The following is a 141,908-nucleotide window of genomic DNA, read 5'->3' as shown; positions in this document are numbered from 1 at the left end:
GAGAAAAGGGAGTGGACAGGGAGGAGGGGAGGAAAGGAGGGGACAGGGAGGAGGGGAGGACAAGGAGGGGACAGGGAGGAGGGGAGGACAAGGAGGGGACAGGGAGGAGGGGAGGAGAAGGAGGGGACAGGGAGGAGGGAGGACAAGGGAGGGGACTGGAGGAGGGGAGGACAAGGAGGGGACAGGGAGGAGGGGAGGACAAGGAGGGGACAGGGAGGAGGGGAGGACAAGGAGGGGACAGGGAGGAGGGGAGGAAAGGGAGGGGACAGGGAGGAGGGGAGGAAAGGGAGGGGACAGGGAGGAGGGGAGGAAAGGGAGGGGACAGGGAGGAGGGAGGAAAGGGAGGGGACAGGGAGGAGGGGAGGACAAGGAGGGGACAGGGAGGAGGGGAGGACAAGGGAGGGGACGTGGGGGAGGGGAGGACAGGAGGGGACAGGGAGGAGGGGAGGACAAGGAGGGGACAGGGAGGAGGGGAGGACAAGGAGGGGACAGGGAGGAGGGGAGGACAAGGAGGGGACAGGGAGGAGGGGAGGACAAGGGAGGGGACAGGGAGGAGGGGAGGAAAGGGAGGGGACAGGGAGGAGGGGAGGACAAGGAGGGGACACGGAGGAGGGGAGGACAAGGAGGGGACAGGGAGGAGGGGAGGACAAGGGAGGGGACGTGGGGGAGGGGAGGACAAGGAGGGGACAAGGAGGAGGGGAGGACAAGGAGGGGACAGGGAGGAGGGGAGGACAAGGAGGGGACAGGGAGGAGGGGAGGACAAGGAGGGGACAGGGAGGAGGGGAGGACAAGGAGGGGACAGGGAGGGAGGGGAGGACAAGGAGGGGACAGGGAGGAGGGGCGGACAAGGGAGGGGACTGGAGGATGGGAGGACAAGGAGGGGACAGGGAGGAGGGGAGGACAAGGAGGGGACAGGGAGGAGGGGAGGACAAGGAGGGGACAGGGAGGAGGGGAGGAAAGGGAGGGGACAGGGAGGAGGGGAGGAAAGGGAGGGGACAGGGAGGAGGGTAGGAAAGGGAGGGGACAGGGAGGAGGGGAGGACAAGGAGGGGACAGGGAGGAGGGGAGGACAAGGAGGGGACAGGGAGGAGGGGAGGACAAGGAGGGGACAGGGAGGAGGGGAGGAAAGGAGGGGACTGGGAGGAGGGGAGGACAAGGAGGGGACAGGGAGGAGGGGAGGACAAGGAGGGGACAGGGAGGAGGGGAGGACAAGGGAGGGACAGGGAGGAGGGGAGGACAAGGAGGGGACAGGGAGGAGGGGAGGAAAGGGAGGGGACAGGGAGGAGGGGAGGACAAGGAGGGGACAGGGAGGAGGGGAGGACAAGGAGGGGACAGGGAGGAGGGGAGGACAAGGAGGGGACAGGGAGGAGGGGAGGAAAGGGAGGGGACAGGGAGGAGGGGAGGAAAGGGAGGGGACAGGGAGGAGGGGAGGAAAGGGAGGGGACAGGGAGGAGGGGAGGACAAGGGAGGGGACAGGGAGGAGGGGAGGACAAGGGAGGGGACAGGGAGGGAGGGGAGGACAAGGGAGGGGACTGGAGGAGGGGAGGAAAGGGAGGGGACTGGAGGAGGGGAGGACAAGGGAGGGGACAGGGAGGAGGGGAGGAAAGGGAGGGGACAGGGAGGAGGGGAGGAAAGGGAGGGGACTGGGAGGAGGGGAGGACAAGGAGGGGACAGGGAGGAGGGGAGGACAAGGAGGGGACAGGGAGGAGGGGAGGACAAGGGAGGGGACAGGGAGGAGGGGAGGACAAGGAGGGACAGGGAGGAGGGGAGGACAAGGAGGGGACAGGGAGGAGGGGAGGAAAGGGAGGGGACAGGGAGGAGGGGAGGACAAGGAGGGGACAGGGAGGAGGGGAGGACAAGGGAGGGGACAGGGAGGAGGGGAGGACAAGTAGGGGACAGGGAGGAGGGGAGGAAAGGGAGGGGACAGGGAGGAGGGGAGGAAAGGGAGGGGACTGGGAGGAGGGGAGGACAAGGAGGGGACTGGGAGGAGGGGAGGACAAGGAGGGGACAGGGAGGAGGGGAGGACAAGGAGGGGACAGGGAGGAGGGGAGGACAAGGAGGGGACAGGGAGGAGGGGGAGGACAAGGAGGGGACAGGGAGGAGGGGAGGACAAGGAGGGGACAGGGAGGAGGGGAGGAAAGGGAGGGGACAGGGAGGAGGGGAGGACAAGGAGGGGACAGGGAGGAGGGGAGGACAAGGAGGGGACTGGAGGAGGGGAGGACAAGGAGGGGACAGGGAGGAGGGAGGACAAGGGAGGACAGGGAGTAGGGGAGGACAAGGAGGGGACAGGGAGGAGGGGAGGACAAGGAGGGGACAGGGAGGAGGGGAGGACAAGGGAGGGGACTGGAGGAGGGGAGGACAAGGAGGGGACAGGGAGGAGGGGAGGACAAGGAGGGGACTGGAGGAGGGGAGGACAAGGATGGGACTGGAGGAGGGAGGACAAGGGAGGGGACTGGAGGAGGGGAGGACAAGGAGGGGACAGGGAGGAGGGGAGGACAAGGGAGGGGACAGGGAGGAGGGGAGGACAAGGAGGGGACAGGGAGGAGGGAGGACAAGGAGGGGACAGGGAGGAGGGGAGGAAAGGGAGGGACAGGGAGGAGGGGAGGACAAGGAGGGGACAGGGAGGAGGGGAGGACAAGGGAGGGGACAGGGAGGAGGGGAGGACAAGGAGGGGACAGGGAGGAGGGGAGGAAAGGGAGGGACAGGGAGGAGGGGAGGAAAGGGAGGGGACTGGGAGGAGGGGAGGACAAGGAGGGGACTGTGAGGAGGGGAGGACAAGGAGGGGACAGGGAGGAGGGGAGGACAAGGAGGGGACAGGGAGGAGGGGAGGACAAAGGAGGGGACAGGGAGGAGGGGAGGACAAGGAGGGGACAGGGAGGAGGGGAGGACAAGGAGGGGACAGGGAGGAGGGGAGGACAAGGAGGGGACAGGGAGGAGGGGAGGACAAGGAGGGGACAGGGAGGAGGGAGGAAAGGGAGGGGACAGGGAGGAGGGGAGGACAAGGAGGGACAGGGAGGAGGGGAGGACAAGGAGGGGACTGGAGGAGGGGAGGACAAGGAGGGGACAGGGAGGAGGGGAGGACAAGGGAGGGGACAGGGAGTAGGGGAGGACAAGGAGGGGACAGGGAGGAGGGGAGGACAAGGAGGGGACAGGGAGGAGGGGAGGTCAAGGAGGGGACTGGAGGAGGGGAGGACAAGGAGGGGACAGGGAGGAGGGGAGGACAAGGAGGGGACTGGGAGGAGGGGAGGACAAGGAGGGACTGGAGGAGGGGAGGACAAGGGAGGGGACTGGAGGAGGGGAGGACAAGGAGGGGACAGGGAGGAGGGGGAGGACAAGGAGGGGACAGGGAGGAGGGGAGGACAAGGAGGGGACAGGGAGGAGGGGAGGACAGGGAGGGGACAGGGAGGAGGGGAGGACAAGGAGGGGACAGGGAGGAGGGGAGGACAAGGAGGGGACTGGAGGAGGGGAGGACAAGGGAGGGGACAGGGAGAGGGAGGACAAGGAGGGGACAGGGAGTGAGGGGAGGACAAGGAGGGGACAGGGAGGAGGGGAGGACAAGGAGGGGACAGGGAGGGAGGGAGGTCAAGGGAGGGGACTGGAGGAGGGGAGGACAAGGAGGGGACAGGGAGGAGGGGAGGACAAGGAGGGGACTGGAGAGGGGAGGACAAGGAGGGGACTGGAGGAGGGGAGGACAAGGGAGGGGACTGGAGGAGGGGAGGACAAGGAGGGGACAGGGAGGAGGGGAGGACAAGGAGGGGACAGGGAGGAGGGGAGGACAAGGAGGGGACAGGGAGGAGGGGAGGACAAGGGAGGGGACGTGGGGGAGGGAGGACAAGGGAGGGGACTGGAGGAGGTGAGGACAAGGGAGGGGACTGGAGGGGGGAGGACAAGGAGGGGACAGGGAGGAGGGGAGGAAAGGGAGGGCACAGGGAGGATGGGAGGACAAGGGAGGGGACTGGGAGGAGGGGAGGACAAGGGAGGGGACAGGGAGGAGGGGAGGACAAGGAGGGGACAGGGAGGAGGGGAGGACAAGGGAGGGGACTGGAGGAGGGGAGCACAAGGAGGGGACAGGGAGGAGGGGAGGACAAGGAGGGGACAGGGAGGAGGGGAGGACAAGGAGGGGACTTGGGGAGGGAGGACAAGGGAGGGGACTGGAGGAGGGGAGGACAAGGAGGGGACAGGGAGGAGGGGGAGGACAAGGAGGGGACTGGAGAGGGGAGGACAAGGAGGGGACTGGAGGAGGGGAGGACAAGGAGGGGACAGGGAGGAGGGGAGGACACGGAGGGGACAGGGAGGAGGGGAGGACAAGGAGGGGACTGGAGGAGGGGAGGACAAGGAGGGGACAGGGAGGAGGGGAGGACAAGGAGGGGACAGGGAGGAGGGGAGGACAAGGAGGGGACTGGAGGAGGGGAGGACAAGGGAGGGGACAGGAGGAGGGAGGACAAGGAGGGGACAGGGAGGAGGGGAGGACAAGGAGGGGACAGGGAGGAGGGGAGGACAAGGAGGGGACAGGGAGGAGGGGAGGACAAGGGAGGGGACGTGGGGGAGGGAGGACAAGGGAGGGACTGGAGGAGGGAGGACAAGGGAGGGGACTGGAGGAGGGGAGGACAAGGAGGGACAGGGAGGAGGGGAGGAAAGGGAGGGGACAGGGAGGAGGGGAGGACAAGGGAGGGGACAGGGAGGAGGGGAGGACAAGGAGGGGACAGGGAGGAGGGAGGACAAGGAGGGGACAGGGAGGAGGGGAGGACAAGGGAGGGGACTGGAGGAGGGGAGCACAAGGAGGGGACAGGGAGGAGGGGAGGACAAGGAGGGGACAGGGAGGAGGGGAGGACAAGGTAGGGGACGTGGGGGAGGGAGGACAAGGAGGGGACTGGAGGAGGGGAGGACAAGGGAGGGGACTGGAGGAGGGGAGGACAAGGAGGGGACAGGGAGGAGGGGAGGACAAGGAGGGGACAGGGAGGAGGGGAGGACAAGGAGGGGACAGGGAGGAGGGGAGGACAAGGGAGGGGACGTGGGGGAGGGAGGACAAGGGAGGGGACTGGAGGAGGGGAGGACAAGGGAGGGGACTGGAGGAGGGGAGGACAAGGAGGGGACAGGGAGGAGGGGAGGACAAGGAGGGACAGGGAAGAGGGGAGGACAAGGAGGCTACAGGGAGGAGGGGAGGACAAGGGAGGGGACTGGAGGAGGGGAGGACAAGGAGGGGACAGGGAGGAGGGGAGGACAAGGGAGGGGACTGGAGGAGGGAGGACAAGGAGGGGACAGGGAAGAGGGGAGGACAAGGAGGGTACAGGGAGGAGGGGAGGACAAGGGAGGGGACTGGAGGAGGGGAGGAACAAGGAGGGGACAGGGAGGGAGGGGAGGACAAGGAGGGGACAGGGAGGAGGGGAGGACAAGGGAGGGGACTGGAGGAGGGAGGACAAGGAGGGGACTGGAGGAGGGGAGGACAAGGAGGGGACAGGGAGGAGGGGAGGACAAGGGAGGGGACAGGGAGGAGGGGAGGACAAGGGAGGGGACAGGGAGGAGGGGAGGACAAGGGAGGGACTGGAGGAGGGGAGGACAAGGAGGGGACATGGGGGAGGGAGGACAAGGGAGGGGACTGGAGGAGGGGAGGGGACAGGGAGGAGGGGAGGAGAAGGGAGGGGACAGGGAGGAGGGAAGGACAAGGGAGGGGACAGGGAGGAGGGAGGACAAGGGAGGGGATTGGAGGAGGGGAGGACAAGGAGGGGACAGGGAGGAGGGGAGGAGAAGGAGGGACAGGGAGGAGGGGAGGACAAGGGAGGGGACAGGAGGAGGGGAGGACAAGGGAGGGGACTGGAGGAGAGGGAGGGCAAGGAGGGGACGTGGGGGAGGGAGGACAAGGGAGGGGACAGGGAGGAGGGGAGCACAATTGGGGGACGGGGGGAGGAGGGAGGACCAGAGAGGGGACAGGGGGAGGGACGACAAGGGAGGGAAGGGGGCAGGAGGGAGGACCAGAGAGGCCATGGGGGAGGGAAGACAAGGAGGGACCAGGGGTGGGGGAGGAAGGAGGGGACGGGGACTAGAGTAGATCCACCCGCGCTCCACACATGTGTGATCACGTCAGAGTGAGCCCCTGTCTCGTGTGTGGATAAAAACACTGAGAACAAGAGTGGCCCTTGCTGACCGTGCCCTGCGAGAGGCACATGACCTCGTGGTGGAAATCTGACACAGGAAGGTCAGACATCACAGGCCCCCAGAACACGTCCTTTGAGCCATGGCCCTGGCACCCATCAGGAAGGCGGGCGAGAGCCACCAGGACAGCCCAGGTCAGGGTGCCCCAGAGGGCAGTCCACACCTGGGGTCACTCACAGCACCAGGGGACGAGCAGGCGACGAGGACTCCTGCTGTGGGTGGGACCCCATGGTCGAACTGGGTCCCCAAAGGCCTGCTCAGCGGCTCCCACTGTAGCAACAGGGAGGCGGAGCCTATGGGGGTCTCAGGTCCCCAAGTGTCTCCTTGCCTGAGTTGTCCTGGGCGCCCCCTCAGGGCCTGGCCCTGGTCTGCTCTTGGCGTCCAGGCCATGAGGCCCTCGTGCCTCAGACACTCACTTTAGCCTGAGTGCTGCCAGCCAGCAGGCCTGCACCGGAGTCCAGGTCCACGGGGACACCTGATCTTAGACTTTCAGGCTCTAAACTGTGAGCCGAATGACCCTCTTTTCTTTATAAAACTACCCAGCCTAAGGGATTTTGATACAGTAATAAAAATAGACTCAGAAAAAGCCCATCCATGATTTTTTTTTAACTTTTAGCAAACTTCCTTGGTCTGATAAGGAGTATCTATAATAATCTAGAATAAATATTCTTAATGGAACCTTGCCTTTTAAAATTAGGAGAAGCACAAGGATGTGCACCAACACTCCTAAGTGACACTAACGTGAAGCCACGTGGCAGCAAAGGCGTCCCCATCGGGAGGGAAGAAATAAGAGTGTTACTGCTGATAACGACAGGATTATCTTCAAAGGAAACCCAGAGGATTCTTGGGCAAATTATCAGAAATAATGAGGAATGAGTGTGTGGCTGATGATACGCTCAGTTTAAGAGTGTCCATGTGTCCACTCACCAGCAACACTCAGTGAGAAATGTGATTTTTAAGAGACATCAATTATAGAAACAAACAAAAAGTACATGTTTAGGAATAAGTCTAAGAAAATAGGAAAACTCTCTGGGGAGAAAATCACTGTTTAAATGTGTTTACAAACGTCACTGACGAGGAGCCCACTGCTCACAGACAGAAGACTCCGTACTAGGAAGGTCCCGGTTTTACCAAAGGGATCAATGAGCCGATGCGATTTCAATAGAAGTGCTGCTTCCTGGACGCAGCAAGGTCCTGTGTATGTGTGGGACAGCCAGGGACCCGAGTACCAAGGGACGGTGGAGTCTGCCTCCAGGCCTCCCCTCTCGGCAGGCAGCAGCAGCAAGAGAACAGCACTCAGCTGAGCAGGGTGGCCGTGGCCAAGGAGGCCGCGCAGGCCCGTGGGAGAGGCTCCCCAGGCATAAAACGCTCTCCAAGGGCTGAATGTTCAACCTGTAGAAAAAAATAACAGAGAACATCTTCCCGGCTTCCGACCTGGGAAGACTCCAAACCCACAGGGACCCCCAGACCCACGGGGCAAACCGAAAGGAAGGAGCCCAGGCTCAGGCCTCGGTGGGCCACACGCCACACTGTGGGGGTGCAAAGGCCCAATTCTGAAGACGGGCGAAAGGCACGAACAGACTTCACAGCAAAGGAAACACAAACATAAACATATGGAAAATTCCAGCCTCCTTCGTAATCAGGAAAATGCAAATCAAGACACAAATAGATACTCTTTTACACCCAGCACATTGGCAGAGATTAGGGAGACTGACAATATGGAATATTGAGACAGCAGCAAATCGAAGCCAGCCCATGGGCTGCTGCTGTGCCTTCCAACACTTTGGAAAACATCGGGCCTCTTCTGAGAAAGGCCACCTGAGACCCCTCCTCACCTGGAGGTGCCCTGACCCCCGACCCTCTCGGGAGCCCGGCAAGGTTCCTGCAGCAGGACCATTTGGATCACCAGACCCCAGGAAAACTCGGCACGTCGAATCAGGACCCATTTAATGAGCAGAGACAGGAAGCTCAGCTACACACAGGCACACGGAAGAGTCCCAGAAACAAAGCTGGATTTTAAAAAGTGAGTCTCAGAAGAATACAAATATTATGGCACAAGTTTTGTGAGCTAAAAAATAAGCAAAACTAAACAGTATATTGTTTAGCAGTAAACACAGTCACCAACACATTGTCGGTATGGAACAGACAGGGCTATTTAAAGCTGCATGACAGTGAGAGGATGACAGGCGTCGGACTTAGGGACAAGGATATGCGGAGGGAAAGCAAGGTGTGGGCTGAGTGAGTGTGGACAAGCTCCTCCTGGGATCAGGATGCGGATACAGCACTCCAGGTCATGACGCCCTGTCCTAAATATGGGTGACAAGCACCGGTGTTAGACATGCACAGCGAGAACCGTCCCTGCTGAGGTCCTGCAAGGACTTTACCTTTGACCCCTGCAGCGGCCTTCACACTGTCTGACGCAGTGGCCAGCTTCTCCCTGATTCTCACATACCCAGGGGGGCCACATGAGGCTGTGGAGTAAGGATTCTGAGCTCCAACAGGAGGTTTTGCCCTCTCAGGTTCCAAAGCCTCTGTCCCAGAGGGTCCCAGAATGGCGTGTCCACCTAGCCTCCCCTGGCCAGCCCTAGGATGGTTGGTCACACCTGGCTTCCTGCTAAGCTGGGCCCCCAGAGGGCAGCAATGCTGGGCTTCTCTGGATAAGGGCCTGGCCAGGGCTTCAGCTGTGCTGATGGCCCAGGCCCCTCTGCCAAGTGACATGAGGTTCTACCTCGTGGGCCAGGCCACACAATCCCAGCCTCTGGGCCCCCTGCCCCCGAGCCCAGGCGCTGTCTGGGGAGTCGGGAGGCAACCCCCACCCAGCACCTGCTGCGGGCCCCGCCTGCTCTCCTCGTTCATGCACCCTTCCTCAGAGGAGCCCTGGCTCTTCACAAGATGGGGCCGTGGACTTGGGGTCAGGCACGCTGGGTGCAAGCTGGCTTCTGCCTCTCGTGAGCATCCCTACTAGGAGCCCCTTAGCCTCGGGCCGAGTCTGAGCTGAACCCACAGTCCCCTTTCCAGCAGCCAAACCCGTTCCTCTTTCCACGCATTTCCAGGCCTGAGAGCACCTGCTTGCATCCACGTGGCCCTGGGAGTGTGGGGCGGTGGCAAGCAAAGGTCCCCGGGAAGTGGCACCAGAAGTGCCCGAGGTGCTGTCTACGTGCCCTCCTCACATGACACTTCGTCCGAGTCCTGTGCTTCCAGGACCCGTGCAGACAGTGCCCCGTGTGTTGCCATCTCCTCCTTGGGGTGGCGGAAGGGGGCTGGCCGCTCTAAGGCCAGAGCCCAGTCCCACACCAGAGGGAGGGAGCTGGGCGGTGGGAGGGCTGGTCCTCAGGACGCCAGGAAGACCAGGACCAAGAACCTCCTGCAGCCCAGGAGCAGGCCCAGGAGGAGGCAGCTGGCGGGGGCGCAGGCAGGCCACCCCGGCGGTGGCCAGCACCTGGTGCTCCCGTCCACTCTCTCAGTCTGTCTCCGAGAATCTGCTCCTGGACTGCCCATCTCTGTCCAGGACGAAGTGCCCACACTGCCCCAGACACAAGGCTCCCTGCACGTGAGCACAGACACCTGCCCAGGGCGGGCCTCGGAGGCGCGTCAGTCCAGGGAGCAGCAGTGAGGGCCTCCCCCTCCTCGCTGCCCAGAGCCAGGGGTGTCAGAGAGGGCTGCTGCTCTGACCCGAGGAAAGAGGGCAGGGCAGACCACTCCACCCTGCTGTCTGCAACCCACACCTGCCCCAGGACTGCCAGCCGAGGCTCTGCAGGACGTGGGAGGCTCCCAGGACCAAGGGATTCTGAGTCCTGCCATCAGCTCCGTGTAACCCCAGGCAGCCCCCAAGCCCTCTCCAGGCTCCTCACTCCCTCACCATGGCCTGCACGGCTCTGGGTGGCCATGGCCTGAGGGGACTGTGGCCCTGAGTCTCGCAGCTCTGTGGGGTGTGCCAAAGTTAGCAGTGCAGGGGGCCCGAGCCACACTCAGCCTCTTAGCCACCCAGTGTGCCCCTGTGTGACCCCATGCCCCTTTCCAAACACATGCTCTGCCTTGGGCAGTGAGAGGGGGACAGCCACCAGAGCTGTGGCCTTGTTGGGTGGCAGATGCCACGTTCCTGGGCAAAACTTCTGCAGCAGGCAAACCCCCACTGCAGACACCCCCCTCACTCCTCGCTTCCTGCAGAACCTCTTTGATTTGTCCTGTTGTCAGGAGCGTGAATGACCCTCCCTGTACTACCCAAGGCAGGCACAGGTGCCGGGGGCTGGAGGCGCGGCCCAGAAACATACAGGCTGAGAGGGAGGCCATGCTGACTGAGTGGGCCCCCAGACGGCCTGGGGAGGTGACTACAGGGTGCCTGGTCCAGGAGGCTCCGGAGGATGGCATGGCTCCCTGCTGAGCATCTCACACACTGGAGACGGTCAGGGAGTGACTGCCCTGCCCTCAGGGCCTCTGGGGGTAGTGGGGGTGAAGCACTGCTCTCTAGGCCTGAGGTGTAACTGGCACCGGGGGGCATCAAGGGTCTGAGGACATGCCAACCCCGAGGACAGCCGACTGTGGGAGGAGCTGTCCATGGTGCTGACACCCAGGCCTCAGACACCTGGCACAGAGGAGAGTGCCTGCCGGGTCCCCTCGCTGCCTCAGGAGAATGCCCAGGCCCTGAGCCCCAGCCCTCACCTTCCTCTGCCAGGCCTCTGGCTTCCGACCTGACCCACACTCCCACACCCCCCACGAGGGACTTCTCCCCCCGCTGTGACGCACTGAGCCAGAGCCGGGGGAAAGGAGGTTGGCTCTTGCTGGCACGGAGGTGCAAGAAGGCCGAGAGGGCAGGCCCCTACTCTCTGCCCCCTGTGGGCCTGCAGGGCCCTGCAGAGGCCCAGGACAGAGACAATGCCTCCGTCCCTAAGGGCATTGCCAAGCCCCCTGCCCTGAGAGCTCTTCGGGAGCCCCCACCCTCCAGGCTGGGCAGGACCGGTGAGGGGGCTGGTCTGATGTCTGGCGCGGGTTTGGTCTGTTTGTTGCTTCCCCTTCTGCTGTCAAGAGGTAACAGACACAGCCAAGTCACCTTCCTAAGCAGGCTCCATTGATACCGTGCTGGCAGTGGTGGGAGGCGGAAGGCCAGCCTGGACACCAGGGCACCCGGGCTCCGTCCTGGCCATGCCACGGCCTGGATGTGTGACCAGGCCCAGCTGCTGAACTTCTCTGGGCCTCTGCTTCTCACCTGGGGGTGGCGTGGTGCTACTGGGGACAGTACCCAGTGAGGGAAGTGCTGGGAACCTGGCCGCTTCCTGCTGATCGCTTCTTGCTCCCAAACACAGTGAGGGGATGTTTTCCAGATGAAGACAGAGGCCCGGCAGGTGGCCACATGTCACCCAGCAGGACTCTGGCCAGGGCACTCCAGGCCTGGCTTCCTCCTGGGAGCCCTGCAGGGCCAGCTGTTCACCTGCTGCCCTCACTGCTGGGCGCATTCCCCTGGGCAGCAGTGCCTTGGGCATGGCCGAGTCCCCTGAATCCCCACCTCGTCCACTCTAAGCAGCAGTGACAGTGGCCTGCCCCGGGACTCTCCTGAAGGCCAGGGTAGCGTGCCCTCCTGTTGCCTGGGGCCTTTCCGTGCCCTGCACAGGTGGGGCAGCCACATCACCTCTGTCGTGGATGGCAGAGCCCAGGGCAGTGGGCAGGGTGGGTGCTCAAGCTTCAGGCCCAGGCGGGATGGGACGGTGGGGTCTGGGGAAGATGCCCCACCCTGTCCAGGAGGCAGGAGTCAATTCTGCACAGAGATTCTCTTCATTCAGAGAGCTGTGAAACTCTGCGCTTCCCGTTCACCTTCTCTCTTGGCAGAAAGCAACAGAGAGCCACGGGCTCTGGCCCAGGGAGCCACCAGCCGGAAGTCTGGCAGGTAATAAGGCTTTTTAATGAGACGATCCTTATCTGTTTGTGGCAGGGGGACCTTGGCCAGCTCAGCTCCGCTGTGTTTTCCAGGCACCAGAGGCTGCTGCAGACTCCTCAGCACCCGGGGGGCTATGCTTCCCGCAGGGCGTCCCCTACCCCCACCCCCCACCCCACCCCACCCCACCCCACCACCTCCTTGCAGCTCTGGTTGCCCCCACCCGGCCAGCAGGCTTCACACACCAGAGCCCCACCCAGAGCCTTGGCCCTCTCGCCCCCTCTGTGCAGCGGGCCAGGGCGGAAGCTGCCTGTTGAACAGCTTGTTTTGTCCTGGATGTCCTCCCCTGGGCTGCCCCTTCTCTGCCTCTCCCCTCCCACCTGCCCTCTGTTTTGGTTTCCTGACTTTGTCAGAAGTGCTGAGGTCTCTGGGGAAGGTGTAGCCATCAGCAAGTCCTGGATTCAAATCCTGACCATGCCACTAGCCAGCGGGGGGATGGGGGCATCCCAAGCCTCTCGGCCTCCACCCTCACATCCACAGCATGGGTGCCAGGCGCACCACTGCACACTGCTGGCTGGAACATGGAAGGGACAAGGGAAGAGAGACCCTGGCAGGGCTGTGCCACACCCTGGGGAGTCTTGGTGCTGAAACTGCACCCAGTCCTGCTCCAGGGGAAGCCCTGAGAAGGCCAAGAGAGATGGCCCCTCCAGTGGGTCCTGGACACCCCCCCTGAGCTCAGCCCTGTGCTGACTGCCAGGATGGCAGGGACAGGCAGACCTGTGCCCAGCCCTGAGCAGCTCGAAGCCACACTGGGGAGGGAGATTAAACTGAACACAGGATGAGCAATGGGACTCCTGGAGAGGCCTCCGGGCCTGGAGGGTAATGGACAGGCTGGGACACTGCCCCATCTTGGGAGTCCTTTGAATAACACAAGAGCACCTAAAAAAAACAGACTTAACATATTATTCCCCATTCACTGGGGGTCTTGCACAGGGCCTAGTATAGAGGGCTAGCTTCCCTCCCCATAATCACTACCACTAACAGCCCTTACCACCACTATCACCACCACATCACCAGACCAACACCACCACCATCTACCGCACCTACCACCACCACCACCACCACCACCATCACAACCAGCATCACCACCATCATCACCATCACCACCATCATCACTACCATCATCATCACCATCACCATCATCACCATCACCATCCCCATCACCATCACCACCACCACCACCACCATCCTACCACCATCATCACCATCACCATCACTACCACCACCATCACCACCACCATCACCATCACCACCACCACCATCACAACCACCATCGCCATCATCATCACCACCACTACCACCATCACCACCATCATAATCATTACCATCACCATCACTACCACCATAATCACCATCACCGCCACCATAAGCAGCACTATCATCATCATTACTATCACCGCACAGTCCCCATAAATTTACGGGAAGATGATCCAATATGGCTGTATAGTTCCTTCACATCCTTCAGGATCCTTCCAATCTAATACCATTGCACTTCTATGGGGATTAGTCGCCACTCCTAGGCCTCGAAGCGTTTGAGTGGCTTGTTGTAACGGCCAATGTTTTGGCCATTCTTGACGAGAGATGATGCTAAGGTCAGCACCTGTGTCCAGTAGCCCATTAAATTCATGTCCTTGAATATTTAGTTTTAGCATGGGGCAAGAATCTAAATTTAAAGAAAGCATAGCCCAATCTACACCCGTGGAGCCTAATCCCTTGGAACCTCTTTCTACAGCACGACTGGAAAATTTATCATGCAGGCTGGGTATTATTAGTAACTGTGCTATTCTATCTCCAGGTGAAATTACTGATATACCTCTTGGAGAACTGGCTATAATTTTTATTTCACCTTCATAATCGGGATCAATTACCCCAGGACTTACCATAAGTCCTTTTAGAGTAGAAGAGCTGCGTCCCAATAATAAGCCTACTGTTCCTTGGGGAAGAGGTCCTTTTACTCCTGTGGGAATGATTTGAACTCCCATCTCTGGAGTTAGTACTGCTCTGGCGGAGGCGCAGATGTCCAACCCTGCGCTCCCTCTGGTTTGTCTGATGAGGGAGCGCAGCGGGGGTAGATACAGAAGGTTGTATATGTCCTTCCGCTAATTGTTGTTTGACCAGATCATGGGCTGCTTGTATCTTTTCTTTAGTCAGGGGCCACTGAGGACCACAACCTAACCCTAACTACTACCACCATTATAACCAATACTACCACTACCAGGACCACCCTCACTGTGAACAGGTCAACACTACCAGTTTCACCACCATTGCTACCACAAGCGGCAGAAGTCACTGTGTTCAGTACATTTCATGAAAGGTTGAAAGGTATTCTATTTTACAGAAGAGGAAAATGAGATGCAGAGAGATTCAGCAATGTGCTCGAAGTCATTCACAGCTAGTCCTTGGCAGAGCTGGGATTCGGACCAGGAACAGTCTTCGTTTGCTAAATAAACAGCAGCAGGAGCCCCTCCTCAGCAGTTTCTGAAAAGGGCTGTCCCCGGTAAGGAGGACAAGATGCTGAGGCTGCCCCATGGTCCTCTCTGTTGCTCTGGGCCACAGGTACTAGAGGGAAAGCAGGCTCATTTGCATGCAATTTGCATACAGCTGCTGAAAATGAGCATGATTCCCCATCACTTCAAAACTGCATTGTTTCTGCCTTGAAAGGGACCTTCCCACGCAGCACACCCATCCCCCAGTTGCCCTGACACAGACAGGCTGACTCGATATCCCCATGTCACCTCTCTGCAGGAGGCAGTCTCCTTCCCAGCTCAGCGCCACATCCGGGGTGACCTTGGACAGGGAGCCTCCTCCCCTGGCTGCAGCCTCCTGGCCTGGAGCAGCCCTTGGCTGGAGCACACCAAGAAGGGTGGCAGCGTGGGCAGGAGTCTTCCTGCAGGAGTGACACTCAGGAGCCACCACGGTGGACGGGGCTATCTATAGGCCAGGCTTCCAGATCAGCTGGCCCTGGAGAGCCTGAGCACCTGGGCTGGGCAGGTGGCCAGGAGCTGCGTCCTGGGACTGCCAGGGAGCTCCTTGCCCAGGCCAGGACCCTGGGAGCCCTCTCCTCTCCAGGCCCCCATCCTGCAGCAGGTCCCTCCAGCCCCACTCCCACCATCCGCCTGCCCCTTCACCCTTCTCACGACACTGGACGGGACCCTGCAGCTTCAGCAGTCAGACTGTCAGCCCAGAAAGCCGGGCTGGGAAGGCATCGGAACCCATACTAGAGAAGTCCATGGCCCCTCAGGAGGTCCTGGCCCTGGAGGGGCCTATCTGGTGAGCTCCCAAGTTGTTTGGGGCTGGAGGCCTGGCCCAGGAGAACGCTGCCCTTCCTGTGCCCACCAAGCCCCTGTCCACCCTTTTATCCACTCTCCACTTCCTGAAGACCCAGCCACCTCCTAGGGAAGCTGCCCTCTAATTGTGGCCCCAGCCACTGCCCCACAGGCAAGAGCAAGGATTCACACAAATGTGCACGCGCATGCGCGCGCACACACACGTTCGCTGTGCCTTGAGCGCAGGGCCAGGCCTGCCCCCTGCAGAGGGTGACAGGAAGCTCAGTGTGCTCACTGTCCTCCGGCCTCAGGCTCCTCTGCAAATAGGCTGCTGGGAGGACTGCGGCAGGGTGGATAGGCTGCTGGGAGGACTGCGGCAGGGTGGTGGCTGCCCACTCTGGCGAAGGGCACAGCTCTTCCCGCTCTGAGGGATGAACTGATCCTACTGGTCCCCTGAGTCGGCCTCTGGCCAGGAGGCCCTCCCAAGCCACCCGGGCCACCCTGACGGTCCCCCTCTGGCTCACAGTGCTGGCACTCGTTAGCCATTCTCTGTGGCAGCTTCCAGTGGGCCTCAAGGAATCCCAGGCCCAGTCCACAAAGCAGAGATGTGGGTCAGGCCCCGGACTGCCCCTCACCGGCCTGGGCTGGGAGTGGCCATTTGTCTGCAGGCACAGCAGGTCGAGCCCAGGGCCAACAGGCAGGCCCGCCCAGCTGCCAAGCGAGAGCCTGCACTCCCTCGGGGCTCAGGAACCGTGGTGGCCTCTGCCTGGGCAGGCTGAGGGCCTGGGCATTTTCTCCCCTTTTCCCTCCCTCAGCCGTGGGCCACCCCATGCACTACCCTTGCTCAGGTCCTAGAAGGGCCCGGACCCAGCACAGGGCCGGTGTCTCACAGTGGCTGCAGGCCCAGCACATTCGGACCGAGGCCCAGGGAACGGCCAGGCCACCCACAGCACCCCAGGACAGTGGTACGGCCTGCTCGGGGAGTGCTCTGACGCTCAGGCCCAGGGAAGCGGAGCCACAGCACAGCCAGCTGGAAGCCAGGTCGGCCTGAGTCTGAAGGGCTCCGGTAGCCAAGGACGCACTGGGGTGAAGTGGGCGGGACTGAGCTCAAGTGCAGGGCCTCCTTTCACTATCTGAATTCAGGGCCCCTGGGGCAGTGCAGGCACAGCCACACTGACCCCCATGCCCCAGCTCACTCTCCTCCGGGGCAGCCAGCCTGGTATTTATTAAACACAGGCAGACGATTTCAATCTTGGCCTGGGGTTGTTTTTCTGCTCGGCCTTCTCCCAGAGGAGGGCGGGTCAAGTGGGTTTTGCGGGGATCTCTGTAGACTCGAAAGGGCACAGCTCCGGGGGCCTAGCCTAAGAGGACACAGTGAAGACAGGACCAAATCCCTGCCTCCCGTGTCCCCACAAACCGTCCTTCACAGCGCCTGGAAACACAATTCACATTTACATTTCTCAGCAGTCTGGGGAGAGAATCTATAACAATCTGATCATGAAAATGAGATTCTCCTGTGTTCTCTGCACCAGGCTCTCACACAGCTCAAGCCTCAGCAAAATTCAACTGCTGTTGATTTAACCTGTTCAGCCTCCAAGTTAGAGGTATCATCTCCTTCCAGGTAGGCTCCCATGGGACCTGGAGCCCCTCTCCCAGGGTCCTGCCTGTGTCCTGTCCGGCACTTGGCGATCCTGACCCTCAGGATTACCAATTGGAAGGGCTCTGAAAGAAGACCTGGCCCCAGCCTCCCCTGGGGCACAGGGTGAGGCACAGCACGGCAGCAGGACACTGTGGGAATGGGCTGGCCTCGAGGAACGCGGAGCCATGGGGTCCAGGCGCTCTCCCTGCAGAGGCCAGGGCTGCTCGACGCCCAGCTCTGCGCTGTCTCCCTGGGCCCCAGGTCTCTGTCCCCAGCCTGGTGCAGCTCAAGGTCCTCCCTTCTCTGGGAAGCCTTCTTTGATATCCTGGAGCCCTGGAGAGCTTCCTCCTTGGGCTTCTGCAGCCCTGAACCTAGAGCCTGACACCTGTCAGGCTCCCACGGGGCAGGGGACCCTCGGCCTGGTTCAAACCCCTAATCTCACAAGGAAGAAGAGAAGGCAGGTGTGACTGTAGGACAGTAGCTGAGCCTGAGAGGAAGAGCTCGGGGGAGAGAGGAGGGAAGAGGTCTGTGCAGCTCACTTTCTGCAGGGCGAGGAGGACGGTCAGGTGACGGTGGCAGTCCCTGATGAAAGGCACTGACGCGAGGAGCCTGGGCTGGACCGGGCCTGGCAGACTAACTGGCCAGCAGATGTGCTGACGTGATCCCCTGGAGGGAAGTGGGGGGACCATGATCTCCCTTCAGAGCCCCCTGAGCTCCAAGGAGGCGAGTCACATGCATACCGTGGCCTCCACCGTACCCCTGGTGGGCACCTCACAGAGCCCCCCAAGGGTACCCAGCTCTTCGCACACCACAGAGCCCCTCTTGTCCTTCAGAGCTGCCCTGGAGAGCACAGGGTCTCCAGGACCAGAATGCAAGAGTCTTTTCATTGCTATGCTCCTCCTGGACAGAGCTCCAGAGGCTGGTGTGCATCTAGGGAGCCACGGACCATCTCCTGATGGCTGCTTCTCCATCCCCACCATGCCAGGGCCAGCCATTTCCCACACCCCAGCAGCCCTCAGCAGTCAGCACATCTCCTAGAATGTGAGGCTGGTCACCTCGCCAACCTGCTCAGGACTGTGGGGCTCCTCCTTTTCCTCCAGGACAGGTCCCAGCCTTGCTTCTGGCATCGTTCAGATGAACATTCTCTCAATGTGAAGAAGGCATGTTCTCCACCTTACTTACAGTTTTTAGGACTTCGTTCTCATTTTATAATCAGCTTGCCAAATCCTTTGAATACACTGTTGGCGTTTTGAATCTCTAAATGAATCTGGGGAGCACTGACAGCTTCTTCCTGTCCATGAACATGGTATGTGTGCCAGGTTTTTTAAAAAAGTTTTAAAATAAATCTTCTTAATTTTCTCCATAAATATTTTCCTCATATTCTTATGTGTTATCTTTTTGTTGCTATTATATCTGTATTATTTAAAATATAACTTATTTGTTGACTACATACAGAAATGCATTTGATTCTCACCTCTTGATTTTAGAATATGCCACTTTACCAAACTCATTATGATTTCTACTAATTTGCCCAGGACTTCTATGATTAAAGATACATTTTTTTTCTTTTCCAATCTTCATTTGATATTTTATTTTGTTTTTTTACTGAGCTAGCCATGACCCTCAGCTTGGTCCTTCTTTGGAAGTGTGCTTTTAATGTTTCACCATTGATACTTGCACTAGGGTTTTGGCAGATGATCCTTGTTAAGGAGATTCTTTTTATGTGGCCAAGTTTCCTTTTTAATCTTAATGGGTATTCAATTAAACAAATATTTTCTTGGAGATTTTTGCAGTGATCTCCATGTTCACCCTGTGAATGTGGTACATCATGTCGACAAGTTTGTACTGATGAAATCACTGAATGGCATTCGCGTTAAGTGGCCTTGGTAGGGATCCAGCCCTAGCACCCCCAGGATGCTCCTGGGACAGGCCTGTGCCTTCCCTTTCGCATGTGCTTGTCTCTTAATTCTGACCTCATGCTATGCGTTTGGGAATTTCCCCTTTTCCTATTCAATCCTTATAAAGGTTGTATAAGACTGGGCCTCTTGCTGAAAGCGAGGCAAAGCACACTTTCAAAACCATCTGGGCTTAATGTATCCTCATGGGGAAACACCTTTCCTGATTTGATGACTGTAGTGGGTACACAAGTATTGAGAATATTTAGTCTTCAGTCCATGCTGGCATTTCCCCCCAAGTTTCCAAATTTCTTGGCATGATTCATAGAATTCGCTTCTTATTGTATTTTATATTTCTGCTCCTTTTTTCTTCTCATCTTCCTAGTTGTCTGTCTCTTGTAATGGCCTTTCAAAGAGTGAGTTTTGCCGGGTACAGGCTCTCAATGGCACCTGGTGTAAATACATGTTGCATTAGATTCCGCTCATCTTTTCAATTTCTTTGAGTTTATCCTGTAGTTTTTACATTTTTCTTAACAAAGTCTTCTTAATAATCGTCCATTTCCTTTTTCTGTTGTTGTTTTTAGTTGTCAGTGGATCTTTTATTTATTTTTATGTGGTGCTGAGGATCGAACCCAGGGCCTCGCACATGCCAGGCGAGCGCTCTACCGCTCTACCACGACTCCAGCCCTTCGGCTGCCTCTGGCACTCAAGCATATGGTGCTATCACCTTACTTTGAAGTGTCCCACAAATTGTGCTTTGTTTAATGCCAGATGCTGGGATTTTCTTATCTGATGATGAGGGAACCAAAACGGAGTCAAGTGAGCAGACCCACCAGCAAGTTCTCCCTGGGGCTTTCTCTTAGTAAGGGAGACAGAGCTCCGACAGGGAGTCGCTGAGCTGGCCACTGGGCCCAAGGGAGCTTCCTTGGTTACTGCAGGGCTGGGGATGTTACCTGGCACTCAGCTCACATTATGCCCGGTGCTAGATAAGTCACGGCAGCTCTTCAGGACACACACAGGGCAGCCTGACCTCAACGCAGCCGGGCTGACGCTGGTGGAGGGTAATGCACACCAAGCCTCCTGGGGCTGGTGACAGGCTGTGAGCCAAAGTGCACTTGCCCTTTGTCCCTGCAACAGTCCCTGTATCAGGTGAACCATCCCTAACTCAAGAGTCCCAAATCCAAAATGCTGCGAAATCTGTAACTTTTTGAGTGCTGATAGGATGTGTAACAAATTCAGATTTTGAAGAATTTCAAATTTTGGATTTCAGATTATGGGTTAGGGATGTTCAACTTGCAAAGTTTCTGAGTTCACTCATTTGGACTCTATGTCGTATTCATGATTTGCATCTTTTTGGATGGGCCTGTCTTTATACTTTCAACTTTCCCTGTTCTTAAAGTTTTAGTGTCTCTCCTGAGAGCAGGGGTGTCATCTCCCTCCCGTGACACCCCTGGAGTTTTGAGGGCTCCCTGACCCAACTGTGCTCACCTGGTCTGCTGGGCATTTCCAGATGCCTGCCCATCGGGAGGCCTTGCGTGGCAGTGCCATACTGTCCTGTGTACCGTTCTCCTTTCCTCTGGTTACCATTCTTCCCTGGCCCTTTTTGAATTCAGCCAGGATGTTGGTTTAATTGTTCTTCTTTCATTTCTGCCAGCATGGAAATCGTGTGCTCAGATATTATTGTTTTAGAGATTTCTTTGACCTTAAGTTTTATTTCACTGTATTTCTTTTTCACTTTTGGGGGGATGTGTACAGTTCTATGAAATCATATCACACATGTAGGCTCCTGTGACCACCACAGCCACCGAGATTCAGAAGAGGCCCCTCACCGAAATGAACGCCCCACACAGCCCCTTTCCAGGCCCACCCCACCTATCACCTGGCAGCCAGCCCCCGGCCTGGCTGCCCCCTGCAGCTTCATCGTACCTGAAGGCTCCCCGTGTGGCCTTCCCAGACTGGCTCCCCTCAAGCCCTGGAGGACCATCCGCGTGCCACCCAGGGATGTCCTGGCTCCCCCCCAAGCCCTGGAGGACCATCTGCGTGTCCCATGTAGGATGCCACCCCAGGGATGTCCTGGCTCCCTCACCCACCACTGAAGAGCGTCACGGACACTGTGCACACATGTGCACGAGCGTCGGTTCTCATTTCTTTGGGATTAGTGTTCTGGAGAGCACCTGGTGGTGTCTATTGTAAGCATCATGTTTTCTTTTTCTTTTTAATTTTTTTAGTTACTGATGGACCTTATTTTATTCACTTATTGATATGCAGTGCCGAGAATCAAACCCAGTTCCTCACACATGCAAGGCAAGGGCTCTACCACTGAGCCACAGCCCAGCCCCAAAGCATCAACTTGTTATTAAAAAAAAAAGAAGAAGAAAAACTTCATACCAAGCAACTTTTTATGAAACGAACTATTTTTCCAAGTAGCTGTCACATCTTACACCCCACCCCAGGGTGTGAGTGACCCCTGTGTCTGTATCCTTGGTCTCATTTTAGCCATTCCAGCAGGCGTGAAGGGCCACCTCCTGGTGGCTTTAATTCGCATCTCCCTGGTGGCTGTGGAACATCTCTCTATGTGCTTATTTGCTATCTGCATATCTTCTTTGATGGAGTGTCTAATCAAATTCTTTTCCATTTTCTAACTGATTTTGTTGTTGTTGTTTGCTGTTGAATTTAGAGAGCTCTTTATATATTCTGGATGCAAATCCTTTGTCAGACATGTGATTTGCAAGTACTTTCTGCCAGTTAGCTACTTTTCTTTTCATCTTCTTAACGGGCTCTTTGGCAGAGCAGAGCCTTCCGTTTTGAAGAGGGAACCCTTCAGGAGTTTTGTTTCTGAATCATGTAGAGTTATTAATGGAGGCGAAAAGTTCCCTGCAAATAACACCAGGAGCTCCAGCCCTCCCATGGTCCAGATATTGTTCTGTCCTTTCAGACGTTCTTGTCACCTGGGCTGACAAACCCTCGGCTCTCAGCCCGCCTTGCCCACTTCCTCCAGGGGCCCTGCTCCCCCATCCTGACATCCGCGCTTCAGACGTCCCTGCGGTGCACCTGGTCTCCCCGTGTGGAATGGCTCTGGAGGAGCCTGGCTGGTTGCCGGGTGCTGCAGGTCCTTAGGTACCGTTTCCTGGGCAGAACTGCCACCCCTCTCCCATCTTTCCTTTCTCCACGGTGCTCGGTAGCTGCCTACAGAGGATGTGCTCCTCATGGTGCCACGGGCCCGACTGGTGCTTGTCTGTGTGTCCTGGGCCCTGTGCAGACACCCTCTTCACAGTGCCTCCTCCCTCGCTAGTCTTCTGGGATGCCTGTGGGGGGTGCACTGGGTTCTGATCGTGAAGCACCTTTGGTACCCTTAACACCTTTCGTGTGCCTCTCACTTGGGTCCAATACCGCGTGCACTCACCTGCCCCGGTTTGAGTGTGGACACTGCCTTCCCAAGGCCCAGGTGTTAAAGGCTTGATCCCAGGGCAGTGCTATTGGAGGTGGTGGGGACTAGTAGGGAGTCCTGAAGTCACAGGGGTGTGCCCTTAAGGGAACTACGGCCCTCTCTTCCTCTTCACCTCAGCTGCTGGGCTGCGGTGTGTGGTTCTCCTCGGCCACACACTCTGGCCAAGGTGTGCTGCCTCACCATGAACTGCAAGCTCCAAACTAAATGGGCCCTCCTTATTTGGAAGTTAAATTGCCTCAGTTGTTTCATTATAGTGACAGGGAAAAAATGACACATCCGTCCAGTTCCTCATGTCTCAAGGGTATCCTGGGTGGTTCTTTCGTACACCTGACAGCTTCTGACCATCTCATCCCCACCCCCCCATTTTGTGATTTTGTCATTTTGTTTTGATTCACAAGATCACACCATGTGTCTGAGCCTCTGGAATGTAACCTGTAATGCAGTCTTGCTGCTGCTTCTCTGGACTGCAGCTCAGGGGCCTGGTCCATGTGGGGTCCTGACCAGGAAATGTCCTCCAGACAGGACCCTGCAGACCCGCCTGTGCCAGGCCCTCAGGCCCTGCCTTTCCTCTGCCTCCCATTCCTCTCTCTGATTGGGGATGGAGGGCTGTTGGGGAGACCCCGGTGACAGTGCCTTCTCCAGCGGGCCAGCCAGGCACTTTGAGAGCGAGTTTTTGCACGTTAAACTGCAGGTAACGGAAAGTTCTTTGGCTCATCCAACACACTGCCCACTGGGGCAGATCTGCCCAATTTCTGGGTCCCCTCCTCTGGAGTCAAATGGACGTGGCACCCTGGGAATGCTCGCATCCACCTGACAGGGATGGATGGGGGAGGGACACACACTTGGGGCCCAGCAACTTGGTGCAGAGAGCACCCGCACCCGCACCCCCACCCCAATCCTGGACATGCATTGCCATCTGGGCTCTGCTGAACTGCCAAATGGGGCACTTGGTGAGCGGCCCTAGGTCTCCCTGCTCTGATGGAAGCTGCCCTGGCAGCCCAGCCCACCTCTTCTAAGCCATGCTGCATAAGATCCACCATCAGGCTGTCACAGAAACGTCTCTAGCCGTGGTCACTGGTGCCTCCGAGGCCCCAGACCAGGACCTTTTCAATCTTTGCCCCAACAGGATCCCGGGGCTCACAGGTCCTCCCCAGCTCCTGTACTGCAGCCTCTGGAGACCACTCCAACCCGAGCCGCTCCTCTGCGCCCTCAACATCCCAGGTGGGGGCCCTGGGAGCCCTGCTCATGCCCTTCCTTCTAGGTCACACAGTCCCTAGAAGACTCGGGTCCCGACCAGGGTTTCGTTAAGCACCCATGCTGGGGGCAGACCTTCCCCTGCGGGATGGACGCTCACCTGGACATCCCTGGCCACACCCCTGGTCCTTGCTCTAGGACATTAACCCTGAGCTCACTGCCCTCTTTGCCACCTCCCCCTCACTTCCCTTCACAGGTTCGTGTCTCCCGCCATCACTCAGGGTCAATGCGTGGCCTGCTGGGGACAGAGCATGCAGCCCAGCCTAGGAGGTGGATGATGTCAGCCTGAACATGTCATGTCATCACCCGGATGGGCTCTTCCTGGGAAACTGATCCTCCTTGGTTCCAGTTTAGGCCAAGACCCAGGCTCTCTTCAACGGGTCCCTGGTCAGGCCTGCCTCACACCTGGGGCAGCAGCCCCAAGTCTGGGAGCACGGCTGCAGCCACCTGGTACTCCTTCCACACACGAGGCCAGGCAGGCACCAGCAGTCCTGCCACCTGACTCTCTGCCTCACCCACTATCCCACCCTGCTCCCGCCCAGCTTCTCAGTATCTGGCCGGTGGGGGCCAAAGGACGGTGGGGGTGGACAGCCCAGGGGCCCCCCACTGTGCTTTACCGGAGCCCTGCAGCTCAGACACAAAGCAGACCTGGGGGGAGCCATTCTCCCCAACCTCCTTCTTCCACAAGCATCAGGCTGGAGGCCCAGGCCACCAAGGCCCCACGGCTAGGCCTGGCTCACACCTGTCCTCTCCTGCTCTCTCCCCAAAGCCACTCAATCTGTGGTGGCAGACTGTGCCCTGGCTGCTAGGGGCAGGAGGGGGTGTGGCCCACAGAGGGAGTTCTTGGCCAAGGGAGCTGAAGGGCGAGGAGGTCCTGAAAAGGGATGTGCTTGGACTCACTGCCAAGTGAGAGTGCTTGGACTGAGAACGGAGGCACAGCCACCAGGGCAGGAACAGGACCCCTTGCTGGCCCCCACCACTACCAGCAGCAGCAGAGGACTTCCCTCTGTTGGGATTTGTGCTTATGTATGAGAAATACTTTTTGTAATGAAAATCAACAGGTACAAAATAGCACGCCACCCCATGCAGTACCAATTAACATTCATGTCTGCGTGTTTGTATTTATGTATTTATGACATTGATATAAAATTGAAGAGAAATAACTCCAGGCTCATGGACATGGCTCCCCTGAACCAGAACCAAGGAGTCGAGCCCGGGCCCTCTGAGCCCGTGCAGCTGCCAAGTCCCCACTCCCCAGGGCTCCGAGGCCCCAGGCTGAGCGTCTTTTCCCCACCTCCCACTGGTGCAGGCCTGCAGAGGTGACCTGCAGCCAACTGCAGCCACTGGCCCAGGGGGCTCAAGTGGGAGTTGGCAGTGGGAGGTCAGACTCACTGCCACTGTCCTGAGTAGCCCAGGCCTGGCCCAGCAGGTTGGTGCTGAGGCCAGACTGGCAGGTTGCCACACCCACCCAAGGCCAGGGACGGAAAGGCACGTGGGGAGATGCCCCACACCCTCTCCAGGCTTCCTGCAGTCCTTGTCCTCTCCCTGGCCTGGTGCCAAAGGGGTCCCTGGGCCAGTCCTACAGCTCTTCCTCCACCTTTAGGATCATCCCTGAGAAGACCTCTGGGCCTGGGTGGGCACCCTGGGGACTGTCCTGGGGGCCTCTGGTGGGTCCACAGGCCCCTCCACCAGCAGGGGTACCTTCTAGGATGGAGGGTGAGCCCTCCTGGGCTGGGCGCACTGCCACTAGCCGCTCCAGGGTCCGGCTGAGGGCCTCGACACCATCAGCCAGCCGCTGGCTCTGCTCCACCAGCCGCTGCAGCAGCAGGTTCTGCTGGGCCATCAGCGCACCCTGCTGCTGCGACCAGGAGGCCAGCAGGGCACCCTGCCGCAGGTGGGAGTCCAGCAGCTGCTGCTCAAACACGGAGGCCTCAGACGCTGTGGACAGGGTCCTCCCGGAGGGCAGGGGCAGCGTGGATGCTGGTGCTGAGGAAGGTGGGGAGGGCCCAAAGGAACCCATGCCCGCGGTCCCTGGGGGCACAGATGCCAGGGAGGCAGGCAGGGAGGGTGAGGAGGTGGATGCACGGAGAGCTCCTCGGAAGTCCAGGGGGTCAGGTTCAGGTGGACTGGGCCCTTCCGGGGTCCTCAGGGGTCGCCACAGGCAGCTGGCAGTTTCATCCTCGTCTTCCTCGTCGGCTAACAGAGGGAGACAGGGGAGTGTCAGTCTGGGCTGGCCACCAGTGGGCAGTACCAGGCACGACAGGGGAGCAGGTGGGAGGCAGCAGACACACGAGGCCCCCTGCCTGCAGCCGTTCAGGGCCAGTCCCCTCGGCAGCTAGCACGCGATGTTTAGAGATGCAGAAGACCAGGTGCGCGAGGCAAAGGCACTCACCTTTCCCGTCTGCCCACCCAGGGGTCCCTCTATGTATTGGCACCCTGGCCGTTCCTCTGTCTGTCTCTCCACAGCCATCCTCCTGCCCACCCACCTGCTCACCAGCCACTCAGCCCTCACTTACCCTGTCTGTCATCCACTTTCGGTCACTTCATCAACCCATCCATCCGTCCTTCCCACTGAGCTTTCTATCCAGCCCCGCCCCGCGCCTGTCTTGAGTTCCCACAGTGACATCTCAGAAGGAAGGGGGGCTGCGCTTCCCAGGGTCCAAAGGACTTGAGCTCCCAGACCAGCTGGGCCTGGTCTCCACGGATGGGCGGCACTAGGACCTCCCCTGCTTCTCTAGGCTGCCGATTCCTAACCTGAAAAGGGAAGGCCTGGGGCCTCTGGGTGGGGACAGGGCAGCAAACATCCCTTCCTGAGGTGCTTGTGGAAGAGCCATGCCAATGGGGGCAGGGCATTGGGCTGGTGGCTTTGGGCAGACCACCTGCTGTGTCCACTCACCCCATCGACAGTGGGGGAAGTTCTGGGCCCCCCACCCACTGAGAGGAGCCCACTGGGAGGAGCTAGTCGGGGCGGCTACCTCCTCTCCTGCTTCCTCCTCCTCCCCATGGTCACATTTTTCCTCTGCTGCCCCAGGCATCTGTGCATCCTTCCTGACTAGCTGGTCCTAGGCACTCAAGTCCTCTTGTCACTCAGGACAAGGTCCTCTGTGTGTGTGCCTCCTGATGCACTGGCCTGTAAGTCTCACCCCAGGAAGCTTCTGGAAGGGCCCTGAGTGGAGACCTGTCCATGCCACAAAGTGGCTGGGACTGAGGGTTGGACAGGAGCCTGAGTGGCCATCCCCAGGAGGACCTTCCACAAGCTGCCCCAGTCCCACTCACCAGCCATCACAAAGAGCCATCACTGGCCACACTGACCTTGAATCTGATGGCCACGATGGAAAATGGGGGAAGGCAGCTGTGGCCAGGCCCTGACCATCATTCCGTCACACTTTCCTGCTGAATGCCAGCCGAGGCCTGCAGCCACCCACCGCAGCGTGGAGGTCAGCCTCAGCCTGGGGGCAGCAAGCCCAGGGCTGCTCTTTCCCACCTCGCCTCTACCTTCTCCCCACTAAGGCTCTGCTTTCCCTGCTCTCCAAGGCCACCGAGGGCTTTTGCCAGGCACATTGCATTCCCCAGACCCCCAGGAAAGCAAGGGCACTGTGGCTACCCCTCCCTTGTCACAGCCCTCACACGACTGTCCTCACTGGAGCGGGTGCAGTGGCCTCTCCTTGAACTCAGCAGACCGTCCCTCAGCTCAGTCGCCAGCAGGTGTGTGCTCTCCGGGGAGCCCTCCCACCCCACCCAACCCGGGGGCCTCTGAACTCCCAGGGTGCCCCACCACCCTCATGTCCAGACCGAATGCCCACCTGTCTGGTCCTTAGGACACAAACTCAAGGGACAGGATCTGCTCGTAGGAGCCAGCAGGGACCCAAGGAACACAGTGAGCAAGTGAGCCAGGGGACATGGCTGCTGGACTAAGGTCTCCAGCCTGCCTGGCGCGGTCAGGCCCTCCTCATGGTGGCGGGCACAAGGCGATGGTGGCCCTCAGGTCTGCTCTGGGTCCTGCTCGTGTGCCACAGGGGAGGTTTGTTTCCCACCCACACCTCCAAGCAGCAGCCCCAGGCAGCTGCAGAGCCACAGGCTAGCACCCAACAGTAAGGCCTGGAGAGCGCTCAGGAAGGGCAGACAGGCAGAGCGGCCAGCCTTCCTGGGACAGGGGGTCAGGGCTACCTGGGGCAGCCTGCCAGTGAGGGCCACAGTGTCCTGGCCTCCCCAGAAGCACAGCCACGCTATGCCCACACCCCGCTGGCCAGCTCCCAACCACCACCTTGTAGGCCAGGCGGGTGAGGAAGCTGAGGGGTCAGGTGGTGGGGAGTCCAAATGAGAGAAGATGGTGCTGACCCCTGCGGGAGCCACACAGACCTTGGCTCTGTCCCTTCTCCCCTCCCAGTGCCCACACGTAAGCCAGTGGCCCGACTCAAAGAAGACCATGGGCTTTCCCTTCCAGGCACAGGCGGGGCCTGGCTTCCCAGACAGATGGGTGAGGGACAAAGGGACCAAGGCGGGGCCAGCCAGCGCTCCTACCCTCAGACCCACTTCCTTGGTATGGCAGCCCAGCCCCGGGCTCCCCGGCCGCCTCCATGTGCTGCTGCAGTACGATCTGCAGGTCACCACAGCAGAAGGCGGTCACCAGGTGGAGGCCCTACATCACCTGAGCTAGCCCGGGGAGCCCGAGCCCAGGCTGGCTGGACGTGCATCTGCCCCTGGAGTCCCTGAGCTCCTTCCCATGTGGGTGGCACACTCAAGAAAGGAGGCCCAGCCTCTAAAGGGTCAGAGGCTGCAGGGATGCGGCTCAGGGCCCACTCAGGGATCACCCTGGTGTGGACGGTGTTCAGCCTTGAAAGAAGGACCAGGGCCTGGAAGTGTCCTTGGGGAAGCAGACTTTGGAGGGGGCAGGGGAAAGCCCCTCAGGAAAGAGTGAAGAGGAAAACCAGAACCGCGGCGCCTGCCTTGGGCGGCCTCCCATCTGGCCATGGCCCCCCTCAGGGACGTGTCCTGCAGTGCCGCTGAGAGGACAGGGCTGTGAACGTGGGGCTCTGTGGTGACTGGGTTTCAATAAGGCCATTCAGAGAGCACGGGGCTGGCTGGGGACCAGTGGCTTTGGGAAGGCAGGGCCTGGGCCCAGAGGTGCCACCCCTGTGGAGACAGTTGAATCCTGGGTCCAGTCGCGGCCAAGAAGTAGCACCACGTGGCAGAAGGCACGTCCCGTTGTCCTGACTCCACTGGGCGAACTCAGGCCCCCAGGGGCAGAGGGCACTCAACACCCAGGCCTCCCACTCGCTGGGAGCTGGGTCTGAGGCCAGGAGGGTGGCCCAGGCCAGGCTCCATTTCCTCCTCTACCAGTGGGTAAAGAAGAGGCAGCACCCAGTGCGGCAGGCCCCAGAGGCCAGCAGAGGCAGGACTCGCCTGAGACACGGAAGTCCTTGTGGGAGGGGCAGCGGTCGGAAGGCCTGCCTCGGGAATCAGGCAGTGGACACCCACTGCAAAGGGCCCACCTGTAGCCCAGGAGGCCGAGGGCCATTGAGCCGCTGCAGCGTGTGCCCCCAGCCCCATGGAGCCTGCAGAGGGAGTGGCGACTCCCAGCCTTCCAGCGGGGGCGGCTGCTCTATGAGAGAAGGCGGCCTCATCCCTGGAGCCCTACCTTTGAGAAGCCCCTAGGACTCAGGCAGACCCTGAGCCCCCAGTCTCTACTTTGCTCCACCCTCCCACCCCAGTCAAGGCCAGGCTACAGGGCGACAGGTCTCCAGGACACAGCCCAGCACGGGGAGGGAAGGGGCAACAAGGGCTGCAGCACACCTCTTCCTCTTCTGGGCAGGCTGCAGCTGCCCCAAACTCAAGGTGTCCTGTCACATCAGAGGGCAGCCAGAGAAGGAAGTGGGAAGGACAGCCGGAGGCGCCCCTGGGCAAGTGCACCTGTCAGCAGCCTCAGAGCAGAGAAACTGTGGAAACCAGGCGCTTTGCAGCTCACTTCCCCAGGCCCCCAGGCCCAGCCCTGCCTAAGCCCCAGGCTATATGGGGCATGACCAGGTGGCTCCCTGACAGCTCACAAGCCTGGGCCAGAACCTTCCCTTGCCTTGAAGCTCCAGGTCCACAGGGGGAGCCCAGCAGTCAGGGCACCCTCCTGTCTCCTGGCACAGGCGCTGCAGGTGGGAGTTGCCCTGCCTCAGACAGCCTCTGAAAAGCCCAAGGGCTGTGCAGGTCTCCAGGGGCTAAAGAAGATGGCACTGGTCACCAACCACCCCCCAAGACAAATGCAGAGAGCCGGAGGCGCCCCTGGGCAAGTGCACCTCTCAGCAGCCTCGGAGCAGAGAAACTGTGGAAACCAGGCGCTCTGCAGCTCACTTCCCCAGGCCCCCAGGCCCGGCCCTGCCTAAGCCCCAGAGGCTACCCTTGGACAGGCCTGCTGAAGAGAGGACGAGTCCTGCTTCCCCAGGCTGGCACTGATCTGGGGCACTCCCACCCCATTGCTGGCCCTGCAGCTACTTCCCTGCTTCTGGCCTCAGTGCCTATCAGGGCAAGTCTGCTCCTCCCACACAGTCATTCAACAAACATCAGAGGCATGCAGGCCTTCTCACAAGAGGTTCCTGGGCACCAGAGAAGCTTCAGTTGGGTTCTCCTAATGGAGGTAAACCCAGGGCTACAAGGTCACAGGGGCTGCGGCTGATCTATCAGGGATGAAGGCAGCTGGGCTGGGCCTCACCCAGGGCAGGGAATGCAGGGTATACTCCAGAGTTCCTGCTGTCCTCCAGGTTGGGGACTTGCAGAAAGTACCTGAACACCCAGGCCCCACAGTGCCCACCCTTTCCTGAAGCACCCAAGCCTGCCTCAGGAACACAGCCGCAGGCCTCTGCCTTAAAGGAGAGGGCACGGGGCCTCCCTGGGGATGGTAACAGTCCCACACCCCTGGCCTACCCAGGCCTATCAGGACCTGTACATCCTGAGGCCCAGCACAAGGCCTATCCTGGACCTACACATCTCCCACCCAGCCCAGGCCTGGCCTTGTCCACATGTCCCAGCAACAGGCACCACAGACGAGAAGGAGCAGAGCAGGTACGGGGCTCCGAGTCCCCCCAGGACCACCTGCTGGTCTGTCTGAGGTGGAGTCCTGCTGTCTGCTCCCGCCCTGAGAAGGCTCATCTTACTCCTGGGGCTTCACCCCCACGTCCTTCCAGAGCTTCCCAGGAGGAGAGTCCAGCAGGCCTGGCTGTGAGGCAGGGTGGTGAGGAGCAGGGGCAGCAGAGGAGGCAGAGTGGTGACAGCACCCGAGCCCGCATCATGGGAGGGCTCAGAGGCAGTGTGGGCTGCAGGACAGGCCCAGCCAAGAACAGAGACTTCTGGAAAAGGCGGTTCCTGGAGCAGCCCCACAGAAGAAGTGTTCTGGGAGGCCAAGAGCACCAGAGTGATTCTGAAGGGCCTGCTGAGGAGGGCACGCAGTCCTGCTCCCTCAGGCCCGGAACAAGGCAGGCTGAGGCGGGAAGGCACTGGGCCTGGGCTCCTCCTGGCTCTGGCCAAATTCTCCAGCAGCATTCACCTCTTACACCAAAAGGCACAGCAAAGGTTAGTGGCTGGACGTGGCTCCGGCCAGGCAGCCTCCACCTGCTGGTGGCTTGCCATCTGATGGCATCAACCCTGGGCACTCTCTAAGCCTGTGGCCACCCAAGCTTGCTGCCTGCCTTGGTTCCTCTGGTATTAAAACTTGGTGGCCTAAGGACAGTCACTGCCCTGACCTTTGTCATGAGCACTCATGAGAAGACAGAGTGGACAATGGCCTGGGGCAAAAGAGGCCTCCCAGCCACACCACACCAGACGCAGCAGACATGGCAGAGAGAAGCAGGGCCTTGGAGACTGCCTGGGCTTTGGGCCTGGGCTGCTCAGCCAGGCCCCTGGACCTCAGTCTCTGCACCCCCCTTAGATATACAGGGTAGGGCTATTAGGCCCCGTCAACCATGCCTTCACCATCCGGGGACTTGTCTCTCTAGAGTGATGGGGAAACGGGGCCACAGGGCCCCAGTGTCCTCTCTAGATACCAGGGAAGGGACGGAGGCACTCAGCTCCCTGTTGTGGCCATGGCTCAAGGTGGCAGCTGCCGTGCAGCCCTGAGCCCAGCAGCAGGTCTAAGCTCCCCAAGCTGCTGCCGCCAGTGGTGGTGGCAAAGGCACTGACCCCCAGGCCACATGAGACCCAGGGGCTTTGAGTGACTTCAATTTTTGAGATAGATTTGAGGGTCCCCTTGCTGCACTGTGCCAAGGCTGGGGAAAGTCCCAGTGGACCGTGAGCTCAGGGCCAGCACGAACCTGACCCCTCCTCCCAAAATGGGCAGGCCTCTGCCTGGGCCTGGGCCTGGGGTTTCCTACCCAGGAGCCGAGGGGCCGGGAGGGGGATGAGCCGTCTCCTCAGACCCCCAGCACTCCCCTGGAGTCTTGTTCTTTGGGGGCTGTGCACCGGAAGCCAGCCAGCTCACTGCCCAGGCCAGGCCAGGCCAGGCCAGGTGTGGGCCGTGGGGAGGGGCCCACTTACTTGTTGCCTGGCTCTTGCCCTGGGAGGCTGGGGTCGAGAAGGTCTCGGCCACCATGCGTTCCACAGGTGTGAGGACCAATCCAGGAGCCGGACTCTCTGCCAGTTTCTTGCGCACGGCCCCTCGTAGGTCCCTCCATTTGTGCTTGAGGTCACCCAGGTCACGGCGGCAGTAGCCCAGCGCATTCACAGCCTGTAGGATCCTGCTCCACACGTGGTGCTTCCGAGCAGGTGTGCTCCGCAGTGCCCCGAACAGCAGTGGGTAGTGGCGTGCCACCCTCCGCACCAGCACCTCTGTCTCCTGGGGACTGAAGTTGGGTTTGCGTGTCTTGGTGCGGGAGTGGCTGCTGGGCCGCAGGGGTGTGGTGCCCAGCCCCACCCCTGGTAGCAGGGCTGCCTCTGCTGGCTCGGGGCTGGAGGTCTGCCGGCTGGTGGCCTTCCTGCTGCTGGACCCTGGAAAGGCACCAGAGGCTGAGCACTAGGCAGAGACTGTGGACAGCGTGCCACCAGGCCTATGGTCCTGGTCCTCACAGGTCCCCACATCAGTGTCCTACATACAGGTGACCCACACCCACCAGCTGGGGATCTGGCGACTCTTGAAGCTCCTGCCTGCCAGCTACCTAGGGGACTCCCCTGCCCATGTGCAGGTCAGCCCTGGCTTGTTCCGCTCCCCACAGCTCTCCCATGGGTCCATTACGGGGACTGGGTGGCCTTAGGGTGGACAAGCCATTGTGCACACTCTGACATTCCAGCCCAGCCAGCCAGCCCCAGGGGGCAGTGGGCGGTGGCCACTTTAGAGGCAAACAGAAGGCAAGGAGATAGGAAGATGGATGGGGTGGGTCCTGGGAGCAGTGACGAGGCAGCTCAGTAAGTGCCATGCCCAGAGCAGGCCCTGCTGGAAGCCTAGGCTCTGAAGGGGTGCAGGGTGAGTCCAGGAGCAACAGGGAGGGCAGCTGCCAGGCTTGGGCTCCTGACTCAGGCCTCCACCGACCTGGGAGCAGCAGAGCTCCAGAAGGGTGCCAGGGCCCACCCAGCTCAGGGCGCTTGCTCCTCGTTAGAGGCACAGGCCTGGGTGAGGGGACGGCTGTCAGGGATGGAAGAAGCAGATGAGTAAGTGCAGGGGTCTGGGTCCTGGAGGGCAACTAAGCTGAGGGGACCATTGCCCTGGCCAGGGCGTCTCCACCTTGCAGCTGGGGCCAGAACTCTGGGTGGCAGAAGCTACGGAGCAGGCTGGCACCTCAGGGGCAACAGGATGGCCCACATGTGAGCAAGCCCTTAAAGTCCCCACCTGTGCACCCCAGCCCCAAAGCAGGTGGGCACAGGGCCCCTACCACACTGGGTAATGACACCAGTGTCCCTGTGCCCCCAGGGCTCTGCACAAGCAAGGAGGCCACCCATGGAGCCAGAACCTCGCTCAGTCCAGAAGGAAAGTGATCAGAGTGACCACTTCATGTTCAAAATGCCCTAGACCTAACTAGGCAGGCACAGAGCCCAGCAGAGAGGAAGGTCTGAACACTTAAAATTGTCCAGTGTGCCTGGTGCACACCTGTAATCCAAGCGGCTCACGAGGCTGAAGCTGGAGGATGGCAAGTTCTAAGTCAGCCTCAGCAACGGCGAGGCACTAAGCAACTCAGTGAGACCCTGTCTCTAAATAAAATACAAAATGGGGCTGGGGATGTGGCTCAGTAGTTGAGGGCCCCTAAGTTCAATCTGTGGCAAACCCCCCCCCCAAAAAAAAATTGTCCAAATATAAATGGCCAGTTGCTGGGGCCAGAACTTGTGGAGCACAGAGGAAGACAGGGAGGTCCTCTCTGGGGAGGTCAAAGGTGACCCCACAGCAAGGCAGAGCAGAAGGGCTAGGGTAGCAGAGGGCCTGGGCGGACGCCACCAGGCCTCTCTGGTCTGTGCCCCTTCTATTGGAGAAGGCCCCTCTCCCACAGTGGGTGAGGACACTGTGACGTGACCCTCAAGCCTCCCTGCTCCACATTACCCCAGCAACCCTCACCAGCAAGGGACAGGCCTGGGCCTCAGCCTTGGCCTTGCTTCTTATTTCCTCCTGAGAAGCAGGGCAGCTCCAGGGACAAGGGCCTCTGAGGTGATGTAAGAGGTGTCCCCATTGGCAGAGCTGGCCCAGTTCCTTTGGGGTGAGGGGTTTGGGGGATACCATGCCCTGGCCAGGCCCGCAGGCCCAGCCACTGCCCCTGTTCCACCCAGCTCAGGCACACCCATTTCCCAGAGGCACACATGGCTCCTGACAGTTACTGGAGACAGCACCAGACCCTAAGGGGCTCTAGGCCCCCACCCTCCGTATCCTCAGGGCCATGCTACAGTCACCTGTCCCAGGCAGCTGGCCTTCACTCCAGGGAGTCCCTGGTCAGTGCAAGGCCCAGGGTAGAGGTGGAGCAGGAGGAAACCCAGGCAGAAGCCATTCTGGGCCTCCGTCATCTCCAGGCAGCTGTGCCCACACCTGGGGGAAGAGGCAGCTGGGGCTACGTGGCCTGAGGGTAGAGTGGGTACCCACCAGTGGCATCTCCTTGCTCCGACGCCATGGAGGCCAAGTCCTTGATGATCTGGTTCACGTCCAGCAAATTGCTCTGAGGAAACAGGATGGAGCTGCATTAGGGGCAGTGTGCTACAGGCCCAGAGACTAAGGACACCGTGTATGGAGAGCCCTGGGCCAGATGGGAACTAGTGATCAGTTGGTCTGCACTCTCCCTGTCAGAGGAGCAATCTGGGCCCAGAATGGGCAGGGTCAGGCCCAGAAAAGGTGAGTTCAGGCCAAGGCTGCCCCAGGTCAGAGGTGGGGCAGAGTCTGAATGCTCCGCTATCTTGCTCTCAGGCCAAGCCCCAAGCTCTCCAAGCACCCCAGTGCCACGAGCTTCTCAATGCATGCACGCGCACCAGGGTCTGCCTGGGCACGTGTGGCCTAGTGCAGGACATCATGTCCCCAACACTGGTGGAAGCCTGATAGGAGCAGGCCAGAAAGTGTCCGGCACAGAGCACTTTGGCCACACCACCTGCAGAGCTGCACTCCTATGGATACCCCATCCCCACTCACCTGGGACAGAGCACACCTGCCCCTCTGTGTAGCAAGAAGGGGCCAACACACAGGTGCTGCTCAGCAAACTGGCAGAGTGGGATAGATGAATAGGATGGGTGGGCAGGTGGGCAGGTGGTGGATGAAAGTCGAGTAGGCCATGGGCGGCAGCCCCACTGACATCCAAGCACTGAGGCTCTGGGAAGCTGGAGAACCGGGCAAGGGAGCGGACACCAGGGCCAGAGGACTTGGTCCCTCCATGTTGCATGTTACGCTGGTCCTTTGCCTCCTTTACACTGTCCAGCTTCACCCTGACTTCTGCCCAGCAAGTGGCCATGAGGGTCGTAAGGGACATGGCCATACCTCCATGACCTTTTACATCAGGCTGTGTCAAGAGAAGGGTGCACACTGCCACCTTTGAGCTGGCACCAACCAAAAGGGAAGTCCTAGCCCCAATGGACAGGGAGGGAGGGGCGACTCAAGAGGCCCCAGGATCACCCTGGCCTTTCCGGGAAGGAATTCTGTCCCCTGTGCCCACTCCTGGACACCCCACCATTACTGAATGACGTTCACACAGGGACAGTTTCTCCCCTAGCCAGTGCTGAGACCCTGGGAGACCAGTCCCCTCCGAGCCAGGCCAGCTCAAGAGCCTACCAGGCACAGCCCTGCTAAGCCTCACACAGTGCCTGGCATGAGGCTGGGCTTACTCTCAGGCCGGGGAAGCTCCTCACGCCTGCTGAGGCTGCAGGAGGGGTGCCACAGCCCCGCCCCAGCACGCCCACTCACTCTGCAGCTCATTCTAGAGCCAGGATTGATTTCCACAAGGGTCATTTCACCCCACTGAAAATATTACAGGGAAATTCATTTTCTTTTTAGGAGTGTTCTGGGAAATGAAGCAATTAGCATGATCTTAAACCGACATGTACTATCAATTGCAATTCAATTACTGGGCTTAAATATGGAGCAGGGTGTGTGGCTGCTCTGTGGGAATGGCCATGGCCCGGAGGGTGCTGAGGAGCATGGGGCTGGGCTCTCGGCTCAGCTAGTGTCTGTGGCACCCAGAGGGTCCAGCAGCAGTCAGGAGGATGGTGCTGGCTAGCCCCAGACCCAGCCAGTTTCTAGGCTTCTCCTTAAAACCACATGCTCTGGAAATGGGGTTCCTGGCTGTGAGTGCAGCCTAGGATGGAGATGTCAATGTCAAGCTGAGGGCTCCTTGTTCAGCCGGGCCGCAGACTGATCCCACCTCCGCAGACTTCCAGGTTACTGACACAGCTCTTTCAAAGAGCAGGCGCTGACCCTGCCAAGCACCAAGCCTGGCTCTGGTCACTGCCCATGCCAAGGCCAGCGCCCCAAGCCCGGCCTTGGCTACACTGGGTGGCAGACTCCTAAGGCCTTCCTATGGGCTCCACAGGCTGCAAGTCATGCATCTCCCCAGCAGGCAGTTCACTCACTAATATCTACTCCACAGACAGGGCAGAGGAGCAAGCTGTCGCACAGAGGGCACCTGACATAGGACACACAGCTAGGAAAGGCTAGAGCCAGCACCCAAACCCACGGCCAACCCAAGCCCAGTCACTACCTACACATCAGTCACACCACAGGGAGGTGGCGGTGCCCAGGACTTCCCACGGTGCAGGGGCCAGAATGGACAGGCTTAACATGTGCACGCACGAGCGCTTGTTTCCACGAGCAGGAGCAGCAGAGGGTGCTGGGGTGTCCTGCAGGAGGTATGGCTCCGAGCCCCTGCCCAGCCTATAGACCCCAGCCTTGGTGAGAGGACATGGAGAAAGTCAGGGGGCAGTGAGGAGAATCAACGGCAGGACCACAGGCCTAGGGACCCCGTGGCCCAGGAGCCCCAGGCTGCTGGCAGGTGAAGCAGAGCAGCTGTCCTTCCCACAACCCAGCCTGTCTCTCCTCACAGCTCCTCAGGGTCACTGCACTAGCTGTTCTCTGCCTGGGAGCATCGACCCTACAGCGGGGGGACGAGCTTGGGTGTCCCCAGGTCCCACCCCTGACGCACCAACAGGGGACAACGGCTTTCGTTCTGGGTCTCGGAGAGCTCACTGGAGGTGGGGTGGCTGAGGCTGCTGTCCAGTTTACATGGGTGTGCTGTGGCTGCTGCAGGCCTTCTGCACAGCCTGGGGTGCCCTCAGCTGTGGCTAGGGCTGGCTGCATGTTGGCTGCCACTGCCTGGCCATCTCTGTCCATCATGGGCTGTGGGTGCCCCAGCCAGGTCCCCACGGGCCCAACTAACCACACCCACAACACTTGTCAGGGCCCCAGCAAGCTCTGTCACAGAGGACAGAGAACAGGCACAGCCAAGGACTCAGTCTATCCCTGCTGAACTCAGCAGAAAAGGACATGGGAACAGTGACAACTGTCCACTGGCATGAGCTTGGACACATGGGAAGTTAATTTGTTCCACAGTAGTGCGGGGACACACAAGACACCCAGGGCTGGTGCGGGGGACACACACAGGCTGCAAGAAGGCAGTGGCTTCCAGGAGAGTGACCAAGACTGCCCCCAGCAAGGGCTCTGACCCCTGCCGTCAGGGCCACACCAGATGTTCTACTGGCCGGCCTGGAGTCCCACGCGAGCTTTCACAGGAAGAGCCCCTTCCTCCCTCCCGGGCTCCCTTCTCCTCACCATGCTGCTCAGCAGGCAGGGCGGAGGCAGTGCAGGAGCAAGGCCAGTCCCACGTGCCCCGCCCCCGCCCTCTCTACAGGACACTGCTCAGACCCGTCATCTCTCCTTCCTTCTGCGGGGCTCCCTGATCACTGCACACCAACCATCTTGGACAAAAGGCTGCCATGGAAACGCCCTGCCCTGGGGCTAGCAGAGCAGCCAGGGTGCCTCAGGTCGCACCTCCACTGACAGAGAGGCCTGCAGGCACCGCATGGTGAGCCTGAGGCCACAGACACCTCCTTGTTCCTTGTCCCCACACGAGGCCTGCAACCCAGGCCACCTCCAGGAGGCCAGGACACCAGCGTGGCTGTGGGGATCTCCTGGTGCTGCTCAGAGCACAGGTGGACCCAGCCACACGAGCTCGCGGAGGAGCCCCATCTGGCCTCCAGGAGGATCAGGAATGGGCCCCTGTGCCCTGAAGACAGCCCTGTGGCCCTGGGTGCCCCGAGGCCCCAGGCCCTCTGCAGGAGCTCCCTCAGGAAGGTGAGCATTTGCTTTCATCCCCTTCTCCAGGAATAAGGCCTGGCTTCCCAGCTACGTCCCCCCCTCCAGCACCCAATGCCCTGTGCGAAACAGAGGGATGAGGGGCCCAAAATGGACCTGCAGTGATAGCAGAACCAGGCAGGTGGGACCTAGACCGTGCGTCTATAGTGGGCCCATGGTGCCAGGGTGATCTGAGGTGGGCAGCTGGCCCAGAAGGGATCCCCCTGGTTGCCATCACCACATGGCCCTGGGCACTGGGCAGATCCCAGTGAGGCCCAACCCCCACATACACCTGGAGACAGGGTGGGAGCCATTCCCAGGCAGAAGTCTGCCTTGTGGTCTGGAGTGACACAGGTCAATCCTGGGCCTAAGGACAAGGGACCTGCAAGCCCTAATACCCTCCCACCTGGATCAGGGGCTGCCCAGGAGGGAGCCCTCTGGGGCATCAAGCAGGCCCAGAGCAGCATTAGAGGCCAGGCACTGTAGCTGCACATGCTGGCACAGGCAGCCGGAGGCAGGAGGCCGTGGGAAACTGGCCGACACCAGCACTTGGCAAAGGCTGGAATCGTGCAGTCGTTTTTCTGATCCCTCTAAACCCAGAACTCCTGAGTGCTCCCACAGAATCTCCCCTCACTGCTACCACGGAGCCACCTCACACGGACATAATAAAACCTCGGCGTGTGTGTGTGCTCATGCACACACGTGTGGTATGCTTCCTCTGCTTTTACGGACAAGAAAACACCACTGCATTTGTCTCAATCACACACTCTCTCCTCGTTTAGGATCCTGGCACCATCTACCTACAATTGCAATTAACGGAATAGCCAAATTCTGTTTACTTATTTTATTCACCTACCCATAGCTGACAGTAGCCACACCAATCACACCCGTCCCACCAGCTGTGTGCGCCCAGTGCAGGGAGGGCGGCTGGGGCTCTAGGCAGCCTCCTCATCTGGTCCTCCGCCCTCCTGGGCCTGCCAGGTAGCCACGGCAACATGCAGCTGGTATGCTCAGCGCCTGCACCTGAGCTGGGTGACAGGACAGCTAGGACACTCCAGCAGGTGAGACAGGCAAGGTGAGGGGACGCAGCACATGCAGCATCTGGCCAGTGGGCAGAGTAGGCTGGGCAGAGGCCAAGGAGCCGGACAGTGCCACAGGGCTGTAACACATGGGCAGTGGCCCAGGGCCACGTGTCCATCTCTTCAACCTCATGGCCCAGGGACAAGTCAGAGTCTGCTATCCTGCAGACTGGTGCAACACCTGTGGCCAGGGGTCAAGTCACATCATAGGGGTGGCTGGCCTCGTGGGCTGGCTCTTTCCTCCTCTGAAATGGGGCTAACCACGAGGCAGCTGTGAGAGCATCGCAGCGGCACAGCCCTGTTCTGAAGCCGGGCCAACTGGCCGCGAGTCCCGTGTGGGCCCAAGTTGTGCCCACAGCAGCAGCAGCACCCACTCCCAGAGTTCCCACAGACCCCGTCACCTACCTACCTGGCCCTCAGACCTCCACCCACCTGCATGTTTCCTCACAAATGGTCACTGGGCACCCCTGGTGTCAGGATCCTCTGCCGTGCCAGGAAAACAATAACCAGAAAGAGCCAACCGCAGACTCCATGGGGCTTATGCTCCAACAAAAGGCAGTAAATAGTACCCAGGCAATCAAAGAGCGTCCCACAGAGCTCCGGAGGGTGGGCTCCAGAGGCGGGCAGCACTCTAGTCTGAGCCCACCGGTGAAGGGAGCTGCTCCAGTGTACGGAGCAAGGCTTCAGGCCAAGGGTCAAGTGCAAAGGGTGGAAACAGGTCCAGCAGGTCCCGGGGCCAGGAGGAGGCCAGGCTGCTGGGGGGGACAAGCACAGAGGGCTGCATCTCCCAGAGACAGCGATACGAACCACCCACTCACTCGTCCTGCAAAGTGACACCGACATGGCTTGACAACTGGGGGTGATGGTCCATCTCCTGGTCCTGGACAGACAGAACCTGGCAGAGATGCTGCACAATCTGCAAGGCCAGAAAACAAAACAGGGCTGGCTCCTTGTCGAGACGTGATCCCGAAACACGACACTAGAGGAGACTGGAATGGAGTCCTGCCGAGACCCCAAGTCAACCTCCACCAACAGGCAGCAGGGCCAGGATGCTGGAGGGGCTAGAACCAGTCGCCATGGGTTCAAGCCTTACCCCAAGGCTTCAAGGTGCAGAGAAGCTGTGGCTTGGCCCTGCTGCAATCCTGACTCACTGAGCCTGCAAGCACAGTAACCAGATTTCATCCCTAAACTTTGAGGCAAGCAATTTTGACCACTGTAACCAGCTCAGGGACCAGATTATTCTAAGGTCCTTGGGGGGCTTAAACCATGGCCTTGGATCCCTGGATGCTTCTGTCACTGGTGGTGGGACCCAGGTCCCTCCCCTTGAACCAGGCAGGTTTCGATCACTTAACTACAAAGCACCAAGGGAAGTGACACTGTGTACCTTCCATGACTGCAACACACACAAGAAGAACTGAAGAGCCACACGAGAAGTCGGGGCACGTGGGGCGGCCATGTTGTGGGAAAGCCCAAGCTGTGCAAAGTGGCCAGATGGAGACAATCCAATGAACAGTGCAGCTGAGCCTGGCCTGAGACATCCCAGCCCACGTTATCAGAGCAGAGTGGAAGAGTCTTCAGCCTCCAGCTGTCCAAGTCACCCTTGGCCACTCAAGTCTTCCCACTGGAGGCTCTAGACAGCAGAGTAGATACTACCCAACCTCACTGAGCTGTGTCTACATCCTGATGTTGAACTCCGTGGTGGCTTTTTCATGCCACTGAGTTTTAGCACAATTCAGTTCCATGGGGCTCCTCAGCAGGTGGGAGGCTGGACTAAAGGGAAAGAAGGAATGTGCATGTTGGCTGAGTCCTGGCACTGGGTTTCCTTTGCAGTGACAGAAACCCTATCACATCTTGGCCAAACAGGAAAAGGTCATTCAGGGCCCACCTTGGGTTCAGGGGTGGGCCGCCCACCGAGAAGCCACAGGAGGGGATAGGAGGGAGGACTGAATGACTCCAGGGACCAGGCAGGACTGAGAGCTACACGGGTTCTCAGAGAACTGAGGGGACGGCCAGAGAGAGCAGAGAAGAGGCAAGGCCCTACAGGAAGGAGACACAAGAGCCAGGGGTGTTGGGAGCCCCAGCAGGGCTGAGAAGGGCAGTGCTTCAGGGACCAACCAGGGTTCACCATTAGCAACTGGGACAACAGAGAGGTTCCCAAATGCCATTCATCCCTGCCACAGGGATGTCCATTTGCAGAACGCCTCACAGCCCATTGTATCCACGGTCTCATCCAGCCCAACTAGGAAGCGAGGATTCAGAGAAGGACAAGGAAGGAGTGGCATGAGGATGTCTGGGTCTTGACTTGCCACCACTTGTCAGGGGCCTTACTGTGTGGCTGCAGGCCCCCCACCTCCTCTTGGGGTCTTCAGGCTAGGCCTCAGAGGGTGGAGATGGCCACCCTGGGCAAAACTCCCTTCTGGCTGAGCAAAAAGAGGTGGGATGGTCAGCACCATGCACAGAGTCCCTCAGCTGTGGAGCTCTTGGACAGGCCTGGGTAGACAGACAGAATCCAGAATGCCAGGGCAGAAGACAACCCTGGGGACAAGGCTGCCCGCCCTGGACGTGACCTAATTGGGTACTCAGACACCTCTCGCCATGGTCCATCGATCTTGCTTCCTCTTCATCCACACCTGGCCTCGTGCTGCTCAAACACAATTAAAGCTCATGCTCTTGATAATGAGATGGACAGCTTCTCCATCTTCACAGTTCAGCCAGGCTGACAGCCAGGAGGCCAGGAGCTGCCAGCATCCAACACCCTAGGTCCTGGGAGGGTGGGGCTTCCTCCTGGGACCAAATCCAGAGAGGCACCCTAGAGTAGGAGACCAGAGATAGGCTGCCTCAGATTCATAAGAGTCTAAAGGTAGGAACAGGCAAGCAGTGGGAGTGGTACAGGGCCCTGGGCATGCCTGGCACAACACCAGGTGCCTATGCCTTGCCCAGGAAAAGGCAGACAGCCTGGGGTAGAGGTTCCTTCAGAGACAGGCCTCCAGGTCAGGGGTCACACTGGGTTCCACCTCATAGCCTCCGTCATGGGAAGTGGATGACATTCTCTCTCGAGGAGCTGCATGCAGGGTGGACACGTGGTGCCCTAGCCTACTCCTGCTTACCAGCTGGACAGGGGCCTGTTTAGAAGAGGCCTCAGTCACAAGGAGAAGGCCTGGCACAGCTCGAAGGCCAAGCAGGTGAGCAGGCTGTGAACACCCAGGTACGGCAGACTCTTGCCTGGGTCCGAGTCTCTTCCTGCACTGGGTGGACTCTGCCTGAGTCCAGCACTGTTTTAATGTTTTTCTTAAGTCCACTGTTGTACAAGAAGGAGAGAAAGGCTCTTGCAAAGAATGTGTCGTCTCCAAGAGGGACAGCCTACAAAACTACTCATCAGCACCATCAAGAGCGTCAGTCATGAAAGACAGACCCAGGAACTGTCATGGACTGGAGGAGACCAGAGATGGGACGAGTCAATGTAACAGGAACCCCTGGACTGGGTCCTGGAGCAGGAGACAACCCTAAGTGGGAGAACCAGGGGACCTGGAGACAGACTGGAGAGAAGCTAGACCATGGTGGCAATGCTAACCGGCTGGTTTTGATAGCTACACTACAGTACAACACTAAGAAAAGCTGAATGAAAGTCCAGGTCCTTTCTGTGCTATTTTGCAGCTTTTCTTTAAATATAAACTTATTTTTTTTTAAAGTTAAATATTATTAAACAAACAAATGAGAACAAAGAGGCTCCCTGGCTTGCTGGGAGGATCTAGCCTGAGGCCAGGCATACACGCCAAGCCAGGTCATCCACTTTGCCCTGCAGGACGATTCTGGGGAGGGGGACGAGGGAAAGGATACAAGGTGGGCCACCAATTGACTGAAAGGGGGCTCCCAGCACAGACAGCTCTGCACACCCCCTCACAGTGCCCGGCGCCAGGCCCAATCCAGCACCTCTCATCAACCACTCCCCCAGAACCCTCCCACATTCCCAGGGGCTTTGCATTTGCATGACGACCTTCAGATCTCTAGAGGTGGGACTTGGGGTTCAGGCATCCCTTAGTGGCCTGCCCTCGAGGACTTACCTTAAAGCAAGGTGGTGGCATGAGGGCATCGGACACAATAACCCACTGTGGCGACATCAGCCACCCACCCTAGCCTCAGTCTCCCCATCCACACCCCCATGTTTACCCAAAAAGGCCAATTCTGGAGGGAAGACCAAAGGGGCCCCTGGACTCAAGTCTCACTCAGTGATTCCAAAATGTTCCAAAACCCCCAGGGGACGTGAGGGGGGAGTCCCAACTCCAGTGGAAGGACGCTGCGCAGGGAGAGGAAGGCACCACTCTGCCCTCCTGAGGCTGCTCCCAGGCACCCCCTGCGCCCACAGGCCTTGCTTTGCCGTAACTCCAGAGCAACTGGCCCATGGGGCCCCCAAGGTGTGGGCCGTCGGCTACAGTCACATTACTCCCTAGAGGCTGGCTGGCGGGCTCCCACCCTCCCTGATCCCAGCAAGCTGTGGTCACAGGTCCTACTGGAACCTGGGGGAAGGTTTTCAAAGGCTAATGACAACAGGTATTGTGCTCTCTGTGTGACCATGGTCCGCATGACACCTGCCACCCACTGCCCTTCTGCCCGGCACTGGGGACTAGCTGTGTGCTGGCCCAGGCTCCTAGGCATTGTCGAGGAAACTGAGGCTGAAAGGCGAGGTCTGTGCTGAGCCCCAGCACGCTGTTGAGCTGAGAGAGGCAATGGGCTCGTACCAGCCCCAGCCATCCGCGAGGCCTCTGGTCTGCACACAGGCCCAGACCCTCCTATTAATCCTGCATTAACCATTGTTCTAGAACAGTCCAGAGCCCCAGCTCAGAGCCCTAGGCTGGGTCCCTCCACCTCTCAGCTGGGCCCGTCACCCCTGGGAAAGCCCCATTCTGCACACACCCTACAAAACCAGAAAGCACATCCCCTCCCACAGAGAAGGGCCTGGCACATGGGCCACCAAGGCCTCTGATTTTGAACCCGACCCTGGGGTTACCTCAGTGGCACGAGCCACTTGACTGTCACTGTCCACCCAGAGCAATCAAAAAGGTCACATGGGTCCCAGGTGGCCCTTAGGCCTCTGCTCGGGCTCTGGGAGCAGGACCTACAGGCTTGGGTGAGGCCTCCCAGTGAAAGGGCAACAGCTGCTCCCACGACCCACCTCTTCGCCTCTGTTGTCAGGTCCAGGAGGCCCACTGCCCAGGGCCACCTTCCCTGAGCTCAGCTTCAGCTGCCTGGTATGGCTCCACACCCCAGGGGTCTCCATGTGGGGCCGTGGAACCTGTGGCAGCACATGTGCTCCTTCTGGCTCTGCTCCCTGGACTCAGCAGCTGGCGGTGTCTCCCTGCTCCCTCCGCCTTCTGAGACCACTCTGTGCTCAAGGGACAAGCTAAGCCAGTGGTTCCCAAGGGCTGTCCTCGGATAGGTGTGGGGTTTTAGAGCTGCCAGGGGCAGGCCCACACCCCTCCCAGACTTTCTGGGATCCCGCATCCCTATCTTAGCTTCTCCAGGGGTAAGAGGCCCTTGCGGTTCCAGCAGAGACAAAACCCCGCGGATGTTCAGTGTTCTCTGGACATCTCCATCTAGCCAGAGATAAGCCCAGCTATCTCCCACCAGGGCCAGGCTGGGGCAGGCAGCGACCCTCTCTGAGAAGCTGGAGTGGGGGACGGCTTCTGCAGGCAGGAACACATTCAGCAGATGTCCTGGGACATAGCTCTCCTCCACCAGCCTGGGGAGTAGGGTGCAGCAGAGGCAGGGAGGAGTAGCCCTGAAGTGAGGGCCCAGGAAGAAAGGGGAACAAGCCAGGGCCACTTGGGGTGTCTCTGGAAGGAGAGAGAAAGCCCTGCTAACCGTCAGGGAAACAGAGGCGGAGACAGGCCTGGGCCAGTGACTTGGCTTACTAACTCGCCCAGGTCCCTGTTCTACCACCTGCTCTCAGGGGCCTTGAGCTTCAGAAGCCCAGCCCCTGGGAGCTGCAGGCCCCAGAGCCCCTGCAGACAAGGTGGTCCCAGGAGAGGGAGGAGAGCACACTGGGCACAGACCTAGGCCCAGCGGGGCCACAGCCTGCCAAGCTGCATTCTGCACACACTTCAGCATCGAGTAGGCCAGCCAAGAGTCCTTGGTCTTCAAAAACCAAGGGCAAGCAGCAGCTGCCCCACCCCACGTGGGCCCTGGGCTCCCCTGTCACCTGGGGCAGCATCCTCAGCCATAGGCTATTCTGGACAGGGGGCTAGAGCTCTCAAAATCTGCCCCTGGGGGCCCCAGGCAGCTAGTGACCTCCTGGAAGCCTGAGTGGGCAGCCCAGCAGGCAGTGGTCGGTGCCTTCACAGCCCAGGGCAGGGCTGGCTCCCTACCAAGGCCAGGAGGAAGCGGGCTGGGCTGCCTGGACTCTGGCCCCACCTCCCACCCAGGCTACCAGGGACTGCAGTCCCAGCCACCTCTGTGGGCAGGGAACCTGGGGTGAGCCTGGACAGCCACACTACCCTCGCAGAGACCCACCTCCACCTGCAGGATGGCTTCTTCTCGCAGCCGGATGGCCTCCAAGTCCTCCTCGGTGACGTCTGGAAGCAGAGCCTGCTCCTGGCCCTGCCACGTGTGGTCACCGCCGTTAAAGATCTTCTCATCATCAGCCAGCTCCACAAAGGGGGACTGGGGACTCTGCTGATGACAGACACAGTCCCTGTTGTCACTCACGGACTCTCGCTTACCCCGTGCCCAGGACCTAGGCTCCTCCCCACAGCCCCTGGCCCCTGTAGGCTGCCTCAGCTCAAGACCAGAGGGGCTGCAGGCAGCAGGCCTCGGCTCGACGACCCCAGAGCCACTGGAGTCAGACTCTCTGACGGAGCCAGGGCCAGGACTGAGGGAGTCTCCGCGAGGCCCCACTCCACAGCCACACCACAGCCAGGAGGGCCGCATCCCAGGCCCAGATGCAGGGCTTGGGACACAGTCCCAAACCCAAGGACACAAAACACTGTGACTTCCCAGCTTCTGGGGCCACCACCGTGGCCAGAGAAAATATGCCCTGTGCACACGAACACAAAGTCCACCCTCTTGTCTGGGGCTGTGGAGCCCATGCAGAACCAGTGTCCAGCTGCAGGACAGGACCACTGGAGACTGAGGCTCAGAGAGGAACTGCCAGGACACCACACAAACAGGGCACGAAAACCAAGGGCAAGCAGCACCCACCCCGGGACCCCAGCTGAGGGACCGGGGGAGGGCTTCAGGGGTTTTCTCAACTTGCCTTTGTTCTCCATTGATTTCTTTAATCCACCAAATTTTGAAATCAAGAAAATGGTGCCTTTCCCTTCAACTAACCACATTTTCTCTGCTGGAACAATCTAGCAACACTTCCGGGCCTTCTGTGGGAGAGGGATGGGAAGGGCAGTCGCCAGGCCTCCATCTGAGCCTCTGCACTGATCAGGATGAGAAAGAGTTCCCCAGCTACAGAATCCAGCCCCTCTGTCCCCAAGGACTTGGACTTGGTCTCCCTGAGCTTCTGTGGAAGGCACAAAGTCCTCTCCCACCCTGGGAAAGGTCCCCTTCTGACAAGCCTAGCCAGCTTGGTGCATCTGCCTTTGCTGCAGGGCCCAAGGGCAACAGTGTGGGCAGAGTGTGGCCAGCTTCTCTGGGACCTGGCCCTGAACAATGGCTGGTCCCTGTCCCTGGCCGTGGTCCTGGACAGGACATAGGGTAGCCAGTGTGGAAATGACTGGGGGTGGGCCTCCCAGGTGGGCCTCTGCCTCCTCCCCATTTCCCCTGGGATGGACCCACTCGGAGCATGCACTGTCCTGCCAAAGGCAGCTCCTCAGACACCAACCAGCATAGGACACAGGGACAACATAGGGCAGGGCTGCAATCCCAGCCCAGAACTCCTGCTGGGCTCTCCAAGAGTGTCGGCAGCTGGCGAATCCATGCCTGGACCTGCCTCCCCCACTTCCACTGTGACAGGCTCTAGTACCCTCCCCTCTGTCACCTGCAAAGCCACGCTCACTCATGTTCTGTGACCCTGTAGGATTCTGATATCTGTCTGAAACAAAGACCACCATGCTGAAGGTCAAGGTGGTCACATGCAGGTTCTGGTCAGCTCACGCCAGGGGAAGTAGCTATTGGACTCCATGGAAGTTACATCGTGACCTGCACCTCCTGTGTGGCAGTCACTGTACCCCTCTGGCCTCTGACCTCCCCAGCAACACTTCTCTGAGAGCAGCCCAGTCTGAGGTCTAGAAGACAGAGTAGGAAGGACCCAGAGTCTGCTATGGCCACCTGCGGGATGCCCAGTGTGCTGAGCCATGGAGGAGGGCCCCTGTCAGCAGGTGGGGACAGGACCATGGCTCAGGGCTAGAAGACAGGCCCCAGAACCCAGTGTGAAGGGAGTTCCACCCTGCCCTATGTCTTCTCCTGGCACTCTTCTGGGGGGACGGGGTAGCCCGTACTGGGCCCAGCGCGACCTGGGGAGGAGCCCCTGGCAGGTCTCTGACCACTGTGCACTTGTGCAGCTGGACCAGGGCTGGGCATCAGGGTGGCCCCTGCACCAGTGCCTAAGGCCTCTGGAAATGACAGAGCTGCAGGAAGGACAATGGCCACCCCAGGCCTTCGGAAGGCCAAGGCACTCTTTCTCCCACCTCCTCACAACCCACAGGTGAGTGTGGTGACTCTCCTGAAGAGTGGGGTGGGGTGGAGCACCTGGCCGGTCCTCCTTCCCATGCGCCACACCGACACGGGGGAGTCAGCAGAGGCCTTTAAATAAATAAATACGCAGATAGATGAATATAAAATAAAAGATCTAAAAAATCTGTCGACAAGCGCTACTCGTCCAGGGCAATAATTATCGCCTCCCCTTCCCGTGTGGGTGGGAGGAAGTGAGCAGTGCCTGGCAGCGGGTGCGGGAGGGGTGCTGGCCCTGCGCCAGAGCCTGCGCCGCGCCTCCTCCTGCGGCCACAGCCCCCTCCAGAGCTTCCAGGGTGCTCTCGGAAAACCCTGGCCCACGACCTGTGTGGCCCTGGCACCTGCTGCGAGGTTCAGCAAGTCACAGACATTGTCTGGGCCCTGGGGCTCCCATTTGTCCAGTGGGAACAACCACGCTCCCCCACCCCCAGCCCACAATCTGTGCTCACCAGGCACTGGCCGCGTGGCCATCCTGCCTGTCGAGCACAAGACTCATGCCCATAGGGACCCACGGACATCGGAGTCTCCTGACTAACAGGAGGCCTCTTGGCTATGCCAGCCTGGGCAAGGGCCTCACTTCTCTGAGCCCTGGTCTCCACTTCTAGGACACAAAGCCGACAGCACTGCACCCAGAAGCACCTTGAGAAAAAAGACCCATGAGCAAGGGCCGGAGCACAGGGAAGGCCAGGACCAGGAGGTGGCACTTCTGACTCTCCATGGGAAACAAGGAAGACCCGTGCCATTCCTGGTGCCGAGTCAGGGACATTAGCCACTCAGGCCCCTGGAGCAACAGGCCCTAAAGCAGAGCCCAGCTGAGGCCTAGCCCACTCAACACTTCCAAAAGCTCCCAGCACACAGAGGACTCCAGAGGCACACCCAGCACACCTCCAGCCCTCCACAGTGACCTGGCCCGGAAGGGCTGGAAGGGAACGCCCACTTCCTTGGCAAAGCTCTAGGAAGCAGGCCACATGACTGCCTCAGACACACTGGGTGCCCCGGGCCTCTTGGGATGTTTGGTTTTCCAAGTCTGGGTTTCAGGGGAAGCCCCCACAAGCTGAGAACAGAGTGGGGTGTGGGCCACCCCCGCAGGCCACCAGGAATGGTGCCTTGGCTGGCTGCCCCACTGCGTGAAGGAGGTGGCGCTAGGAGATGTGGAGGGCTGTGGTGGGGCACAGCAGACCCTACAGGGCGCCAAGCCTCCCAGAACGACACAGGACAGGACACAGGACAGGGAGGGGCTGGGCGGACTGCTCAGCACACCCTGCAAGTCTGGCAAAGCTCCCCCATGCTGCCCACAGAGGCCCGATTTGGGTCTGTAGCTCAAAGCCAGCCGAAAATGGATTAGGGGTTTGGGGGCAGGTGCTGGGGGTATAGAGCACACAGGCCACTGCGGTGACTCCAGCTCAGAGACCAACAACGGTGGCCCCACTCGCCTCCAGGCCCGGGGCCAACCCATGCTGGGCAGGAGGAGGTGCTACCAAGTGCCACTGGAAAAGGGACTACACAGTTTCTCACGAAGGAGACCAAGCTCAAGGGGCATTTGTTTGGGGACGATGATGCTTGTAGGGGCCCTGCCTACCCTCCCTTGGGGGAAAAGCAGCATGATGGTGCAGACCCAGGGCAGCATCCAGGGCTTAGTCTCTGGGAAATGAGGCTCTTTCTCAATCCTCCAATCCTCCAGTCACGGAGGGCAGGAGACCCTGCACATGCCGCAGGGGCTTCACACCAGGTCCACTCCTGTGGGAAGGGCCCCCACAACTGGTCAGCAATTCCTCCAAATGGAAGTCTCTGGAGGCTATCAAAACTGTAGCAATCCTGCCCCCAATCCCATATTAAACAAAAGGGGGGCCAGGGCAGCAAGACACAGCAACTCTGCCTGGTGCCCCAGACCTCAGACGGAAGCCAAGGGACTCCGCAAGCATGGAAACGGAGCGTTTTGACCATCTGGCCTGGGGACCATGTTCGGGCAGACAGCAAGGCCGAGCAGGCCCATGGTCTCAAGAAAGATGACCCTCCACTGTGGCTTGCCCCCCCCCCCAACAGTCTCAGCTCTGCTCACTGAAACTGACCAGTTAGAGCCCACATCCGCCCAGGCGGAGGTGGCCACCTCCAGCCAGGCTGAGTGGCTCCCCACAGGAAGCTCGCTGCTCAGGTGCCCCAGTCCACAGCACCAACCTGGCAACACGCCCCTGCCTGAACAGGGTCACATGTCATCTCACTATTTATGGTTTGCAAAATTCCTGGAAGTAATCTAAGCCTCCACAATTTCTCAGAAGTGCTGCTGCCCATTCCTTCCTCATTAACAGAAACTGCCATCAAGCAGTGAATCTGCAGTCCAGGGCACACGTGCCAAGTGTCCAGTCCAGAAACACATGAGGGAGACACTGCCCAGCCAAGGCTCAGCCGGCACCAAGGCATCCTCCTCATGATGGCTACCCAGGCCCCTGGTGCTTGGTGCCAGCCATTCCTCTGGCCAGACCTTAACTCCACAGCACGTGAGTCTCCTGTGTGAGCCCAGCACAGACCACTCGTCTCCTCTGGGCACCAGGTTCGGGGTCCTGCAGGGGTGTTGCTATGAGTGTTCTTATATGTGCCTTTCAGGGAACACACATATGCACCTCCTTTGGGTAGAACTACAAGATCACCGGTAAGAAAATGCTGGACTTCACAGACATTCTATGTTCCTGAGCAGGAACAAACAATCCACAGTCACCAGTAGTGCACAGAGCTCCAGCTGCCCCACGGGCCTGCCAACACCAGGCCCTCTCAGGTATGCTTATTACACTCTTGCTTTGGTGGATGAGAGTTTGTGTGTAACAATACACTGTTGTGGTTTGCTCTCCATTTTTCTGCTGAGTCGTGTGTTGAGTGTACATTCACATGCTTATCTGTCATTTGGAAATCCTCTTCAGGGGTGTACCTAAGGCTGCCTTTTTCTTGATTTGGAAGAGGTCTTTACATAGCGTGGACATAAGTCCTCTCAGATGTGTTGTGCAAATGCCCTCTCTCTCAATGTCATATTCATCTTAACCAAGTCAAGTCTGCCACTCTCATTCTTCAGTTGGTGCTTCTGTGTTGTGGAAGAACATCCTGCCCTCAAAGCGGGGTGAAGGGCCTGCTCCGGGTGTCGGAGGAATGCTCCTGCCTTGGCTCTTGCATGAGGCTGTGCCCTGCCAGAAACATCTCTGTGCACAGGTGAGCTCAAGTCTGCAAAGGGTCCTTTTCTCTAGATCAAACACCCATGTGTCCATAGGCAGTCCACCTAGGCAGGCCACGAACTCTGACCAGCATGTGTGTGAGGGTCTGTGTCTACCTGTACATGCCGCAGGGGCTTCACACCAGGTCCTCATGTCTGCTGGTGGGAATCCTGCGCTGTGTTCTTAGGCAGGACTGGCTCCCTGCTTTGGTCTGCTCTGTTCCCAGGTACACGTCAGGGTCTGTATGACCACATACACAGCATGCGCTCTCAAGCCATGGAGTCTCCCTCTGGACGGGGAGCTGCAGACCCTCTACTAAAAGCCAGCACCTCTGTCCGCCTGGTGTTGCCCTCCCATCTCGGGCCCTTTCACCGTCTCTCTCAGCAACGATGCAGTTTCCACAATGGCCTCAGGCAGCTCTTCACAGGCTTTTCCCCACCCTCGATGCTACTGAGTTGGTGTTGCTTTCTCTTCTCCTTCGAGATGGTGTCTGCCATGTGCCCAGCTCATCCTGAGCTCCTGGGCTCAGTGGTCCTTCCCACTCAGCCCCTCCACTAGCTGGGGCTATGGGCACTAACTGTGAAGAATGACTGAAGTAATATCACGTTTTCAATGTAATTTCTGTCTTCCCAGATGCTGAGCTAGCATCTCAACTCTCACCAGTTCCAAGTCCCGGCGGGTCCTCGGAAGCAGCCTGCCCCGCTCTGCCTGGTTCTCCCACCTGTCTCTTCATGCCCACCACACTGCACAGGTCCACACAATGCCAATGGAGGGGACAGAACTAGGTGCCCTATCCCCGAGCTCAGGAGATGACGTTTGCCCAGCAGAGTGCAACGAGCTTCGGGTTCTGCAGGTCCCTCTTACAGGTCCAAGTCACCCTGCCAATTCCTGCTCTGCCCTTTTCCCAGCACCCCTGAGTGGGGCTTTTCTGGGTGTGCTGGGACAGCCCTGGCGTCGCCCATGTGTTCTAGCAGGTGAATCACCAACTGTTTCTGAATTGACCAGCCTTGCACTCCCAGAGCCGACCCTGCTCTATGAGGACATGTCCCCGACCCATGTGCCCTGCCTTCCTCTGCAACTGTGCTTCCAGCTGAGGCCACACTCCTGTCTCCACTCAGAAATGGAGCTGCCACTCAGGAGCGCTCAGCTCTGCTTCTCTGAAAATGCTTCCACTTTGCCTAAGGACCCCATCTGAAGACTCCCAGCAGCTGCAGGGTAACGGCCAGGACTGTCGGAGCTGCCCTGGAAGCAGACGCCTGTAAGTCCCGAGGCTCGGGGTTCTGAACAGTCACTGCCTTCCTCTGGCACGGCAGGGCCAGGTCACAGTAACTTGGGCGTTACCCCAGCTCGGATAACACAGTGTGGCTCCAGGAGTAGATGTCACCTGCTGGGTTGAGTCCACTCACCTGTTCCTCTGTAGTCCTACCCCTTTGCCCTTTGGGGGTAGAACATTCCATGGAACAGCCTCCCCCAATAACACCTGGGTTCGAGGAGCACGCTCTCTCTTGCCTGCCTTGCCTCGTGTGGGAGCTGGGTTGGAGGAGCCGTCACAGAACCAGAGAAAAAGGTATTTCTCTGTCTCTGTGTGTTTACTTGGTGCAGCCCAGTTCACCTGGGGTGACCCTGACTGGGTTAGTCACGTGTCTCGACCCAGTGCGACCCAGTGCAACCCAGCACGACCCAGCACAGGGGCGCTTCCGCCATCTCCTGGCCCTTATCTCTTCTGTGAGCTGTGGTTCCTGTGCCTTCAAACACAGTGTGGCCTTCTCCTCTGGCGTAACGTGCTTTTAAGATTTTCTGTGGTTTCAAAATCTTTTAAGATTGATTTCTGTCTTTGGTTTTCAAATTTTTATTACTATATAACCAAGGATTTTATTTAAATCAGGGACAAACTTACTCTACTTACCATAAAGTCTCTTGGATCTGTGCTTGCAGTATTTGGACAGTCTGGGGAAATTTTTAGCCATTACTCTTCAAACATTAGTTCTATCCATTCTTCCCCTCTGTTCATCCAGGCTTCCAACTACTACATTCTTCTGTGGATCTTTTTGGGGTCGTTGTGCCACCAAGCTACACCCCCAGCCCTTGTTCTTTATTTTTCATTTTGAGACAGGGCCTCACCAAGTCGCTTAGACTGGGCTTGAACTTGGCATTCTCCTCCTCAGCCTCCCAAGTTGCTGGGCATGGCTGTGGCACTGGACACCTTCCCACCCCTTACCTGTGTCATCGCCTTCCAGTTCATCAATCCTGCCTTCTTCTAACCTGAGAGCTGGCCAGTCTCCTGAGGTCTTCATTAGTCATGGTGTGTTCAACGCTAGACTTCTCCATGTGCAGATTCAAGTTCTCTAGGAAAGTCCCACCACCTCATCCAACTCCTTCCACATTTGCACAGCTTCATTAAGTTCACATCCAATCATTTCAACCCACACTCCCTGAAGATTGGTCACTATTTATTCTTCCCAGTACCAGGCATTTTTGGTTAAAATCCTAGATGCCACAAATGAGCAACCAGAGACATCAGACCATGGACTTGTCTTCCAGAAGGAACACGACCATCCTTGGGCACCCAGCGGGCACGGTGTCAGGGCTTACTGGGATCGGCCTCCTCCTGGTTCCTCTGATGCTCAGGGCTCTCAACTGGCCTGTGGTGCCCACAATAGCCCTTCCTCCCGTGGGCCTTATACCACACCTGCCTCAGCACTCTGAGTGCCGAGGTCCCGCTGGCTCTTCTGCTGAGGCCTCTGTCCTGCTCCCTGGCCTGGCACAGCAGGCCCACACAGCATGCAGATCAGCAGAGCCCTCAGGGGGCTGCACGGGGCGGGGCGGGGCAGGCTGGGGCTGTCTTTCTCCAGGAGGACGTGCTCCTCAAGCCCTGGCTGAGGAAGTCTGAGTTCTAGAACCTGTCCTCCTGGCCCAGTGAGGCTGCTGAGGCTCCAGGCCACCCTGCCCAGTGTGGCCAATGGAATCTGTCTCTCGTGTGCCGGCTGGTCTGTGTGTGGCACGTCTCTGAGTCGGGGTGTGTGTATATCCTGGCTTTACGTGGCTCTCACAGGCAGCTGCCTATGCTAAGGTGGAGGATGTGAGATCCTGGAGGGTGTGAGATCCTGGTCCCCAGTGCAGTGACAGGAAGGTGGAAGGACCTTATGAGGTGATCAGGTGGCTGGGCCTGCCCTTGGAAGGGCCTGCAGAGGTGCCAGGGCAGCCTGCTTAGCCCTGCAGGATGAAGAGTTGTAAAAGTGCACCTGACCACGTCGCACTCTGGCTTTCCACGCACCACAAGACTCCTGCCACTGGGATGCCAACTTCCAGGGGACCCTCAGTAGAGGCCAAGTTGATGGGACCACTTGCACTTGCAGCCTCCAAACTGGGAGCTCAATAAACCTTTTCTTTATAAAGCACTCGGTCTCAAGTATTCTGTTATAGAAAATAAGAAAGTGTGATGCTACACGCAACCATCAGCAGTCACTTGGGAAGCTTCCTAGGGTTGGCACCATGCCAAAGCCCAAAGGTCAGAACGCCGGAGCTCTACAAGCTGGACACTGAGGCAGACCCTGGAATGGGCCTGTCCCCAGCTTCCCATCCTCTCCTGGAGCACAGACGGCAACGGAGTCGGTACTGACCCCACAGCCACTGCCTGACCACAGTACCCACGTGGCACCCACCTGTTTGATGCCCCTCTGAGCTGTGGGAAGCAATGCTCTGGACTTTTCTGCAATTTTCTGTTGGAAAAAGTACAAGAGGAGAAAGAAATGAAGAACGTTAAAGGTGGAAAGAGAAGGGTCAGATAAACCACAGGCCCTGAGAGCAAAGCACACCGGGGGAGCCAGGCCCTGGGCAGGCTCGCAGGACTGGCTGGACAGCCTCAGAGGGCCTCGTTCCCCACGCCACCCAGAGACAGCCAGCCGAGGTATGCTCCAGGGCCCACAGCCCCCACTGGCCTGCACCCCGCCCGCGGCACCTCACCTTTTGGACCACTCCGTACCGCTGAATGGCATCTGCTAGCTGGATCTTCAGCCGGTCCAGCTGAAGGCGCTCCTGCTACAGACAGAGGGCAGTACGGGGCGCTGAGGCCTGGCCCTGCCCTGCCGCCCCTGTCATGGTGCTCTCTGCGCCCCTCTCTGCCCAGCAGGGCCACAGCCCAGCTTCTCCATGCATCGTCACACCCCCACCCTGAGGACGTGGCTCATCGCCACTGCCGTCATCAGCCAGAGTCCCAGTGACACCAGCACCATAGGACCCACGGAGCGCGACCAGCACTGCCAGGAGCCCGGAGCTACTGTGGCCCAGTGTGTGGCTTGGCCCCTCAGCAGCCCAAGCACTGTGGTCGCCCCACAGCCCAGGAGACCATGACCCGAGTCCTGACTGGCCCAGTCCAGGCCTCAGGTACTGGAGCCCGGTCCGAGGGACCCATGCCTTGTCCTACTGCTGTTCCCCTCCCCCGCAACACCGCCTCTCAGCCTGCTCCCCTGCTGTTCAGCACCACACCCCGCCACCAAGACATGAACTGCCACTGAGCTGGTGCTCCAGAAGCATTTATCAGGTGAGGGGCTGGACAGGACAGGCCTGGAGTCAGTGTCCCTGCTCAGGTTGGCCACGGACCCCACTGACTGATAGGGCCTCCCCTCCCGCCTCCAGCCCTGTGGAACTGGCACCAAGGAAACCACAGCAGCCCTAGTGCCCTGCCCAGCCTGGGTGCTTCAGTGTGGTCCCAGCAGACCTGGCTGTCCACAGCCACCAGACACCGCCACCCACTGCCACTAACGCCCATGGCGAGAGGTGCTGGTGTGGGCAGATGAGCTGTGGCCCGTGCTTGAGGGACAGGCTTTCCAACACTGGGCCCACACGCCCACTCAGCAGTTGGTGGAGCCTGTTTCAGTGACCTGGGTGGGTGGCCTCTGGTCACTGATATCACACGTGAACCCCAGGACAGAGCAAGTAGCCTGGGGGAGCACAGCACTGTCCCCGCTGCTGCCCATGGTGTCTGTCTGCTGCTTGAGCATTCCTCCAGAGAGCCGCCTGGCACCCACCCCAGCATGCACCTCTGGGAGGCTGCACTGATGTCCCCCTGTGCCCTACTCACCAGACCAGCTCAGGAAGGAGAAAGGGGACCTGGGCATGCTTCCTAGAGCTATCAGGCCACGGAGCCCCCAAAACAAGGGGCTCCACACCCACCTTGCGAGGGAGCAGTGAGCACCACACAGAAGGCAGCCAGGTTGCCAGGGTCCCTCCCTCGGCAGTGGAGGTGGCTACGGTGACCTAAACCATCTCATTCCGTAAAGCTCGGGCCGGGTGAGGGAGGCACCGAGAGCCACATGGCGGGTGCTTCCCCACAGACTCTTGTTAGAGCAAGGAGAAGCCCAGTCCTCAACCCCTACCCACATGGGCAGCTGAACCCTCAGGCCCGTCTGCTGTAACCTCGACCTCCCTCCACCCAGCATCCCCCCGCACACTGGGCAGCTGCTCCCCATGCCTCCCAACACCACGGGCCCACAGCAGTGCCCCCTCCTTCAGGCCACGGCATGTGGTGAGTCCTCCTCCTGTGAGGCCCTGTCATGTCCTGCACTTGCCCAGGGCCAGTGGACACTGCGTGGTCCAGAGTCCTCCCACGGCACTGTGGGAGCCACCAAGGAAGGCTCCCAGCCCATTTGTGCCTCCTCGCTGCAATTTCACAAGCAAGTCTGTGGGGTCTCAGGTGGAGTAGGGCAGACGGACACCCAGTAGGCTGTCATTTAGAACATTGCCACACCGGGGTCCACCAACAGCACAGAGGACTCAGACCACCGTGCCTGGTGCAGCTCATCCCTGCTCTCGCCATCACCCCCATCAGTGCGCCTACCACTGGCCACAGTCTCTGCACCATGCTGGTACCCCAGGAGCTCAGGTGACCTGAAGCACACACGGGAGGGCGTGCACGAGTCACCTACACATGATACACCACTCTATGCAAGGGACTTGGCTGAACACGGACTTTGGTATCCAGGGGTGACACTGACCCTGGGGTCGTCAGTCTCCATTCAGGAAGGCCCAGCCAAGACTCGGACACCCTCACCACAACCACAAGGCAGGTGCCAGGAGAGCAGTCGCAGCAGCCACCCCTGGCCCCTGCTGCTCAAAGGGCCCACACACCCAGTTCTGGCCCCTGAGCCACATGTGGCCGAACCCAGGGCAGCCTGAGTATCCATCTGTGCACACGGATCCCCCTACCCCTCCAGGGCCCCCTCCCCTCCCTCAGGGGCCTCCCTGGTCTGGCCCAGCCCTCAGGGAAACATACCAGACAGGAGCCCCGCAGGAGCTCTGACGTCTGCTTCAAGGCACCAGCACTGGCTGACACGGCTCTGTTGGTCTCCTGCTGCATCGTGTGCCTGGGGCAGGGAAGGGGCGGGGAGAAGGGGACACAGCAGGCAGAGGGACAGGCAGAGCCCAGCCAGCAAACGGAGAGGAGCAGAGAGAAGGGAGAGAAGCAGCAGGCAGGGCCGGAGGGGCAGGACAGGCAGAGGGCGGGAGGGGCAGGGACAGCAGGCAGAGGGTGGGGGGCAGCAAGGTGAGCTGCGTGGGAGGCAGAGGCCACCTCCAGGACCACCCCAAACATAGTCGCGCGGCTCAGAGCCGTCCAGCCCGCCACGGGCAGCCTGGGCACCAGTGAGGAGGCCCGGCCAACCTCCCTGCAAAGGGGTCTCAATGCTGAGCAGAGCATGGCTCTGGGGCCCAGGGTGAGCCTGTTGCCACCCCCAGAGCAGTGGCATGAGAGGGCCTAGGCAACCCTGGCCACAGTCCAGCTGCAGCTTTGAATGTGGCCCCAGCAGCAAATGAGACCAGGGCTCTTTGCAGGCGCTGACCCTCCCCAGTGGAGTGACACCTGGGTATATACATCCAAGTCACACCCAAGAGAGGTGGGACCCTGGCCTGGCAGAACCCAGAGAGCCCTCCTGACCCTGCGCAGGGCAGCCCAAGGCGAGGCAGCACTGCACTCCCAGGACCCGCAGTGGTCAGGGCAGTGCAGGTCTCAGGCTCTCAAAGGCCACCCACTGGTGCTGGCACCTGACCAGGTGACACCCAGCAGGCAGTGCACTGTCCGCACCACAGGTCACAGCCACCTGTTGAGGGGTTCACGGCCCCAGCCGTGCCTCCCCTCCACGGCCCTTCAGTGGCAGGGCGTGGCAGTCTGTGCAGGAGAGAGCTGGGGCGGGCTGAGGAGGAGCCAGGAAAGGCTGGTGACAGCAGCAGGGACAGGGGCCTTCCGGCCCCAATGACTCCATGGCATGGCTGCTACCCAGCTAGGACTTGCCTCCTGGTCCTCCTCCTTCCAGGGGCTGCCCACTCACTGTGCCGACGGCCACGTGACAGAGCCTGACACTCCACCCTGGACCACCACCTCACTGCCACTCCCCACAAGGACCTCTTCAGCGAGCTTGCCAGTCCCACAGCCTGAGACCCACCTGAGCGCCCTCGTCCCATGGTCCTGCCCCCACCTGGACCTGATCTCCAGACTGTCCTCCCTAATGACCCTCGGTCCATCCGCCTGGGCATCCCACTGCTCTCACATTCGCCTGCCCAGGATCTCCCGACTTCCCCATCTCTGCCCCGTACTCCCAGCCTTCCTGTCTCTTCAGCAAAACTCTCGGCTCCCATGTCCCCATCCTCCATTTCCCAGTCTGGCATGTGGGGGTGACTGCACAGCCAAGACCCGCTCGGCAGTCAGAGACACACTGGCCCTGCTCCTCTGTGCCCCAGGGCTCCTGCAGGCCTCTTGCCCCTCACGGCCACAGCGTCCCAGGCACAGTCCCTGGAGAAGAGGTGCTAAAAGCAGGTCATGTCCCAGCCCTCACACTGGCCAGCCATTCCACGTGTCACTCTCACAAAGCCAAAGTCCCTGCACAGTGCTCCAGCCTCCCCTGGCCCTATCCCTGCCCTTCACGGGCCCTCCCGTCCCACCCCTGCTGATGCCCATCCGGACAACCCCACATTGGTGCTTTGCTCCCCGTGACCCTGCAGCCCCTAGACAGCTGGGGCAACAACCCTGGCTGTGAACTGGCACTGTGTCTGCAGGGCAGTGGGCAAGACACTCGGCACAGCCCAGGGCTGGCTCCCCGGGAGGCCAGGCTGTGACTACCCACACCTGCCTCTGGCCGGCACTGATGCTCCTCTCCTCAGACTCCATCCCAAAAATGGTGGCCGCCACATCTTCATGGAGTCATCAGCACTAGAGCAAGGGCAGTTGGTTCTGGGCCGGGTCCTGTAGGTCCTCTTCCACGGGCATCTCCTCTCTGTCCCCTCACAAGTCTCCCTTACCCAACCCGGCCACCCAAGGCCGTAGGCACAGCAGGTGCTCAGCCAGCAAACCTACGCAGCAGCAGTGAAGCGGCCGGAGGGGGCGCCCCGCAGAGGGAAGGCAGCCCACTGCAGTTACAGTGCCGGCCACCCTGCCCCCGCCAACTCAGAGAGCAGTCAGAGGAGGCGCAGAGCTATGGGTGCAGCAGAGCAGGGCTCCTCCCAGGCGCTCAGAGCTCGGGCATCAGGAACGAGGAGAAGCTCCAGCTCCGGAGCCCTGGGGAGCCAGCCACCTACCTACACACACAGAGGAGGGGTGTGACCACACGGTCAAGGGCAGACCCAGGTGGACACAGCCAATGGGGCCAAAGAGCTCTCTCTGAAGGTCAAGATTGCACAACTGTAGCTGGAAATGACAGGAACAGTCACAAACAAGACATATGGAGAATGAAAAGGGACGTGACCACAGACCCAACGTGAAGGGAGACAAGAAGGACCAACACCACTCAACAGACAGGCCTGAGGACGCCGGCGGTGGCGAGACTGAAACTGCAACTGAAACACCACCAGACAGACCCAGGTGAGCCGGCTCCACCACCAGGGAACAAGCGGCCCGGGGGCAGACTGCAGGAGCAGCCCCCACCACGCCAAAGCCGAGCACAGACCCAGAGAAGAGAGACAGCAGGCGTCCCACAGAGCCCAGGACAGACCTCGGACAGACAGCAAGAAAGGAGGCGGGGCACTGCCGAGGGGGCGCTGACCCAGGGTTCAGAGGTGGCCTGACACTTCAAAGTCAGGTATGAGCCGGGCACAAGGCCACACAAGTGATTCCAGCAGCTCAGGAGGCCGAGACAGGTGGCACACAGGTTGGAGGCCAGCTGCAGTCCAAATAAAAAGGACTGGGGATGTAGCTCAGTGGAAAACTGCCCTGGGGGTCAATCCTCGAACAAAAGGAAAGGCCAGGCTCTAACTGTGACTTGGACAGCTCACTAAGTTAGGAGGAGCCAGCCTTGATGCAATCCGACACTCGACACTCACGACTGAGAGTCTAAGGAAACTAGAGCAAGAGACCCCACACTGCTCTCACAGGAGGCCAGGGTATCCATGTCCCTGCACACAGGAAATCCCGAAGGTCCAGGGAAAAGCTCCTGGAACCAATAATGAACCTGAGGCCCCACAGGACACCAGCAATGCACAAAAAACAGCTGTGGCCAAGAGTGGACAGTGGAATGTGGACAATGCCACCAAAAGCAGTGTTCAGCCTCAAGGTCCCTGAGCCACTTCCAACAGAACAAGGATAAACACAAAACTCACCCCTGGAAAGCCCGAGGCACTGCCGAGAGAATCAACAGAAAGGCGCACTCCGGGCACACAGGGCGCCTTTAAGAGGGCCATTCTCACAGAGGTCTGCAGACGCCACGCAACCGAGTTGAAACTACAGCAGGATTTTAAAACAAAAATCGACAAGGTGATTCTGAGATGTCCACTGACACACCAAGAACCTGAGGGTCCACAGCACTGCACAGAGGAGCAAGCTGGAGGGCACCAGCCTGCCTGGCCTGAGCAGGATTGCAGCCTGGGGACCCAGCACTGGCCGGGGCCACAGCACAGCACCATAGAGCAATCCAGGAATGTGGGCACACGGTGTTCAGAAAGGCACCCATGCAGCCCATGGGCAAAGATGGCTGTCTCGACAAGTGGTGCTAAAAGTGTTTTTAAAAAGCGACCCTCAGCCCTTTCTGAGGGCACATGCAGGAGGGAACTCCAAATGCACCACAAGTCTAGCTATGGGCGTGAGCACCGTGGACTCCCTGCAGGTGTCCGCAGATGCTGCGTGGCTCCCCACGGCGGGTGCTGTGCTTGACTGGCGGCTCTGCAGTCCCAGGCCGTGCCGCACAGGCTCTCATGGGGCCACCACTGGGCCGCCGAGTCGCACCATGGTGGGGTGGCAGGTGCCCCCCAGTGCGCGATCTCTGCTCACAAAGCTGCCAGGATCCAGTCGCAGCTCCACCCCAGGGACCTGGCCCCATCGCCTCTCAAGGGCCCGTCTCTGACACACAGTCAGCAGAGTGCCCACCTTTGAGGGCCGTGAACAAGACCCTGGGTCCAACTGCCACCTCAGGGGACACACCACATTCAGGACATAGCTATGGTGAAGCATTCCTGATCTGCCTAACGCTGAAAGTTCCTGCTCTTCTTAAGAGACTCTTAAAATGAAGAGGCCGCCACGATGCAGGGAAAAGACTCTGCACACTGGCACCCACCAGGGCTGCGCAGAGGGCGGCACGGACGCTCGGGTCCAATGCTCGGGACACACAGCCCCGGGAATCAGAGGCACCATGTGAAGAGACGCCCCGTGGGAAGACAGGGAAGGGACTGTGGGGGGAAGACGCCCCACAGCCCTCCTCAAAGAGATGCACACCAAGGCCGCAGTCGAGTGGCACTTATAGCCCCATGGCCTAGGCCCCAGGCTGCACTGGTCTGCTGGGCAGGAAGGAAGGTGGCAGGGCCCTGGGGAGCTCCTTGGCGCCTCGCCAGCTGGGGCATGCTCCACTCCCAGCATCTCGCCCAGGAGGACCAGGCACACAGACCTGGAGAGGCGCGCTGGCTGGAGAGGCCCCGCGGGCCCTGCGGGCGAGACAAGCAGAGTATGAGTCAGCCACACCAGAGCACCACTCAGCAATGAGTCGGCTCTTAGCACCCGTGGCCACGTGACACAACCTCAGACACCCCACACAGGAGACGACCCAGGCCCAGGAGGCCACGGACTTCATGGTTCCACATGCACTGAGCTCAGAAGAGGCAAAGCTACTCACAGCATGGAAATCAGGAGCCCACAGCCTCCTCCAAGTGAGGCAAGCACCCTGTACCTGCCTGGTGGAGAGGCACACAGACGGCACACCCAGGGCTGGCATTCCGTGGCACCTGGGAGGCCCACAGAAGACGGGGGGCAAGGGGGGCTCATGGACCCCTGACTGCCACTGGCCCCAGAACCAGGAGAGGCTGAGTGGGACAGGTGGGACAGGGCCAGTGCCCTGCAGAAGAGGCACAGTACCCCTGGAGAGCTCCAGGCAAGGCCAGGGGGCTCCCGTGTGAGAGGAGGTCCTCAGAATCCCCGTAAGAAGTCCTGGGCGGTTCTAAGAGCCACAGTCCTCTCCTGGGGCTGACGGACCTGCGGGGTGCAAGAGCAGCCGCAGCCCTACCATGGGAACGCGCCCCGCACTTCCCCCCACCTGATGAGAGCCACCGCCACACCTGACCACCCTCAGTCGTGAGGCTGAGGACAGAAGCAGTGACCACCAGCAAGAGCTCCTGTGAGGCATGAGGGCAGCGGCCTGGTGCTCGGAGACCACGGAAGGCCTGAGCCGCCCTCAGTCCACACACATGCCATGGGAAGCGCAGCGTCGCCCACAGGGAGAGGGTGCTGCAGGGCACAATGGGCCACAGAAGGCGGCCACACACCAACCTCCAGGGTAACAAAGGACACTGCTCACCACATCTGCCTCCACAGGACAACCTAACACTCTCCGGGAGAAGCACAGCACAGCCACTGGGAGCCACGGCTTCCCAAGGCGCAGACCAGGGAACAGAGCTGGCCGGAAGCAGGGTGACCAGCACGCAGGGGAACAGGCAGCAACAGAGGCAGCCCCGCAGCGAGGCTGTCAGCGATCACAACACGGCTGGCAGGCCAAAGCGCCCACCACGCACGTGGGCACAGCAAGGGCAAAACGGAAGATGTACAAAGGAGCCAAGGGCAACTTTGAGGGATGAAATATATGATAAATTTCTAAAATAAAATTTCTCTAGAAGGGCTTAATGAGAGTAGATGCTACAAGAGAAAAGATCATCACTTAGAAAACAGCAACAGACACTGTCCCAACTGGTATCCGGGGAGAGCAAGGGAAAAAGAGGGAGACTGAAGCCTGTGACCAGGGACAGCGGCAACGTGAAGCAGGGTGTGATCAGTGATCCGGAGGAGGAGGGAGCGCTCAGAAGCCACTGGAAGGAGAGTGACCAGACCCTCCAGATGCAACCAAGAGCACAAACCCACAGAACCAAGACAGGCAACAAACCAGACTAAGAAGAGCACACAGAAACCACACGGAAGCAGACCACAGAAAAAGAGCTAGAGAGAGGACAGAGAGGCCAGCCAGGCAGAGGACTCAACTGAAAATCAGACACAGTAGGAAACAAGGGGAACGGACCAGAGCACCAGCTGTGGGACAACAGCAAACGGGCCAGCACGCTCACAGCTGGGACGGCCCTCGGGGAAACCTGAACAGACGCAAATGAGATCCAGCACAGATTCAAGAATCTTACAGGATCCTAAGCAGATCCTTACCCACAAATAAGAATGATATGACACTCACATGCACCATGTTCCCATGGTTCAAAATCAAGGATGAAAAGTACTGAAGGCAGCCAGAGAAAAGGACACGCCGACTTCCCATCAGAAACCACAAGCTCCCAAAGGGAACGGGAGACATTTCTAAAGGGGTCGGAGAAAAACTGGGAACCCAGAACTCAATACCCAGAACAGAATGTATTCCAAAATGAAAGTGCAGAGGCGACTTTCTCCAACAGACAAGACCAGAGAGGGTGCACCACCACTGCGCCCTCAGACTGCCTTCAAGTAATGGCCAGCAGGGAGCCACAGAAGCTGGGCCCACACAAAACAAGGTGTCTCTGGAGGTGACCAACACCAAGGCTTAACAGAAACTCTGTTACCTGAACCCTCAGGAGGTGGCCAACCGCCAAAAGCAAGAGCAGCAGTGAGCACAGTGGCGGCAAGCACTAAGAGCAGGAGCAGGGCAGGACCAGGCACTGCAAGGCTCTCGGGCAGTGAGGCCCAACCACGCTACATGAGAGGGGAGTACGAGGAGACAGCGGGAGTGGACACTGAGGCCCGAGGAAGCAGCAGCACGCACACACGATGACACACACAGCAACAAAACCGACTGACCCCTCGAAGACAGCAGGATGGCCTGGCCATGCAGCTCCGTCAAACCCACCCTGAAAAGCAAGCTGGCTTCCTAGTTTTTCAACTTGCAACAAAGAAACCCCAGGAAAACCCCACTGACACCCAGGAAAGAAGTCATACAGTCCCAACAGCCCCTAGAGGGAGGAGCAGGATGAAAACCCTCTGACTGGCCCTGTAGGCCTGCGCTCCTGCAGTGGACACAGACCTTCCAGGAAACGCAAGCACACACCAGTGCACCTGGTGACCACGGCCACGGCAACCAGGCACCTCCAGCACACACACAGGCAGGGCCTCATGCCTGAGCGGGGCTCTTCCCAGGAATGTACATGGGTCCACACCAAACACCATTTGAATCCACTCAATGTGTGACCAGAGGCCAGTCCTGGACTGTGCCCCTTGTCTCTACCTGCCATGAGGCCGTAACAGGCCCCGGCCCTTGGGGACGTGCAATAGGCACTCAAGAGTGAGTGAGCATTAACCCACTCCTGCCCCTGCCCTGTCTTGCCAGGCCACGTCGAGGCACCGCGGGCAGAGTAAGGGGCACACAGTGGAAAGGAGGGTGTGACAGGAGACAGCCACACCAATACCTGAGCCCTGGGGCACGCAGCTTCGGGCAAGCGCAAGATACATAGGGACATGACCGGGGGCCACAAACGAGAGCCCAAAGATGACACCAACCATCAATCACCCAGGATGAGAGGCTTGATTTCACTGGTTTATTTACTGGTTTTTAATTGCATGCTGGACTATATGCAAATTTACTTTGTTTTTAAAAATAAAGAAGACTCATTACAATCCCTCAATAAATAAGGCGAGTTTAGGAGAATCTGAAAGTGCACCAGGGCTGTGGGAGGCTTCTGGGACACGGCAGCCTGCTGCCCTCAAGACATCTGGAGGACCCTGAGGCCACCTGCCGTTCTCAGGCTCACTGCGTTTGGACTTGTCCTGGCAGTCACAAGACGAGCTTCCCCACACAGTCACTCTGCAGCAGGGAACTCCCAACTGTCCAGGCAGGACATCAGGACACAGGCGGGCAGGGACTGTGGCACTAAGGGGTAGAATAGGGAGGGAGAAAGGTGGCCAGGACACCATTCCTGCTGAGCCCTGCATGGTGTTTGGGGCACTAGACCTGAGTACTCGTGTCACAGAAGAGAGACCTCAGATACAGACAGGTCACCACACCTGGCCAAGGCCACTCCACCAGTCAGCCACCAGGGACAAGCCATGTCTGCTAGCTGGGACCTGCTGGAGCCCTGCGGGAGCTTTAGGAGGGCAGCTGCTGACCTTCCAGCCAGCCCCAGCTCTGGGCAGATGGCTACACCACGCCTTGGGCTGGGCGCCTCATGTCCCACTGCGGCTCCAAGGCACAGCTCCTCCTCCCCAGAGCCCAGAGGTCAAACAGGGCCTTCCTCCCGTACCCTTGCTCCTAGCGTCTGCAGAGCTCCAGCAGACTCCCCTGGCTATAGGCTGCAGGGCTGTGGGAAGGGCTGGGCTCCTCTCCCAGCCCCACCCTCTCCATGGAGGCTGACCTGCCCAGGCACTGCTGCTGGGAACAGTGGCCTGAAGCTCAGCCACAGGAGCAGACACAGCCCATGCTGTGGGTGACACCCAGGCATGGAATGGTCAAGGAGCATGACCGGGCAAGGCCTGCAGTGACCTGCAGGAGCTATGGAGAGCAGAGGGCAGGGTAGGCATGATGTCTGAGCCCGAGGCTGGGGGCTGGATGCTGCACCTAGACCCCAGGCTCTGAGCACACATTGCTATGGTCTGACTCATGTTTTTAAAGACCACCTTGACCTCTGCATAGAATCAACTATTAGCACAAGATGAGAGGTGGGAGGACAGGTGGGGGCGGGGAAGGGGTACAGTGGTTGGACCAGAGGGTCACATGGTAGAGGGTAAGAAGTGGTCAGGCAGGATTTCTCAAGAGGAGAGTGGATGGACCAGTTGATGGCCTATGAGAATGGAGGCCTCTGACTGAGAGGTCCCGGTGGACAGGCCAGCCAGGAGACAGGAGGGTGCCGTTGGAGGGCCACCAGTAGAATCTGAGCACCCAAGAGGGATTCCAAGCTGTGAGGCAGGCAAGACAAGGGGAAGGGAGCGGGGGAAGGGAGAGAGAAAGGCGACCGGGCTGGGGCCCAGGGCAGCGCATCCACCAGCAAAGCAGCAGCTCAGGAGGGCGGGGCCGCCGGGCAGAGGAGACCTCCGAGGGAGAAAGCGTGGGCCAGGAACCTGAGCAGACACTCCTCCAGAAAGACACCTATGGCCAACAGCACGAAAGAGGAGCTGGACATCGTGTGCCATCAGGAAAACACTAATCAGGGACAGGAGATGCCACCTCATTCCTACCAGGAGGACAGAATCTGGAGGGCAATGATAAGCGGGGTCAGGAGGTGGAGAGCCCGGAACCCTAGCCTGCCAGGGGCATGCGGACGGAAGCAGGGCAGCTCCCTCACCACCCTCCCCTGGCTGGCCGCCGCCCCTGCAGGCACTGCCTTGAGGCTCTTCACAGCTGCACCTCAGGCCACCTTCCTGGGGGGTGCCCAGAGGTGCCAGGTTCGGTCTCACCTGTGAAGTGAGGGAGCAGGGATGCTCCAGGCCCACCTTGGCCTCTGCCCACCCACAGCTCCCTCTACTCACAGGTGGTCCCTGTTCCTCAGCCACCTGAAATTCTCATCCCCAGCGCCCAGGGAGAGGGTCCCTATCAGACAGGCCAGGCCATGAGGTCAGCTCCCCACACCCACCTGGCCATCCACTCACCATAGAGACTTGGTAAAACCTGAGGTCACTCCCTCATCTAGGAATTTTTATGGGGGTTGTGAGCCTGATACGAGGCAAGAGAAGCCCAGACCCCCTCCAGCCAGCTCCGCTGCATGTTCTGGGTCATTTCCCAGATCTGGGGACCAGGCAAACAAGAGGGCCATTTCTCCAAAAGCCCTGCACAGCTCTGACTTGGTCTTCCATGCCATCAGTCATGTGCCTCCCTTCTAGAACCTTCCACTGGCTTGAAGGGCTGTGGAATTAAAGTCAACAATCTATCCCAGATTCTGGGGTCCTATGTGGTCTGGCCCAAGCCTAACGCCTTCTCCCTGCCAGTCTCCCAGCAGGGCCATCACAGAGTGGCAGTGGCCTCCTCTGGCTCCTCAAACTCACCCTGACTGACGCTGCTTCAGGGCCTGTGGTGGTGTGAGGAAATGGCTGCAAAATTCTTTGGCTTGCCTGTCCCCGAGAAGCAGAGTTCTCACCCTTCTCTTGGAACCCAGGCAGGCTTTGACCAACACAGAACAGGACTGACCCCGGGCAACTTCTAAGAGGGACTATGAAGGACGAGACATCTGCCTTTTTTGCTGGAGTGTTGGCAGGAGGCCTGGGCTAGCAGGAGAGGAGGTGGCCATTAGGCCACCATGCCGGCAGGGAGCCCCACTGCCTAGGGAGACCAGGCAGCTGCTCCAGGAGACAGTCCCAGCAGAGCTCAGACCTGAGACATCCCAGGTGCCAGTCCTGGGCATAAAGGAACCTACAAATGATCTAACCACCCCTGCACACACCCCACCCACCCCAGGGCTATAAACAGTCCCAGTGCGGCCCAGACAAAGGCTCCCCGCTGCTCATGCTAGACCCTGACCCACCAACTTGGAGGCCTTTCATCCCATTGTCATTGAGGTCCTGCGTGTGGTCCAGCCCCAGGGCTGCTCAACAGCTTCCCCACCCCCCAGCAGACTCCACATCCATGAACTCCCATCCCAGCCTCCATGGCAGCTAGCAAGCCCGAGGACAGCCAAACACAACCCTGCTCACTCTGCTCCCAGGCAAGGCCCTCCCCTGCCTTCGGTTCCCCATGAGTCATGAGGGGGCTTAGGTCTGGACAGCCAACCCTATTCTGAGTGCGTCTCGGGCCCCAGGTCAGCTCTAGAGGGAAGGCCAACAGTTAGCCCAATTGCTCCTGTGCCCATGACCACAGGGCACAGGAGCAATTGGACTAAATCCCATTACAGAAGCCTTCTAGGGGCACAGGGCAGCCTGAGCCGGAGTGTGCCTCCCCTCCTGGCCCTCGAGCAAGTCCTGAGTCCTGCAGGTGTGTGTGCAGGAGTGCTCAGTCACAGGGGGCCAGGGACAAGACACTCACGCAGCTCTGTGTCCTGCCCGTCTGAGCTTGGCTGCCACGTGTGAGGCTATTAAGACTGAGCCCCTCGAGAGTCGCCTGCACAGGCCCTGGCACTAGGGTATCTGAATCCCTTCTGGTGCCCATCGGACATGCAAACCCTGGTGGGAGAGTGCTGCTCACAGAGAGCTGGGAGCCCAGCCTGCCAGGACCCTATCACTGCCCACTGAGCCACAGACTAGAGGCCCCTGGAGGTCACCCCCACCTCGGCTACCCTGACTGCACACGACAGAACAGGGGTGAGTGGAAGACACCACTGTGAACTCGTGTGGAAATCGGGGAAGCTGGCCCACAGAAAGGAGCTGGAAAGCCTGGGAGCAGGACCCTCTGCCACACACCAGGAGGGTGCTGGCCCACAAGTCCCCTCCACCCTACTGTGAACCAGGAAGCCCCCTGGTGGACTTTATGAGCAGAATCACCCAAGGTCCACCAACCAGGATGGGCAGGGGGTCAGGGCAAGGTCAGCAGTGAGGGAGGAAGGCAGTCCACAGCCAGTGCTGTGCCCATGACAGGCACAGAGCAGTCAGGTCATGGGGGCTCTGGAAGGCAGGTGGACAGGTCTGTGGCAGAGGAGCAGAGACACCAAGGTACACTTCTGGCCCCAGAGTCAAGGTGGGTGCTGCTGCTGGGGCTGAGGTCACTGCGGGCCAGGCCCTGCGTCAGGCCACCTGCCCACTCTGCGGACAGCCCTCTCCTCTCCAAGGCCCACGTTTGGGGATAATGTCTTCACTAACCAGACAGTAGCCCAAGATACGTAAGTGAAGGCCACCTGGACACTCCCACCTGCTGGTCCCAGGGATACCCAGGATACAGGCAGTGACACAGGGTTAAACACAGTGATGTCACTGGGAATTGTTCCTAGTAACCGGCCACATTACGAGTCACACGCATCCAACAGCATCCCCAGCCCCCACTATGAGCACATCTTCAAAGTCCCTGATGAGGTGCAGGCACACCACTCACCCCAAGTGCAAAACGCTGCTTCCCGAACACTCGCTACTCAAACCCAACTCTGGTGTTGGCCTGAGGATATGAGGAAAGGCGCCAGAGGTACCACGTGTCACAGTGGCTCCTCAGGTACTCTGAAGGTCCACGCTTCCTGGAATGGGCATCCAAAGCCTCTCTCACCACCAGAAACAAGGACTTCATTTTTATAAAGAACAAAAATGGATAGCAGGCGATGTCTGCCAAGGTCCACTGGTGCCAGGAACACAGGGCACCTGCACGCACGGCCACTCCCGCTGCTCCTGAGTGGAGCTGGAGTGAGGACGGGGATGTCCCACGCCCTCACCAACAGCTCTGTGCAGGAGACACAGCAGGCGCACAGACGGACCGAGGACCAGGCCCTCAACGTGGCAGGTCCAGAGAGCAGCTCTGCTGACCGGGGATGAAGCACTCGGCATCCCTGCAGGCCAGAACCAGGACAGGTCCAGACTAGCTGGGGTGGCACTGCTCGTGCTGCCTGGAGAGCAGGGCCCCAGCCTGCAGGTCCCCAGAGCCCACATGTGCCTTCTGGGGCTCAGACCTCATCCCAGCCCAGTCCCGCCCAGGCGAGGCTGACAGTGACTCTCTATGAAAGCCCACAGGTACAGAATCAAAACCAGGGGTCCCCACTCCAGCCCAGCCTGTGTGTCCACAGGTGTGCACATACGTGCAGGCCTGTCAGTGAGCTTGGGGCACTGCAAAGACCCCCTGGAGCATGCTGGTGATGCGGAGCATGTGCGAGCTGGCAGGCACACCACCTGAGCACAGGTGTGTGTCTCTGCAGCGTCCACTCCACCTAGACGCCCACCGGGGGAGGGTGCTCACGTCTCAGGAGAGGCAGTTTAGGGTGAAGCTGCATGTGTGCGGCACCATGCACAGGCGCAGGGATGGCAGTTACCACTCACAGGCTATCCCGAAGCTCCTGTGTGTCACTCGGTGTCCCCAAGGACCGGAGGCTCCTCTCCAAGGAGGTCACTGTCCAACAAAAGATGGGAAAGGCACAAGGATTAGAAGGACACTCCCCAACCCATTGCCCTCTGCGTGGCCATAGTGGAAACTGGGCCCTGCATCAGAGACAGCCAGACCCCTATGTGGCCTGACACCAGGGCACAGCAGCCTCCTACAGGCTGGGTCCACCCCTCCTAGCAGAGGCCTACCCAACCCCCACAGGACCTTCTCCCCTATTGTGCCGAAGCAGGCCCAGGCCCATGTACAGTCCACCCACAGCAAGCCCACCTGGGCCTGGGGAAGGCCTGTCCCTCTCCCAGGGATGTATGGGGTGTGGCTCTTGCTCCCCATTCTAGCCTCAGTGATCTCTGTTCCCCCAGCCCTGCCATCGGGGTTCACTCCTTCCTCCCAGGGACTCCTACAGCCACAGAGCCAGTGAGAAGAGCCAGGGTGGGACAGGATCGAGGAGGAGAAGAGCTGACTGGACATGCAAGCAGCCCCCAGCTGCCCCCAAGAACTGGGACTATGGAAGGCAGGACAGTGGGGGCAGGGCAAGGTCAGGTACCAGCTAGCCTCCGATGTCACCTCAGTGACCCAGAGAGCCAGGAGAGAGGGGGCAGGCAGATGGACATACCGTTGGAGTGGATTTGGAAGACACTGGCTGAGGTCTCCTGGCACAGCTCCTGGAGGTCACAAGGAACAACCTGTGTGGCTAGAGGAAGACAGGAGAAGAGGAGGCACAAGATGACCATGTATGACCGGCACCACCAGCTTCTCCAGGTGGTTCCCAGAGGAGGGACCCAGAGGGCCAGCTGCCCTGCACCTCACCCCTCCTGCCTTCCAGCTCTGCTTCCACAGGCAAAGGGTCAGGACAAACACCACCCCTGCCCTCCCAGTACCCAAGCTGGAGGGAGAGGCGGCTGCTCAAGGAGAGGGGATGTGGAGGCTCCGCACCCCAGCAGTAGCCTCCTGGGCACGCACATAAGGACTCCCATCCACACAAGACTCGCACAAGAAGGCTCAGAGCAGCGCTGCTGGGTGGGAAGGAGGAGACTTCCCGCATGCTGTCAGGCCACCAGCAAGGACCAAGACGGGGCCCAGCTACACTGCAGAGTACTGCTCCACTGCTCAGCAGTAAGAGGAACGAGTCCCCCAAACACCAGGCTGGAGACAGATGCCACCAAGTGTGTGATCCCATTCACACCGCACATGCAGAGGTGGCAGCCCACAGAGATGGAGACGGCGGCTGCGGCTGCCAGCAGTCTGGGAGGGGGCGGTGATGCTAGCACAGGCCCATCTGCCCCAGTGGATGGACACGCTCTGCAGTGGGAAGGTGGAGATGGCCACACAACCCTGTGACCACACCAAGGGTCCGTGACTAGCACACTTTAAGAGTCCATCACAGGCTTTGTGCTAAGCACTTTTATCTCAAAGTAACAAAACCACAGAAATCGTCATGGGGAAACTCCAAGTGCTGGGGAAGACAGTGTCCAGATGCGCACTGCTGGGTGACTGTGCAATGTGCAGCCACGCAACGAAGGTCTCGGCCACAGACACCGGGACACCTGCTGCCCTGCGGCCAGCCATCACACTCTGGACACTACACATAGAAACAAAGCCGAGGCCGCAGGAACCCCGGGTAAGAGAGTCCGTGGCAGCTATTCCTAAGAGCCCACCCTGGAAGGTGCAAGTGCAGGGGATGCAGGAAGCCGGATAGGCATATGTGCCCTGCCTGCGGGGGCACCCTGGGCGTGACACTGTGCCAGGCATCAGAGTAACGGTCAGATCTCCAACAGAGGAAGGCAGTCTATGGTGGCTGGGGCTACGCTGGGCTGGGCTGGGGCAGGGCAGCAAGGACTTGCTGAATAGGGGAGGCCCCATGCCTGGACAGGGCTGTGGGCAACACAGTGCAGGCATCTGCCAAAAGGCCCAGAATAGTACCATTTGGTTGCCTGCAGTTCACGCACTTAAAGTTCACCTCAAAAGGAAAGGAGAGGCAGTAACAAGGAAGTGAAAGGAGACCCGAGGGCTTCGGCTGCTCCAAAGGGCTCAGAGGCACCAGGAGGACCAGCTGGGATGGCAGCAGGTGGGATCTGGGCAGTGGTGCACCTGTGGTCACGCTGCCACCCTTTCCACCTTCTCTGCGCTCACAAGTCTCCAAGATAAAACACTTAAGACTGAAGGACACGGAGCAAGGTCTGCCAGGGCATGTGGGGCAGGAGACACCAGGATGCCAATGGGTTGCTGTGGTTCAACTATGAGGTATCCACTCAAGCTCCTGTGTTGACATAGCAGGGGAAATAATGAATCACAAGAGCGATAACCCCATCAGCGGATTAATTCACTTGACGGATTAATAATGGGGCATGGCTGGGAAAAGTAGGCCACCAGGGGGTGTATCCTTGGGGATCATATCTTGTCCTCTGACTACTCCTCCCTTCAGCGACCATGATGTGGGCGATTTTCCTCCACAGTGCACCTTCACCGTGATGCTCCCCACCTCACCTCGGGATCCGTGCGATGGACTTGGCTAGCCATGGGAACCTCTGAAACTGTAAGCCAAATAAACTTCTCCTCCTCTGAACTGTCCCTGTATTCTGTTCACAGCAATGGAAAGCTGACTAACACAGAAACTGGTACCAGGAGTAGGGTCACTGCAGTGATTAACATGACCATATGGTTCAGAAGCCTTTGGAACTTGTTCATAGGAGGAGTTTGGAAAAGATTAGAGATGCAGGCTGGAGAAAGATCTGAATGTTGTGAGCAGAGCTTAAAGTGCTTCTAGTGAGAGCCCAGAGGACCAGAACCCTAATAGGAACGCAGACAGAACTACGCTCATGGAGTTTCAGAGGAGAATGAGGATTCCATTGGGAACTGGACTAGAGATGTTCATGTTACATTCTGGCAAAAAAAGTTGTCTACGTTTTGTCCTGAGAGTTTGTGTAAGGCTGAACTTAAAGTTGGTGGACTCGCTAATCTGGTGGAAGGAAACTTAAAGGCAGCATTAAAATTAAAACCACAGCTTGGAGGCAGTGGCTCGGATGTTGCCAGCAGCTTTTAGCCAGGTTTACTGTAAGAATCAAGAGCACAAGGCAGAAAGAAAAGATGTGAAAAACTTGCAGTTTGGCCAAAGGAACACGTAATATTAGGGCTCAGGAAGATGTGGGTGTTGAAGAGATGACTGCCACTAAAGAGAAACTAAGTACTTTGCCTAGAGACAATAGGACAATGCTGTGAGGCCATCTCAGGAACTAGAACACCATGCCCATGGCAGGTTCAAGGGTGTAGAAGTGAAAGAGATCACAAAGGCACCCTGCTTTCACAGGGGACCTAGAAAGTTGTTTCCCCAGGATTCATTTCACTGGGTTTAGCTGCCCAGGCACTCCCAGGACACTGTAGCCATGGTCCAAGGGAACCCAGCTACTGCTTAACCTGGCAGCAGACTTTGGCATCATCCATGTGGAGCTGGTTCTGCAGCAATGCACAATGCTGGAGGTAGGGGGCCCAGAGGCTTCCCCTGGACTTCAAAGGAAAGCCTGAGAGGACAAGGGCAGCAGGGTCAGAATCCCTGCCGCTGGCCCTGAGAGGACCATGTGCAAAGCCAGGACAATGAAGCACAAACTGTAGTGGAGACCCCCAGGAGATGCCCCAGGAGACCCCCAGGAGATGTCCCAGGAGATGCCAATACATGCAACACCTGCCAAGGAAGGCTCTGGCTGTGGTCGGAACAGGCCTAGAGAAGCCACGTGGGTAAGAAAGGCCAACAGGGCAGGCTGCCCAACCCTTGGAGAGGAGATCTCACCACTGGGTGCTCCAGAAGTCAGACAGGAAGCTACAGCACTTTTTTGCCTAACGGGGTTTCAATCTTCTTTCGGTCCCAGCCTTCTGTGTAGGCCTCTAAGCCTTCCTTTTGAAACTGGAATATTTATCCTAGGCCAATGTATAGTGGATATATATAACTTGCCTTTGATTTTTACACTGGCTCACAGGCAAGAGTTTACCTTGAGTCTCAGAGGAGACCTTGGACTTTTGCTGGAAATATAGACTATGGGGACTCTTGGAGATGGACTAAGTGCACTTTGCATTGTGAGATGGACATGAGCTTTTGGGGGCCAGGGTGGAATGCTATGGTTTGGATGTGAGATGTCCCCCTGAAGCTCCTGTATTAATTCAGGAAGTAAAATGGTGAGATTAAATTAGCGTTGTAACTTAGTGGACTAATAATGTGAATGGATTACTGGGTGTTGACCACAAGCAGGTGGAGTGTGCCTGGAAGAGGATGTGCCCTAGAGGGATATATATTGTCCTCCTGGCTCCTCTTCTTTCTCTCTGCTTCCCAGCCACCAAGAGCTGAGCAGCTTCCCTTTGACACTCCCTTCTGCCATAATGTCCTGCCTCACCTCAGGCCCAGAGCAATGCAGTTGGCCGACTTCGGAAACCCAGAGCCAAAGTAAACTGTTCCTCCTCTAAGTTGTTCTTGATAGCTGTTCTTCTTGGTTACAGCAATGAAAAGCTGGTTAACACAGGGAACACCCAAAGGTTTGTGCTCTCTGAGCCAGCCTACGAGCCTAGAACAAAGTACCACCTCCTGGGCTTGACGAGGTTTCTCACTAGGACACAGGCCCAAGCCTACTCCACAGAGTCACAGGGCTGGCTGGACAAAGGCAGGGTCAGCCCTGCCTCTCTAGAATGAGCAGACCCTGCTGATGCACCAGCTCATAGGCTCACAGGTCTGCCATGTCTCTCCCCTGCCAAGCCCCCAGGTCCAGCTGCTATACTCACAGCACAGCCTGGAAGCACAGCTGAGCTGTCTGCAAGACAGGCTGCTTCAGCTCATGTCGCTGGCCTGAGAAACAGCATCTGACAACCCTGCACACACCTCTGCTGCACCTGCAAGGCTCTGGAGCCCCGAGATGCCTTCACCAAGTCCAGGCTCAGGATGGACACAGCCAGGGCACCAAAGAAAGGGACAGGACAGGATAAACTGTGCCCATGGTGGAGGAGTGACCACCACTCTCCAGCAGAAGCACACAGAAGGAGACCAACGACCAGAGTGCCACTCTCCCCACTTACAGATAAAGAGACCAAGGGCAGAGGCAGGAGACCCACCCAAGGCCACACCACACACCCAAGGTCACACCACCAGAAAGGAAAATGTCAACCATGCAGTCCTGGGGGGCTGCCCTTGCCCCTTCCAAATTACCTGTTGGAGGCTTTCAGCCAAATTATTGTGCATGAACTACCACAGTCATGTGGGCAGGCTCCAAGGCCCAAGGTGGCTGTCCATTCCGCAGGATTCAATTCAGGGCTGGAGGAGGAGGGGTGGGTGGCCAGAGCTGCTGTACACAGAGCACCTGCCTGGGAGGAGGCAGGACCCCATGCGATCAGGCATCCTCCTCACTGCCACCCCTCAGCCAACTCATGAGGCAACACTGCAGGGCACTGTTCACTGCTAAGGAACCTCTGGTGTTATGGTTCAGATGTGAGACGTCCCTCAAAAGTTCACGTGTGAGATAATGCAAGAAAGTTTAGAGGATACATAATTAGGTTATGACAGCCTTAATGGATCAGTAAATTAATCCCCTGGTGGGGATTAACTGATTGGTAACTGAAAGCAGGTGGGACGTGGCTAGAGGAGGTGGACATTGGGGTGTGGCTTTGGGGTATATATTTGGTACCTGGCAAGTGAAGACTTCTCTCTTTGCTTCCTAATCATCGTGTGAGCTGCTTCCCTCTGTCATATTCTTCCACCATGATGTTCTGCCTCACTTCAAGCCCAAGGAATAAAGCTGGCTATCCATGGACTGAGACCTCTGAATGAGCCCCCCAAAGAAACCTTCCCTCTTCTATAATAGTTCTGGTCAGATCTGTTAATCATAGCAGTGAAAAAGCTGAGTAGAACAGAAATTGATACCGAGAAGTAGGGTTGTTGCTGTGCCTAACCTGACCATATGGTTCAGAAACTTTTGGAGCTTTTTGGAATTGGTGGGAGGAATTTTGAGATGCTTAGTAGTATAAGGTGGAAATGGTTTAGAAGTTGTAAGTGGAACTTAATGGCCAATTGTGGGGGGAGCTCAGAAGACCAGAACAGCAGGAAGACCATAATGAAGATAGGACTCAAAGAGGGGTTGGAGGAAAAGAAGGACACTACTTATGTTACGTTCTGGCTGGGAAGTTGTCTGGTCTTGAGACATTCTGTGAGACTGATTTTAAAAAACAGTGGACTTTTTAATCCGGCAGAAGAAATTTCTAGAGAACATAGCATTCAGGAGGTAGCATAGATATTGTTGCAGGCTTTTAGCCAAATTATTGTGATAATTAGGACACTTGAAAAAAACTTGAAGGTGAGGGTAAAACTGGGACTCAGTAAGTTGCAGTCTTTAAAACATTACTACCACTAAAGAAATGCTAAAGACTTTGCCCAGAGACAAGGAGAAAGATGGCCTGAGGGCATCTCAGGAGCTGGCAAGACCATACACTTCTCAGATTCAAGGAGGTAAAACTAAAAATTCTCTTGAGAAGTGACCAGTGGGGTACCCTTGAGAAAATGCAAGAAGGTTTAGAGGACAAATAATTGGGTTATGAGAGCCTTAAACCAATCAGTGAATTAATCCCCTGGAGGGGATAATTGAGGGTGACCGAAGGCAGCCAGGGTACGGCTGGAGGAGGTGGGCATTGGGGCATGGCTCTGGGTATTTACTTTGTTATCTGGTGAGTGGAGTCTCTCTTTGCTTCCTGATCCTCATGTGAGCTGCTTCCCTCTGCCATATTCTTGCTCTGTGATGTTCTGCCTCACCTCAAGCCCCAAGGAATGGAGCCAGCTGTCCATGGACTGTGACCTCTGAGATCATGAAATCATTTCCTCCTCTATAATTGTTCAGATCAGATCTGTTAGTCACAGCAGCAAAAAAAAAAAAAAAAAGCTGACTAAAACACGGGGGATCAGAGCAGGGACGCACGAGTCACCATGGCATCCCACTACCCCTGATCTGGGAGCCCTCCAGGCCGCCTCTCACCCTGCCTGCCAGCAGGCCCAGTGCAGTACACCCGCACCACTCATGCTGCACACCTGCAGGCCTGGACAGGTCTTTGCAGGCGATGGATAAATGTCTATTACAACTAGAGTGGCCATGCTGGCCACAGGTCCAACCTGCATCAAAAGTAGAGTCAGACACAGGAAGAGCCACAGCAGGGCTGAAGGGCGAGGCGGGCTGCTCCCCAGCTGAGCCAGCAGTCCCAGGTGGCAGTCCTAGCAGGGTCCAACGCCCCAGCCCAGTTTCCTCCCCAGCAGGGTGAGAGAGGTAACAACCCTTCCACACCACAAAGCCAGGGAGATTACCTGGTAGCCCTGACATTTCCTTCCCATGTATCCCTGGGCTGTGCCACTCTGCCTGGGTCTCCTCAAACCCCACCTTCACTTTGCCCCAGGACAAAGTCCACACAGCCCTTCTGGTCAAGGCTGACCGTGCCTTCTCCTGGTGGTCAAAGTCAGCTCCAGGCCCTGTGCTGTGGTCAGCCTCCTGGGGATGAGGACTTACTATGGAGGACAGGGAGCCTGAGAAGCCTGACGAGACCTGCCTTCCAGATGGGCCAGTTCTCACTAGCACCTCCTGGTTGAGGACAGTTCCTTGTGCCCCTACCCTCACAAGCCCTCCTGAGCCCCCTCACCCAGAGGCGCCTGTCCCCTTCCCCTCATGACTGCCTGCCCCTGCTGCCTCAAGGAAGCCTCACTCCTCTGTACTGGTCCACTGCGGCTCCAGCTCCCTCGCACCCAGCTTGGTCAGTCCTGGCCACCCCTGTGGCAGACATGGCACCAACATGTGCAGGTGGCAGCCGAGGCAGAACAGAGGGCAGCTGAAGAGTGCAGTAGGAGGAGCTGGCCGCTGACCAGTAAGGAAACATGGAGAGGAAACCCTCACGGTCCCCATCTGCCAAGGCAGGGCACTTGGGGCAGAACTGCAGCAAGACCACTGGGGCACAGAAGCTGCCTGCTGGCCTCCAAGACAAGCCCTCAGTGGCTGTGAGTGTGGTGTGGTGAGGCGTGCGGGGGCGGCCCCACAGCCGAGGGCAGTACTCTAGGAGGCAGGACTCCACCACACGCCACTGCCACACGCACCCCCTTGGGGAGGCCCCTCCGAGCCTGAGATCTCCTCCCAGACCCAGCCTGCCATCCACAGGCTTGGGTTCTGGGACCTGTCACAGGGGCTCTCACCGCCTCAAGTTCTCAGCTGTGGGAGGGGGATCAGGACAGTTTTCCCACACAAAGACATGGAGCAAAAGCGCAGACAACAGCCACTCCCATTTTTTATTGTCGGCAAAAAGAAACCAAGGAGCTCTTTGGCTCCAAGCACCCTTGCTCTCCACAAGACCCAAGTTTAGGTGACATGGCTGTTTATGCCGGAGGGGACAGACCCTCCCCAGGCTACAGGGCAACGTCCACCCCCACCCTTTTCTTTTTCTGAAGGCCGTGGCTGGGACAGCCTCTTCCGGCAAGTGCTGTGGCTCCCTAGCTCGGCCCTGGCTCACACAAGTCCTGCCCGGGACACAGTACCTGGTGCTGGCACTGCTGCTCCCACAGGAACACATCTCCCAGGCACACAGCCCTGCATGCAGTGGCTGGGCGGGCTGCAGATGCTGCCTCTAGGCAACCAGGGAGACAGCAACAAGGCTCCACAGGCCGCAGGGCTGGATCAGCACTCCCCACATGGGCCGGAGGCCGGTCTTCATAGGGCAGAGCTTGGCACCGAGGGCAGACACCACCTGCCTCGTTAACAGAGGTGTCCATGTGGTGGAAGGACACTGAGCCCAGGGCTGGGGGTGGCGGGTGGCTACACCCAGGAGCACACGGCTCTTGGGGCTCTCTAAGTTCTGTGCGGCCACCCAGTCACTGCAGAGCCCTGGGGCCCAGCAAGCTGGAGGTCGCGGACCCGTCTAGTGTGTCCCGGCTGGCATGGGAGAGGTGTGCAACCCAGCTCCGGTCCAGGGCCCAAGATGCCAGGCCTGATGCAGAACACAGGTGTGGGCAGCCCGGAGGCCCTGCCCCCAGAGGGGAGCACAGGCATCTGGGCACACAGCAGAAGCACTGGGTCACTTCTGACCCTGCTGGGAGACCCGGAGAATGAGATCACAGGGAAAACAGGAGGGCGGGCTGCAGAGCCAAGGCAGGGTTGCCAGCTGGCACCCCGGAGTGCAGCCATCACAGGAGGGGAGAGATGTGTGTTGATGATAAAGATGGAGGCCCGAAGGCCCAGACACAGAGCAAAGACAACTACAGCGTCCATCCCAGGACTGGCTCTTTGCCCTCCACCACAATCTGGGGAGGGCACCTGTGCAGAGTCCCCATCTCAGTAGACAAGAGCAACACCACAGGGAACACTGGCAGAAACCGCCTGGCCATGCCAGCTAGGGCACTGTGGGCCATCTCTCTGAAATCCTGGGCATGTAGCCACATAGCTGTGGGCATTTCCCAGCCTCCCTTGCCATCAAAGAGGTTGACTCTCGCTCCCCATGCCCCACCACCGCAGAATTTGAGAAGTGAAGTGTGCGAGCTCCCTCTCCCACGCTTAAAAGAAACAGCCACCCGACGGCTGCCTCTCACTCAGTCCTCCTGTCCTGGCTGGGATCCGTGGGTGCAACTCTGCTGTGACCACGCAGATGAAGGACAGCACCCTCGGGGAGAGGGCGCACACTGCCCACCTGGCCTGGCTGGACTGCGGTACAGGAGCGACACGTGCCCCATCTCCTGTGGGTCTCCGCCTCAACAGCACAGATGCCCTTCACCCAACACACGCACGTCAGCATTCACTAAGAGAGGACGTGCTGTGGACTTACCTCCTCAGCACACAAAGTGTGGAAGGGCAGAGGAAAATATGCTAGTCCTCCTCTCTGCCTCTTGCCCTCCCAGGTCACACAGCCACAGGTAGCCACTCTCTGATGTGACAAAGGAGCCACACGATTCCCACCTAAGCCGCTCTCATTCAGGGCAGAGGACAGTTTAGGGCTGATGGAGAAAAGGGGGCCAGCCCAGACCCCCCAGACTGAAGCCACTCCAGACTGCAGAGCACGGGGAGGCAGGGGAAGCTGCAGCGGGTGAGAGAAGTGACACCAACCTGAGCAGCACTCACTACTCCAGGACAGGGGCAGGGGAGAGAGACAGAAGGCAATGCAGGGGGCAAACACCAAGGCGGCAGATTCAAACAGAAACACAGAGCATCACACTAAAGATAAAGGAGCCAATGTGCCCGGCCAGGCCCGAGCCGCCAGCCAGGGCAGAGAGCTGGCATGAACTATATTGCGATTGAATACCATTATAAATCCAGTTCCTTGGCCGCCACAGCCACGTGTGCACAGAGCACAACACTCCCGCTATCTCCAGAGGCTCTGGCGGACAGCACATCTCAACCACTGCAATCAGAAAACAGAGACTGTCCAATCAGAGGAAGGGAAGATTCCACTGTACAACTACTCAAAGCCCTGCTGTTGATATGCAAGATCACGTCTTCTAAAGCTCTCGCATGGAGCCAGAGCAGCTGCACTCCTCCCAGGTAGAGCCAAAGGCAGGACACCTGCAACCTGGAGAAGAGACAAAACAGACCCAAACACATGGGAACCCACATCCCCCCCACCCCAGAAACACAGGTGCACAAACTGCAAGAAGGAACCTCAACCCACGGCGGAGTCCCGAGTCGACCCCCAACCTTGCACCCCCAGTCAACAGTTGTGGACAGAAAATGGGCAAGGACTCAGGTGAGGAGAACAAGCCTCTGAGTGCAACCTGAGCACACATGGGGGGTGCCCTGCGGCACAAGTCAGCGCACCTGGAGGACGCGCCGAGTGGACACACAGACAGCAAGGCCACAGACATATCTATGAGAGTGGACATCATGAAAAATACTTTCTCTGAACACAACAGAATTAACTAGAGATCAGCAGCAAAAAGAAATCTCCCAGCATGCATCATTACTTCACATTAAACAGCACACATCTAAATGAACGCCACGTAGAATAAATCACAGGGGAAACCAGAAAACATTTTAAATGAATGAGATGAAAATGTGATATATTTATATAAGTAAAGCAAAGCAGAAAAGAAAGTTTATAGCAACAAACATATTAGAAAATAAGAATGGGCCTAAGTCGATTATCTAACAAAAGCAAAATGAACCTAAATAAACAAAAGGAATAAAAAACAAAGATGATCAGACATAATTCAATAGACATTAGAGAAAATCAATATAATCAGGTTCTCTCAAATGATGAATAAAATCAATACATTTACATCAGACTAATTCTAGGACCACAAACTTAAACCAGACTAACCAAGGACAAAAGAGCCAACGCAGAGTAGCCAGCCCCCAGGAGAGGAGGGGAGCGCCTCTGCAGACCAGCAGAGAGGAGACTTGGGGTCTCTGGCAGTCTCACGGGATTAACCTACAACTTGCTCCAACAGACATTCAGATAGACAGAAGCAAGTGGGCAGCCAAGTGAACGGCCATCTGCCTGAGACAGAGACAGCAGCCAGCACCTAAAACCCAACTGACCAAACCCACCATGCATAACACTGACTCAGCGTGCGTCACAGGTTCAAGTGCAGAAGCCTGAGGCCCAGAACTTCTACACTTAGAGCAGCAGGGACTTCTCACAGCCTGAGAGTGGGCAAAGACTTATGAGGCAGGACACAAACAAAGGCACAGAGGGAGAAACTGCTCAAACAGTGAGACTTTTCACCTGCAAAAACACTGTTTAGAAAACAAAGACAAGCCACAGTCTAAAGAAAATATTCAAATTCAGACACATGATAAGATAACATAACGTTCAGAATGATGAGCTCAGTGACACTGTAACCCGATATCACACTGTGATGGGTTCAAATAGACACTACAAATAGCCAGTACACACAGCAGGACACTCCACACCAGGGAAAGGCAAACCGAACCTACAACCAACCAGACACCAGTCCTCACCACCCACGGTGCCTGGACCCCCGAAGTCCCACGACGCCAGCTCTGGCAAGGGTGGAGAGCAAGTGCGCTCGCTCCCACTGCTCAGGTACAACCACTGGGAAAAAATTCAATCCCCGCCTAAGTAGAAGCACCGCCCTGTGAAGACTGTCCCCAAATGCCAACTACACAGACTGCGGAGCACTCAATCCCACTCTCCAGAAGAGAAGGTTGAGGCTGGAAGAGTCACCAGCAACATGAAGGTGCATGGATGCACCACCACAGAAGAGCCAGAGCACGCAAGGCCAGGGGCAGGAAGCGGATGCTAGAGAGCACGGGCTGCCTGCGAGTGACAAGATCTGCTCTAGAGTTACATGGAGGTGACAGACGCATGACAGCAAGAACATGCTGAAAACCACTGAACTACACACCGTAAGAAGGGTGAAATGGCGAATTCTGATGTGTGACTATTATTTCATTTAAGGAATAAAATAATAAAATAAGAGATTGTGGTGCCTGCCAAAGGCCCAGCACCAGCTCAACTTAGCAAGACCCTGGCTGTGTGGCCTCAGGCAGCCCCTCAACCTCACCTCTGCAGGAAGCAAGTGAGGGCCCCACAGTCTGGACCCAGGGACCTTTCCAGACCTTGCCCTCAGAGATCCCAGGGCCACCACCACCTGACAGCACACAGGCAGGTCCTACAGCTTCCAGGACACCACGTCCTGCAGATAACAAGGAACAGCAGCCAGAAGACTGTCCAGTACAGGGTGGGGACCAGGCAGGTGCTGGTATCAGAGAAGGGGACAGTACACATGCCAGCTGCTAGTCAGATGGCACCATCTTCACAAGTCTTAAATTCTCTACCTGTTTTAAGAACCTGGTTTCAAAGCTCTCCAAGGCCCACCCTCAGGCCAGGGGCCTGGAACATCTGTTCAAACACTGTGCAGGCCTGCCAGCTCTGCCACAGGCAGCCGCACGGGGCACCTCGTCTTCATTGCACACGCCCCTGGGCGGCAGAGCAGATCTGAGCACACACACTAGGTACCGCTATGGTCAACCAGCCACAGCCCTAAGCTCTGGGGATGGGCCTGGGCCCAGTTCCAGCCATGACTTGTGCAGAACAGGGCCTCGACCCTCCACAACTGGGATCTTCTGCATGGCCCAGGGGTCACCCACACCTACACATATCTGGGCCCTACTCAGAGCTCCTGGACTTCAGGCCTAACTGACCTCTCTTGACCTCCCCAACCTGTCATTTGCCCCCAGAGTTACACCCTCTGGGTGCTCCAAGAAAGACCCTGGGCAGCCCTGGGCAAATCCTTCCCCCAGGTCTCAACCTGCCAACCATGGTGCAGCAGGTTGAATCCACCAGGACTGAGGTCTCTGATGGGCAGGGACATAGCATAGGGTACGGTGGCACTCTCCTGCATCCCAGCCACTTGGAGGCTGAGACTGAAGGTCGGCTTGAGCCCAGGTATTCAGGGCCAACCTGTCAAACACAGCAACAGGCCCCCTCTTAAAAATAAATAAGCAGAAGGATTTCAAGTTCAAGGCCAGCCTCAGCAATTTAGCAAGACCCTAAGCAACTTAAAAAAACAAAATGGGGTGGGGATGTGGTTCAGTGGTTAAGTGCCCCTGGGTATAATCCATGATAATAACTAGATAAAAAAATAAATACCATTACACAGCAGCAGTATCTCACATTACAGCTCTGAAACCAGGTCACTGAACCAACTTAGCAAGTCATAGTGAGCATTTTTTTTTTTTTAAATGAATAGGACAGGAAAAAGCAGCAAAATATCCGGCTTTGAAATGCCTGTAACTCAGCAGTGGTTACGATCCCAACATCTCTTACTCCCATCACATTGAAGAGACTGCCTAAATGACCGGGAGAAGAGAAGTAGGCTCCGAGTGGCTCCAGGACAGGGCAAGGCGGGCAGTCACCACCCACTTCTGAGCACCTTGGCACATTAAAGATGTCTGAACGTCATGAACAGGCATAAGTGAACGAGGGAATGGGGCAAAGAACCATGAATGAGGACATTCTGAATGACAACAGTGGGGACAGAGGAAGACATGGACAGGGAGGAGACCACTGTGGAGGAAGGTGTAGCAGTGCGGCCAAGGTGCAGCCACCCTCCCTCTGGCCACGTCACAGGTCTGGAGGGCGAGCTGGCCCAGGAACTCACCTTTGGGCAGCTCGAGGCCAATGCCCTCGGCAGGCAGGGCTGGGCAGGAGAAGGTCTTGGCCACTGCCTGCTCCACAGGTGTGAGGGCCAAGGCCTGTGGCTTCCCGGAGCCCAGGCCAGGATCAGGCGTGGCCTTCTGGAGGTCGCCCAGCTTGCGCCGCACAACAGCACGCAGATCCCGCCACTTGTGCTTCAAGTCAACGACGTCACGGCGGCAGTAGCCCAGAGCATTCACGGCCTGCAGGATGCGGCTCCACACGCGGTACCTACGGGTGGCCTCGGCCTTCATCAGCCCCGTACCAAACAGCAGCTGGTGGTGCTTGCTGACCTTGGACACCAGCACCTCCGTCTCCTGCAGGCAGAAGTTGGGCTTCCTCTTCTTGGCCCGGCTGGCACTGGGTCCCGCCCTCCGGCCAGGGGGCCCCACAGCAGGGTCCTTCCTTGGACCAGAGGCAGGGGGTGAGGCGGGCTCCAGGGTCCGGCGGCCCTTGGAGGCAGCGCCTAGTCCTGGAAAGGCACCAAAGCGGGTGTTTAGGTCCCTGGACCTGGCGGGGGTGGCAGCTCGGCAGAGCTCCCAGGGCGCCTCCTCTGTGGTTGCTGCTTCAGGACACAGCTGCCTGCTCCTGACTACCTCCTTGCTGGGCACCCAGAGTCCTGGGCTCAAGACCCCCTAGCTTCCACTGGCCTGCCTGTCTTCCCTTCTTCTTCACCACCATGGCAGAAAGGCAGGGACAGCCACCCCTGGGCCCTGTCCATCCCGCTGGGGCTACCCCTAGGACAAACCCTGCCTGAGAACAGCCCTTGCCAGCAAAAGGCCAGAGTGCCATCTATACCTGGCCGCCTGCCAAAGCACAGCCTCATGAGCCCAGTGGGCACTGGCCTAGGTCTCCATGCCCATGCTGGAGCCACGGCAACAGCAGGAGAGAAAGCCCGATTTGCAGCACGCTCCCCTGCCACCCAGTGTGCCACAGCCCTCCCGCCCCAGCCCACCGGGGCCCCGGCCAGGCCAGCAAGCAGCACCAGAGCCTCCCTGTCTTTCCCTACCCACAAGCTTTGTCTCCAAGCTGTGGCTTCCTGGAGGCAAGGGCCCGGTCTACTTCCAAAAAAATACCCAGCTCTGTAGGAGCAAGGGTGGGCTTCCCACAGGTAGGGGCACAGCCCCCAATGCTGGAAGACTTTCGGGGCAGATTTTTTTAGGGTACCTAAGCCCCCTCAAGAGAAGCATGCAAGACCAACAGCTCTGCCCTGCCCCCCTGGCCAGTTCCCCTAGAAGCACCAAGAAGAGGCCTCTCTGGCAGGAGGAAAGTCCACCCAGGCCCTTCTGCAGAGGCCACCATCCCTGTGCCTCCTCCACCATACACCTGCCTGAGGGCTGCACTGCCCCAAACCATCCTGGTCTTATAGACTCTGCGAGGGGGCCCATGCCTCCTGGCTCACTGTCCAGAAATGGCCCACATATACTCCAGTTCTGGCCCTTGGGACAAGGAGACCAGCCAGGAGGGGAGTATTATGGTTTGGATGTGAAGTTTCCCCCAAAAGCTTATGTGTGAGACAATGCAAGAAGGTTCAGAGGAGAAATGATTGGATTGTGAGTCTTGACCCAATCAGTGAATTAATCCCTTAATGAGGATTATCTGAGTGGTAACTGGAGTGGTAGGGAATGGGTGGAGGAGGTGGGTCTTGGGGGCGTGGCCTTGGGGTATATATTTTGTATCTGGGGGATAGAAACTCTCTCTGCTTCCTGATCAACATGTGAGCGAGCTGCTTCCTTCTGCCAACTCTTCCACCATGCTGTTCCGCCTCCCCTCAAGCCCTGAGGAATGGAGCCGGCCTTCTATGGACTAAGACCTCTGTGAGCCTCTACAGTTGTTCTGGTCAGATCCTTTAGCCACAGCAGAGAAACAGCTAAGACAGGGAGGAGAGAGGGAAGGGTGCAATCTAGCTGCTCTAGGGGTGGAGGCTCCCACAGGACAAAGAACTGCACCAGGTGATCTTCAGAGACAGAGTAAGAGCAAATGCTCTGGACACCTGGGGAGAAAGGCCACAGAAGCAGCCTTGGCCAATCACAGACGGGGGTGATGCCCAGACCTATGCCTAGTGTCTGAGAACCTGCTGGGCCCCCTTCCCACGCTCTCCCTGCAGGAGACACAGTCTCCACCCAGCAGTCACTGCCCAGCACGACAGCCTAGGAGGAGGTACAGACCCTCAGTGACTGGGACCACCATTTGCTCAGCAGTGGGGACCCACGCTGCCCTGCCTGCACCCCCACCATCACACATCTCACCACGCCGGCACCCGGCCACCCCAGCCAGGCTGCAGGGCCCATTATCTCACAGGGATCCCCCAAACACCCCTACAAGGGCTGGTCCAGTCTGCTCACCTGAATCACACAAACCTTGAACTTGGGGGTGGACAAGCCTGGGACATTTATTGTTTTAGAGTAGAATAATACAAATTACATGCAGACAGTTAGGGCTGGGGCTGTAGCTCAGTGGTAGAGTGCCCACCTTGCACATGTGAGACACTAGGTTCAATCCTCAGCACCACACAAAAATAAATAAAGATAAATACTTTTTTAAAAATGCAGACGATTATGAATTTAAAAATAAATTATTTGCAACCAAGATATCCCCAGATGGGTCTGGGGCTGTAGCTCAGTAACAGAGCACTTGCCTAGCATGTGTGAGGCACTGGGTTCAACCCTTAGAACCACATAAAAAAATAAACAATTAAAGGCATGCTGTCCATCTACAACTATAAATTAAAAAAAAAAAAAAAAGATATCCCCAGATAAATGTTAACCTGTTAAAATACTGTATATGGCTTTGCTTCTTTTATTTACCACATTTGTCACTAATTGTAACACATAGCAAATCACTCAAGGTCCTTCAACACTGTGGTTTATTTTAATTTTTTGCAGGGGAGGGGGGTACTAAGAATTGAACCCTCTGCAACTAAGCTACATCCTCAGCCCCTTTTTATTTTTGTTTTGAACTTACAACCCTCTTGCCTTCACTCCCAAGTGGCTGGGTCATATCGGCTGTGCCAGTGCCCCACTGCACTAAGATTTTAGGGAGGTGTCAGACTGCATTATGGACTGCCACTTAGCAGACCGCACCCCTGCACTGGTACATACAGTCTTTCTAGTTGGCACTGTGAAACCATGCTATGGTGAGCACCTCTGCCTGCCTCACTGACTGTTCCCTAAGACGGAGTCCAAGAAGAGGCTGAGAGAGGGAACATTCCGGGCGCCCCAAGCTGGCTGCTCTGGGACCAGACAGTTCAACGGAGAACAAGCCCTAAAGCTGCATAATTACGGATAGGGAAACAGGACCTGGGTGCCCAGCAGAGCCTGGGTAAGTGTAGCTGTCCTCACCCTGCAGGCATGTGCCTCCACAGCTGTCTCTGTCTCCCTGCTGTCCTGCCTGGAAGTAACTGGGCCTCTACAGCCAGCCCCACCGAAGCCTTCACGGGCCAGCCACGGTAGAGGGGACTGCACCAAAGAGTGAGCTGAGTAAGACCCCACCAGCACCCTGACAAAGCCCCAGTGTGAAGAGTCAACGTGTCAAGACAACACCAGCCTTTTTCTGATAGAAATGAAATTACACTAGAAATCACTTTTAAAAGACATGAAAAAAATACATATGCTTAGAAATTAGTAAATCTATTTGTAAATAATTCCTGGGTCAAAGAAATCCTAATTGAAATTAGAAAATATTTAGAACTAAAAAATTTTTAAAATACTCTGTTTTTAAATGTGTGGTATTCAACTAAGTGTACCTCTTTGGAAATTTATTTATTTTAAATACTTTTATTAGGAAAGAATAAAAGCTGAGTATTGCCTATGAACAAGAAAAACATCCAATCTGCAAGTCAGAAAAAATAAAATGGCATCAATTCGAGAAAAGGGGAGGAAAATAAAGAAAATACAAGCAGAAACTAATTAAATTTTGAAGCTAACATGTAGCAGAAAGATGAAGAAAGTCAGAAGTCACATCACAGAGAGATTTGTACACCTATTTCAAAGAGGAAAATGGGAAGGCGAGCACACTGTCAGGAGTGAGGGGACATCACTCGGACACTGACAACCTGCGTCAAACAAGGGCGACTGGCCACTGCATGCCTCCTAGGGCCCTGGCTACACAGGAAGCAACTCACTCAACCTGGACCCCAGGTGGCCCAGCACAGGGGCCAACTCGCCTGCTACCTTCAGATGGTGCTGGGCCCAGAGCAGGCTATTTGGAGTCTGCGCTCCAGCCCACGCAGGGTGCTGCCCACGTGGCACCTGGCCAGGACAAGCTCTGTGCACATTCCTTCCACTTCAATACACGGGAACATCTGGATGAAGCAGATGCTTTTCCAGAAAATGCCACTTAACAAAATGATCCAAGGAGAAACAAAAACCTGAACAGTTTTTTACTACAAGAGAACTTAACAGGAAGTCAGAACTCCTACAAACAAAACCAGTCTCCCAGCAAAATCCCAGAAACACACAGTCCTATGTGCCCACAAATTCACAGGAATACATGAGGGTCGTGACTCAGGACGGTTCGGCCCGACTTTTCACTGTAAGTGGGAAAGTAGTTACTAGAAATCAAGGTCTTTTCCTGGGCTGGTGACACACAGGGGACCCTCCCCTGCAATGCTGGGCAGATCCAGGCAATCCCACGATCACCAAGGAAGCTACCACAACTCCACAGGTTGCTGTGCTGCCTCAGCCTTCTGGACACCATGCCTTGAGGTCCTGCACCTGGTGTCTGCAGACGCCAGTCTCTGTGCATCAGGAGTCAACACTTCATTAAGACAGCCTTGGTGTGAGGCCATCTGCTCCCAGCTGTAGGTACTGCAGGGTCCTGAGCACCTCAAGGAGACTGGGCACGCCAGGGAGGAACACCAGCACATTCACGCTCATGATGGCTCATGGGGGCAGGACCCTTCGTAAGTCAGGGCACCATCTGCAGTCACCAATTCCGTCAAACCTTGGAGAGAGGCTCCAGCTAGCTCAGGAAGGGAAGAAAACAAACAGGATGAAGCCAGGCACAGGAAGAGACAACGACGTCATCTTACAGGAAACTGAGGAGATGCCGCGGACAAGTCACGGCCATTTGGGAGAGGAGTTTAGCAGAAGCTGTGTGCAGAACAGTGGGCAGAGGTCGGCCACACTCCACAGAAGCCTGCTCCCTCCAGCAAACAGACCTTGAGGCAAAAGAAATCGAGATGGAGGCACCCAGGTGATCAGAGGCTCAGAAGGCACACAGAAGTGTCACAAGAACAGCCATGGGAGAGCTCAGTGACCCAGCATCGAGGCTGAGACACGCTGCAGCACTGGAACCCTGTCACTGGAGACAACTAGATGTTCAGGCCAGGTGACCAGAAGCCTGACTCGTCAGGGTTCGGGAGGGTACAGACAAGCTCAGCCGGGCAGGAGTGGGGGGTAGCAACAGAGACCACAGAAGGCTGCCCTGGGGGTAGACACATCACCATGTCTACTTTTGTAGGTTTGAAAGTATCCATGTTTAAAAAGTTAAAAGAGCAAAACATTTAAATTAAATAAAATCTCTGGACGCTGCTTTTTAAAATAACAACTGTATATGTACACAGCAACAAACATTTGGAGAAGTGTCATACTCTGAAGAGTACCACCGAAAATAGCAGCCAAATAGCAGCAGGTTTTTGTTGTTCTTCTTCTGTTGAAACAAATTTAAGATATGTAAATCTTCATGGAGAAAATGACAAGGCTCTATCAAAAGACGTGAAAGAAGACCACACATCCAAAGACGACACGCCGCCGTGGGCTCAGGGTAGGAGGTCCCCGTGCAGGCTCGTGCCTCGGCAGGCGGACCCAGAGCCAGCCAGCCAAACCCAGGAATGTGACACACTGATTCTCAACTTCATGTTCAATAACAGAAAGCCCAAAATACATAAGGCATTTCTATACTGCAATGAGAAGGGCAACCTGCCCTGGAAAACAGAGAATTACGAGAAAGCTGCAAAAATCAAGACGGATTTAACACCAGAATAGAAAACTGACCGAGAGGCCCCAAGGGACACTGGCTCTCCTTGGCCAGTGCTGCAGGTCTGCAGAAAAAGGAGGAACACACGGTCTGGACCATTTGCTGCTCAAATCGTGGAAAAAACGTTAGAGTCCCTCTCCCTGCTCACACGACCTCACGCCATCAACGAGGTCACTTTCCTGGAGAACACAAAGGCACATCACTAAACCAACTGACAGGAGAGTGGTGTGGGTGAGAGGAGTGGGAATTCCTGCCCACAGCAGGCACGACCCACGGGGGTGTCCACAGCACGTCATTGAGGGTTTCCGTCCCCAACACAGAGGAAATGTAGAAGAACAAGACAAATCCAAGATAAAAACAAGAGCAATGAGCTACAGGAAAGACCTCAGGGCCCAGTAAACATGAAAGGTCACCCACCTGAGCTAGGAAAACAGACTGAGGCCAGACAGACCACCTCACACCCACATGCGTGAACTGGCAACAGCCTGGCAACATCCCTGTCCAACACCATTTGGTGCTGACAAAGACATGGAGTGGGGCCGGAGGAAGAGGGTGGGCGGCATGAGAAGAGCAGGCAGGACTGCGACCCTCGTTCCACCCCGAAGACTCTGGCCACTGTCTGTGCTGGCATGGAAAGGGAAGCAACCTGGGCGTCCCTCAGACATGGAGCTGGCAGAGATGCCACAGTGCACTGTGGAGCTGCATGCAGAGCACCGGGAGAATGAGCCCAAGGAGCCCTGGCCGTGTCTTTGGCCTCAGGAACAAAATGCAGAGGAGAAGTAAGTCCCAGAACTACACGAATACCACTCGATAAGGCCCAAAGCCATTTCGAAACCAGCACTAAGGAAACACAGCAACACACACAGACCTCGGGGCCGGAGGGAGGGAGGCGGGCTGAAAGGGCATGTGCAGATCTGTAGCCCAGGATCGATGAATTCTGCACCTGAACCACGAGCGTGCACCGCACACAGGGCCCTGAGAACACATGCAAACCAAGGGCCCAGAAAGGCGCTCGCCCTGCACCCTGCCGAGAACCCTGAGGGCTACCCCAGCCCCAAGGAAGGAGGCATGTGACAGGACACTGTCCTGCTGCCCTTCCACCCACGTCTCTCACTGCCACCCCTCCCAGGCTCCAGTTGATGGCTCATAGACTGTCCCCATTCCAAGGCTCCTTCACCTCCTCGGCTCAAGCAGCCCTGGCTAGCCAGCCCAGTCTTGCTCTTCACACAGTTCACGGCACCCATGTGAGGTGATCTCAGAAACTCTCCCAGGCAGGATGTGACCCTAGGGCATGGGGCTCACCTGCTTCTTCTCCCCCATGCCTCTAGCTCCTAGAACACAGCCTGGCACACAACACTCGGCAGTGGAGAAGAGGAGGCTGGGGGTGGAGGAGCCTGGGCAGCTGCTGTTCTGAGGGAAGAGGAAGGGGAGGTCCTGTAGGGCAGTGGCCCCATGAGGAAGAGGGAGGTGGCCACTTCTGATGAGGTCTGGGACCCTCACCCTTCCTGCACCATCCACTTCCCACCACAAGTGAGAAAAACACCAGCCCCACTCTTTGCTAGAGACGCAGAGCTAAAAGTCAAGGACAAGCCCAGTGGTGGCCCATGCCTGGCCTCCTCCTCTGAACAGGCAGCCTGGGGAACTGAGCCCTGGCCAGGAGCCTGGAGGGCCACAGGGAAGAGAGTCCCCAACCCACAGAGAAGCCCCCACCTGAAACTCAGTGGAGTCAGGCCCAACACACATAGGCTTGCAGCAGCCGCTAGGCTGAACCTATGGCCTGGCCCAGAGCCGGGGGAGGTGAGCAGAGAGCTCAGGCACCCCAAACTCCATGTCTTTCCTCACCTCAAGATGGCAGCTCATGAGGCTGCCCTCCACCAGAGACTGCAGCCGGACGAGCCTGGCAGCCAGGGCGTGCCTAACAAGGGAGCCAGGGGTGCCTTACAGGTCACACCCACATGTGTAAAACTGACCACAGCCTGGCAAACAGCCAGCTCTACAGGGGGCTGAACAGGGAAGTGGCCATGAGACCCAAGGCGGGGCCAGGTGCAGGGGACGGGGCCAAGAGCTCAGTGACGCACACAGGCAGGGCTCTGGCACTCAGAAGTGTCAGGGTAGATCTCAGTCCTGCCCTGCACCAGCCGCACAGCCCCAGGGAGCTGTCATCCCCCGAGTGAGGGCTCAGTTTTCTTCTCCACATGCTACACAAATGGTCACCTGCTCGCGGCAGCATCAAGAAGGGTGGATGTCATCATTCATGCGCTCAGCCACGACCAGACACCCGGGCACCATCGACAGTTCAGCACTGAGCGCCAGCTCCTCACCCCACAGGAAGGCTGACCCCACAGTCTGCCCCCACACAGGACAGCCCCTCAGTCTGTACACTCCCCTGCCTCTGGAGCTCAGCAGCCACAGCAGTCTCTGGTCACGGGCCACACTCCTCAGGGAACATGACATGGAGAAAACCTGCCCATTGTCACCATGCCCACCTATCCTAGGTGCCAGCTGTGTGTCTTTACCTGGAGGCTGACAGCCTTGCCTTGAGGATCCCCTGAAAGGTCCACGGGTCCCCAGGCCACCTCCGCTGGTGATGGACCCATACGACATCTTCTCACAGCAGAAAGGGCAGGCAGCTTCCTCAAGAGCTACAAGAAACACAAAAACTGGGGAGGGAAAGAAGAAAAAGAGAAGGGGTTAAATCCAGATCCAAGGTGGAGAGGGGCTTCATGCCCATCGTGAGCCTGGGTCCTCTGTGTCTTTTTCCAGCTGAACCCTTAGGTTCACGGCAGCCTCCAGGGAGTGGCTCCACCAAGCCCCTTACAGCAGCCACTTACTCCATGGAAACACGGCCCTGAGGAAGACACGCCCGAGCTCTCCCTGCAGAAGTCCCATGGGAGCCCTACTCCCCTATTCCCACTCCACCAAGTTTCTGGGTGGCTGGCTTTCCCCTGGCTTGCCCGCATGGATTGGTGCTGCCCAGGAGCTGAGGCTGCCGGCTGCATCTCTGCCTCCAGCACCGTCTGCCTGAGCGGCCCCTAGTGGATGGCAAAGCAGGGTCAGGCTGCAGAGGGGATCTGACCAGCCATTTGTTAACCTGCGCCCCTCTCCATAAGCCACTGATCCCTCTGGGCCTCAGTTTCTTCCTCTCTAAAATTAGGGCAGTGAAAGTACCTACTCCCCAGGTTTGTTAGGAGCCGTGGCACACATGACATGCTCAGGGCACCCAGCTCTCAACTCCACAGTGACACCAGCCACCCGGTGGCTTGGCACCCTGCATCCAAACCAAGCCATGACCAGGGGCCATGAGATACTCTCTGGCTGGACGCGGCCAGAGCAGCGCCTCCAGGCTCCCAGACCCTAAGGTGGTCCCTGTGCATGCCTCCCCGGGGGACGCCCCAGCCCTCCAGATCCAGCTTGTCACTTGTCACGCCTGCAGTCTGGCCAGCCTCAGTTCTGAAGACCCTACAGTGACCACCCACAAACCATGCAGCCCTGCAGGAAGAGGGGGTCTGGAGCAGAGGGAGCTAGATGCACAGAGAGTCAGAAGCAAGCCTGAGTCCCAGCACCTGAGGATCCCCAAGGAGTCTACCTGGGATCAGCTCCTGGGCATGGTCGCACTGTCATCCACCAAAGCAGTGGCAGCAGGGACTCCAAGCATCCTGGTCTCAGGCCCCCAGGACACTGCTAAGAATCACTGAGGCCCAAAGAGCTTTAGTTTATGTGGAGTCTATCCACAGATATTTACTCGTCTGAAATTAAACAGACTTTTCAGTTGTTTGTTAATTCATTTATCCTAACCTAGATATTTTTATGGAAAATGACTACAGTTTTCAAAGCACAGCACCTCAGTGAGAGCCTCCTGGGCTCATGTCAGTCTCTAGGCAGGCTCGGCCACACACCTGGGTCTGGGGCCAGCCGCATCCTCATACTGATCGGGTCGCTGGGTATAAAGAAGTCCAGCTCTGCAGGAGATACCGTTGGCAGAGGGACCCTGCAAGCCCCAGGGAACCCTGGGGACCTGCCTGAGGCCTTGTGCCCTGTGGGCGGGGAGGAGGGCTCAGGGGCTGGCTGGGGAAGAGGCTGTGGAGGTCTGCTGCCCAGAGGGGCTTAGGGAGCCCAGGGGCTCCATGTGAGATCAGGTCACATGAGGCAGACCTCAGCCCTCGAGGAGCCCTCCACAGCAGGGCCTCCTAGGGGGACCTAGTGGGTACAGCAAGGACACACGGGGACCCAACTTGAAGAGGAGAGAAACTCTTCAGAAAAGAAACAGTAGAGAGCTGACAGTTCACGGACAGCACTCCCACACACCAGCACTCATCTGAGTCCACCACCTTCATAGGCTCCAGCGCTGTGAGATGGCAAGGTCACCTTTGCCTTGCAGGGTGTGGAAACGGAGGCCCAGAGACAGGGGATAACTTGCCCAAGGTCACACAGCTGGTAACTGGAGGAGACAGGCTTCAGAGCCAGGCAGTCTGGCTGCAGTGCCCAGACACAACTGCACTGTCCCCCACCCCCCAAGGAAGAAGGCCCCACAGTCCCATGGAGACTTGAGGACTTCAGGGTGTACTCCATAAAAACCAGGGGTCACCTAAGGAAGGAAGTCAGCTGGGACTGCCTAAACCAGAGGCAGGAAAGGGAACGAGGACTGCGGCTGAACAAGGTGGGCAACCCACTGACCATGCCCCAAGGAAGGTTCTGGACAGACTTCCTCATGAAGATGAGACAACAAACCACTGATATGAAGAAACATGAGACAGAGTGAAAGAGGGTTCTCTGTCTAGGACCCAAGCACAGAAGGCAATCAGGAACCCAAGGAAACCAGAAAGGCAGGCAGGAGATGAGAAGTGGCGTGGCATGTGCACAGTATGCTTGGATGCCACCAGCGTAACATGTGCAAGTGTGTGCGTGTGTACACACACGTGTGCATGAGTGCCTGAGGGGGCGTGCGTGCCTGTAACTGTACACACGGGTGTGAAAAGAGACTTCAATCTCCACATCTTGCAAGTCAATATAATGCCTAAATGCTTTAAAAAAATCAAGTAGCAATGCAGCATTTAGAGAAAAGATAAACATCAAAAGAATCTACTCTCAGAATCAGACGTACTCGACTCTGGGGAGGGCAAAAGAGGAGCACCAGGGATTGCTGTTTTTCTTAATTAATCTTGTAGAATGCATTTACTCTCTAAACTATATGCATGTACAACTTTAGAGTACTAAAGATCATTTGCAAGATTCCAGTGAAACATCATGCAGACAAATTTGCCTGGAGATGAGGTGGAGGGCTGCTGGGGGCTCCCTTAGCAGACAGGAGTCAGGCAGAACCCAATGCTGTGCTCCAGCCCTTGGAAGATGCCCCAGAGCCCCTCACTTTGCCATGTACACCCTCCCACAGATACGCCCCGCATGCCCACTGGGCTCCAGGCACTGTCACGATATGTGCAGTGCAGGCCTGCCTGGCATCAGCCCAACCAGCCTGAGAACTCCAAAAGGGCCTCCCGCAAGCTTGGGGAGCTACAGCCCCAGACAGGGAAGTCCAGCCGCTCAGGAGGTGCTGAGCTCAAAGGGCACTCTCGCCTGTGAGGGCATCTGGACACTCCTAAGAATGACAGACAGCAGTGGCCAGAAGTGACGGACATGAGGAGAGCTGGTGGGGAGTGGGTCTCCTGCTGCTCCAGTACCAAGAATGGACTGCTGGCAGGACACCAGTGGGACTGCTGCTGGGGCTGGGCTCTGGGGGGGCAGAGCAGTGGAGCTAGCAAAGGGCTGGCAGAACCCAGGGAGGGAGGAAGGACGACCAGCCCCGGGTTCCTTCCCGCTGAGAAAGCAGGTGGGCTGTGCTGTGCCCTCCCCACTCCAGAAAAGAAGGGGCAGCTGTTTATGCTCGAAGGACCCCAAGGAGCTCAGCAGATGACTGAAGCCCTGGGTGGGCTGCACAGAGGCGGGGTCTGCTGTGTGAATTCCTATGGAGACATCCTGGAAGAGAAGCTGCCGCAGGGTCAACACAGGAGGGCCAGGCAAGGCGGGCAGGGGACGAGAGGCCCAGATAGCCTCTGAGGGTGGGTGCAGTTACCGTGAGTTGCTGCCAAGGGCAGAGGGTCTGCTGGATTTCATGAGAAGGGGGCACAAGAAAACTTGATGAGGGTCTGAGAGAGGTGGGAGAGTCCTTAGACTGAAGTGGGAAGGGATTCAGAACTCCAGGCACAACTGCAGAGGGTTAGCTGGAAAGGGGCTGAGCAGCCCCAGCACCAGGACCCACCAGGTGCAAGAGAAGCCCTGGGCGGCCTGCTCTCCAGCAGGCCGCGACAGTAGGCCCCACCTCATCCAGCTTGCAAGTCCATTCTGCTGAGTGATGGAAGGTGTCGACACCTCTGTGTCTGCTCAGCCCAGCCTGCTGGAGAAGCACAGCGAGTCTCAGCAGCAGAGGAGGCTGGCCTGAGTACACAAATGCCTCCTGGCCAGCACCCTGGGCCCCAGGGGACACCTGAAATCCACAGGGGCAGGTCCCATTTCTGAGAGACAAGAACACATGGGGTACTCAGCCCCACCAACCCAAACTGGGAGTTTGGCACCCCTGTCTCCAGCATCCCACCTGTCCCCCTCCCCCAGGCCCCAGAGCCAACAGGGCGATCTAGGAGCAGTTTTGAGTGGCCCAGGAAGCACAGCCAACGCACATCCCAGCACCTAATGCCCCGCACTTTGAAACCACGAGGCAGGCACCTGTGCCCTCACAGGCTTCAGGAAGCTGGCCATGCCTCAGCTCATGCTGAACCCAGCCCTGCCATCTGGGGACCCTGCCCCCCCATGCCCAGGCTGTCCCCTACCTCAGAGCCTCCACCCAGGCTGTGTCCTTGACTTCATCCCTGCAGTTTCTACCCATCAACCCCACAGGCCAGCCAGGGGCTCCCACCCCACTTCCCGCCCATGCCTGACCTCAGGGTCCCATGCTGACCCCCCACCATGCCAGGCAACTCTCTTCTCCATGAAACACACATTTCTACTTGGCAGGATACTGCCTGCCACCCTTCCTGAGGGAGCCAGGCACCCTCAGAAGCCACACCTGCCTGTGCCCAGCCCCAGTGCAGTCCTCATCCATCCACTTGTTGTGACAATCAGCCAAATCCTAGCAAGCCAAGACACCAGGGCCCAGAGCAAGGTGGCCTCCAGGCTCCGTGCCTGGCCTTTTACTGAGAGGCAGAAGAACAAGATTCCTAGTCCTCACCAGGGACCAAAGTGTGACCTTAGGAACTGGGCACAGCTCACATCCCTGAGCAACCCCACGACTCTGAGATTGGCACTCACAGGGGTCTCATGTACAAAGCAACCAAAGAGACACCAGGAGATGACATGACGGGCCCCAGGCTGCCCACCTCACCTGCACCCTGCCCAGGTGCCTTGCTCACGTGAGTGTCTTTAATCCTCATGGCTCCCTGCAGCGCTAAGTATAACCCCATTTTAAAAAGAGGAAAACCAGGCTCAACCCGCCCAAGGTCACTCCCAAGTGCCAAAGCAGACTGAACAAGCAGGAAGGCAATCAGACTCTCACTGCAACACACAGCTTCAGTTCCAGCTAGACCATGCTGCCTACATCACCGGCCACCTGGAAGACAGGCAGTGCCCTCCCGTTGGCAAGGTTGAGCAAGGCTTTACCCAGGACTCGAGAGCCTCCAGGACGGGACCAGCACAGGGAAGCGCATCTGTGCCTAAGCACAAGAGGCAGGGGCACTGCAGGGCACAGAAAGAGGGGACGAGCCGTGGGTGGGCCAGGCAGTCGGGGCTCCAGGCTGGCTGGCATGGCTCTTTCCACAATGCTCCGACTCCTCGCGTGGCCCAGGGTGCTAAGAGTTTCGGACACTGTGATGCACCAGAGGCTTCCAGGAGGCGGCGGGCCAGGACAGAGCGAGGGATCCAGCGAGAGCCAGCACTCAGAAAGGCGGGGCTGGGCAGCAAGAGGAAGGGCTAGGAGGCCAGGAGAGAGGTGGGGCAAGGCCTGGGGGATCTGAGAGGTCCTCCGCAGAGCGTGGAGGCCAGAGTGGGCAATGGTGAGCTAGACAAAGAGAGAGGGAGGGAGGGAGGGCTGGACAAAGGCTGCAGAGGCCGTGTGCAGCCCAAGCAGGCGGAAGCTGGCAGCAGGGCCAGGCAGGAGGGGTGGGCGGAAGCTGCCAGGCTGTTGTACCCAAAAATGGCCCCAAACCCGGGGCTGCCTGACTAAGGTTGAACAGAGGGCAGAGACAATGCCCACTTGCTCCTGAGGAGGCCTCCTACCACGCTGCTTCCGTGATCACCGGCCAAAGCCTGCCACCAGTTCCTCCAGCCTCAAGCCCTCAGGCTGGCGCCAGACTCCTCCCAGGGACCCCAGCTCCCTGCCAGCCTGAAGGGAGCTGTCTGTCCTCATACTGCGCAGATCCTGTTTACAAGGTGCCAGAGGAAGTGGGGGTGCCAGGGAACGCCCCCCTCAGCCCTGCTCCCAGGTCCAGGAGCAGAGTGACGCCAGTCAGCAGATTGCCGGTCAGCCCTCCCAGCCCAGCGCAAGCTGGGGTCCCAGCACTCAGACCCCTGAACCAGCACACAGGGCTCAGGCCCCCTGGCCAGGCTCCCAAGACAGCATCCCAGAAAGGACCCCGGCCTCTGGCAGAGGGATGACTGGGCCCCCTCAGACAAGGAATCCCCCAGGCTGGGGCTACCCTTCCTAGCAGCAGACAAGGAACCACGTTCCCTGGAACAGGGTCCCCAGAATGCCCCCTGCCTCCCTATGGCTGAGGGGTCTCCCAGCTAGGAAGCAGGTCTTCTATGGGTCACAAGGAGACGTGGCAGCTACAATCCTGTTTTCCCTGCCAGATGGGCAGTAGTGCTCCCTCCAGAGCTAGGCAAGGGGTCAGTCAGCTCACGTCACAAGAACCCAATCCCTGCTGCCCAGACCCCAAGCCCCGTGAGACACAGAGCAGAACTGGATAGGCCTGGCCTGCCTGAGAGGGTCTCATGCTGCAGTTGACAGACACAGAAGTTGATGATGCTTGTCAAATGGGGGAGGAAAAGATGAACTGCTGAAAGGGAGGGCACAGCCAGGGACAGACACCCTGATAACTCAAGCCACTGCTTCTCAGGTGATCTCAGGGCTGAGCTCTGGCCAGGATATGCAGAGGCAGAGGTGACAGGAGGGAGCACTACTGTGTCCCCAGGAGCAAAGGGCAAAGACACGAGCCAGGGCCCTACATCAACTAGGAGCCAGACCCTTACAGATGCAACCTCTGACCTCCTGTGGGGTCAGAGACCCGTGAGGAATTAAAGACACTCACATGAGCAAGGCACTGGACAGGGTGCAGGTGAGGTGGGCAGATCATGAGGACATGAAATCCCTGGGGCCGATTCTGGCCCCAGGTGGGCTGGGCTCACACCTGTGTACTCCCCATCTCTCCAGAGAACAAATGGTGGCACAGGATGGCATTTAACTCCTCCCCAAGAATCTCAGCTCCAGCCTGCCCAGTGCATAGAGGGAGGGATGCTGCCTTCGTGTTCATCCCAACTGCACCTGTGCAGAACTCCACGGAGAAAAAGAGTCAGCAACAAACAATGGGGTTGAGAGCGGGTGAGGTCCAGGTCAAGGGCAGCTCTCACTGCAGAGCACTGAGAACCCCTGGCCCTGTCACACACAGGGCAGGCACAGGCTGCACCAGAGCCACGAAAACTTGCTCGTGAAGCCTGCCTGCGGGGAAAACCACTTTCCAGAGCAAAGGTGAAGAGGAGAAGTTGAGGGCTGAGGCTGGGGCTCAGTGGTAGAGAACCTGTCTAGCATGTGTGAGGCACTGGGTTCGAGTCTCAGCACCACATACAAATAAATAAAGGTCCATCAACAACTAAAAAAATTAAAACAAAAAGAGAGAGAGAGAAGATGAAGGAGGGGGCTGGGAGCCCGGGCGCCAGTTTCCGGAGGGGTGTGCTCTGCAGGGGCCCCTCCAGCCAAGGTCCCTCCAGGGCAGCTCCTGCAGGCAGGAACAGGCACCGCACAGTGAGGGCAGCAGCAGGCAGCACTGGGGCCTCACCCACGGCCTGGCTCAGCCTAATGAGCCCCTGTTTACAGCAGCTGGCACTCTCAAGGCCTAACACACAGCCAGCCTCTCTGGGTCTTGGCTCAGTCTGAGGCAGAGAACACAGTCCCAGCACAGGAGCAGAACCTAGGGCCAGGTCACACGGCTCAGCCTTGACAGCCACACCTCACCCAGCCCTGTGGCCTCCAACCTCAGTTTCCTCACCTCTAACGTGGAGTCAGAAGGACGACCCCAGGAGGTGAGCATGCAGACCAGCGTGGCAGCCATGCGGCCCAAGAAGGAGCCTCAGGCACTGACGGCCCCTAACACCTGGAAGGGAGAAGGCCTCTGAGTCCCAGCAGCCAGCACACCGGGCTGACAGAGGCCACGTAGCAGCCACCACCTGGAACCATGTGCTGTCTCCCACCTGCTGCTTCAAGCTGCAGGCGTGAGGCTCCCCGTGCCGCGGTGTCTGCCAGGGAGTAGGGAGGCTGCCTGCACTGCTCCACCCTGAGCCCCGTGGCCAGCGCCAGCCCTGGCCGCACTGCTCAGAGCTCAGCAGCTCCCCCTGGGAAGGCGGCACTGGGGGCCACGACTCCACACAGCTCCCACCCACAGGAGTCCAGGATGGTGCGCTACCCGGCTGCTGCCCTGCCCAGGGCCAGGCAGACAGCCTGAATCAGCCCACACAGGAGCCTTCAAGCTGACTAACGCCATCTGGACCCCCACCTCCCTCCACTGGCCACTGCCTCCCCAGGATGGCGTCAGCTCCACAAATGTGTCCTTAGGACACGAAGCCAGAAGGCACACAGAGACCTCAGAGTGAAAACCACCACCTCACAGGAGGCAGGGGTCATCCGGCAGCAAGCCCTGACTCACCACAGCCCGAGCCCCGAGTCTGGCTACACCTGGTCCCCAAACTACAATGTTGTATAGACCCGTTTAGGGGACCACGGGCCAGCTGAGGGAACACAAGCACCGGTACCGGGAATTCCTGATGTAAAGCAAGCCCAGTTCTTAAGACAAGAAAAGGGAACTCGAGAAGGAAAGTGCTGAGCAGAGTGAGGCAGCCAGGAGCTGGGCAGGGTTGCCGACCCCCAGCGGCAGTGCCTCCTGCCACCCAGCTTACGTGCCACGCCCTCTGCACCAGGCACGAGGGTCTCAGGTGCGTCCTTACGTGGGTTCCCCTCTGAAGGAGCGATGGAGGAAGGGTCCATAGCACCCCTGGCCATACCCCGAGGCCAAGCATTCCTTCACAAGTTCCCCAAGCAGGGGCACTTGATGAGAACTTGAGGTGTCCGTATGAATCTGCTATTTTTTTTATTTTTATTTTATTTAAAGTGGATACAATATCTTTATTTTATTTTTATGTGGTGCTGAGGATCGAACCCAGTGCCTCTCGCATGGTAGGGGAGTATTCTACCTCTGAGCCACAGCCCCAGCCCTGAATCTGCTATTTTTAATATACAGAAAAATACAGATACAGATGTGCGCGGGTTTATGTATCACCTGCTCACACACATTTGTGTAGTTCTATAATGGCAGCTAGCCTCTTCCTAGTTTAGTCCAATGACAGGGCAGAGATGCCAGCGCACCCCATGACAATGAGCATACCCAGCATATAAATCTTGGCTACTAAACACTCTTCTTCATCAAAAAAGAATCGCAAGGAATTAAGACCCCTTGGAGAAGTATTGGATTCTAGAGCTGCAGGGGAAAAGTAATAGACAGGCCGGGAGCACCTAGGTCCACAAATGACCACGGAGGTGCCCAGGTAAGGCAGGGCCGTCTTAGAAACACACAACACCGGCCTGGAAAAGCCTCCCTGGCCATGTCTGGAACAGTCAGTCTGAGCATGAAAAGGCAGTGACAAGGAGAAGTACAACTCGCTGAATAAAGACCCACGAGCCCACATCAGCAAGCAGGAAAGAGGAGGAGAGCTCTCCCTCATAGCGCAGGCGGCTGCGACCAAAGAGGAAGGTGGTTCCCACCATCACGATGCGAAGGTCCTGCGGACGGACAGAAGCCAGCCAGTGGAGAGTGGACATCAGGACACAGGACAGGATACTCACGTGGCCTCAAAGTGTCTTATTAATTAAAAATGGAAAAAGTAACTACATAGGAGAAGCCCAGCAGACCCCATGTTGCCACCGCCCCCAAGGGGACAAGCCAGCCCCACACAATGCTCCTGCCTAAAGTACACACCCAGGGAAAGAGCGGGAACACCACTGAGAAGGAGAGGAAGCAGCCCTCAGAGGAGTCGTGTCGGGAAACCAGCCAGACCAAGAGCTGTCCTGCGTGAAGGGTGTCCAAGAGGCAGGGTCCCAGAGGCACACGCCTGGGCACCCCTTGGCAGCACAGGACCACTCACGAGGTCTATCCTTCGAACAGCAGCAAGATCTCAAGGCCACAAGGCCAGTCTGATTAGGACTATGGCACTGGCATCAGCACAGGTGACATCTAAAATGCTTTCTAAAACCAAGCAATCCCTTCCACTTAAAAACAACCCGCTAAACAACTCCTGGAAGAAAAGGAAAAATACAAACTAAAATGAAGGAATTTTCAAAAAATAATAATGAAAATACAACATAGGGAAATCAATAGGATAAATTTAAAGCAGGAATCAGAGTGAATATGTAACTCTAAATATTTCTATGAAAAAAGAAAAACAGGGTTGGGGATGTGGCTCAAGCGGTAGCGCACTCGCCTGGCATGCGTGCGGCCCGGGTTCGATCCTCAGCACCACATACCAACAAAGATGTTGTGTCCGCCGAGAACTAAGAAAATAAATAAATAAATATTAAAAATTAAAAAAAAAAAGAAAAAAGAAAAACAAATTCACTAAATTCTGAGCTCAAAAGGTTAAAAAATATTAATAATAATTCAAAACAGCCACAAGGAAGGAAATAATACAAATAAAAGCAAAAACCAATGAAGTAGAAAATGGAAAATAATCAACCTAATTAATAAATCAAAATGCTATTTTCTAAAAAACTACTAACAAAAAAACAACCCCGAGCCAAGTTAACCGAGAAATAAAGGAGCAACATAACTACACAACACACCAAGCTACACGGGAGGAGTGACCTCCGAGAGAAAGCGCTGAGGACCAGAGGCTCTGCTCTGCACAGGGCCTCTCTCCAAGGGGACTGTGAGCGGCACTGTCGCAGGTCAGAGAAGTCAGCCAAAAGTGGCTCTGGACACAAAGGCTTCGGCCCACTGTTCCAACAGAAAAAACACAAGTTTTCAAATCTGCCCCAACGAAAGAGCCGCAGGACCTGAAGGTTTTGAAGAAGAATTTGGCCAAGTCTGTCCACTGACAACAAAAGAAAAGTCCCCTATTCTTTTTAATGATACCAGTAAGACACATGCATAACACTGACACATTGATTCCAAAAGCTGGCACAAGACAGTTCAAGAAAGAAAGTGGGGGGCGGGCAGACTGTAAGCCAATGTCATAAAGAGCAATGCAAAAATACTAAATAAAACACTAAGAAATAAGAGTCAAAGTCCCACCTGCCAGTTTTTCCAGGAACGCAAGGCTGGTTCAGCACGGGGGTGCCCATTACTGTAACACACCTTAACAATAAACCTGCAGGAAAACCCTCATGAGGTTCTCCGTGGGTGCTACCAACCGTATCCATGAAACTCAACAAACACTCCTGCCTGATGAAATACATACCATTCATCCTGAGTGGGTGCCTCATTCAGCAGGAAAACACCCGGAGCCATTCGCAAGGATCAGGAGATGGAGAAGCCACCACATCTAGTACCTCTCAGCACCCTTCTGGTGGGCTAGCCAGTGCCACCAAAGAGACGGCAGCAAGAAGCATGAGAACCACCTCCTGCAGACCCCACGGCAATGCACACCCTAGAGACAGTGCTGGGGCCAAACCGCAGCAGGCTCTGGGAGCTTCAGGGTGCAAACCGGGAGCCTTTGTACACACAAGTAACCAGCTAAAGGACTGGACGGTGGTGGGCAATACCTGAGAGGACACTGGGCCTGGGGAGAGTGAATCGGGACACAGGAAACCCTGAAAGGGGACCCTGAAACACTGCATCCCGCAGGAAGACAGCCCTTGGTTTTGGCTAAACACCACCATTTCATGAACCGTCAATTCTCCCCTCCCACTAAATACCAACAAGTACCAAGCATCTGCATGGAGCCAGAAAGTGACCGGAAGTTCACAGAGATATACGCAAACACAGGGAAGCACCAAACAGGAAGAGAGGACTGAGTGAGCAGACGCTCAAAGGTCCCAGAGAAGGGGAAGCTGGCACAGGCCGCAGTGCAGGGGCTGGGAACAGTGACACAGTGGAAGAGGCCAGGCACAAACGGCCACCTACAAGAGTCCCCTACACGAGATGGCCAGAATGTGCACATTCAAGAGACAGAAGGAGACCAGCAGGACGAGGAGTGGGAGCTGGGGAGCAGGAAGTGACTGCCAACAGCAAGGTGCTCTTTTTAGTGGGACTTGAGAGCGCCCCCACTTGACAGTGGCGATGAGCACTCAACACTATTAAGGACTAAAACCACCAAACAGCACCTTTGAAAGGGGGACCTATAGGTACAGGACGATGCCACGTTAGAACTATTATTACAAACGCTAGAACGTCTCCATAGTTCAAAAGCTGCACAAGAAAACACAAACAGCAGCAGAATAAGAGGGGTCTACGAACAGAGCCGGTGGACGTGGAAATCCCATACACAGGGGGTGCGGCACCGTGAAGGGCTCTCACCCATGGTGCTGTGACATCTGGTTAGCCATGCAGAAAGACAGAATGCAGCCTGAGCCTCACAGGATAAAATAACATACTCCAGTGGCCACAGCCCTCGACACAGAAAACAAAACCAGGAAGCAAGGCAAAAGAGCAGCCACCCATGGGCAAGCCTCCCAGGTAGGATTCAAAGTCAGGATGTGGCAAGGAAGGCCATGCCTAGCAACAGAAGTGAACACAGATTACTGGCAAAACGCTGTGAGCCAAGCAGTAAGAAAACATGGCTGCACGTAAAGAGCTCAAAAAACTGCAAGGAAAATGGGCAAAAGACACAAAATTCTCACACACAGAGTGTAAAACCGGGGCTTAAACACATGAGAAGAAGTTCAAACTTGCTTCAAACAAGAAAACGCAGCTCCCACAGTTACAGCCCTGCCGCCACCTGCCCTGCAGGAAGCTCCAAGGGAGCTGCCCTGAAACAACAGCAAGAAAAGACTACAAAACTACAAACTCATCATTTTCTTGACTCATCAGAGCTGAAGTCTCAGGGCAACAGTCAGTGGATACCTACAGACAGGGGAGACAAGACAGAGCCCAAGGGCAGGCAGCCCAGAAATGGCAGGGCCATGGGGCACGCAAGCAGGTAAGCACTGTGCCAAGGGCGGAAACCTCCTCTCCTGGATCCAGGTGTTGACCAGGAAGCCTGGAGCGGGACAGGCAGTATATCAGGGTGCAGGGGCAAGAAGAGTAGAAGCCCAGCAGCCCTGTAGGAATGCCCTCTCCCTGATAAACACTGGGGGGTCGAGGACAGCAACTGCCGACCCATAGCTCCAGGGCAAACAAGGCACCCACAAATTCCAGAGAATAAAGAAATCGCCCTCCATCCCTGGAAATGCAGGAGGCGGCCCTTCCAGGCCCACCAGGAAGGGGCAAGATGAGTAAGGGAGTCAAGGCAAAGGAAGAGCACAGGGCCCCTGAGAAAGCCACAGGCACAAGACCACACCTGCCCAAGACCAAGGCTGCCGCGGGGCACCACAGGCCACTGAGCACCCACACCAGGTCACCCGGTTCCCCACATGGGGCAGGGATGGAGAGAGGCTGCCCCTGCATGTACAGTTGGGGAGCAAACACAGGCCCACCCCACCCACCCAAGGTAACTCCAGAGGAAGGTGAGGCTGCGTCTTCAGGGCAGTTGCAGCTGCAGCAAAGCCCAAAGCCAGCCACATCTGGCCAGCTGAACCACCCCCGTGAAGGGCCCAGAAAACAAGGCACACCCTTGCTGAGCATGTTAGGTACCTCACCTGACACCCCACACATGAAGTCAAAATCAGTTGAAACCAACCCAAAACAGGAGACACACAGGAGCACAAGAGAAGTACCCAAGAGTCAGCAGAAGCAGACCTCAACGTCAGAACTCCTGGGAATTCACAGTAACCATGACTGCGACATCAAAGCCCTTGGAAAAGATGGCCCAAGGCGGGATGTGGAAATACCAGAGTGCCAAATGGAAACGCTGGCAGTCGTACACATGGCGACAGAAGTGAAGCGCACGTTCAAGGCACCTGTCAGCAGGGTCCCTGCAGCCAGGGTGCAGTGAGCAGAAGTCCCACGGCCAGAAATCCCCAGGCCGATGCATCAAGAAGGGAGTGAACAGGAAAGGGAAAGCCAGCCCCTGGGAGCTCCTAGACACCATGGATGCCCCGGAAGGTGAGGAGAAGAGACAGGGCAAGGAGGCATCCAAGAGGACGGCAAAGAGCTCTCCATAGCTGCTCCTCGAGGGACTCTGCTGCAGGCTTAACATGTATCCCCCACAAGTTGGGTGCCAAGTCTTTACCCCCCAAGCAATGGTACTGAGCAGACGGAGGGGCCTCTGGGAGGTGACTAGGTCACAGGGCAAAGCTCTCGTGAAGGGGAGAGAGGCCCCCAGGGGCCCCTCGGCCTCCCAGTGGAGGACACAGCAAGAGGGTCCTGTCTATGACCCAGGAAACGGGATGCTGCAAACACCAAACCAGCTGCCCCCTTGGCCCGGGCCTCCCAGCCAGGAGCAAGGTCTGCGGCACTGTGGCGACAGCCTGGGTAGGCTGAGAGCACCACACCACAGGCCCGAGCCCGGAGGACACCGCATCAACAAATGCCAAGCCAAACAGAAAGGAAAAAGAGAATATCATTAACCTGCTGGAAAGGAAAACTAAAACCCTGGAACCTGGCAGGGAAAAGACACAGACACCAAGAATGGAGAGCAGAATTACAGCCGACACACCATGGCCTCCTCAAGGGGGTGTGAGAGGGCCCCGGCCAGAATTCACGCCCCCACCCCCACCCCAGCAGGGTGAAGTCGGGTGGGCGGGGGACCAGCACTGACCCTGCGCCTCCAGACAGCAGCGCTGGGAAAGCCAGAGGAGCCGCACACAAACTCCATCCTGAGTGGGCACCACGGCCTCACCCCACACAGGGACGTCACTGCCATGAGGACCCTACCGGCATTGAAAGGAGAGTGAGGGAATGTCACCAACAGTCACTATTCTGTAATTCACAGTCCCACCCAAAAGTGCAGCAACTCCGATGACGTCAAGGACTCCACACAAGACACAAACCAATATCATCTCGCAGACACTCAGCAGGCAGCTGACCTCCCCCAAGAAGCCTCCCGGGGCGACACAGCGCTCCTACAGACCTCGAGGGGAAAGGACGCGAACCCCACACAGCGCGTCAACGCAGGGGCCTACAGAGCAGAAGTCACATCAGGCTGCCGCCTGAAGGGTAGGATCAGGGACAGACCATCAGGCAGGAGAAAGGCACAATGCTCCAACTTGACTGGAGCTCTCCTGGAGCTCACTGGACACTGCAGCGAGTGGCACTATGCGTCTGTCCCGTGTCAACAGACCTGCATCACAGGAAGATCAGGCAGCGCTTACTTGTGAAGACAGACACTCACTGGCAGCACCCTCTGAGGGGCACAAAGGCACCAGGTGGGTGCTAGGAAAGCTGCTTCCCTGTGGGGCACCTGGGTGGACACGGCTGCAGTCTGGAGCTGCACGGGCAAGGCCCATGTGGTCCCCAGAGGCCCCGAGCCAAGGGCAGGCGCATGGGGCTGAGGTCTGAGTAGAGCAGGGCCAGGCCCACTCACCGAGCACTGCCTAGTGCCATCTCCTCAGCACCCCACAGCCAGAGTCAGGGGAGGCCTGGGAACCCCAGATGCTAGAGTCTGGCCCTCGCAGGGACAAGCCTGTCGACCCCTGGCCTAAGCAAGCAGAAGAATGGGACCGCGGTCCAGGTGACTCACCCAGATGGGGAAGGCTGTGGGAGAAGGGCTTGGAAACTCAGAGCAGAGCTGAGTTCAAGCTATGGGCCAGCCACCCGAAGAGAGCAACAGGGTTCAGGGCTAGGGCTCGGAAGAGGTCCAGACTGAAGCACAGAGGACACACCAAGGCCTCCGCCACACAGTTGCTGGAGAGCTGGGCAGAAGGCGGCAAGAGACAGCCAGCCCCTCGCTGTGGCCTCCGCTGCGGGGTTCAGTCCACAGTCCCAGAGCCCGGGGCTCCTCCAGAGGACTTGTTGAAGGAGGAAGAGAACAGTGACGGGAGGGGGACGGGGAGGGCTGGGGCACCATGGACACCTGCGGATGACAGTGCTCAGTGCCAGCCCTGCAGGTGGCCTAGAGACAGGTGATGTAACAGCCAGCCGGGGCGGTGGGAGGAGTGGGACCCAGCAACCAGAAGGCTGCAGGTCCCAGGGAAGGGAGTGCTCTCTGACCTCCTAGCCCTCTTTCCCGTGAGAGGTGGGGATCCTGGCCTGGCCGTGTGGCCTCTGGCACTTTCTGCCTTCCTGCACCTCAGCCCCCTCCTCCAGGCCAAGCCTCCTCAGCAGTCCCCCAGGGCAGCTGGGGGGAGCAGTGAGCTCACTCTGCACTCCCTGACATCGGGTGCTCAGGTGGCTCCTGCCAGAGCCCCAGACTGCTGTGCAGGACTCCACAAGTCCCCTGGGCCTCTCCGGTGCTGAGACCTTCCTCTCCGCTGCTCCACAGGCTTCTTCCCACCCTGCCCCCATCAGCCTCTCCCAGGACAGGGTCTTCTCCCTCAGGAAGGCGAAGGGGCAGGAAGGTCCAGGTCTGGAAGAAAGCACGTGACCCTGGCCTAGAGCTGGGCACAGCTCCCTTGGGAAGCAGACCATCTGGCCTTTGAAGGGGCCGCAGGATACAGACCTGGGCCAGGGCCATGGGAGCTGGCTCAGGCCCAGCCAGCTTCAAAGCCCAGCTGGGGTGGTCCTAAAGGCCCTGTGAGGCCACGGCCTGGCCCAGCAGGACCTCACCCAGCCTTGTGGCTGGGAAAACATCCACCTAGGAGGGAGGCAATACGATGGTCATGACCCAGGCCCACCCCCACCTGACCCAGAAACCAGGACGCAGGCACTAAACACCCCTGGGTAGAACTAGGAAGGGCTTGCTGCTGTCCTCCAGGGAGGGCCCCGCCTAGGGGCTCAACAGAGGCCTCATCCCATGCCCAGCTCATGGCCAGAGCCAGGGCAGGTCTGGTGGGGCCTGAGAGCAGGAGCCAGGTATAGCTCTCTGCCTGTGACCACCACCTAATCAGCAGAGCAACACTGGCCCTACTCTCTGGGATGACCACCAGCAGGCATCTCCCACAGACGGTGCAGGATCAGGCTGCAGGCTGGGTGGGAGAAAGCATGTCAGGTCAAGGAGGGGAACTGACACCAAAACCTTGCCCAGAACTCCAGCCACCGGTGAGGCCAGAGATCAAAGATGAAGGCCTGGGCGGTGGCGGGAGCTGACCTGGCCACAGTCAGGAACAGAGCAGTAACTCGACGACCTCTAGGATCCAAGACAACAGCTGCACCCCTCCAGGCTGGTCCTGGGAAGGAAGGAAGGGGAGCAAGACTCCAAGCACCAGTGCCTCGGGAGGTGCCCCAAAGGCCTCCACCCCTCACGCAGTACATGTGGGCACACACACGCAGGCTGCTGCTGCTAGACTAATACACATGCAACAAGATCCATGGGACACAAGGCCAGGCCCGTACCCAAACACCAGTAGCTCCTGTCCCCTTTCCCCAGGGAGGCCACAGGCTGGCTAAAAAGAAGACGCCTAAATTTAGGAGGGCCACGCCTCATGGCCACCAATACAAGGTAGCCCTCCCACCAGGGCATCCTTGTGGCCAATGCCCAGGGAAGGAGAGGAAGAACACACAATCACATGGGAAGGGCAGAGAGAATGTGGCCCTTAGGAGAGGAGGGCCAGGCTGGCAGAGGAAGAGCAAGCCCTGGCAGGACAGGCCCTGGGCCAGGATCAGCTGCATTGACCCTGCAGACATCTGCCTGGTGGGCCTGCAGCAACTGGCCCAAGGGCTCAGCCACTGGGCAGCCTCTGGGCACCGCCCGGTTCCATGACAGCGCACTAGCATGGTCTCTTGAAGATCAGCCCTTAAATTAGCAGATCAAGCCATTCCGCGAAAAACTCAAAGCACACCTGACCCTACCAACACTGGGCCACCTGGCCAACCTACACGCCAAGACCCCTGGTGGTGACAGCAGAGACCCAGAAGACACAGCTTCCTCAGAGCAACAGCCAGCCTCCTCCCACCACCACGGGTCCCTCACGCCCAGCCCAGGCCAGGCTGTGACTGATGGGGATCTGCTGAGGGAGGCAGGAGGCTAACAATGGGGGACAGCCCAAGATGGAGAGGGCGGGGAGGAGAAGAGGCATGGCCGCCAGCGCAGCCACCCTCCGGGCTGGGAGCACGGACTGCTGCGCAGGCAGATAGCTCACAGAAGCTGTTACACACATGGGCAGTGACAGGCCCAGCAGCCAGGGAGAACTGGGCTATAGAGACAGCGAGTCTGACTCCTACTCTGTCTTGGCCAGTGCAGGACCTTGAGAAAGGCCCCATCTCTTTCAGCCTGTCCACATCCTCAAGAATGGGGAGCAGCCAGATGCTGATGCAGTCACTGGAGGAGAAAGGCAGGCAGGCCCGGCAGGCCTCACACGGCAGACTCGGCCCCTGTGTTCCCCCTCAGAGGGAGCCTGGGAGCCTGCTGGGCTCTGCTGTGGTCTGAATGTGTGTCCCCAAACTCATGTGTGAAAACCTAACCCCTAGGGTGACAGGATGTGGAGGCAGGGCCTCAGGAGGTGCCCTTGTGGTGGGACGAGCACCCCTGGGAGAGTCCCAGGAGAGCCTGCTTCTCTGCTTCTGCCATGGAAGGACACAGCAAGAAGGCGCCATATGCAGCCCAGGGCAGGCACTCACCAGACCCCATTCTGCAGGCCCCGACCCCAGGCACTCGGCCTCCGGAACCCAAAGAAATAAATGCCTGCAGGTATAAGACACCCAGTTTCAAAAGCTCACATGGACTAAGACAGGTCCTGTGCCCGGGAGAAGGTCAGGGCAACAGCAGGCAGTAGCCAAGGGGCTCACCCAAACACAGGACTCCAGGGCCTGGCATGAGGCAACAAGCCTGGTGGGAGCACAGGCCTGGGTGCGAAGGCGGGCACACTGCACCCATCTCTGGACACCCACAGAAAGGTCTGTCCCCCAGCTGGACACACAGCAGGCAGATCCACCAGGTCCTGGATGGTGGGAAGGCCAAAATGAGGACCTGGGCTCAGAGCCACCTAGGAAGCAGAGGGCTGTTCCTGGCAGAGCACAGAACCACACACACCTGGTGCCTGGTGCCTGGTGCCCGGCGCCCTGCCGTCCCTCCTCCCCTCCCTGCACTACACGGAGACCTCAGAGCCTGCCCACCAGGGAGGGGAAGGGCCAGCACCCGCAGTCCCTCCCTCCGAGACCTCCTCCATTATCCCCTCATCTGACACACAGACACACCAGTGAACTAGGAAAATGCCAGCCAGCTCCTCATCTGACACTCACACCAAGACAAATTCCAGATGGACGGAAGGGTTAAATAGTTTTAAAATAAACACAAAACATCCACCAAATACCAAAGTACTGCTAAGCAAGCACGTGCGCACGCAAACACACATACCGGGGAAAATAGATTTGGCAGCACATTTTCAAAGATTCCGTAAATCAAAATGCAATATAAGCAAAATTAAAAGGCAAAAGATAAAAGTGAAAACATGTTTCCAACAAAATGATGAAGGTTACATCCTGAATACAAAGGCATCGCTGAGATTTAGTCTAAAAAAAAAAAAAATTCAAACATACTACAAACTAAAGCAAGAAAGAGAGATGGCAGGGGACAACCCCCAGCACAGGGACCGTGGGGGCAGCAAGCCGCCCCTCAGGACACACAGTGGCCCACCCAGTCAGGGTACAGAGAGGAAGGGGCAGCACCACGAAAGCCTCTGGGCACACGGGGCCACCACAGTTCCCACATCCTAGGACTTCACACAAGGAATCCAGAAGAAGCCGCCAGAAGCCTGAAGCATCACAAAACAAGAATGGGCTACAACCACCCGGAGTCGACAACGGCGCATCAGTGCACACCACACACACCACGGGCGACTTCCCACTGCCACAGGTGCCCAGGCAGCACGCCCAGCTCACGTGCAGGCCCAGGACATCACTGGAGTGACAGTAAGCCCACAGCTGCGCACTCAGCTGGGCTACAAGGGCTGCAAGGTGCTCATGTCCTGCCTGTGGGTACACTATGGGGCCGCCAGTCAGCGCCATCTGGCAGTTCTGATAGAGACAAGTGCCCTGGCGCAGCCACCCTGCCCTAAGAGAGCAGAAAACACACGTCCCCAAGAGCCCTGCACCCATGGTCAGAGCAGCCTGTCACCCACCCAGAATGTGTGCAGGACGGACGGTGGCCCGTCTGCGCAGCACACAGCCCAGCGCCAAGGCAACGTGCGCCACACAACCACACTCAGGGTCGGACGCTGCGCAGCATCAGAACAGAGAATAGGCCGAGAGCCCAGGGAGGCGTGGCGGAGTCACGGGTGTGAATGGCGTGCATCAACGCACTCCCGCATGACTCGAGCTGCAGGAAATTCCAGGACAGGCCAAACCCTGCAAGATAAACAGAACGGGGAAGGGGTAGGACACGAGGGCTACTCTGGGGCTCGGGGCACTAGGTGGCTACTTGGGGACGTTACACCACGAGACAGATGTGGAAACTCAAATCGTGAGCCCTCAGCATCTGGGTCTCACTGTGTGCACAGCAAACCTGCCATGGGTAGAAAGAAGCGTGGCAGGAGGTGCCTGCCACACCCACCACGAGGTTCGGAGAGGAGGGATGACAGGCACAGACCCTGACACGTGGAGCTCAGTGTGAGAAGCCAGTCATGGAAGACCACACCGTCAGAGTCCTTCCAAAGGGAAAAGTTCAGAACCAACAAAATCCCTAAAGCCAGAAAGCAGGCTGGCTTGCTGGGCAGAGCAGAGCTGGGAACAGGAGTGCCTGCCAGTGGGCATGGGCTCTTTAGGAGCTGGAAGAATTCTGGAACCAGAAGGTGGTGGTGGCCAAGCACCGTTTCAGCACCCAAGAGCCACTGAAGTATACACTTGGTAAGTGAACCAGGTCTCAAGCTGTGACACATGCCCCAAGTGGCCGCGGCTGCAGGCAGGCTGGGAGGATTGGTCTCGCCTCCACCAGACTGCTGGTGGGTGCTCTGCATGTGGTCCCACACTCAGGACCCTGCACCTAAGAGGCACCTCAGATGCCACCACTGAGGCTCTCTGAGTCTCTGCCAGGCACACCCGTCACTGTCTGCAAAGATGACAAACCGAATGAGCGTCATCACCTAACCAAGAAAGCTGCTGGAGCTCCCAGGTGAACTGAACACAGGATGCAGCTCCTTAAAACAAGGGGGCCAGAGTGGGCAGGCTCTGCCAGGGCAGACCCTTACTGAGTCCCAGGGCCCAGATGGACCCAAATCATCAGACCTTACACACAGGCCACCAGATGCCCAACCCTAGTGTGGCGACCACCCAGGGCAGCATGCATCTGCAGGTCAAACGGCCAGGAGTGTCCAACACATCTAGTTCCCATTCCCGGCCACCCTCCTCCGGCCTAGACAAACAAGCTCATCCGGTTTGGCTCAAGATCATTGTGTTCATTTCCATAATTTAGGAAGTGGGATAACAAAGCCGATCCACCACTGGGGGCTTCACCTGGGGAAAAGCTCCCATCCGTCCTGAGCCAGCTCCACCAGCCCTAGAGCACCCAGGACTGGTCATGCCAAGTCAAGCCACCAGAGATAGCCTGCACTCTGGGAAGTCAGGTTCCTGGACTCCCAAGCTCGGTTGCCTTGGGTGAAATGAAGGCCCCTGACTCCCTGCATCTGTAACAAAGTACCCCCTTCTGGGGGTGGCCATGGGGAGCGAATGAGCTAGGACCGGAGCTGATCCACGCAGGCCCCATCTGGTCATCCACATGTGAGCTGCTCCTGACCCTGGGTAAGTCAAGTTTCTCTTCCCAAAGCCAAGGCAGGGGCTGCCTGTCAAGCTCCAGGATCTATGATCGCAGAGCCAGGCGCGCCCTGACCATGGTTCTAACACCAGCTTCTCCCAGGCTGGGCTGGCAGCATCCTCTGCAGAAGAAGAGCCTTGTAGAAGGAAGGTGCCTTCCACCTCACCATGGCACCTTGCTCAGTGGGCTTCACCCAAGAACCTCCGTCTCCTCAACCACCATGCCTCTGAGGGCCACTGCAGCAAGGACAGAACGTGGCACACAGCAAGCCTGGGGAAGCATCAACACGGCGAGAGGTGCCAGTCCCCTCCCCAACCAGCCCCTCCTCCCAGCCCTGTGGCCCAGCCCCAGTGTCCAGTGCCCCACCCGACTTCACCCCACCCAGCTCACCACCCAGGGAGCTCACCAGAGCCACAGCTTCTAAACAGCCACCAAGGCTCCCAACAGGAGCACTCTGCAGAAGGTGACAGGGAAGCCCACTTGTCCCTATGCCCTAGGGAGGAGAGCGAGACCCTTGAAGATTAAAACCCTTGAAAGTCCTACCCCCATGGGCACCAAAGGCCAGGGACCATATGAGACAAAAGAGGGCACCTGGCCAGCCATGGGCAGTGTGAAGCAAGCAAAAGGCTTCCTGATGCAGCAGTCTCCAAGTGCCCCCTCGTGGGGCAGGCTAGTGGCTCTGCTCGGCCTCCTGGGCTCCCAGCTCCATCTGCTGGGAAGGAAGCCCCCCCAGGTACCAGGCAGGGTCCCGAGGTTCCACCCTGCCCTCCCAAGACTGAGCAGGCTGCCTACGCAGCACCCAGCAGAGCGGAAACTGAGCCCTCCAGCACCTATTCCTAAGAAGCTGTGGTCACAGGACAGCAACGTTGACGAGGAGGGGCAGGAGGAGCAACAGACTTTCTGATACCTTTGCTGCATACTCACCTGGTGCCAAGTGCTGTCCAATGCACTTCAAATGCATTCACCCACTTCCACCCCCCACAAGGTCACAGGTGAGAAACTAAGGCACAGAGAACTGAGGAGCCCAAAGTCACAGAACATCCCCCATGGAGCCAGGCCTGGCTCTCGGGCCAGCAACAGACAGCGGAGACACGACAGCCCAGAACACAGGTTCACAAGGTCACACAGCGGGAGAGGCACTGCTGACACTCTCTCAGGGGCACTAGGGAGCTGGACAGGATGGCAACATCCAGGAGCCTCCTGCTGGCCAGACTGCCCTGGGAACAGCAGGAGAGAGGACCCCAGGAGGCTGTGTCCCTTTTCCAGGGCACCCCTGCAAACACCCACTGCCCCAAGCTCTTCCCCACCCCCCCCCCAGCCCAGGCTGATCCCACTTCTCTTGGCAGCCCACCAGATGGTCACCCCTGGCTCAATCCTCTCCTCGCCAGCCATCCTCCCAGCAGATGACCCTAACTCTCAGGTGAAACAGCAAGGGTACAAGTAAGTCACCTAGTGAGGACACAATTCCATCAAATACCACAGCAGAAAAAAGACGAGAAAGAGCTCGAGGGTCTGAATGATCACCACCAAGCAATGGCTGGTTTCCTTCCTCTGCTGTGAGCTTTCTATGACAACAGGGTCTACTTTTTGGAAACTGAGATAAGGCTTTTCCAGTGCTCTTCATCCCACCCTTACCCACATGCGCGCACACACCCCTTCGCCTTCAGCTGCATTTCCACAGGACCCTGCTGCGCCTCATATCCCAGCACTACAGACTGGTATCCAACCAGGGCCGGGAGCACCAGCCTGGCCCAGCCCACAGGGCTCCAGGTCGTCTTCAGAATTACTGGGGCACTAAGAGGATGTCCACAGAACCAGTCCAGCCCCCGAAGGCCACGGGCAGCCCGAGGCCAAATCAAACCCACTTCTCTCACCAGCTCCTGCCCACTCAACACAGGTCCCCAGGATGAATGACTGAATCCCCAGCAAGGACTGAATGACTCAAGGGCCTCCCATCAGCCCTGAGGACGCTCATGGCCAGACTAACCCCTTCCAGCACCCAGTGTGGCTTCCTCCTTTAAAAACCTGCCAGTCCCCTGAGGCCTTAGAGGGTCAGGTGTTGGCTGGAGTCAGAGCTGGGGGCAGAGGCAGGTGGGGTCTTGGAGCAGCCCCAGCCCCACTGGCGAACCTCTGGCCTGTCTCAGAGGAAAGAGGAAGCAGAGGCCAGGGCCAGCCTGGAATAAGGTGGCGACCGTGGCACCAGGAGCTGCTCACAGCAGACTGCAGTTTCCTGTGGGACAATCAGTGGGATGGTGGGCCCTAGGCTGGCATCCCCTCTCGCTGGGGCCCCAGGAAAGGCCCCCGCCACATGGGTGAGCAGGCAAAACCTGCCTGCCCAGACTCAGAAGCAGCAGACATTCTGCAGTCCCTTGCTCAAGCTGCACGTGGGAGACACTGAGTCACAGAGCATGGTTCGTGCCCACACCCGCCTCAGAAGCTGCCCATTCCTGCCCCCCCATAGAGTAGGCTGCGACCCACTCCCCTGACTGTACCTGACACCCCACACGCCAAGGCACACGATTGGAGGCATCGCGCCAAGGTGGAGGAGGCCTGGCTGTGCCCAGACCCACTCAGCCCTGCCCGGCGCCAGCCCTCGGGGTCTCCACGTAGGTGTGCTCGCGCAAGCACGTGTGTCTGTACATGCCTCAGAGCCAGAGAGAGGCAGGGCCCAGCCAGGGGAGCTGCGATTGCATGAATCAGTGTTGTTATAGCAACTTGGATTCCACGTCAGACAGACTGCCAGCCGGGCACCCCCAAGCACCTTGCAAAATGACGTCCGGAATCAGCCATGGAGAAGCGCAATCACTAGCAGCACAAAAGGGCAGTCAGGATGTCCACAGTGCATGCCTCCCCTCCTCCTGCCCGCGTTGCCTCTATGCCAACCTCCTCCCTTCCTGGGAAGGGAAGCATCCAGGTCCACCTGTGCCCACCACCCAGCTACTACATCTCACCACGTTCCCTCTCCCCAGGGCAGCAGAAGCAAAGGAGCAAGAGGATGACGCTCAAGTCAAGCAGCAGAGGCAGGAGAGCCCCCATCTGCACAGGCTCCGAGCAGGCTGTGGGTGCAGGGATGGAGGACAGTAAGGCGAGGGGAAGACCAGAGCATGCCCCGATTCACTTGGGCACATCCTGCTCTGGAGGGAAGTCACTCCCCTCACCACACAGCACAACTCTGGAGGAGAGAATGGAACAATTCTCTACACTTGTGACTATCAGGCTCACGGGGAGGGAGCTTCTACTGTCAGCACTTCCCAGCCAGAGAGATGAGGCTCAGAGATGTCAGAGCTTGCCCCAGGCTACCCAGTGGGTCAAAGGCCTGGGTGGAATCCAGACCCAGGTCTCTTTCCCCTAAAAGCTGTGCTAGCCCTGTCCACCTGGCTTTGGCACCTGCTCTGAACAGCCATCACTCCAAGCTGCCATAGCCATAATCCGGGAGTGTGTCTGGGCATTCATAGCCTGGCTCCCCATGAGGTCACTGAGGATGGGCACAAGCTCAACCTGATGAGCTTGCAGCCAGTGGAAGGGATGTCATGTAGCCACCATACCCAGGGCAGCTCTAGAGGTCCAGGGGAGGACTCCCAAGAGAGGCACTCCATCACCACCACAAGGTTAGGAAGACCCACCCCCCTAGGTACCAGACAGCTGGACCAGGATGGAAGAGGTGGGGCAGATATCCCTCCATCTGCAGTGGCACCGGCTCAATGCCAGAACCTCCTCAGCAGACTCGGCCAGCCAGCTCTTCAACTCAGCTCTGAGCTTCACACTCGGGAGCCACCAGCACAGGCAGCCAGCCTGGCAGTCCCGGGAGGCCCACAGCATGGCCAGAGGCAAGAGCAGGAGAGAATCTGGGTGCTCCACCAGGAGCCCCAAGGGCTGGATGGGGTGGGAGCAGTGATGGGATGCCCAGGAGCTCACAGAGTTTCAGAAGCTCTCAGATAACTTGAGGAGTCACATGTCGCCCTCAGGCTGGGGAAGTGGTCAGTGTAAAGACATGACAGATGACAGTTCTCCTACTGGCAAACACTTGAGCAGACTCTGCCTGGGCTGGGGGGCTCGGAGCCAGTGACAGACACACCTCCCCAAACTACACACACCGGGGAAGGATCAAGACATCCTCCCTGTACCTGGGAGGTCCTCACAGGGCCTCAGCCCCCTGGAGGCTTGGAGTCCCCTTGCACACTGACAACAACCAAGCCTGTTCGGTCCCCCTCCTCCACCACAGGCGACACTGATAAGTCTGCTTCATCAATGCAAAGGATGACTGCTCCTCTCGGCCCTAGGGGCTCTCTTCTCTCCATAACTCCTCTCTCCTCCAAAGCTTTTCCTGCCCCCAGCCCCTCCCCAGCTGCTTTCACACCAGCTGATACTGAGCGGCACTGAGCAGCAGGACAGACCAGTGGCTGGGATACCAGGGCAACCCTGTGCCTCCTGCCACTTGTCCAAAGGCCTGCAGGCAGGAGGTGCCAGGTGGACAGGACAGCTACAGATGCAGGCTGCAGATGCAGGGCAGGCGTCCATGCAGGTACTGTCCATGGTGCTGAGAGCAGCAGTCCCTGAGCCTCCTGCTGGCCTGGCCCACAACCCCTAGGAACCGCGAGTGGTGCTGTCAGGGTTGGCAGCTCTACTGTCCCGGCAGAGCGGTCAGGGTGTGGGTGAGACCTCCCATTTGCAAGTGCCAGAGAAGGCAGGTTCACACTCTGGGGGGTCATCAAAGGGAGGGCCCTCATGGCAAGCAGACCTGGCAGTATATATTGGCATGTCTTTCCTATTTCTTTTTAGAAATCACACTCAAACAACAAGGAGGAAGCTCCCCAAACTAACAAAGAGTTTAAGAAGCCAAACTTCCTATTTAGACAAAACAGGAAATACAATCCAGACCCCTACCTCTGGTGAGGGCTGGCACCCAGGCAGTGAGCGAGTAGGCAGAGCCTTGCCAGGCAGGGAACGGGTGTGGACATGGCGAGGCTGCAAGGCCTGGGAAGCAGGTCTACGGAGCACCCACAGAAAGGCACTCCCCCTGCATGATGGGCAGCCTGAACCAGCAAGGAAGTGGGCCTCCCGTGAAGTCACCAAGACCAAGCAGTGGAGAGGGGACCGGCCACATCCAGAATTAGAAGGACCCGGCAGAGGTCTGCAGGAAGCAGCCTGCCTCTGTGCAGCCCCAGGGAGAGCACAGGACTCGCAGAGCTGCCAGCTCCCATCCCCATCACCACCCCATCCTAGACGGGGGCTGGGGGGCTCTCACAAAGAGCCGCCCAGGAAAAAACCAATTCATTCCAAAATGAACAATAAACTTGAACAGCCAACAACAATCTTGAGAAAGAATAGTCACAGGTCACACTCTTCATGATTCCAAAACTTGTACAAAGCTGCAATCATCACAATGGTGAGCCTGACTGTGGCACAAAGACACACATGCAGACCCAGAGACTAGGACAGTCAGCCAGACACAACCCCTCATATAAGGCCCAGGGATTGTGACGAGCTGCCGAGACCATTTCACAGGGAAAGGAGCGTCCTTTCTGCAAGTAGTGCCAAGTAAACTAGCCACATGCAAAAGAACACCACTGGACCCCAACCCTAAACCCCACACCAAAGCGAACAGGAAGCACACCCCAGAACTGAACACAATGCGTAGGAAACAGGGACCTCCAAGACAGAGTGGCAGTGGTCTCTAGTCATGACACTCGATAACAAATGACAAAAGAAAAAGGCAGACAAATGAGACTTCACCAAAATCAGGACTCCTGTGCATCAAGTCCACCATCAACAGCGAGGAGGAGACAGAGACTCCTACAGCCTGCCTCTGGGTGAATTCCTAAGACGTAATCAAAACACAGTCAAAAGCATCACAAATGAAAGAGACTCGGATGGTGGGCAAAAGTGAGGCAAAAAGAAGGAAAGCAAATCACTTGTACAGGGAAGAAAACCAAGCAGGTCAGGTTTTTCCAAAGCAACCTTCCAAGTCAGGAAAGGGGGAGTGACATCAGCTAAAGAGTCAAAGCCCAGCAGTGCTGACCCACAGCCCATGCTGTCCCACCCTGCCCTGTGAACCCACAGTGCTGGGGGACAGCAGTTCCCACCAGCCCCCCAAGAAAACACTCTGAACCGGCTGTCAGCGGGCGCTGGATACATCCACCTAGTGCCGGATGACCAGGCCAGGCGGGATTCCGGAGACAGCAGGCCGGGCCAAGGTAGAGCCTGACCCAAGCAGTGACAGCTGCAGGGACGAGAGGGGAGAGAGGAAGCCAGCAAGCACCAGAGCCGAGGACAGCATTTAAAGCTACAATCCAGTCACAGAAGACAAGAAGATTCCACAGCACAAAGGCCAACACAGACAAAGGACTATGGGTGACTAAAGCTGGGGATGGGAGCTCGAACACCAAGCACAGTAACTGTACAACTGCCCAGAGAAGTGGATGAGCTTCCTACTGCTGGCACATGAGATGGCCAAAACTTGGCTTCCAGAGCCTGCTCTGTGGCAGCTGCTACAGGTCAGGGTCTCCAGGTGGGCTGTGCCTCCCGGAGCAGGGAAAGCACCTCGAGGTTCAGGCAGACGCAGGTCCAGGTGGCTGCATGACTGAAGTCTGTGTCCTGGCCCATGCCAGGGGGCCGGGGCCTCAATTCCAGACCCCTCCTGAATCTTGGGGCCAGCAGGGGCTGGCCAAATCGTTCCCACTTCTGCAACTCTGCCGGCCCCTACCCATGTCCCCACTGATGATACAGAGTTCTCTGTGTTCAGGACCCGGTTGGGGAGCCCTCCCAGGTGATCCAGGACAGCCCACCTGTCTACCTGACAGTTCATAATCATAAGCACATCTGCAACTTCATCTTGCCATTTAACATGGCACACTTTGGGGGGAACACGGCACGCTCTCAGGTGTCTTGGGTTAGAGTCCATGGAAGAAAGACAACACAGAGATATTATTACAATATCTCACGTAGACAAAGGCACCGACTCCCCCAAATAGCAGAAAAATCTGATAAACTTTAAAAAAAATACAAAAAGAATGGAAAACTGAGTTAAAAGACTTAAAAGTAAATACACACACACATGCAAAGCAGAAGAAAACTAAGATCAAACACATCCGAACTATCAATAAAAATAAATTAGTTTAACTAGCAAAAGAAAAAAGATTCTCAGGTTGAATCACAAAGAAATACAGAGCTTACATGACACGTAAAACAAGGAGTTAAAAGGGGAAGAGAGGCGAGGAAAGCCACGCAGGGCAGATCCAGGAGTGCCGTCTGCAGGAGCAGTGGGCACACAGACAGTCAAACAGCTGTGCGCCTGGTAAGCAGCCACCTGCCAGCAGCCCTGAAGAAGGTGGCGAGATGCCCTGCTCTTTGCCACACCAGAGCAGGAGGGCCGAGGCCCAGTGCAGACCCACAGGCTGGAGTCACACAGTGAGATGTGAGCCTGGTCAGCCTTTGATGTCCATCCACTCTGTAAGCCAGAACAGAGACTCCACCTTCTCCCCCACCGCACTGGAATGGCAAGGCCACAAGCAAACCCCAGGACCAATCGTGCACAGAGAGCAGAGCTGGAACCGGTGCCCAAGGGCAAGCAACATGTCAACAAAGTGCCGAGGAACACAGGAGTCAGAAGCCTCCACTCCAAATGTTCGCGCTTGATCCTACAGCTCCTGGACCACAAGAAAAGAGACTCAGTGCCGAGCCCCAGAGCAGCAACAAGGCAGGGAAATGATGTCCCCCAGGACAGCAGCAGCAACCCTAAGGTCGAGACTTTCTAGAAGGAAGGGAACAAATGAACCAACCACAAACCAAGCATTTAGAAAAAGGGTGATGAAATAAAATGAGGAAAAGCAGAGGGACTAATTATTAGCAAAAAGTAATCAGTTAAAAAGTAGAAAAGTAGTTGGATACAATGGTGTACATCTGTAATCCCAGCAACTCAGGAGGCTGAGGCAAGAGGTTCCCAAGGTGAGGCCAGCCTCAGCAACTCTGCAAGACTTTGACTCAAAGTAAAAAACAGAAAGGATGAGGGACGTGAGTCAGATAGCACCCCTGTGTTCAATCCCTATTACCAGAAAGAAAGAAGAAGATAAGCAGAAATAGGACAATTAATTCTTTAAAAATCCCCAAAACTGAATCTTCAAAGAAAAATTAACACAACAAAATGGAACTACTAGCTAACCCAACCAAGAAAAGGGAGAAAATGAGAGGGAAATAACCACAGAAACTGAAGAAATCAGGAGTCCTAGGGGGTCATTTTACTTAAGCTTTCATGAATAAACATGATGAACTGGAAGAAAGTGATAATTTTCTAGGAAAATGTAAGCTTAAAAACCAATCCCACCCAAAAAAAGATTTAAACAGAATCTTTTCCAAAGGGAAATTTCTTTTTTTAATCATAAAAGAACTTACCCCCTCAAATTAGAAAGGCCCCATGTCGACTAGATTCACAGGCAATGCTATTGAGCCATTCCAGAGTATAGCAAAGGAAATAAAAATTTTACACTATGTTTATGAAATAAGCATAACATGGACATCAAAACCAAAAAGTCACACACAAAAATAAAAACTTCAGAGCAACCTTACTTACCAACAGCAATACAAGAACAAACACTGACCACCAGCATTGCGTCCCGCAGCACCTTAAGGAGACCAAGGCCATCACTGTCACTCACCATACTCACGCATACCAGGAAAGATTGCGTGATTATCCCAACATGACTTTAGAAGGCAACTGACAAAATCCAACAACTCTTTATTTTTTAAAAAAGGACTCTCATAATAAGAAACACAGGTTCTGCCTTTACCACCTACCTCAATCCAAAGCCACCTTCTGCTTAGGAGGTGACACCAGGGACATCTCCAGTGGAGCAACCTGGGAATCACCCTCCACTGAAGCCCTCAGGTCACAAAATGAGGTAAGAGAAAGAAACTGGGGGTAAAGCTGGGAAGGAGAAGGCTCCCCATCACGGGATGAAGCTGACATGACGAGATGCCTGGAGAACCCCAGATAACCAACCCACATCAACAGACTTCAGAAAGGTGGCCACAGACAAAGGGACTCCCAGAAATTAAAGACACTCACACACACAGACGAAAACACAATCAAAGAAAACTCCTTGCAATTATAACAAAAGGACAAAATTCCTGAGAATAAATAAAACTTGATCCAAAGCACACAAAAACCACAACAACCAAAACAGCATGGTACCAGCAGAAACACACAGAAACCAAAAGAACCGATGGAGAGCCCAGAAAAGCAGAAACACACAGAAACTAGAAGAACCGAGGGAGGGCCCAGAAACAGAGCCTCGGGTTACAGGCAGGGATGTCAGCAGAGTTTCCAAGAACTCCCGGTGGGAGCGCACAGGCCTGGAACACCGCGCACTCACATACGAGGTCGAAGGTGCCCTTGAAAAGGACAGCAGACCTGAGACCGTCAGACCTGCTGCAAAGCCACCAGAGGAAAACACAGGGGAGCCATGCTTCAGGACGCCGGCCTGGGCAGCCGCCTGTGGCTGGGACCTCAGAAGCAGACAACAAACGAGAAAGCAGATGACCATTCCAGCTAAGAAGCTGCACAGGGGGACACAGTGAGAACCCGCGGAGCGGACAAGACGTGCAGAGCGCACCTCTGACAGGAGGGAAAGCCCAAGCTCCTGAGGAACCCCAGCATGAAGGCACACCACGTTACTGCGACACGGCAACAAGCTCAACAGACACCTCTCAAGAGACGACCAAAATGCCAGGGAGACCCCGGAGCTAGGACCCCACCCTGCAGCAAGGACGTGATCAGAGAGAAAGGGAGCAAGTGCCGACCAAGGGGCAGGAAAGGAGCCCTGCAGGTGGCGGAGTCGGAGGCTCCTCACACCCCGAGAGGCAGCGCGCAGTCAGAATGTGTCGTGCAGCCTCTGCACAGCAGCCAGGAACGGGCAGCCCGAGTGTCCATCGGCTGAGGAGTGCAACAGGAAAGTCCCCGGGTGTTTGAGAGAAAGGAAGTCTGTGACAGCGGGAAGACTCCAAGACCCTTCATTAAGGGAAACAAGCAGGACCAGAACACCCAGGACTGCGGGGCTCACCCACTCGGCATCGCAAAGCCACCTCCGAAGCAGGGCCAAGGGCTGTTAGCGTGGGTGACAGCTGGGGAGGAGGGCAACAGGGACAAAGGACTGAGGGACAAGTAGGTTCAAGAGAGTCAGCACGCAGCATGGTGCTGTGCTGCCCGCTCCTGCGGAGGAGAGGAGGGGCGAGGCCCGAATCCCGCCAGAACCACCACCCTCCAGCAGCGCCACACCCCAGGTCGCACACCACGAACACAAGCCATTTTTTGTCAGTTAAATAAATAATTAGTATTTTTAACAAGAATTTTAAGCACTACTGAAGAACAAATGGGACTATACTGAGAAGACATACAGCATGCTTGAAAAGGGAGACTCCGTGGCATGAGGACACCCTCTCCCTGCGCTAGTTTATCAGTTTAACCCAACTCCAAGCCAAAACCCACCAGGCTCGGGGTTAGTGCTGTGTGTTGTGTACATGAGTGTCAGCACCTGTGTTTCCAGTGGAAGGCCTGCATGAAGAACAGACAAGCAAATTTAAAGTTCATATATAAAAATAAATGAACCAGATAGGCTCAAAAAATCTGACAAAAAAGCAATGAATTCGGGGGCTGGGGCTGGGGCTCAGTGGTACAGCACACACCTACCGTGGGTGAGGCACTGGGTTCCATCCTCAGCACCACATAAAAATAAATAAATAAAAATAAAGTATTGTGTCCACTTACAACTAAAAAAAAAAATTAAAAAAGCAATGAATTCTTTGGTGTATTAAAACAGCAAAGCTGGGCTGGGGATGTGGCTCAAGTGGTAATGCGCTCGCCTGGCATGCGCGAGGCGCTGGGTTCGATCCTCAGCACCACATAAAAATAAAATAAAGATGTTGTGTCCACGGAAAACTGAAAAATAGGAAAAAACACTCTCTCTCTCTCTCTCTCTCTCTCTCTCTCTCTCTCTTTAAAAAAAAAAAAGTAGCACAAAGCTTTAATAATCACAATACCGGCTAGGATGCACATCAGCCAACGGAACAGCCTGCAACAAACCCACCTAAACCGAAATGGAAATTCAGCATGTGACTCTGCCGGAGGAGAGAATCAGCAGGAGATGTGAGTTACCCGTGGTCTGGAGGAGACAACCGGGAAGTCATCCAGAAAGAGTCAAAGTCAGAGCTACAGCTCACTCTGCACACCAGGACACAGACAAATCAGTCAAAACTGTAAAAGTGGAACAACAGAAACTAGAAGAAAATGCAAGACTCCTTTATAAACTCGAAGCTCCTTCCAATAACTATAACCCAAAAGCCAAAGCTTCAGCTTGAAAACCACAACCTGACTCCTTCCAAGCTTCTGCAGTGACAAAACAACAGGTCAGGAGGTGTCCCAAGGCAGGGAAATCAGCTGAGCTCAGACCTCCCGGGGCCAAGCTGCAGCACAGACCAACCACCAGCATTCACAAACACACCCCGGAGGAAAGGCCACAGAGGAAACAGGAATGGTTTCCACTCCTGAAATGATGCCCAACTCACAACAAAAGGCAGGTGCACTCCAAGACGCAGAACCCAGCCTGGCAAACCCACTGGCCAGGCTGGGCAGCACAGCATCAACACCTGAAGAGCTACGTGACATGCACCTGTGACCCAGCACCTGCTCCTCCCCTGTGTGCTGGGCCAAGACAGGTGCAGCAGAGCAGAGAAGGCTACTGTGTCCCACATGCCCATCATAGAGGGCGAGACGCATAGTATGAGCACATCCACACCAAGGACCACAGGAGCCGGCACAAGGAAAGGGAGTTTTGGGTCAGATGCAAAGAACTCTCTCCCCAGCAGGACCGAGTGTGTGGGAGGTGGGGGCAGCAGTCCACCAGGGGATGGCCTGTGGAAGGCGGAAGGAAACTTGAAGATTCACAGCAGCGTTTTCCTGACTGCATCGTGAGGCATCGTGGAAGGAAGTGTGGGAAAGCCACCACACAGTCACAGTGGAGACCAAGGCTAACCAGTGGGGATGTGGAGACCTGAACTTCCCGCTGCGTGCTTCTTCCCATGTTCTTACTGTTGAATTACCTGAACAATTCAAAACACTAAAATAAGAGGCCGCCACATATTTCAGCTGTGGACCACCCACGCTGCAGAACAGGACCCAGCAACATACAAACCACCACGGCCCAGGCCGGAGCTCCAGAAAATGAAGCAGTGAGTTCCTGGAGGTGGCTCATTGCTTGGCTCCACCCGGCAACACTCGGAAGTGACGTGGCAGACATGGGGAAAGGACAGTGGCTCCTGGGCACCAAGTAGCAGTGGGTGGAAACAAAGCAGGTACAGCCCAGAGGGCATACGCCCCAGTGAGACTTCTGGTGACAGAGCCAGGGACCCCTCCTGGGTACACTGTTGTGCTAGTTCTCCAAGATGCTATACAGGAGACGCTGGGCAAGGGTGCTCGGGAAGGCAGTGCCTCCTTACAACTGGGCACGAAGCAACAACTGCCCCACAGAAGGTTTCCTTCCTTTTAAAATGGCTCTGCAGGGTTCCAGGCTAACAAAGAGCAGAGCTGGATCTGTCCCCTCCACCTCCCTGCATCCTGGTGGTCACAGCAGAAGATCCATGAGCCCTCACATAGTCTAAATGCTCCTGAGGCAGAGGGGGTGCCAGAGGACTGGCAGGGGGATTATCCAGGGAGGAGGGTGGCCTTTCCAAACCACAACACCACATGGCCAGATGGCTCACGTGGGCATTGCTTGATTCAGTCACCCACGATTTCCAGTCCTCCTGTCAAGGGAGCATGGTGGCACTGTGCTTCCCATCCTAGTGAGGGTACAGCCGTTTGGCTCCTCTGGCCACAAATTCCAAATTACCAACGGACGTGGACCTTTGCCTCCAGGCTACTGAAAGCTGGAGCTGTCTGCCAGTGAGCATGACCTGGCCTGTGCCCGTCCACCCACATGTACTCCACCCCTCACAGCAACATCCACCAGCTGCCTGGTCTCACCTGCACACTTAGGCCTCTGGCACCAAATAAAGACAGCCCCATGAGCTTCAGTGGGACCACACTGCTGGCCCTGACCTTCCCCAGCCTCCACAGCCCACACACACAGGTGAGGTGTCAAAGCAGCAGGCTCAGGTGGGCAGAGACCCAGAAGTCCTGTTGGGATAATGGAGGCAAAACACGGCTGCAGCCCACAGCAGCAGGCCATTGGGACAGACGGCTCTGGCCCTAGCCACTCACTGTCCCCAGCTCTCAGTCCACCCTACCAACAGCACTCAGAAGACACCAGGCCTACTACAAGAGTCTTTGAAGCCCTCCTGGACCATGAGTGTGAGCCATCTCCTGACCACACAGACAAGCAGACCAAATCAGAGTTGCTCTGGTAAATAGGAGAGGCTGGTGCTCGAAGAGAGGTGACTAGAGCCCTGACAGTCCTGAGAAGCAGCTAACCCCATGCTCCCATCCAGGACCTGGATCCCTGCAGAGAGCAAAGCTAGGTAGACCAGAAGGCCCAACTGGATTTGACTCCCAGTGCTATCTGCATGTTTTTTTGGGTTTCAGTTCTTTTGCAATACTAGAGATTGAGCCAGGGACACCCTACCACTGAGCAACAATCCCTAGCCCTTTTTATTTTTGGAGAGGGTCCTGCTAAGTTGCCCAAGCTAACCTCAATCAGTCTCTGGAATTCCAGGCCAACACCACCACACATCTCTGCACCTAACATAAGGTCTTGGGAAATCACATCACCTCTCAGGCCAGAGAGAAAAGGACTCCACTTCCTTCTGAGCAGTGGCAACAAGACCACCAGCCCACTCAGCTCTGAGCCATGAGACATTCCTCAGGGCCACTGCAGCACTGACCGCTTCCTACCCACCAGCATGGCCTGGCCACATCCCCTGCCAGACACCCCTCCACTCACAGCATCTGGGCTGTGTCCACACAGCAAAGTGCACAGGAAGCCAGGCCTGGAGACAAGTCTCCACAGGGCGAGACCAGGGCAGGATTTGCAAGCCAGGCTCCCTTCTGCAAAAGGGGGGTAAGGGTGTGGCCTCGGGGACTGCTCTGCAGGCAGTATTGCCCTCGTCAAGCACCTACTGTTATCAGGTCCCCAACACTCCCTATCATTTTGAGGGGTGAAGAGCCCAGGCACTCAGAGGCTGAGGCCAAAAGCTGAAGCTGAAAAGACAGTGCTCCTCCAGCTGTGTGCCCAGGCCTGAGTGTTTACCAGGTGCCTACTATGTGCACTTTCTTATATTGGGGATGAAAAAAAAAAACCCTGCCCAGCCCTATAGGCAGCATCCAGCACAGGAACAAACACCCGGAGTCCACACGGAAGGAGCCAGGCCAGACATTTTATTGATACCTTGAGCCTTCTCTCTGCCTTGCCTTTCCCAGAGGAGACAGATGCCAGTCAAGGTGCCAGGCCCTCAGGCATGGGCAGGCTTCCTCATGCTTTAACAAGTATGGTGACTTCCTCAGGGAAGTCACCAGCTGGGGCCATTCCAGGTAGAGGACAGCCCCACCAGACACCCAAGGACAGGCTGGAGGCAGCTTTGGGAAGTCAGTCCAACCGATTTCTAAGGCTGGAAGGAAAAAGTGCAATGCCAAGTGAGAGTCTGACTTTATGTGGCAAGGACAGGGCACCCTTAAGGACTCTCAGCCAGGGTAACAGGGCCAGACAGCCACCAGGCCAGAGGAGCCAGAACATTAAGAGCCAATTAAAGAGCTCAGGCTGGAGGCTGAGGACCAGCTGGGAGCCCCCTGCCACTGAGACTCACTGGATCCTGTACCAGGAAGAAACAGAACCAGCGTCCTCCCAGCCTTGCCCCCGTGCCATGCTCATTAGCACCCTCACTGGGGGTGACAAGCAGGGGAAGGAGGCCAGACTCCAAGAAATGAATCCAGCCACTCATTAGCACTGCCACTAAGAGCCTTTGCCGAAAGGGCAGCCAGGCCCAGGAAGGGGCTGTTGTGTTGTGTGCTTTTTTTTTTTTTTAAAGAGAGAGTGAGAGAGGAGAGAGAGAGAGAGAGAGAGAGAGAGAATTTTTAATATTTATTTTTTAGTTCTCGGCGGACACAACACCTTTGTTGGTATGCGGTGCTGAGGATCGAACCCGGGTCGCACGCATGCCAGGCGAGCGCTCTACCGCTTGAGCCACATCCCCAGCCCGAGTTGTGTGCTTTTTAATGTTGGGAGAAGTGGTTCTGGGATTCAGCTTTAAAATTATGTTCCTTTCCAAAGACGTGGCCTAAAAGGATTGTGGATCTGGGCAGAGGGCAGTCAAAGATGGTCAGGTGGGACAGGGTGGGAGTTGCACCCCTTTTCCTCCTCACCAGCTCTGCCCAGGGCAAGTTCCTTGTGCTCCCTGTGGCCATGATTCCCTGACCAGACCTCAATGCCTGGGGACCCCCAGGGACGCCTGGCCCTCATGTTCCCCAGTCCACATCCCACTCTAAGAGCCCAGCATTCCTTGGGTACAGGCCTATCTGCACTCCTCAGACCACACCCAGGGTCAGACTCAGGCAATGAAAGGCCAGGCAACAGACATGGACAGACAGATTCCCTGAGTCTGGCACCTGCCCCACAACCCTGGAGCTGGAGCTTCCCAACTCAATGACTTATCACCTCCACCGCCAGGGGCCAGCCACAGCCACCATGAGTTTCTTCTACCTACCTCACAGCAAGATCTCCTGGGAAAAGGAATCCCGAGTTCTGCCCCCATTCTCTCCATCAAGAACGCCAACCTGCACACCAGGACTCCTCAAGCCCTCAAACCTGTACCACATTCTCAAGAACATCACCTGGCCAGGGAAGGCAGGCCAGGACAAAGACCTCAACAACACAACAGCCACCATGGCCAACAACATCTCCAGCTCCCAGCACACCTTCCAGTTTGAAAAGCTTCTCCCAACCTAGCCATCCCAGAAGCAGAGGAACAGGAATACAAGGCAGGCAGGTGGCACAGCAGTCGGTACACGCAAGGACTCCCACCATGAGTGACAGGGTCAGAGGAGCCACACCATCAAGAGCAGGTTAACGTGCCCAGGATGTAGGCTGAGCCTTCAAGTGATGACCTGGCCTTACCCGGGATAAGCTACTCAACCCCAGAAGTCTGCCGACCTGGCTATAGAAAGAAGCAGCAGGTGCCAGCAGATACCCGATGGTAAACAGTAGTACCAACTACTGCCAGTCCAATGATGGTCAGTTCTACCCCAATCCAGGAAAAGAGGACCACGCCCTGGAGGACTGTGCAAAGTGACTTGCACCCCTGGGGGGTGAAGAAAGGCAGACCCTCTGGGCTTGGGGCTGCACTCCCTAGCCTCCCCCTGCCCCTTTTTGCCTTGGGAGTTCTTCCCAAATCAGACAGGCCTGTTACCAGTAAGGACTCCTGCTTCCCCAAAGGCTGAAGTACAACACCAGAGAAGCACGCGAGGCAGGGTAGAGTGGAAAGTAAGGCTTTATTAAAGGACAGCAGAAAGGCCCCCAGCTCCCAGGGAGAAGGGGATCCAGGGAAGGAAAGGTCTTCCTTTTGTATCTTTTTTTTTTGTCTTCCTGCATTCCTGATTTTATTTTGCCTATCTCCCTCTATCTGGCAGGTGATGGGGGAGGCAGGTGGGAAGGACAGAAGGTGGAAAACGATGGGGGGGAGTGAGCTGGGGGAGTGACTTGATTAGCGTCTCCCCATTTTGCTGGGAGCTACTTCACTAACAGGTCTTTGGGATGGACCTGGGCCTTGGGAACATTAACATTCCAATCTCCCAGGTGTTGTTCTGGCTTCCCAGGCTCAGACTGGACTCCATTTTCTTTATTAAACTCAATATTAGACCTAATTTACCTAGCTACACTAACTACCTGTCTTTAAATCTGGCTTCAAATCCCTCAAATGATATCTCAAAAGGCCCTGAGCATCCATGCTGCCACCCACCCCATGGAGGCTACTGGGAGCAAGAGCAGGGCTCAGGAAGGACTTCGGATCAGCAAGCTTTTCTTTATTCAGGATTCAGCAGAGGATGGGTCAAACACCTGGCCTACTGGGCAGAAAATGGCAGAAGGCTGAAACAAGGGTCTGGGTTTCAGGCTTTGTTCAGGGTGAGACAGGAGGGTACTTTAGGGGGTCCAATGCATTGGGGTTGGCTGGTTAATTAGGGTAGGACAATAGTGTGAATAGGGAATTTCCTGGGGCTTATGGTATCCGGGTCAGCTGACCCATTTGGGTGGGGGTCAGGTGCCAGTGAGTTCCTTTTGGGTTTGTTCACTCTGGCCAAGGCCTGGGGTTTAAAATGACAAAAGCTTAGGGAAATGTCCTTGAACTTATTCTCCATATCCTTCAATACACTGATCCTTCACCAATTTTTCCCAATGACAAGACAGGCCTCAGGAAGAGATATCCCTAAACTTTCCCAGATATTGACCACGGACCCCACACCCTCCATCTGGCCCAAACTGACAAGCCCATTAACGGAGTCACCTCTCAGTATAACCTATATAAGACTAAACTCCCTCTTTGGCCAGTGGTTCATTTTCCACCAAGAAAGTGGGTCCATCAGAGGCGTCACTCCGTCCTGAACAAAGCTGTGCTGATCCATGAAGTCTGTCTGGCCCAGTCCTTCTGTGCTAACAAAATCAGAGGCAGAAAACAAGACAATCTTCTATCAATCCAGCAGAAAAAAATAATAAAGGTTTATTGGGCCAGAACACCTGGCCAGGGTCTCACAGGGCCTGCAGAACCACCTACCCCTGCTCACTCATTTCCAGTCAGGGAAGGCCACTCTCCCATAGCCCAGAACCCAGGGACCCAGTAAAGGACATGGAGACTAGTCCAAGGACATTTCCTTTCTGGCCAGTTCCCCCACCAGTCTTATCTGGGGTAAAATCGGTGCTTTTGTCATTTAAAAGCCCAGGCCTCAGCCACAGTAAAGGAACAAAAAGGAACTTGCACCTGAAATTCCCCATTCAAACTACTATCCCACCTTTACCCAGGAGCTACCTTGCAGTCCCACCCTAAAGGAAGCCTATACAACCCAGACTCTTGCTTCAGCCTGCTGCCATTTCTGCCCCATTTTCTGCTGCCACATCACTGATTGACTCCAGCAGGGCCTCCGGCCTTGTCATTGGTGCTTACAACCAGGATAACAAGCAGCCCGGGCTGCCAGCCCAAGAAGGACTCAACTGCCCCCAGCTAGTCCATCGATCCACCAAAGTGGGTATGGTGCGCTACCACTACAACCCAGCCATACAATGCCAAGCCCCGGGCCCAGACAGGCCTGGACACTGTTAGCGATAGCCACAGGCCCTGGGTGGAGTCTGACCCAGACCAGAGAGCCCTCCCCCACTGCTTCCCACAGCTCCACACACGGGGTGGGTGCCCTCTCTGTGCCCCCTCACTGACCACTCTCTCTGTCCTTACTCTGTCAGGTGAGCAGCAGTGTCCCCAGTGAGAGCAGGAGAGCCTACAAGGCAGCCCTTCCTGCTGGCCACTGAGCCCATGCAAGGCAATGATCTGAGACTATCCTCACACAAAACTCTCATCTTTTCAGATAGAGGTCCTGACCACAAGGGCTGTGGCTGGGGCCCTGCCAATGACCCTGTCCAGGTAGGGAGACCACCCTAGCAGACCATCCTTGCTTGCCTGTGGTGACCACATAACAGGTTCAAGTCCTAACAGAGCCCACCCATGCCAGGAAGGAGTCTACCCAATGCAATCTGGTGAGCCAAGCAGAGTCATCCTCACCCCACCCTGCACTCGGAGAGTCCTATAGCAGGGATAAGGCCTGAGAAACAGCTGCAACGGGCTCTGAGGACAGCCCTGGATGGCAGACCCAGCAGCTGAGCCAAGGCCTCCCCAGAAGCCCCAGCCCAAGTCAGCTCCTCCAGCAAGGGCACCACCTCAATCATCTTCAGGAAACTCCTACAGCAAAGTCACACCTCTGTACCAGAGGACTCAGGCCAAGACAGCTCTTCCTATAGAAGGTTCTCAATGGCTCCTGAGCAGTATTCACAAAGCATATTGGAGTAAGAATGGTGTCAGTTCAGGGTCAACAGTGCTATGACACCCCCCACCCAGCCACACACATTTCAAATATCCACCAGGGCCAGGTCTCACAGGTCCTGGGCCACAGTGACAGATAGGGAGTCAGAGAATAACTGCAGTCCAACTTCTCACCAAAAATCTTGGGATAATAAACCTTCCCTGCTGGCCTCAGTATACCCCAGTAGGACAGGATACAGATGCTGCAAACCCAAACGTCAGAATTAATAGGCAACAACTGAAAATAACCCCTGAAGAAGAGTCTGGCCTTGTGCCCTTCCAATCTGTCCACTCTTTCTCCCCTTTAGTCTTTTGGTCACTCGGTGCCCCATCACACATCCATCAAATACTCAGGAGCCAGGCGGCATCGGGCATGATGGCAAACAGAGTAGTCAGAAAGCTGGTCACTCTCGGCTGTTAACCAGCCCATTGTTACAGATGTTGCACTAAAGTCAGAGTCTGAGGAACATAATTCATTACAGCTGGACTGAGCCACACAGGCAGAATTCCATTCATACAACCAAAACAAATCCCACAACCACAGGAACACCTTGTGCATTTAAAAAAAAAAATCGGAATGATAAAATGCCCAACAACCTCGGAAGCAGTACATAACATCCAGGTCTGGTGGACGGTGTCTTAGAACTTCAGTTAAGGGACTGAGCCAGTTCATCTTCCGATGGCCCAGACTCTTCATCAGTAAAATGGGGATGGCAGCAGGCCCTCCCCCAGGGGGACTGCTAAGTGGGTATGAATAGTATAATCAATGTTAACGCCTGCAAAATGACCCTCCTGTCTGCCAACCAGACCTCGGCCACACAGCCTAATTCAAACTCCACAACCTGGGAAGACCCCCTCCAGGGCCACCACCATATACTGAAGTCTTGCTGTGAATGGCCAGGTTCACCTGTGGTCACGGTCTGTGCACCTTTTCTCCCCTCTGGGAACTCCTGCTCGGAGGTTCCCAAATCTTGAACTTCCATACCTGCACTTCTCCTTCTGCCTTCTCCTCTCACAGCTCACTCATTCATCAAAACCTGCCCAGTGCCCACCTGCTCTGGATGCTAGGCTGGGTGCTCAGGGCACAAAGGCAACCAGGGTGGAAGTGCTTGAGACAAACATGCAAGTACAAGGGCATTCCAAGTGGCAGCTCAGCACACACGCCCACACACGTAAGAAAAGCCATGCAGTGTGCAGAAAACAAGGACCTCTACAGTTGCTGTGACACATGAAGCGAGAACTGAACAATGTGGCTGGAATCCTAGGCAGAAGCCACATCCTGCCTACCCTCCCAGCAGCGGGAAGCCATGGAGGGGACCTGAGGAAGCCTGCCTGCCCATGAGCCCCACACCTAGATGCCTGCCCGGGTCTAAGTCGTCACTCCAGTGCCTGCAGAGGACCAGGCCTGAGGCGTGCCCAGAAAAGACAGGCTGGGCAGTCAGGGCAGCCAAGGGTGCTGCATGTGCACAGACCATGTCAGCTGAGGTGAGGGATGGAGGAGACCCAGCCAGCAGGAAGCCTTCTAGGATCCACCAGCCTCCCACAGCCATCTGTAATCACAACCTGGCTCCTGACCCTACACTGCCCTGTGTGTGCCGCCATGCGCTGCCCAGGATCTCTACCAAGGACCTACAGTGCACCAGGCTGAACCACATCACAGTGTGGTTTAACCACCTGAGGCTATTAACAAACTTCATTTCTATCTTTCCACCTACTACTGTGCCCACATTGAGGTATGGTAAGGAACAATCCCAATCTCTGCCTCACAGACACTAAAGACAGCAAACATCCAGAAAGGTAGCAATGGTCAAATAAGAAGGGCTAGGAAAGATGCAACAAGATCCGAAATACCAGGAGACAGGAAGTTAAGCCAGTGACCAGGAGCCCATACCTGCAGAGGATAGGATCTGCCTGCAGGCTGGGACCTAAGGGAAGGACAGTAAGGGGTTCAATCAAGGAAAAGGTACCATGTATGGCTGGAATGGAGCCTGACAGGGTGAGGAGCAGCACCCTAACCTACAGAACTTTCCATGATGTCCCTATCAGCACTCTGCAATCCAGCAGCCACCAGTCAATGTGGCTTCACTTTAAGATCAATTTAAAAAGCTTTATGTGGCCACTGGCTGCCATCCTGAACAAAATGGTAAGAGTTCCCAGGGCCAAGGGAGAAGGAGATGCCAATCTGAAAATAACAGGTGGCCCCTGGGGTAAGTCCCCAAAGACGGCACAGATCTGAGCCCCCTGGAACTCCCTGGGATGTACCTGGCCCCAGTACCCACAAGGCACCTTGCACAAGTTCCAGAAGTAGCAGAGGATATGCACAGGCGCTTAAAGTCTCCAGCAGCGGCTGGAAGGCAGGGTCCACCGTGGAGCCACGGGGAACCACACCTGACAGCAGCCAACAAGTGGACAAGGGGACGCCCCTGGCCCAGAGCGGTCCACAGGGGGACCAGCAAGACGCACAGGTCAGGACGCACAGGTCTGGAACCGCCCACAAGCCCCGTATGCTGCACTGGAGACCCTGGCCACTGTCCCCGGCGTCCCCATTCCCCTCCCCGAACTCTCTCCCCAGACTCCGCAGACCCCCGGACCCCCTCCCCTGAGGTGTTTTTTTTTTTTTTCCCAGACCCTCAGACTCCCTCCCCGGCCTCCCTGCCAGGCTCTCTCCCAAGACCCTCGACTCTGTCCCCAGACTCCCTCCCCGGACTCCCGGACCTCCTCCCCTTCGACCACGACCCGCCTCCCAGACTCTCCCCAGATCGGCGGCCCCGGTCCCCCTCCCAGGACTCCGTCCGCGGACTCTCTCCCCAGACCCCCAGATATCCTCCCCGGACCCTCTCCCGGACCCTCGCCCCAGCCCGCTCCCACCGGGCCCGCCGGAGCCGCCTCCCCGTGCCGCCTCACCTGCCCGGGCACAGGGCGCTGGGCGGCTCAAGGCAGGAGGGCGGCTCGAGGCAGGAGGGCGGCTGGGCGGGCCGCGCACCCAAACATCACGTGACGGCTCCGCCAGCCAATGGCGCGCGCCCGCCCAGGCCCGCAGACTTCAAGCCCCAGCGTGCCCCGCGTGGCCGGAAGCTGCGCGGACGGAGGGCGGCGCGGCCAAAAGACCCGGGCGGGCGGACGCGCGGACCCTGTGCCTGCCGGGGAGGTGGACCTCGGACGTGCCTCGAAGTGAGGGCTCCCGCGGGTGTCGGGAACCGGGAGCCGGGTTGTCACGCTGAGCAGGCTGCGTGGGCCCCTCGTGGGCACGCGAACGAGGAAACCAAAGCCCAAGAGAGTTGAAGGGCCCTTGCGAGGACCTTCGCTCAAAGCAGCGTGCGGAGTGGGGCGTCCCCGGGGGCGCCCTCCGGGGGCCCGCGCCCTCCCTCCTCCGCCCTGGCCCCGGGCTCCCTGAAGGCGCCCTCCGCCCGCTGGGTGGCCCACGGGAGGAAGGGACGCACGCGGCCCCTGGAGGAGCTGGGCCAGGGGATATGTGACGGTGGCCTTGGTGCCCGGCATCCTGTCTCCCCACGCCCACAGCCGGGGGGGGGGGGGGGGGGGGGGGGAAAGCGATGAGCCAGTCCCTCTCTGACTCATGGTCCTCGCTACTGCTGTCTTTCCATGATGGCCATTCTCCTTAGGCACAGGTCACACCTGGTGGCAGCGCAAGGTGCCAACCTGCAGAGGCCGCTGAGTTCCTATGAACGGGCTGTGCCCTCCACTTCCCTGGTCTGCATGAGGCTGTAACACTGAGCTTGAGGAGTGCACACCAGTGTGTGTGCTAGCATCAGTGTGTCCATGCACACATGGGAACAGCAGGCCTCTGACCCAGGCAAGCTGCCTCCCCACATTTCAAGATGCAATGTAGTCACAGCGCCAGCTCAGAAAACAAGCTCCAGCGTGACACCTAGCAAGCAGTCTCCCTGCCAGGGCATTTAATGCCACCCGAGGGGGGGGCAGTAAAGTAAAAGGAAAGAGCCAGTGGAAGGGTGTCAGTGTTGTCTTTACTGATTACATTACTGGGGAAGGAAGAGTGGGCCTCCCTGGAAACATGGAGCCTGCTAGCCCCTCACCCCTGGGGCAAAGGCAGCAGGCGGGGTCTCCACAACCCAAGGGGCACCATTCAGGCTTGCTGCCTGGCACAGTTTCCCGTTCCTTTCTTGCCAAATCTCATCTTTGAAGCCTATCCTCCATCATTTATTCATTCCACTAATCTTTATTCAATGTCAGACAACATGTTAGGCCCTGGGGATACCATACAATTGGATTTGGTTGCTAATGACAGAAAACCCCAAGTAACTGTGGCTTAAACAAGATCAGTGTTTGTTTAGAATTCAAATCCAGAGAAGGCAGCCTCAATCATCAAGACTCTGGGGGCCTTCACTTTTCTTCAGCAATCTCCAGACAGGCCTTACTCATGGTGGGATATGACTGTTGAGGCTCCAGACAGGATGTCTGCTTTCTAGTCAACAGGGAGAAGGATTCCATGGAGAGGCATGCAGGCATACTCTCCACAGCCTTCTAGGGATGCTCCCTGGGTTTTGCACACTCCATATCTGCTTTCACCCCTTGGCCAGAACTAGGTCCCTGGGTACTTCTGGCTGCAGGGAAGCTGGGAGATAACTGCATCCTGGGCCCCTGAGCCCGGTTAACATTTGGACTCTGGTACCCAGTAAGAAGAGGAGGACGGGGTTGGCCTAGAATCTCCAGCTGCATCCAGACAGCTCTGTTCACTACTATCAGGCCAGAGTTGACAGTCACACATGGACTGCAGCCTAGCTGAGGCCACACAGGACAGAACCAGGGATGGGTTACACCAGAGGGCTGGAGGCCAGGGAAGGGACATGCGAGATCAGCACTGAGCCCCTGGTGACATCATCCCACACCCAGCCAAGACAGCCCACAGCACACTGCCTTCCCTCAATGGGCTCAGATTGTGATGGCCTTGAAGCCACAGACCCGTGCAGCCACTGTGTCTGGGACATTGGGGAGGGATTTATGCAGCAGTTGAGGGCACACAGTTTGGCTCTCCTGCATGTTCCTTCCATGCACGCATTAGCTCATCATCTAAGTGAGAGCTGGACCCCTTAGGGGCAATAAGTGTTCTGGACATGCATACTGGCACGAGGCTCCTTGCTGGTCAGCCAGGACCTTCAGGGATTGTGTGGTGGGTCCAGTGAGTTCATGGAGAGCAAAGGCACTACAGACTGTAGGAGTAAATGTGATGGTGGTAATGGCCACAACCCACAGTGACCACACTGCTACTCACCTATCACTCATCCCTCCCCTCAGAGCTCCTCTGTCATTGCGACCACTGGGCCACCCTGATGCAGGAAGGTGCACTGTAACTCCTCTCCTGGCTGGCCACCTGCCCCTGTGGCCTGGAACCTCCTGCTGACACTGAACCACAGGAGAGAAGAGCAGGCCCAACCTGTCTTATCCTAGGGCAATGAGCTGCAAGAGACAAAGGTTGAGGTAAAAGGGACAGAGGTAAAGGCACCACCCTGAGCTAGCCCTTGGCCTCCATTATTTTAGTCAGCTGTTTCACTGCTATGACCAACGGACCTGATAAGAACAACTTAGAAGAGGAAAAATTTATTTGGAGCTCACAATTTCAGAGGTCTCAGTTCATAGGCAGCCATTGTCATTGCTCTGGGCTCAAGTTGAGGCAGAACATCATAACAGAAGGGTGTGGAGGAGGAAAGCAACTCAGGACATGGCAGGGTCAGGAAACAGGGTGGTGAAAAGTGTGCAGGGAAGATGTCCACTCCCACAGCACACTCCAGTGATCTACCTCCTCCAGCCACTTCCCACCTGCCCACAGTTACCACACAGTCAGTCCATTCAAACCAGGATGGAGGTTAGGTTACAGCTCTCACAACCCAATCATTTCACCTCTTAATATTCCTGCATTTACTAGAGCTTTGGGGGAGCATCTCATATTCAGACCATAACATTCTACCCACAAAACTCATGTCCATCTCCATTTAGTCCATCACCAAGAGTCCCATAGTCAGTTCCAGCATGGCTCAAAAGTCAAAGTCCAAAGTCTCTTTTGAGACCCAAGGCAAACTCTTGGCTGTGTGCCCCTGTAAAGACAAAAAGCAAGTTATATATACTCAGTATACACTGGCACAGAATAAGCCATCCCATTCCAAAGCGGAGGAATAGGGGCAGGGATGGGGCCAAACAAAGACCAAAATTCAGCAGGCAAACAGATCCTATTACCTCGCATACAACGTCTAGGACGCATGGCCACAGGATGTGCTCTCCAAAGGGACTGGGCAGCCCTGCCCCTTTGGCTTTTCCAGTTGCAGCCAGGGCCTTTCACAGTCTGCTTTTGCAACCAACAGCTCTTTTCTGCAGATGGTCCACATTATTGGCAAGGAACAAATGGGTGAGGCTGAGGGACAGTTTTCCTGATCCCTAAAAGCCTTCGCCTTCTGAGCTTGATGGGCCCCTGCAAGGGAACAGGATATCCTTGGTGCCTGGATGGACAAGCACCTCTGGCCCCTAGGATGTGATGGGAGCCATGATTAGGTCATCTAGACTGGGCAGCAGGGGGCTGCTCCCTTGCCAGTCTGCAGGGAGTAGTCAGAGTGAGAGGGACATGGGGCATTTTGTGGGAAGCTGGCCTGGCATTGGCCATGCAGATGACCACGTACGGCCCTCTATTTTCACCAGGGTGGGAGGAAAAGAGCCCACAGATATTACAAAGGAGAAGGTGCCCCAGTTTAGTAGGGGCAGGCAGTATAGCGGGTCCCTGGGGCAGACGGGCACAGCTCCACCCAGTAGAGCATCTGCTCTGTGCCTGGCCCAGCAGGGCCATGGGAGAAACAAGTCCCTGCCCCAGACTAGGGGACCGAGCCCCAGATGGTATTCAGTGTTGGGAAGGGAGGCCAGGGGGTCCCAACCCAGCCGCACCCAGCAGCCCCGGGTCCTCAGCACCATTGGCATTTCCTAGTCCTTCCCCATCTGCAGAGGGGGGCTTTGGCAGTGGTTCTGTTTCTTCATGGTCAGTGTCACCTGCAGGGTGGCAGATCTGGGTTGCTAGCTGGTGGTCAGGACAGACAGCCCCTGGTCCCCTGGTGAGAGTCCCTCTTGGAGAAGCAGAGCGTGACTCAGTGTCCCCTCCCTGCCCCTCAACATCTGTCTGCACCCTGACCTGGAGCAGCTGGGTCTTGCAGCCAGCATGCACCTGGCCTGCTCCCCAGGTGTGAAGTGGGCAGCTGCGAGAGGGTCCTGAGGAGCCCTGTTCTTTCAAGATGTCCCTGTCACCAGGTGGGACGGGTTCAGGGCCCACTGGCCACAATGCCCTAAACTGGAGCCAGAGCAGCCCCAGGGAAGCCCAGCAGGGCAGAGCAGGGGCTCGCCACGTCCACCCACCGAGGGACAGGGCCTCTTAGCTCCTCTGCACCCTGTGGGGCTGCACAGCAGGACCTAGAGCCTTCTCTGAGCTGAGACCCAGTGGTGTTGGCTCGAGGCCGTCCCCTCCCCCTCCCCTTCCATGGCAGCTGTGGGCGGGACTTTCCACCTGGCTAAGACCCGCGTTGGCCAATCAGAAGCTGACCTGACAACCCACTCCAATCATCAGGGTTCCCGCCAGCTGAAGCAATCGCCCTGTCACCTTACATCAGCCCTGACCAAAGCTCGACAGACAATGTCCCTAAACCCGGCTGGGCCATAGCTGCAATTTAGATGTCCCAGACCCCCACCCCCAGTTTCCCTTATTAGCACTCTTCCTGCCTTTCCCACCCGACTTCTCCGCCCCCACCCTCTTGCAGACGGCGCACCTCGCCCAGGAGCACCCCTAGCAAGCCTCCTTTTGGTGCCTCCTTGTTCCTTGGCTCCTGACCTCCCACCCTTTCGGCTTTACAAGCGCACCAGTGCACCCCAACCTCCCCTCCGTCCCTCACCTAGGACTTGAGGGTGTGACCCACCTGGGGGTGTTGGCGAGGTACCATCTTCTAGCACAGAGACCTGTGTCTGCTGATTCCCAGGCGGGTAGAGGGCACAAGGGGCCAGGAGGGAGGCTGCCCAG

At 57.3% G+C, this 141,908-nt stretch overlaps 1 protein-coding gene across 2 annotated transcripts; it reads right to left on the bottom strand.

The window, feature by feature from the left end:
• Nucleotides 1-24,700: 24,700 nt before the first annotated feature.
• On the bottom strand, nucleotides 24,701-136,867 carry Tsnare1 (t-SNARE domain containing 1). 2 transcript variants are annotated; one of them, XM_026403042.2, is made up of 12 exons: nucleotides 136,793-136,867; nucleotides 93,244-93,387; nucleotides 84,714-85,220; nucleotides 71,220-71,297; nucleotides 70,543-70,612; nucleotides 57,514-57,604; nucleotides 55,206-55,280; nucleotides 54,905-54,961; nucleotides 45,880-46,041; nucleotides 34,610-34,682; nucleotides 32,092-32,541; nucleotides 24,701-25,773 (listed from the first exon to the last, which is right to left on the bottom strand). In XM_026403042.2, the coding sequence occupies exons 2-12, from the start codon at nucleotides 93,329-93,331 to the stop codon at nucleotides 25,157-25,159; spliced, it is 2,268 nt and encodes a 755-aa protein (XP_026258827.1). In that variant the 5' UTR covers nucleotides 93,332-93,387; nucleotides 136,793-136,867; the 3' UTR covers nucleotides 24,701-25,156. The 2 variants fall into 2 exon arrangements, with proteins under 2 accessions (XP_026258827.1, XP_026258828.1); XM_026403043.2 differs by having other exon boundaries at nucleotides 45,880-46,038.
• Between the last annotated feature and the right edge of the window lie 5,041 nt (nucleotides 136,868-141,908).

The sequence above is a fragment of the Urocitellus parryii genome, chromosome 7 (assembly GCF_045843805.1).
Source record: "Urocitellus parryii isolate mUroPar1 chromosome 7, mUroPar1.hap1, whole genome shotgun sequence".
NCBI lineage: Eukaryota > Metazoa > Chordata > Mammalia > Rodentia > Sciuridae > Urocitellus > Urocitellus parryii.
Note: the sequence above shows the minus strand (reverse complement) of the source record. Positions and strands in the feature narration are given on the sequence as shown.

Bases quoted from the DNA above. Each gene is read 5' to 3' on its own strand.
- Tsnare1 (XM_026403042.2), bottom strand. From the start codon at position 93,331: ATGTCGTATGGGTCCATCACCAGCGGAGGTGGCCTGGGGACCCGTGGA. The intron at 55,281-57,513 runs GTATGTTTCCCT...CTCTGTCTGTAG, and splicing joins TCCTGCGGGGCTCCTGTCTG to CAGGAGCGCCTTCAGCTGGA. The intron at 32,542-34,609 runs GTGGGTACCCAC...GTGCCTTTCCAG, and splicing joins GGAGCAAGGAGATGCCACTG to GGTCCAGCAGCAGGAAGGCC.